General features: G+C 34.3%; 3 protein-coding genes, 1 long non-coding RNA gene and 1 pseudogene across 4 annotated transcripts; 4 read left to right on the top strand and 1 right to left on the bottom strand.

Moving 5' to 3' along the window:
* The first annotated feature begins 20,947 nt into the window (after positions 1-20,947).
* On the top strand, positions 20,948-45,458 carry LOC120335078 (uncharacterized). Its single transcript, XM_078114960.1, has 33 exons — positions 20,948-21,206; positions 21,540-21,699; positions 21,881-22,000; positions 23,522-23,664; positions 24,881-25,147; positions 25,431-25,533; positions 25,726-25,849; positions 26,507-26,677; positions 27,769-27,964; positions 29,075-29,180; positions 29,649-29,771; positions 30,159-30,311; positions 30,561-30,631; positions 31,042-31,159; positions 31,410-31,496; positions 31,752-31,835; positions 32,509-32,592; positions 33,040-33,113; positions 33,571-33,704; positions 38,184-38,280; positions 38,797-38,861; positions 39,123-39,257; positions 39,526-39,657; positions 40,053-40,210; positions 40,563-40,698; positions 40,803-40,903; positions 41,288-41,421; positions 41,910-41,986; positions 42,143-42,277; positions 42,579-42,716; positions 43,222-43,361; positions 43,862-43,997; positions 44,863-45,458. The coding sequence occupies exons 1-33, from the start codon at positions 21,137-21,139 to the stop codon at positions 44,932-44,934; spliced, it is 4,044 nt and encodes a 1,347-aa protein (XP_077971086.1). The 5' UTR covers positions 20,948-21,136; the 3' UTR covers positions 44,935-45,458.
* A 2,215-nt stretch (positions 45,459-47,673) lies between these two features.
* Positions 47,674-97,422, top strand: LOC144422776 (uncharacterized). The gene is made up of 15 exons (XM_078112588.1): positions 47,674-48,457; positions 48,773-48,932; positions 49,633-49,755; positions 49,987-50,102; positions 50,643-50,897; positions 51,205-51,307; positions 52,429-52,552; positions 52,745-52,915; positions 91,688-91,883; positions 93,092-93,197; positions 93,825-93,947; positions 94,229-94,399; positions 94,976-95,046; positions 95,989-96,159; positions 96,587-97,422. The coding sequence occupies exons 1-15, from the start codon at positions 48,388-48,390 to the stop codon at positions 96,721-96,723; spliced, it is 2,097 nt and encodes a 698-aa protein (XP_077968714.1). The 5' UTR covers positions 47,674-48,387; the 3' UTR covers positions 96,724-97,422.
* LOC144422785 (uncharacterized) lies at positions 56,949-59,203 on the top strand. Its single transcript, XR_013475389.1, has 3 exons — positions 56,949-57,069; positions 57,352-57,522; positions 57,994-59,203. It is a non-coding gene; the product is annotated as an uncharacterized LOC144422785 (long non-coding RNA).
* On the top strand, positions 69,646-82,992 carry LOC120335109 (receptor-type tyrosine-protein phosphatase epsilon-like). Its single transcript, XM_078114107.1, has 25 exons — positions 69,646-69,682; positions 70,665-70,770; positions 71,215-71,337; positions 71,727-71,888; positions 72,119-72,189; positions 72,387-72,486; positions 72,741-72,812; positions 73,137-73,220; positions 73,606-73,689; positions 73,895-73,968; positions 74,174-74,313; positions 75,123-75,219; positions 75,687-75,751; positions 76,154-76,288; positions 76,568-76,699; positions 77,419-77,576; positions 77,996-78,131; positions 78,881-78,981; positions 79,365-79,498; positions 79,811-79,887; positions 80,110-80,244; positions 80,371-80,508; positions 80,844-80,983; positions 81,127-81,262; positions 82,148-82,992. Exons 1-25 carry the CDS (start codon positions 69,646-69,648, stop codon positions 82,217-82,219), a joined length of 2,709 nt encoding a protein of 902 aa, XP_077970233.1. The 3' UTR covers positions 82,220-82,992.
* A 16,207-nt stretch (positions 97,423-113,629) lies between the features above and the next one.
* On the bottom strand, positions 113,630-115,668 carry LOC144425138 (cytochrome P450 2F3-like; annotated as a pseudogene).
* Positions 115,669-121,149: the final 5,481 nt, after the last annotated feature.

Below are 121,149 nucleotides of genomic sequence, written 5' to 3'. Positions count from 1 at the left end.
ATAATTTTGGACCACCATGTACTACTAGAGTATGAGTGCTTTTATTTTGTTGTAATTCGACGCGAACGCTAGTTATGTTGATCCTAATAAATAAGGAGGACATTTTAGTTGCTCGTATCGGTCACGAATTGAATCATTAACCGCTGAAAAAGTCGGTGTTTTAACGAGTAGCGTGGACGCTGCGACGGGTTCAGAAGTCGTTGCATGGGAATATGTGATTCCGATCTGCGTTACGTAACAAACGAAATCGAGCGGACGTTTTACGCACATCATAAATTACGATTAACCGAATTAGAAAAAAAACTATTCCAATACATCGCAAAACGGAAACGATAAGACATCCCCACTGGCGGCAATAAGAACTTGGAAATATTTTCCTTCTTTGTACCTAGCATTCATTACTAAGATCAACACGTTACGAGATTTTGAATTTACTGTAGTCATCAATTCACTAAAAAGGAATACATATTTTCAACACCATTTGGAAAGCATAGTTTCATGCTGTATTTATGAATGATAGATAGATTTTATAGTTTAGCATAGTTTCAGCAATTCCATAATTAGGAACTCAGACAGCGTAACTAGAAAAGTCTCCAAAACTGATCCTGGTTAAGTTATATTTATGAATTTGGATGGAAATATTGAAATGCTGTGAAAATGAACGCGTTCGAAATTTTATTACTTCGTATCATTACGTCAATAATACTTGGAGTCTTTTACGCACGAAGTAAGATAATTTCCGTCAACTTAATATTGATATAGCTTGTTGAAATTAATCAGTTGGCCTTGTGTTTTTTGCGACACCCTGTGCAAATATGTATAGTTTAAGTAGAAGAATACACAATAACTTTCACGTCTACGTAGTCTTTCTATTCATTATTTACCTGGTGTTCTTATGATAATAACTAAATAAAAATTTCTATCCTGCAGGTTTAAGCCGAATCCGCCGGCAACTCTAATAGTTATCCCAATTATCTGCAGTAAAATGACTGATATTTCTACGTTTTAATAATGCATGGCCGACCGACTAGTATTATTTTTGTTACGGTGTGGCCAACTGTCAACTATTATTGATTTATTTGTATAAAGCGCCCTGGAAAACAGAATGCGAAAATAGAAAAATTCGGGATGAAGCTCATGCCTGTGCACTCGGATGCGGTACTACGCGAAGAAATAAACAAGCCTATACCGCGCAAAACAACTAGCCCATTATATCCCAGCCATTGAATGGTTACCTGTCTATGCCATTTGTTATGCAATAAACAGCGATTGCCAGACTCCCCCAAAGGTGACTCTGCTCGATAACCGCATTATTGGTTTACAGTTCCCCTTCACACTGAAATGCAATTATTTTTCCACATTTTAAGTACAGTTTGTAATTTCAGCATGTGAAATGATAAATGTGAAATGAGTGGATATAGTATAAAATGAAAATTTTAGAAACGAGATTGTATGATTTTGGAACGCAAAACGATTAGGTCTGCGTATTAGAGTTTTGTATTATTACACTATCACATTATATAATTAAACTATGTGTTAATCGCTTTATTGTGAATTTTTTGACTTTTGAAATAATTCAAGTTTCTTAGAGTATTTAACTGTTTTATGTATATTCCTTTCAAAAAGTGATTCTAATAAAACAACAAATAAATCACAAACCTATGTTGGTACTTGGTATGACTAGAATTTAGAAATTGTCATGTATGCGTGCTTGTTATGTATAGACAATGACAAAACCTCATGTGTCAGAGTGGCTCATTGTTTGGATCACAATGTAAGCAACCTGTAGCAAATCTTTGCCAACTTTGGACCTTTCTTATATATCAATATATCTGGCACACATCATTAGTATATGCTCGGTGGTTATCAAGTCCACAGAATAGACCTGGGTGGCAGAAATGATAGCAGGATGGTGGCAGAAGTGAATGAACAAATTTCACAGATATGAATATTCACTTTCAGCCTCGCCTCCCATAGCATATACTGTATATATCACTGGTGATTGACTACTCATTTTTAAAGCGTATATTTTTTAACAGTTAATATTTTAGGAATCCAATTATTGGTGTGACTCATGTTAACTCCATTCAATACTTTCCTGATTTGTTTTGTCTGACCAGTATGCTCCCAAGCTTTTCATTTTAGGTGGGTGGTGTACAAATTTAAAGTGTGTAAAGTATTTTAATATTAGCGATTAGCACTGGTATGTATATACGCCACATTTTGTATATTCAGATATATCTGTGTTTACAATTTCAATCTAATTGTGTTCAACTCGCGATTGCGCCCGCCATACAAGAACATTACCGATCTAATATAACACGACAATCTGCGGACATAATAATGTGAGATAAACTACCTGATTATATTTAGTTTTTATGAATAAATAAATATACATATAAAGTGTTTATATGAAAGATACATATTCATCACCTCGAAATCTCCACAAAACGAAATGTGTTGTTTCATTGATTTAATTGGGATTATATGTTGTTTTTGAGGGTTCACGGTAGGAAAAAACTATAAGTCAGCGATAATATCCCACCGAGTAAAATTTATGTCAAAATAATGAATTAAATATACTAGGCATTACCGTAATTACGGCATTATAAACACATAGCATAGTCGCGTCTGGCCCTGTCGGTAATTGTAGAACAAAAAAAGTTTTTGTGATTTGCAATGGCTAAAAATCATCTTTAATCCGTCACGGGCCATCCTAATATAAAATTTAAATGGTGTATCCGTTTTATTTTAAGTATTTTATAATGCCGCTTTTAAATCACGTTCACGTTCATCATGCCTCGTTTCCATGGCAACGGGGTATTTTCTTGGATGGCACCATATCCAAAATTGATCAGGGAATGGATGCTACTGTACATGTGTGCCAAGTTTTATGCTTGCATCCAAAAGTGCATGATTTTACCTCTTATCCGCTGGACTAAGTCAAAAACACGTAACAAATCTTTTCAGGATTTTACATAGGTGATGCTGCTCGATAACCGCATTACTGGTTTGTCGCGTCCCTTTACACTGAAATGCAGTTATTTTTACACATTTTGTATGTACAGTTTGTATTTTCGGCATATAAAAAAATGAAATACAGGGTGTGTATAGTGAAATTTTGGAACTTTTAAATGAGTTTTTTTTTATGATTTTGGAACGTAAACGGTTAGCTCTGCGTATTAAAGTTTTATATTATTAAATTGTGTTTTAATCGCTTTATTGTGAATTCTTCGATTTTTGAAACTATTCAAGTTTCTTAGAGTATTTAACTGTTTTATGTATATTCTTTCCAAAAAGTGATTTTAATAAAACAACGAATAAACCACAAACTATGTTGGTGCTTGGTATGACTATAGTTTACAAATTGTCATGTATGCTTGTTTGTTATATATAGACAATGATAAAACCTAATGTGTCAGAATGTCTCATTGTTTGAATCATAATTTCAGCAACCTGTCACGAACTCTTTGCCAACTTGGACATTTCTTATATATCAATATATCTGGCGCACAATATTAGTATAGATTGCTCAATGGTTATTAGGTTCGCAGAACAGATTTAGATGTCAGAAATGATAGAAGAAACCAATTTTCTCGACATAACATACATGTCACTGGTGACTGACTACTAATTCTCAAAGTGGTATTTTTCGTAATTTGATAATCCAATCATTGGTGTGGATCATGTTTACTTCATTCAATACTCTCCTGATTTTTTTTGACCAATATGTTCCCCAGCTTTTCATTTTAGGTGGGTGGTGTACAAATTTGAAGAGTGGTAGGTATTTCAATATTAGCGATGAAACTATTTGTTTTCATAAAAATGTATGTGTTTGGCAGGCCGTCTGCACTTGTATGTATATACGCCACATTTTGGATATTCAGTTTTATAGAAGTTTAGAACTAAAATGTGAAGTCACTCCTAAATAAGGTTGTTTTTTCAGGTTTTAAGAGGGGGTATACACCCCCTATAGGTGGAAGGGATGTAGAAAAATCCCTGTTTTCCTCCGCATGGCCCCCTGTATCTGCCCTAACTATAACGTAATATCTTTCACTTCCAAACAAATTTATGTCAAGGCACCGTGCGATTCGCCTTCGTCGAAATTAATTGTTTTGAAACAACTTTGGCGCGTTTGAATCAACTTGTATATTCATTTGGCCGACATTACGAATTTTATGTATGTATGCACATGTTAAAACGCAATTAGTACGCAAATTACTATAGGTCAACTATACCTAATTATAGACTAGGATTTTTGTTGATTATTTTAAACCAGATTGGTAGCTATTATTTGATGTAATACCTCATTTTAAATAGGACTTCATATACACTTTAAATGAGGAACACAAATCTTGAAGCGGCTATCGGCGACTGACGCTGCTTAATTTAAACAGACTTGGCAGCTGCTCCTACAATCAAAAACGCGTAACAAACTTTTCCGGAAATTTGGCAAGATTCAAAACATACGCATATGCATATGACCAAATTTCAAACAAGATTAAGTCAAAAATAGTAAATCAAGATTGTATTCGATCACTTGCTCAAAATTGACTTGTCGACCTATAGCAGAAATTATATATATATCCTATAAGCTATGTATTTACTTATGCATGTCGTTATATTTTCAAGAACGAATCTGATTTTGCAACCAGAAAGTAACTTTTTGATATATAAAATGTTATCACGTTCGCCGTAAATTTCAATTTTATGTAAAAGACTATAGCTTCTAGAATGCATTGTCTCTGCCTAATACATTTTCCGACCATGATAGGTTGCCGGTTTCTCATATTTTAATTATTTCCCATGCTTCCTCTATCAGAGTAATGATAATAAGGCCTCTCAGTCTAGCTTAGGCTTGACTATTATCATATTCAATTCAGCAATATTTTTGACATAGCCACATATGAAATATATTATAATTTCAATATTAATATGATATAGAGGTCGAATGTCAAAAAAGTTTTAGTTGAAAAATATCGGCCCCCGTAGGACTCTGAGAAAGAAGTAACAACTTTCTAGAAACCTCCTCAGTTTTTAAGAATACTGCAAATTAGTCCATCAAATGTGTTGAAATGCAAATTTACCAAAAATATTCCAATTCCATATAGAGATACGATAAAGTCATTTTCACTTGTGTTCAAAAATACTGTACAAATCGTAACAGATACACAAGTAAGGGGAAAATATACGGTAGCACATCACTTGTAAATTTGTTCATACATAACGTGTGAGCGTGCATTTTTAAATACATGCCTAACCGACGTTTTATACATGACAGGCACGTTGGAGAAGACACATAGTTTAACCTTACTAGTGTAATAGAAAGAGCAACATTGTTCTGTTATTGCTCAATAATCCTGCCTACGTATCCTGAACATCATCAAGGCTCTATTATAATATCTGACGACTGTCGACCGGGCTAGGAAGAAATTGGTATCGTTTTGCTAGTACTTATCATTAGGTATGATAAATTTGATGTTACCATGCTATGCTTACAGAGGCAGGTCGACATCATAAACCAGCTTTTTGAAATGTGAGAACCGTCGCAGACAGTTTAGAGTTGATTAGTGACGTGCGTGGTAGTGTTTCAAAGCAACGGGCAAGAATATAGTTTGAATGCAAATGAAGGACATGAAAAATTGTAGTCATGTATATTTCGACTATCTTATCTATCGCTCTTATTGTTTCGGGTCGCACACGTAAATGCCGATTAGCACCGAACGCGCTAGATTCAATATAAATGTTGTGAATCAGGGTATATAATATATATATCTCTTTTCAAGGGTTGCTTTTTAATGTGAAATCTGTGAATATTTCTAAAGACTATTTTAGAATAGCACTGCAAAAACATAATGAATATATATCGTTTAAACTAAATTAACAGACTGAATACATTGCTGCATAAGTGTTGGAGTCACTTTATTTCTCACTATATGCGTGCGGAGGAAGAAAATGACATGGTGCAAAGTCTGGCAAACTGAACTCATATACTTTGCTGTAATAATAAGCATTGTTTTGCAAACGAGTTATATTTTGAAAAGTATTGTGAAAACAAAACATTACAAAAATGGGACAACATCTCCACCTTCTCTTCTTAAAATTCACGCTAGATCGAAAAGGTCGCTAAAAACGGGTGCAATTGTTATTATTGCTAATATTGGGGTAAAATTATGAGGATTATTGCTATATGTTTTTTTACGCGTGAGGTGTTTATTGAGGAAGTGAACTTCCATATCTTAACGGTTAAAAAAGTATAAGAAGGTACATCGCGCAAAAAAGTTACCCGCGTGTTAACTTCATTGAAGTGACTATATAGCTTTCAAGTCTTACCAATCGTAATGTGGGTCGCGGGCACACTAACTTACAGCGTGTAACTAAGTTGTCAATTCGTTTGATCTGTCGCGGGATCATAAATAAAAGTGTTTGTCGTTTATTTTTTAAAGCCGTATTTCAATCGTGGTATTTTACTACCTAATTATCAGTTGGAGATTTGAGTTTCAGATTTACACCGTAACGTTGCCGATGATCAGATTATATGACGTTTTTACACTGGACGCAGGCGACACACTGGTTGCCGGCAATAAAAAAAAAAAATTCTCGACGTACTCATGGCTCAAGACATACAACTGCAGAGGGGTGCTTGTGAGATAGGAGGCGTACTTGCGGAATTGTAGTTATAATACCGCCCGGACCGCACTCTACTTTTCCTGCCAGAATATGTTGATATATTAAAAGCTAATTAATATACAGTATCAATATTTTATTGTCCTAAAATGAATTTCATTCCCTTGAATTTAATGAATATGCTTGGCAGTCTAAATTTTTTGTTATCTGGCATTCTATTCTTTTGGTCGGGAATCCATGCTAACAATTTTGGCATCATAGAGCAGGGCTACTCCACTGGCGGAACGCGGTCCGAACCCGGAACTTTCGACCATGAAATTTGGACCGCTCTGCTTGTTTATTTTGGCAGCCTAAGCATCGTTTTATAGTTTTAGATGGTTTTGTTACAATTCAAATACACAGCTATACAGCTTATCGTACTGGTACCGATGGGCGATATTATTTGTGTCCATATTTGCGAGCCATTTATTGCTCTTGTATTCAATTTAATATTGCATTTGAAGTTTCGTTTATTTGATGAAATAAATTTTCTGTAATGTCCGGACTCCAGTAATTTTCGTAAACGGACCTTTGGTGAAAATAGTTGAGTAGCCCTGTCATAGAGAACTAAAAATCGAATGCGGATTCTATTAGCCCAGGTTGACTATTCCTGAAAATTAAATATTAATGTTAAGGCCTCACAATATAACTCATGCCGGGTGTTTTTTTGCAAACTGCCTGAACAGTATTACAATTAATGCCGCATATATGTCAGAATAGTTAGTAATTACCCTCCTGTATCTCACATTTGGTAATCAATCAATCTGCAGTTATTTTGTAAACATGAGTTTGGAAAGAAAGCTGGCGAATTCAAACAGATTTTTAACTGGATGTGGAAAGGAAAATACCACAAAGTTTGCTTGTTATGTCGGCAAGTTGTGTTGGTGACAAACGAATATAATTTAAAACGGCATTTTAGAATCTTGTGAGCAGTGAGCATTTTCCAAACTTAAGATTTTTGTTTAAAAATCTTACCGATGTTCGAAAGCACTTACATTTGAGGAAGCACTTTTTCTGTTATGAAGAGTTTGAAATCCTATACTAAATGTGAATATAGAAAGACTTTTGCATGTTTTAGTAAGTTTATTGGTGGTTTTTGCATGTTTTAAGTTGATGAATGACAAACACTGATCAATGTGTTTTCACAATAAAAGTGTGGTCTTTGTATCGCACTGTTTACCTATTCTAGGTACTATTGTGTCCCGCGAACAATGCAAAAATACTTTTGGACCACCATGTACTACTGGAGTATGAGTGCTTTTATTTTGTTGTAATTCGACGCGAACGCTAGTTATGTTGATCCTAATAAATAAGGAGGACATTTTAGATGCTCGTATCGGTCACGAATTGAATCATTAACCGCTGAAAAAGTCGGTGTTTTAACGAGTAGCGTGGACGCTGCGACGGGTTCAGAAGTCGTTGCATGGGAATATGTGATTCCGATCTGCGTTACGTAACAAACGAAATCGAGCGGACGTTTTACGCACATCATAAATTACGATTAACCGAATTAGAAAAAAAACTATTCCAATACATCGCAAAACGGAAACGATAAGACATCCCCACTGGCGGCAATGGGAACTTGGAAATATTTTCCTTCTTTGTACCTAGCATTCATTACTAAGATCAACACGTTACGAGATTTTGAATTTACTGTAGTCATCAATTCACTAAAAAGGAATACATATTTTCAACACCATTTGGAAAGCATAGTTTCATGCTGTATTTATGAATGATAGATAGATTTTATAGTTTAGCATAGTTTCAGCAATTCCATAATTAGGAACTCAGACAGCGTAACTAGAAAAGTCTCCAAAACTGATCCTGGTTAAGTTATATTTATGAATTTGGATGGGAATATTGAAATGCTGTGAAAATGAACGCGTTCGAAATTTCATTACTTCGTATCATTATGTCAATAATACTTGGAGTCTTTTACGCACGAAGTAAGATAATTTCCGTCAACTTAATATTAATATAGCTTGTTGAAATTAATAAGTTGGCCTTGTGTTTTTTGCGACACCCTGTGCAATTTTGTATAGTTTAAGTAGAAGAATACACAATAACTTTCACGTCTACGTAGTCTTTCTATTCATTATTTACCTGGTGTTCTTATGATAATAACTAAATAAAAATTTCTATCCTGCAGGTTTAAGCCGAATCCGCCGGCAACTCTAATTGTTATCCCAATTATCTGCAGTAAAATGACTGATATTTCTACGTTTTAATAATGCATGGCCGATCGACTAGTATTATTTTTGTTACGGTGTTGCCAACTGTCAACTATTATTGATTTATTTGTATAAAGCGCCCTGGAAAACAGAATGCGAAAATAGAAAAATTCGGGATGTAGCTCATGCCTGTGCACTCGGATGCGGTACTGCGCGAAGAAATAAACAAGCCTATACCGCGCAAAACAACTAGCCCATTATATCCCAGCAATTGAATGGTTACCTATCTATGCCATTTGTTATGCAATAAACAGCGATTGCCAGACTCCCCCAAATGTGACTCTGCTCGATAACCGCATTATTGGTTTACAGCTCCCATTCACACTGAAATGCAATTATTTTTCCACATTTTAAGTACAGTTTGTAATTTCAGCATGTGAAATGATAAAACTCCGAATGAGTGGATATAGTATAAAATGAAAATTTTAAAAACGAGATTGTATGATTTTTAAACGCAAAACGATTAGGTCTGCGTATTAGAGTTTTGTATTATTACACTATCACATTATATAATTACACTATGTGTTAATCGCTTTATTGTGAATTTTTTGACTTTTGAAATAATTCAAGTTTCTTAGAGTATTTAACTGTTTTATGTATATTCCTTTCAAAAAGTGATTCTAATAAAACAACAAATAAACCACAAACCTATGTTGGTACTTGGTATGACTAGAATTTAGAAATTGTCATGTATGCGTGTTTGTTATGAATAGACAATGACAAAACATCCTGTGTCAGAGTGGCTCATTGTTTGGATCATAATGTAAGCAACCTGTAGCAAATCTTTGCCAACTTTGGACCTTATATATCAATATATCTGGCACACATCATTAGTATATGCTCGGTGGTTATCAAGTCCACAGAATAGACCTGGGTGGCAGAAATGATAGCAGGATGGTGGCAGAAGTGAATGAACAAATTTTCACAGATATGAATATTCACTTTCAGCCTTGCCTCCCATAGCATATACTGTATATATCACTCGTGATTGACTACTCATTTTTAAAGCGTATATTTTTTAACAGTTAGTATTTTAAGAATCCAATTATTGGTGTGACTCATGTTAACTCCATTCAATACTTTCCTGATTTGTTTTGTCTGACCAGTATGCTCCCAAGCTTTTCATTTTAGGTGGGTGGTGTACAAATTTAAAGTGTGTAAAGTACTTTAATATTCGCGATTAGCACTGGTATGTATATACGCCACATTTTGTATATTCAGATATATCTGTGTTTACAATTTCAATCTAATTGTGTTCAACTCGCGATTGTGCCCGCCATACAAGAACATTACCGATCTAATATAACACGACAATCTGCGGACATAATAATGTGAGATAAACTACCTGATTATATTTAGTTTTTATGAATAAATAAATATACATATAAAGTGTTTATATGAAAGATACATATTCATCACCTCGAAATCTCCACAAAACGAAATGTGTTGCTTCATTGATTTAATTGGGATTGTATGTTGTTCTTGAAGGTTCACGGTAGAAAAAAACCTTAAGTCAGCGATAATATCCCACCGAGTAAAATTTATGTCAAAATAATGAATTAAATATACTATGCATTACCGTAATTACGGCATTATAAACACATAGCATAGTCGCGTCTGGCCCTGTCGGTAATTGTACAACAAAAAAGGTTTTTGTGATTTGCAATGCCTAAAAATCATCTTTAATCCGTCACGGGCCATCCTAAAATAAAATTTAAATGGTGTTTCCGTTTTATTTTCAGTATTTTATAACACCTGTCACAAACTCTTCGCCGACTATTCTTATATATAAATATATCTGGCGCACATGATTAGTATAGATTGCTAAATAGTTATCAAGAACAGAGTTAGGTGGCAGAAATGATGGAATGAACCAATGTTCTCGACACAGCACACATGTCACTGACTACTAATTCTTAAAGTGTTGTTTTTCGTAATCCAATATTCCAATTATTGGTGTGGCTCATGTTTACTTCATTCAATGATTTATTTTTTATGACCAGTGCGCTCCTCAGCTTTTCATTTCAGGGGAGCAATGTCCAAGTTTAAGACTTGGTAGATATTTTACTATTAATGATAAAACTATTTGTACTTATAAAATAACTGTTATATGTATTTGACTGTCCGTCTGCACTGGTATGTAAATTCGCAACATTAGAGTTGAATCAATTACAGTAATTCAGTTCAATTACCATTACAATTACTCTCTTAAATTTTTCAATTACATTGCAATTACTTCGTGCAAAAAAATATCAAATTACAGTAACATTTACAATTACAACAAAGCAATGCTCAAATATATAGACACATTACACAGAGCGAAGCAGTCCTTGCCCTTGACGCTACTGCTACCTTCAAAAAAATTCCGAGTTTCGCGTAGCAAGAATCAAACCAGACAGCCGGTGTTCCCATGGATAAAATAATACAGCAAAATCTTAGACGAAATATCAGATTTCATACAAAATGTAGAAATAAAAAAAGTAATACCTTCTAGAAAAAAATTCCATCTTCAACCACTGAAAATTCCAGAGCATTTGGTCCAGTAATCGAAGAGAAAAGCGACTTTTCAATAACTATGTCAAAGAACAAGAACAACAACACAAAATACCAAAATTTTTGGTCAAAACGATCATTGTGTCCACTAACCTGTCCAATACTATTTGGGTTCGTATTTACAGTTTCCCTTGCTCAAAAACTGTTGGATTGCGCTTGACAAAAACTAGGCTGCGAAAAGTTTCTGACCCCAATAAATTTCTTCTTGCCGTATAAAAAGTACCCGCAATTGAAAAACTCATTCTGACGGGGCTGATGTTGCTGTTAGTCCCAAATAAAAATAAAAAAGATTTCTTCTTCCAATACATTAATGGGTTTTCTTCAAAATGCAAACTAACAAAGAGCATTCAAAATCGCAAAATGAGGTATTGTTTAAAATCACGACTGAAAATTTGTCTGAGTGTCCTAACGGATGCGAAAAGGCATATTGTTACGTCACTTTTCCACATCTTGATGATTGCCTAATGTTTTGAAATAAAAAAAAAGGAAGGCGATTCTTAGAAAACGCCCCTTGGGAAAATATTTCACCGTAGTTTGGTGACCCCTGGTCTAATTGAATGTATAATTGAGCCAAAATTTTAACAAATTACAATTACAGAATGAAAATGCCTGAATTACAATACAATTACATGAAAAACTGTAAATAATTACATCAATTACAACCACAAATTACAATTGATCCAACTCTGCGCCACATTATGGATATTCAGTTACAGTTTTATAGAAGATTAAGAACTAAAGTGTGAAGTCACACCTCTGAATAAGGTTGTTGTTTCAAATTCAGGGGGTGAACTTTATGTATGTATGTACTAATCAAGGCTAAGATTCATCACTGATTGAATACAGAATTTGGAGTTTCCTTCAGGTTATGTTAACGCCATTAGTACGCAAATGACCATAGGTCAGCTACACCTAAATATGAACTAGAATTTGTTGTTGATTTTTTGAAACCAGATTGGTATCTATTATTCGATGTAATACCTAATTTTAAATAGGACCCCATATACACTTCAAGTGAGGAACACCAGTCCTAATGAGACTATCAACGGGCGACACTGCTTAATTTAAAAAGAATTGGCAGCTGCTCCCACAATCAAAAAACACGTAACAAATCTTTCAGGAAATTTGGCAAGATTCAAAACATACGCGTTATAGTAGCCACTTCGTTGCATGAGTATGAAAATATGTCATATGCATATGACCAAATTTCAAACAAGATTATGTCTAAACTTGTATATCAAGATTGTACTCGATCACTTGCTCAAAATTTACTTGTTGAACTATAGCAGAAATCATTTATATATCCTATAATCTATGTATTTACTTAAGCATGTCGTTATATTTTCAAAAACGAATCTGATTTTGCAACCAGAAAGTAACTTTTTTATATATAAAATGTTATCACGTTCGCCGTAAATTTCAATTTTATGTAAAAGACCATAGCTTCTAAAATGCATTGTCTCTGCCTAATACATTTTCCGACCATGATAGGTTGCCGGTTTCTCATATTTTAATTATTTCCCATGCTTCCTCTATCAGAGTAATGATAATAAGGCCTCTCAGCCTAGCTTAGGCTTGACTATTATCATATTCAATTCAGCAATATTTTTGACATAGCCATATATAAAATATATTATCATTTAAACATTAATATGATAAATTTACAGGAAGGTCGAATGTCAAAAAAGTTTTGGTTGAAATATCGGCCCTCGTAGGACTCTGAGAAAGAAGTAACAATTTTCTAGAAACCTCTTCAATTTTCAAAAATACTGCAAATTAGTCCATCAAATGTGTTGGAATACAAATTTACCAAAACTATTCCAATTACATATAGGGATACGATAAAGTCATTTTCACTTGTGTTCAAAAATACTGTACAAATCGTAACAGATACACAGGTAAGGGGAAAATATACGGTAGCACATCACTTGTAAATTTGTTTATACATAACGTGTGAGCGTGCATTTTTAAATACATGCCTAACCGACGTTTTATTACATGACAAGCGCGTTGGAGTTTAACCTTACTAGGGTAATAGAAAGAGCAACATTGTTCAGGTATTTTTTTAATAATCCTGCCTACGTATCCTGAACATCATCAAGGCTCTATTATATTCTCTGACGACTGTCGACCGGGCTAGGAAGAAATTGGTATCGTTTTGCTAGTACTTATGATTAGGTATGATAAATTTGATGTTACCATGCTATGCTTACAGAGGCAGGTCGACACCTTTAACAAGCTTTCTGAAATGTGAAAACGGTCGCAGACAGTTTAGAGTTGATTAGTGACGTGCGTGGTAGTGTTTCAAAGCAAAGGGCAAGAATATAGTTTGAATGCAAATGAATGGAAATGAAAAATTGTAGTTATGTAAACTTCGATCTTATCTATCGCTCTTATTATTTTGGGTCGCACTCGAAGATGCCGACTAGCACCGAACGCGCTAAATTCAATATAAATGTTGTGAATCAGGGTATATAATATATATATCTCTCTTTTGAAGGCTGCTTTTAATGTGAAATCTGTGTATATTTCTAAAGACTATTTTGAAATAGCACTGCAAAAACATTTTGAATATATATCGTTTAAACTAAATTAACAGACTGAATACATTGCTGCATAAGTGTTGGAGTCACTTCATTTGTCATTATATGCGAATGGAGGAAGAAAATGACATGGTGCAAGGTCTCGCAAACTGAACTCATATATTTTGCTGTAATAATAGGCATTGTTCTGCAAACGAGTTATTTTTTGAAAGTTTCGTGAATACAAAACATACACAAATAGGACAACATCTCCACCTTCTCTTCTTAAAATTCACGCTAGATCGAAAAAGTCGCTAAAACCGGTTGCAATTTTTATAAGCTAATTTTGTTAGCTCCGCCGATTGTTTTGAAAGGTATTGCTAATATTGGCGTAAAATCATGAGGATCAATGCTATATGTTTTCTGTAGCGTGAAATGTTTATTGAGGAAGTGAACATCCAAATCTTAACGGTTAAAAAAAGGATAAGGAGGTACATCGCACAAAAAAGTTACTCGTGTTTTAACTTCATTGAATTGACTATGATATAGCTTTCAATGCTTACCAATCGTAATGTGGGTCGCGGGCACACCAATTTACAGCGCGTAACCAAATTATCAATTTGTTTGATCTGTCGCGGGATCATAAATAAAAGTGTATGTCGTTTATTTTATGAAGCGTATTTCAGTCGTGGTATTTTACTACCAAATTTTCAGTTGGAGATTTGAGTTTCAGATTTACATCGTAACGTCGCCAATGATCAGATTATTTGGCGTTTTCACACTGGACGCAGGCGACACACTGGTTGCCGGCAACAACAAAAAAATATTTCTCGACGTCCTCGTGGCTCAAGACATACAACGGCAGAGGGGTATTTGTTAGATAGGCGTACGTGCGGAATTGTAGTTAGGGGAAAGTGGGGAAGGTTGGGACATTTTTTTTCTTTTGCATATTTTGAGCGTTAATTCTGCATATTCACTTAAGTTGGCGGGACTAATGCATAGAGGGGTAAGTGTAGTTTTCATTCAGCGAATAAGAAATTTCCTTGCGACACACATCTTACTACGAAAATGCTTTGAAAAACGTCTGTCAAGTGTCCTACTGTACCCCACTTGTGGGGCACATTCGGACAGACCCTGGGGCACCATGGGTCAGTCCGTCTAAATTCAACAAAGTATGTCCTTAAAAATAAGCAATTAATCAGCATAATCGTCTAAAGAACAGGGAGACTTCAAATTTGAAGCTTTAATATTTTTAAAATCAATGTTCATCTGAAATAGTTCAGATATTTTGACAAAAAATTTCGCAAACAAATTTGATTATTTCTTTCCTCGAATCTAAATCTGGAAATATTATTGATTCTCGAATATATTCCATATTGGGCCATGTGTCAAAAGAAACCATATTATTACATATAATATATATAACGCATCTCTAGGTCTCTGAGCACCTATTGTATCAAACACTGTCGAATTGTGCCCTGTATGGCATATCCCACTTTGCCCCGGTCCATTGTTCCTCCTAGGCAACAAATATTTTCAGACTATCCCACGGCGAAATTTGGAAGGCACATCCACTCGCCAACGTTATGAATATTCTACAGTGGACTAAAGCTGAAAAATATCAGACGGTGGTTTGTCATGTTGGAAAGTCTAAAGTAGAAAAAAGAAAATCTGGAACGGTGAAGTTTTAGTTTCAACCTCCAAAAACCAATTTTATCTCATAGCTTGCGCCGCTCTACCCGTTCGCGGAGAGGTTGTAACTCACCGAAGGGCGGATTGAAACATCGAACCGCGAACAGGATTGCGGATATAGTATCAGTGTCAGAGCTGATTTTCCACTGTGCCCCATGTCCCAACGTGCCCCACTTTCCCCTATAATACCGTCCGGACCGCATTCTACTTTTCCTGTCGGAATATGTTGATATATTATAAGCTAATGAATATATAGTATTAATATTTTACTGTCTTTAAATGAATTTTATTCCTTTGAACTTAATGAATGTGATTGGCAGTCTATATCGTTTGTTATCTGGCTTTCAATCATTTTGGTCGGGAACACATGCTTACAATTTTGGCATCATAAAGCAGGGCTACTCAACTGGCGGACCGTGGTCCGAATCCGAACCTTTCGACCATAAAATTTGGACCACTCTGCTTGTTTATTTTGGCAGCAAAAGCCTCGTTTTATAGTTTTAGATGATTTTGATACAATTTGAATACACAGCTATATAGCTTGTCGTACTGGTACCGATGTGCGATATTATTTGTGTCCATATTTGCGAGCCATTCATTGCGCTTGTATTTAATTTAATATTGCATTTGAAGTTTTGTTTTTTTGATGAAATAAATTTTCTGTAATGTCCAGACCCCAGTAATTTTGAAGTTTCGTAAACGGATCTTTGGTGAAAGTAGTAGAGTTGCCCTGTCATAGAGAACTCAAAATCGAATACGGATTCTATTAGCCCAGGTTGGCTATTACTGAAAACTGAATATTAATGTTATGGCCTCCCAATATAATTCATGCCGGGTGTTTTTTGCAAACTCCCTAAACAGTATTGCAATTAATGCCGCCTATATGTCAGAAAGGTTAGTAATTACCCTCCTGTATCTCACATTTGGTAATCATTTAATCTGCAGTTATTTTGTAAACATGAGTTTGAAAAGAAAGCTGGCGAATTCAAACATATTTTTAACTGGATGTGGGAGAGAAAATACCACAAAGTTTGCCTGATATGTCGGCAAGTTGTGTTGGTGACAAACGAATATAATTTAAAACGGCATGTTAGAATCTTGTGAGCAGTGAGCATTTTTCAAACTTAAGATTTTGTTTAAAAATCTTACCGATGTTCGAAAGCACTTACATTTGAGGAAGCACTTTTTCCGTTATAATGAGTTTGAAATCTCTCACTAAATGTAAATATAGAAAGACTTTTGCGTGTTTTGGTAAGTTTTTTGGTGGTTTTTGCATGTTTTAACTTGATGAATGTCAAACACTGATCAATGTGTTTGCACAATAAAAGTGTTTTCTTTGTATTGCACTGTTTACCTATTCTTGGTACTATTGTGTCCCGCGAACAATGCAAAAATAATTTTGGACCACCATGTACTACTAGAGCAGTGTTTCCCAACCCGAGTCCGCGGTCTCAAATGAGTCCGCGGTGCGTTTGAGTGAGTCCGCAACGAGCCAGAGTTTCACTGCGGGTCGCAAACGTTTTTGCGAATCTTAATTATCAGCCAAGTTACGATTTATATTAGAAATTACATAAAGACAAGTTTAATCGCATAACATTGATCGAGTCAATAATTACTGGCTAGGGCTGGGCATTTATTCCAACATTAAACTATTTGAATAGCAATTTACTAATAGAAAATTTGGTAACCCGTGACGCGACAGGTCGCTTCGATAGATACCTAAGTGGTGTTTCTCGCGAGTTTGAACAACGAAGAATAAATTTTTTCCTGGTAGGTGTCAATGATGATAACTCGTTTTTTTTTCAATTGAAAAGCGGCAATACCAAATACTAAAAATAAAACAGAGAACACCGTGAGTTTTGTTTTATGATCGTCACGTCACCACCGGTGAAAAACACTTTTTAGACAATGCAAATCACAAAATTTTGGGTGCTACCGTAGAATACGTACCAGGGCATTTCCCTTGGGATACTTTGCCTTACTGCCTCCACATTGGTCGAATTCACAAAAATACGAATCGAAACAAAATATAATCGAGCACTTTACCACGCATTTTATGTCCACGGATTGTCATGGTATTTTTTGAGAAGAAATGCTTTCATTTATACAACACAACCGCAAATTAAAATGATCACAAGTAAATTAATAAAGCAACCCATTTCAAAAATGCGCGTATTGGTCATGGATTGAATGTTTTATACAACAACAAAAAAATCATTGAAAAGTCGGCTCTTTCAACGAGTGACGTTTACGCGGCGATTACATCAAAAGTCGTTCCGCGAAAAATTCAAGGCGATGAATATGTATTTTCGATTTACTAATATACTTTATATATATTTTTAAGTACTAAATCAAGTTGTACTTTCTGGAAATTTATAGCAGATAATAGGATTTTTAACGAACACGTAATTGCGGCAAAGTTGCAATTTTGAAATTTTTTAAAATTCTGTTGTGTTTGGTTTTATTGCTTCTTCACACAGAGTCTGGTTGCAATAAACGCACCTTGAGTCCGCAAAGGTTTTCGCCGGTGAGAAACGCGACCAAAAAAGGTTGGGAAACGCTGTACTAGAGTATGAGTGCTTTTATTTTGTTGTAATTCGACGCGAACGCTAATTATGTTGATCACAATAAATAAGGAGGACATTTTAGATGCTTGTATCGGTCACGAATATAATCATTATCCGCTGAAAAAGTCGATTGTTTTAACGAGTAGCGTGGACGCTGCGACGGGTTCAAAAGTCGTTGCATGGGAATATCCGATTCCGATTTTGATCTGCGTTACGTAACAAAAGAAATCGAGCGGACGTTTTGCGCACGTTATAAATTACGATCAAATTACCTGTTTTGTGTATATTCCTTTTAAAAAGTGATTCTAATAAAACAACAAATAAACCACAAACCTATGTTGGTACTTGGTATGACTAGAATTCACAAATTGTCATGCATGCGTGTTTGTTATGTATAGACAATGACAAAACCTCATGTGTCAGAGTGGCTCATTGTTTGGATCATAATGTAAGCAACCTGTTGCAAATCTTTGCCAACTTTGGACCTTTCTTATATATCTGGCACACATTATTAGTATACGCTCGATGATTATCAAGTCCACAAAACAGACCTGGGTGGCAGAAATGATAGCAGGATGGTGGCAGAAGTGAATGAACAAATTTTCACAGATATGAATATTCATTTTCAGCCTTGCCTCCCACAGCATATACTGTATATATCACTGGTGATTGACTACTCATTTTTGAAGCGTATATTTTTTAACAGTTGGTATTTTAGGAATCCAATTATTGATGTGACTCATGTTTACTCCATTCAATACTTTCCTGATTTGTTTTGTCTGACCAGTATTCTCCACAGCTTGGAAGTGTGGAAGATATTTTACTATTAGCATAAAACTATTTGTACGCATAAAAATGTTGTATGCATTTTACTGACCGTCTGCTCTTGTATGTATACACGTCATTTTCTTGATATTCAAATTCAATTATAAAAAAGTTAGGAACTAAAGTGTGAAGTCATAACTAAATAAGGTTGTTGTTTCAAATTTTAAGAGGGGGATGTTCACCCCCTATCGATGTATGGAGTGTAGAGCAATCACTGTCTTTCTCTGCACTAAGATACACTGATTGAAATTTGAATTTTCCTTCAGGTGATGTTAATTAATTAAAGCAATTAGTACGCAAGTGACTATAGGTCAACTATACCTAATTATGGACTAGGAATATTGTCGATGTTTTAAAACCACATAGGTAGACAAGGTTGGAAAGATTCAAGACATACGCGTTATAGCAGCCACGTCGATGCATGATTACGAGTTAATTTCAAACAAGAATATGCCAAAACTTGTACATCAAGATTGTACTCGATGGTTTGTTCAAAATTGACTTGTCAAACTATAGCAGAAATTATATATTTATGAATTAAGCTATGAATTTACTTATGTATGTCGTTATAGTTTCAAAAACGAAAATGATTTTGCAGCCAGAGAGTAACTTTTTGATATATAAAATGTTATCACGTTCGCCGTAAATTTCAATTGTATGTAAAAGACCATAGCTTCTAGAATGCATTGTCTCTGCCTTGTACTATTTCCGACCATGGTAGGTTGCCGGCTTTTTATATTTTGAATATTTCCCACGCTTCCTCTATCAGAGTAATAAGGCCTTTCAGGCTAGGTTGAAGTAATAATATGAATAGTATCATGGTCGTATCTTGACAGCAGAAAATTAGCAAAACTGTTCATATATTGATATGATAAAATCATTCTCACTTGGCCAGCGAGGTAAAAATATACCTAGCTAATTTATGTGATGCGTGTTGAAAATACATGCCTAATCGACGTTTTTTTTACATGACTGGCGCGAAGGAGAAGACAAGAAGCTCAATCTTACTAGTGTAATAGAAACAGCAACATTGTTTTGTCAGTTCTTAGTAATCATGCCCACGTATCCTGAACATCATCGATGGCGCGATAAGACATGAGCCCTACCAGAATATGACTCTTGACTGCCGACGGGGCTGCAAGGAAATTAGTATTGTCTTAGATAGCCAGATCAACGTATGTTGGTACCTATGAATCATGAATATGAAAGCATCAGGAGTTTATTGTTATGTCAAGTTGCAGGCAGACACAGATCGACAGCTTGAACCAGCTCACAAAAATGTGTTAACTGTATAGTAGACAATTTATAGTTGATTAGTGACAAGCTGGAAAGCTAATGCTACGAGGTAATGGAGTTAAACGCTACAGATCTCGGCAAGAATTTATATATATACATGCCAATCGAGATGAATAGTAGCAGATATGTCATTTCGCCACTTTCCCTTCATTAATTATCTTCTAAATTGCAGCTATCGAGGTATCGTGTTTTTGTAGCATAACTTCCCTAATGATATATATATATTATATTTTGTTGGAGGATACGTGTTATCAGATCAGATCACTTTACGCAGATTCTATCGAACCGCCCGGCTTTATGTTTTGACAATGTTTTGAATAACCGTAAATATATATACTGTCGTGTATCCTTCTTCTGAGCATTCGTTGAGGTGCAAATTCTGTAAACATTTTACATATTCGTGTAGAAACAGATGCTTATTATCAAAGGGTAAGAATAGAACTTACATATAACCAAGAACACTCCAATTTCAAAAGATGTGAACACTGCAGCAAATTACTTTACTATACTTAAGGGTAATGGGAACTTATAAAATATTTTATTATCGTTCTTAAAAGGGTCAGTAGTCTATTTATATTTTATAGAATCAACATGTTACGATATTTCAGAATTTACGATAGTCAAGGAATATACTAAAAGGGTTTCAATATCATTGTGACAGAAGAGTCCACATAATCAAATTAAGAACGCAGAGAACACTGTTAGTCAAAGTTCCGATCTTACATCGTTTCCTGCGTTTATACTGACGAAAACTGTAATAAGGAATTTCGTTGGGAATGGTGAAATGAATGAGTTAAAAATACCATTACTCTGTATTCTTATAACAATACTACCTGGAGTCTCTCAAACACAAAGTAAGATTATTATTTCGTTAACACATTATTGTCATGGCTTGTCAACATAACAATGTTATCCATATGTTTCAAATCTTATTTAATATTCGACAACGCCGGAAGAAATGAGATTACACAATCCTTTTAAAGATATGTTGACTTTTTAACGATTTTCAGTGCTGAACAAACTAATCTTCTTATAAAATGAGGCCATTAAATTGTAATTCCATCAGTAATGCTTATTATTATATTAACGTTCTGCATATTCCCTTTCCAATCGAATAGTAAGTAGTCATTTGTTACAGCGATACTGACTGTTAGCATGTCATTGATAACTGATTTATTTTTATATAGATCCTTGGAAAAAAAAATGCACTGATGAGTATGAACTGACTTTTTACAAGGATCCAATAAAAAGTTATGAAGGGGCAAAATCAGTTTGTGAAGGAATCGGAGGTTATTTGGCAAAAGTTGATAATCAAAAAATGACTGACGTCATCAGTGCGACTTTTGAGTGAGAATACTTGTTTAAGCATATTGCATACGTAATATATGCCATACGAGGCAATTATGTCCACTAAACTCTCTTTGAGTGTTTATTGGAATTAGATATTAGGTTATACGGAAGTAGTTGGAGAATAGTGCAATTTTGATTTTTGTTAAACTTCGTTCTTGTCTTTACAACTAAATTGCAGAATAAGTGGGAGTGTTAACACTTTCTATATCGGAGGAAGCGACAGAACTAGAGAAGGAGATTGGAAATGGCAGGATGGTACTGATGTGATCATGAGAGGAGAAACAGGATATCAAAAATGGTTTGTTTTTCAATGCACGGAGTTCGTAAATATAAAAACTCTATACTTAGATACGTACAGTGTACGATAAATAGTTCATAGTCACTTCAATATTGGTTATTCTCAATATTGTAGGAAAGATAATCAACTGAAAAGTGCGATTTATAGCAATGACACTATTTACCGCTGTGGCTAAATTTTTTTTTTGAGGTTTATTAGAGACACCTGAAGCCAGATAATGGAACACGAATACCAGTCATTCAAGGCTGTAGTTACTGACAATTGAATAAACTGTGCCAATTAATGAAATTTTCAATCTTTTCAATTTCAGTATCATTATACTTCGTCTATTTATAGACTTGGTGCACATACCCTTATCAAGGCAATATCATTTATATTGGTCATGAAGATTGGCATATTATTCTAGAGTCTAGACCAGGGGTGGGCAACCTTTTTCGTCTCGCGTGCCAAAATTGGCTATATTTAAGGAAAAAATTGTTCCGCGTGCCAACCAAAATTTAAAAAGTGCTTTGCCGCTTTGAAAGCAGAGGTACACAATAATAAGCCTTTAAAATATTAAAAAGACAGATTCACTAATAGGGTCCGATAATCAGTCCGACAAATAGATTTGATTACTTTCTTATTCTACAGCGGTGAGACTTCTGCTGCTGCATTACCGCTGATAGAGATTTTAAATTGAATTTATATTTTATAACTCCCAGAGAAATACTGGTTTCATCTTTCAGGCTAACCCCATAGTACGTGTCTCAATAAATTTCATTATTGAGAACCAAGATTCACAAGCATACATAGAAATGCAGTTCCAAAGTTTTTGAGCCACCGAAAATTTCGGGAATGGCATCCCAATCACGCAATAGATCGTTTTCTGCACTCTTCTTTTGTATTCCCTTCCCTAATCACTTATGATTATTTCGAAATCAATTTATAACAGTACGTTAAAAAATAACTCTAGTCAATATTGAGGATGTTAAGTATGACTGCTCACAAGTATTCGATTCCTAAATTTTTGATTCCGATTTCTCGACATATCTTACCAAGAAAACATACCCAACTATGCAATGCCACATGAAATCAAACAAGACAGCGATGTTCAAATATATGAACGAACAAAAAGGCCAAAACTGAATCGCACAAAAAATGAATCCTTCATCCTTCTTATATATATATATATATTCGCAGCGTCGTAGCAACTCAACATACCTGTAAAGCAGTTTATACAAATATATGAAGGAATCGCCACACAACGTTACACATTGTTTGCAATCCAAGTTTTAACCTCGAGAATCTATTCAAATGCAGGGACAAAAAGAGTTCAAATAAATCATAATGACAAAACCATACCAAACAAACCATAATGAAAAAACGAACATCGAGTTTCATCAGATAATCCAGAGTCTTGAAACTTTTTATCTGAAGGAGAAGGATCTCGTTTCCGAGGCCTCGCTCGCGTGACCTGGTCTAGGCTAGACTATTGAAAATATAAAATAACATTGATCATATTACGACATTTGAACTTATCAGGAAAAGTAACCAACCGAACGGTGGGACCCAAACTCAGAATGGTGGTTTTGTACCCGATGAAGACTGTTTGGCAGTTGGCAGAGAAACGTTTCAGTGGGTTGACGTGAAATGCAATGAAAATTTCTACTACATTTGCCAAAAAAGTAATGAAATACTTAATTACTACATCATCGTTTGTTACATTTACTGTAAAGTGTAAATCATTTTACACAAACAATGCTTGATCTAATTTTGTTTAATTTTTTGGTTCAATAGTTGTAAACTATATGACATTGAATGGCATGTAGGGTTATAAATATCACATATATATATATAAAATAAGGCATTTTACCAATACTGTCAAATTTAATATGGCTTCAAGTATCAGCCTCAGACGTATCTTCCGTTTGTACATATTTTAAGAGTGATCATGAATATGCCTATATGACTAGATTGGAACTCAAAGTCCGTTTCCATAAATTACTATTTTGTCTAATCGAAACCGATGTATAATTTGGTTATATTTCAGTTTATTAGGGCTTCGACGTCATAATTGCCATCCAATCGCCAACAACAGTGTGAAATATCATACTGCGTTCCAGCCAGGTTTATGGATTCGAAGACTCTTCGATCTTTCAACATAATATTCTTGACCAAACATGTTCCATTCAATCACAATCAACTACTGCGACCCATATACACTAAACGATAAAGCATTAGAGCTCATGATGAGCAATTACCTATGTAGAAATTGCAACCAGATGTGGTTGGAGAGGTTCCAGTCACCAAATGTTTTTTGGGTTAAACTTGTCGAGCGGAAAATATTTGACAAGAACCAATAACAAATACGATGTCACGAGCAATAGAATGTGAGAAGTAAAACTACACGCAAAGTTTCAAATTGAAGATACTTATATCGTTCAATCAACTTAAGACGCATCTTCTTTTAATAAACATACATCACGATAAAGTCAGTTCGAAATGATCAAATAATCTAGAAGAAATCCATTGGTTTGCCTATTGACCCCTCGAATAATACGTTAACATAATTAAAATTGAAATAAGAAAAAATGAATGTTAGTCATTTGAAAATCTTGGATTCCAATATTTTATTCTGCCGCGGATAATTGTTTTGGTTGAAACTTATTTATACTTAGAAATAAGTTAAGACGTTATTTTATTCGGCAAAAACACGAGGAATTCACGTGAGATTTAGACAAAGTACACCACTGTCGAAAACCACTGTCCTAAGCGTGTAAACATAGTGCAATCTGTGGACAGACAACGGCCCGAAATTCTGTCAACAGCGCCTTTCACCGATACAACTACAACAATGTTATGATCTTGCACGAGTGACTTGAATTTAATCTTCTAATGCAGAGCATTCAAAACCAAAAGTCAGTGTTAATGATGGCCCGTCACACCACGAAAAAATATGCCAGGTAGAGAATTGCGTGAATAAAACTGCAGAATGGTATATGGAATCTCCTCATGAACAAGTTGTAACAGATATCCGAAAAAATGGAATTTATCAAATAATAGATGGAACTTCATCTACACTACACTTAGACAATGCAACAATTTTGGACATAGGGAAATACTTTTGTCGTGCTCATAATTCAGACAAAAAAAATTTCGACTTCCAAGGTAAATACTTTTTAACGTTAAATATTTTTTAACATTAAATTCTGTGATAGCTTATGATCAAATTTTCGTTTCGAGTAAATTGGATTTGCTATAACAGGCTTACAACCAGTTGAACTTCAACAAAGTCTTTGCCTCATATTACCAGAGTTTTTCTAGTAACAGAGATCATCTGTATCAATTTGTATTCGTCAATGGTATGCAATACTACTTGCAAAATACTCAATTTTAGTGGATTATTGGGTAACTAAATTATATCGGCTAATTATTTGTGATTATTTTACAGTAAATGGAAATCCAACAATCACATCGATTACAAATTCATCATGTAACCAAAGTTTGATCGTTACTTGGAATCCAAGCAGATATGCAGTTGGCTTTCAACATAAGTACGCATTCGTATAGTTTAACGTTATATTTTAAAAAAAAGTGAATGTTCGTTATTGATAGACAAACGCCCTAAAAACGAGAATTCATAATTTTTGACAGCGTCAACATCTGGGCGAAGTTTAGAGTACACGGACTTATTAAGAGAGAGTTAACTGGGTGTAGATTGCTCCAATATTCTTATTTCGTTTTAGAATCACAGCAAATATATTGAATACTAAGGAAGAAAGCTTTTCAACATCCTTTACCCCCAATTCAAACACATCAGTAATCACTGAGATTTCAGGACTGATGGCTTCCACTGATTATAACGTAACGGTAAGTCTTTCCGGTCGGTAGAAATTTACTATCGACACAGAATACGGATTTTTCACTTTCCCGATTCCAATTCAAGAAATATTTCGATTCCGTATACGTATACGGAAGTTTGAACGTATGCCCCTTCGTTGAATTGGTAATAACATTTAGCAAAACTAAAGCTTCTCGAGTCTAAGTAGGATCTTTTGACTTAATTTATCACCATTGAAAAACTATTATAACTCATCCAGTGAATTTCGAATTTCTATTTTGAATTCTCACACTGTGGAGTTTGAAAATAAGACTTCGACTTCAGAAAAATATGTTACATATCCCTGATAAGGACATTGTTTTTTATAGAAACCATAATTGGTAAGGGTTTAGCGCATGTATATATATAAACAGGAAGGACATTGAAACGTTATGCGCGGTGAAGTGTTTATTTTATTACATGGACACAACGTTGGGAGTGTGATATGTCGCATTTTTTTGCCTGTAGCAGAGCCATTTAAGATTTTCCACATATATGCATATATAAAGAAACAGATGATACACCAGTCAATCGAATATCACAACATGCAAGTTCCCAGTTAATATGAGAAACCATTTTGAATCTTTCCGGCAGTATTCTAATATCCATAGTTTATCCATGATTTATCCAGGTATATTATGTATCAGATCGTAGTTTGCGTGTCAGACGATGAATGCCGCTCAACATATTCAGCTACTGCAACTACAAAAACAAATGGAAAAACCGAACCTGTGGCTTCTGCATCTCTATCGACCAACTGCTCTATACAATGGATTTGGAAAATTTATAACCAACCGAAAAACGTTGGAGGTTTGAAAGTGAGTGTCGTAAAAACTTTAGCAGTACAGGAAAGACCTGTCAGTCAGGATTGTTCGGTCGCCTTTCAAGCACGGATTACGTATTTGGGTATTGTTGCAATTTTTAATTTTTAGTTTCTACACCGTTTCGTAAAAGGGGAAATGTCAAACATAGTAACAAATTATTGTGCAAAATTTTTCCCAAATTTTACCAAGGAATTAATATTTGACTAGTAGAATTACCATTACTGCTGATTTATTGAATCATTATGAAAACGCAAAATAACATGCAGGATTCACTCAATGACTTTGCCGGGTATAAAAATAAAACAGAAACAAAAGAAAGTAAAATCATACGAAGGTCAACAAAAATATTCATAAATATCCGCATTTCTGCGGCAAAAATGGTAATATTGTTAGCTTAACATTGGGACAGTTAATTTACACACGGTACAGTCGGCTCAAAGATTAAAGATAAAAATCGGAAAAAAATCCCGAATAAACTTCTAAATAGCTGTTTCATATGTCGCCAATATTGAACGCATAGTTTTCCCAGGAATATAAAGTCAAACTTCGACGTCCGCCGTTGATTAAGAATTGGTCCTTGTAAAAAAAAGAGGACGGGCAGAAATAGCTCACCAACATTGGAACGAACGTCTAGCGTTCTGGATGCCTGTTGATATTTGAATTATTCGATTCTATCAGAACAGTAATCTGGCGAAACACGTGGTAGTCCAAACACTGGTGCAACGAAACTTGATAAAACCTTTATTAAATTTAGTAAATTAAACTAGCACCACTTCACCCAAATCGTTGTAGAATTGACGATTATTTCATATCTCGAATAAGCGTTTCGACATAGTAAATGCTATGATCATTGTCATCAAATTATGCTTGATAACGTGAAAAGATACATTCAGCGGTTTATAACTTTAGGCCTATTTGATGTTTTTAGCTATAATAATTAATTGTTTTAATGAAATATAAGTTGGTTGACTCTTTCATTTCTATTGCAAGTGCCGACAGTAACACTATTGAATGATTTTGGCAATGGGAAAACACATTAAAATGTAACAATATATATATATTTCATTTATCCATCAATTTTTCAGGTCACCAGATATTGCACAACTATTGCAACAAGATTGAACGTGAATTCTCCCTATACAGACTCATTCAACATATCAATGCCGCGAACTTTTGCTCCGGTACCCAACAGCAACTGCACTATATCAATACAAGTTATCGGATGTGCGGGACTGAGCGAGGCAGTGAATGCAACCGGATATTGTGTTGGAAAACCAGCAGGTTTTTTTTAAACTTATCAGTCAAGCACAATATGTAAAAAACAAATAGGAGTAACTCACTCGAAAACTATACTTATGTATCGATGTAGTTACTAGTAATCGAATCACAATCAAATTAGGGACATAGACACACGTGGTACATACAATTCAATTGAAATCTTTGCGACTGTGAAAATGGATAATTTTTATTTTGTTTCAATTTTAATGTGATGTGATAGTTTATTCTTCGAGGTGATTGCTTCAGTCTTTTACCTTTTAATTCTGTTTGGTCAGAGATTGTAGACCTGCAGTACTTGTCCTTTTGTTTATTTCTGTTTATGTAAGAAGCTAATTATGAACTGCAATATATCCAACTCTATATTACCGTTGTAATGGAAGAAATTCAAGGTCAAATATTCATGACCTATCTCTTGAAGTCCACGATCGAAATGAGAGTGAAATATTTGAATTATAAAGGTTTTGCGCCGAATTCAAACCGTATGTGCTAGAATTATTAATCGCTGTTTGATCTGGTAATGGTAATTTTACGTGACGATTTATATTACTTCAATGTGAATGATCAATGATATTACGCGGCAGTTTATTGTCTGTTCAAAGGTTCAGATAATACTTTTCTCTTACAAACCGCCGTGGGACAGCTCCCACTCAGATATGCTCTTTTTCGCAAAGAAAACATTCAGAATTATAGTCATAATGATACCACGTTTTGCATACTACTATTGAATCATTATTTGTTATCATTACGAAAAACAACACAAACATGACTTTGAAATGCAAAAGTTGACATGAGTGAACTGGCCAGGTATCCCCAAGCGAATCGAAATGCTTGTTGAAATAAAGTATGTTCGTTGTGTCTTTTCCTGTAAATCTGCTAACATCGTGTTTATTGCATTATACAACTTACCTTTTAATCTCTTTTTTGCTGTTTTGATGGTTTAAGTATACCCAAAAGAGGAAACAGTCGAAAATCACATGTACTGTCAATGTCAAAACTAAGCTATTTTGTAGGAGCATATTTATATTTGATAACAATTTTTGAACCATACATATATATACAGGTATATATATATTCTCTGATTAGATGAAATTCTTTCATTCCTTTTTCCATCAGCTCCGAGTAAAATTGCGAAACCAACGGTTTCTGATGACGCCACCGACAGTAACGGAATGCGCGAAATAACCGTGACCAAACCTGATGAAAGCAACGGTTTAATGAGGTTTGTATTTTGAGAATACAACTACCAAATAGCACTATACAAAGAAAAATAGTACAAATAAATATAGCTCTAATTCATTCCTACACGCCATAAAGCGCACCTCGAACGACGCTATCAAATTCAACAATTCGTGCGTATTTATGCATTATATCAAGTTAGTATGCTATAGCATCAACTTGTGTTATGACGAGAAGGTGGCTTTGGCCACCATAATGGATAAAGCAATTTCAAATATTTAAAATTATTGATGGGTGAAGCCGTCATTACAAGGCTCATAATATTATTGGCGACGCATAGTTCACCAAAATTTTTTTTTTTTCCAATTTGAAAACGCAACTTCATTGGCATTCCGTACAATATTCTAACATTTGGCTGGAATTGCGGTGATAGAATTAGTCATTTGACCTGTGTCACTATATTTTTCCATCGTTATCTTGTATATTTTCTAAATATTTTCATTACCTTTAGCTGTTTATTCATCATTGTAAAAGATGGATCGTCTGACGGAAATATCAATTTCAGCATGGAGAATTTGATTACGGCACAGAGCTCAACCACAGAATACATCGCTGTAGCCTTGCAAGTTTTCAAGTACGCCGTAAAAATATCGTTTATAATTTCCAGGAGACTCTGTGCCAAAAACTATGAATGCAGTTACAGGCATAAATGAGTCAGCTAACCATGTGCATTTATTTTCGATTGTAATTTTCTCATGATTTACAAATCGGAATGTTTAGAAATAAAAAATGGGTTATTTACTTGGAGATTCGAAAACAATAGGATTTGGTTTGACCTGATGGCTTTACATTTCGCTTCTTGAACTATAACTTATTGGCGATTTTTGCTTTTAGTGAAGAAAACTGCTTTCATAGTACTTGCGTCGATTACAGAATTATATCTATAACAGACGAAGCTTTCGAATCATTACCTCGCGCTATGATAACAAATATTTATTTATTTTTACCACCCACATCGCAGATTTACTGACGATAAAGAAGTTATGACACTTGGCAATGAATCAGTTTCTTCTTGTAACGTTTTATCCGTGAGCGGAAGGAAACGTAGAAGTGCCTCAACGAATACAACATACATCGGAAAAAATCGAAAATTGGACAAAGAAAAATCTTACAGGTACAAGGTAGTTTTTGTCATACACACAACAGTCCAAAAATATAAATTACACTTGGTGAATGTTTGGGAATGAGGAAGCGACACCCGAAAGTACGAGATGTACATAGTCAAATGATACTTTCTCCAAGGCTCATTTTTAGGGGCATATAATTTCTTATTCCGCTCTTTTTTAAATAAAGAAGAAGTGTCCACCGAAAAATGGATGTACGTAACTAAACTACCTGCTCAATGTTTCTCCCTTTTCTACAGTGTGTTTGTTGTTTCAACAACGCCTTGTGGGAATGATATTTGCATCCAAACTAGTACGCCAACACGACTAAGTAAGTTATTTCCTATATTAACTCTTAATATAGCATTGGACGGATAACTAACTACGAATACATTAGACATGTATAATAAAATGCCAATTGTATAAAATCCGGCTGAAAAAAGCCAAATTTACTTTCCGGCAGTTCCTTTAAAAAAAAATTGGTAATTATATAAACACGTTGGCAACCTGGGACTCCTAAAAGTAATTCGTTGCAATAACAAGAATGTAACGCTATATTCGTCCATAAATGATCTGAGTATAGTCTACAGATACACGATACCTCTGACCCAAATATTTAAATTGATTACGAACAAAATTGCTTAAAGACTTTAAAGATTCCCAGTATATCTCAAGCTAGGGTAAGGTCAGATCAGACAAATAAAACAAAATGTATTCAAACATGTTTCTTTGTTCGTTAAGGCAATACAAATACAATAGGCAATACAAATGATTTTCAATCATGGATAATTGCAGTGATTGTGGCCGGAGCTTGCTTATTGATTGTTGTGGTGATTGTGATTGTTGTAGTCAAACGACGGTGAGCTCTTCAATATAGACTTACTAAAAAGTATTCAATAGTGAATAGGGAATAAAAATACTTGTCTCATTAGATATTTCAAATTAATGTTAAAACGCCATATATATAACATAATTAAACTTGTATGTACTTCTCGAATAATCTGTAACTTTAAAGTAAAAGTCACAAAAATGAGGGGACATACGTCTGTATTTCCTTAGCCGATTATACAAATCTTCAGCACCCACTACATACTGTACTGTCATTTTAGCAACAAGAAAAGTGGAACAAGCAAAATTATATCAATGAGCGAAGTTACTACAACAAGACCAAGTAACGGTAACGCGGACTCCGCTTCGTAAGTATTGTGCATCTTCTCATACTGCAAATCATTAATTGTTCTTAAGAGCGTGATTTCCTGCCATGCATGATTTCTGTTCAGATGACTCAGATGTAGCGAGGTCGTAGTCACAAATCATAGTTGGAATTCTTTCCAATGGCAATCAATATCATTATGCACAATCAGTTTATTTTCCATCTTTGAGGACGAAAGGAGACGCCATTAAATAATTGTGCATCATGAATTAGCTATAACGTATATTTGGTTTTGTAGAAAGCATCAAAATGAAGAAGCAGCAACCAGTTGTTATGCTGAAATTGCCTTAAGTGTTACGGAAGAACCTGCCCCATCGACCTCGTAAGTTTTGATATTGATTTCATCCGCCTAATAACTAGAATTCGTTGAAATTATATATTCACAAAGCATCAGAAATTCTGAAAGATAGAATCACAAACCTGAAAAATTCATGCTGTCAATAACGGACAACACTAAACAGCTGAAGTAAGGGCTCAACTTGTTAGCACCTTTCCACAAAAGAAAACAATAACTTCTTTTTTTACGGTTCAGCCATTTAGTAAGTTCGACCATCCCACCTCACTAGAATAGAAATTTCCTTCCATTTCCGAATTCAGCCCCCTTTTCGGCGCTCCAGAAGTATGTGTACTAATACTGAGGTAGCCTATTTTGTTTGCCTATTTTACATGAGGTTGTGTAAAGAGACTGAAACCCGCTTGGCCAACACAGACAGTACCCGAATTCGTAACTAAAATAAGAAAAGCGGAATAAAATTATGGCTAAACCCAAATCTGGTCCACATATTACGGAAGTACCATTTTTCATCCACACCCTTTCAGTTTTCAGACTTTCAGTGTTTTTCAATTTTCACACTGTAACTTCCACTTTTCCTTTACAATCTTTCAGTGTTGGACTTCAATTACTATCATTTTTTCTTATTTTGACCTTGCCCATGCTTCAGACGACTTGGTTCTAAGCGGTCTGAAAGTTACACATATTTTTTCTTTTGCAACAGAAAATTTCAAAATGAAGAAGAAGCAACTGATGGTTATACTAAAATGTCGTTCAATGGGATAAAAGAAAATACCATATCATTCCCGTAAGTAATTGATTGCGTATTTTTATAGCCCAGTAGTTCGAATTTAGTAAATTTTTATTTTCAAAACATCCAAAAGTCTGAAAAGGGTATTAATAATAAAGGCAATGTTTGTCAAATTTTAAACTTTGATATGTCGCCAAGACTGAAATTCAGTATTAGCAAGTATCAACTACATGGTATCGGACGCACACTTTACACACAGTTCCTCTACGCCGAATCCTTGAAAAACTTTTTATCTGCATATGCAAATTCGAAATTAGGTAGGAAAAAATTCTCATTTCGATTGCAACAAAGCATGTAGTACTAGCAGTTATATGTCTCATGAATTAATGGTTTCACATACCGAAGATTTTGTTCCAATTTTCATCAGGGAAGTACAGTTTCCGAAAGTACTAAATTAATTTTAGGCTAGTGGAATTTGAACCTGATGTATTTGTCATATTACAGGAAATCAAGTACACAAATGCAAACGAAAGAGAGCAAGCCTATCGCGCCTAACACACCGGTGAATGTGAAGGAAGGTGGATTAGCAATTTCTAATATTGTAAAATATCGGTAGACGTTAAATATAAAACATTTGATAATTTATAAATTATTATAGTAGTTCACTGGCCCGGACTAACACGATTTTCCTCAACCACAAATACGGGAATTAAAATTGAATACCAAAAAAATGGTACTTCTGTAGTATGCAAACCGATTAGGATTAGGACATAATTTAAAGTACAAATACTACGGGAGTCACGTGGCTAGTCCATAGAACTAAAATGAGAAAAATTAGAATTTATTTACGGCCTAAATCTAACACACATACTACATTCCGGTGTCCGCCATCTTGGATTGTATACTACAGGAGTACCCAAAATAATAATTTTGGAGTGACACCTAGTACATCTTAGGCCAGGGTTATGTAACCCAGGATAGACTAGACAAATTAAAACAATTGTAATCTCAACTATAATTCAACAATCATTTCAGACTCCAGTGCCTACGCGAATGTGTCGGCAAACCGTCAGGCATCAAATTCATCCGATACTTCTATCAACACTTCTGATTTGGAAGAGGTTTATAATTCAATGAGAAAAAAAGAACAGTTTTTTGATCAATTTCAGGTTTTTGTAATTTATTTTTTTAGTACAAGATATTCAAACCCGATGATATGGCAACGTTATTTTCAACAACAATGAACAAAGATTGCTTTAGGGTTAGATTAACTAGACTTCGAAAACATAACCAATAATATTTAACGTAGCCTACCTGTTTTGCTGAAAATAATTTTCCCCGCGTTTTCATATCCAGCCACAATATTCTAGTCCAGTCTAGTATCCTAAATCACAGGTCCCTTTATATCGACTTAGCAGGCGGCCGTCAGACATTTGTTGATTAGATTTGAAAAGTATACATGCGAACGTTTTATAAAATCAAATTATAATTAATTCAATGAATCCTTCTGTGTCCAAAATAGCGTAACTTACGAAAATAAAAGACGAATCGAACAAAATTCCCCAAACTAATTTTTAGAACACATGTTTCTAGTAATTCAGTTGAAATGAAAAATTCCCATTCGATTCGTTGGGTTTACTTTTTATTATGATCTCTACTAACTATCTATCTCTAGTAAACTTTGGCCCTGGTTCCACGTGACAACAATGCAACACAACTGTATGCTATATGGATAACTAGCTTCGCTTGAAGTCAAACGCTCATTTTAAGCTACCTAAACAGTACTGTATACTCGAGTACAATAAAATGAGCGAAACATCATAAAAACAGTCCACTTTATCAAGGTAAATTCCAAAAATTGCGGCACGATTTATATTATCGAATGAGTAATAATGCATTCAAAGCGACCGTTTAATTCAGATTACATGTGTCTCGTGACCATATCAAGTGTCAAGTATCTTGTGAATAAAATAGTTCTTGTTCGAATTTTGGGTCACTTGAAGGATTTTTCGGATTATTTGGAATTTACTTTATTACGTTGTATTAAAAGTATTTTGTTAGGATACTGATCGAGTTTTCATTCAATTTTTTCATTTGATTGAACAGATATTAAATATGCATCCATACGCCAAATATGTTTTGAGTGTAAAAAGCAGATCCAAAGATAGATTTTGTTTAAAATTTGGGTCAATTTGATGATTTTTCGTATTTTTGTGAAATTTACATTATTTTGTTGTATTAATGGTATTTTGTTAAACTTTTACGTTAGTTGGTGTAATCATAAATGCTTTGTGTGACCAAATGCTAAATTACGTTCAACGTTACAATTCCACGTCTCCGTCGCTATCAAACGGAGATATTTTGCAAAGTGGAAACGCGTTTTTATGACATCGTGTATTGTGCATCAAGAATGTGCTAGTGGCCACAACAGCACCCCATTTTTGTACGGCATTTGTCAGACTACCGATTACAAATTCACATTTGCTCCATAGCAGTGGTCGGCAACCTTTTTTCGATGACGGAGCGGTAAAGTCTGACCAAAATTTTGTCGGACCACCTTGTACAGACGAAATAAGCTTATGTAATAAATTAAATGTGTTAGGAAAAATAGGTTGAAATTGAATTTCAAAAATGAATGTGATGCTATTTAAGTAACGTGGGTCCTTACGTTCAGCCGACTTTGATTTATAGTCAATTTTGAAAATCCGACCACACATAAATGTAAAATGCATGTGAAGCTTTTTTGGTATGCCGGGATATTCAGTTAGCAGTATTGCCCCAAAAGACTGCCAAAGTAACCTATACATCGCAAAGACTCTTTCAACTCATTATTTTTTGAAATTCCAATCAACTAAAGATTTTATTGGGACATTGTCCGTCTTTTGTGTCACGTTTCTGCGGACCGGTAGTAACCTTTCCGCGGACCGGTGATGGGCCGCGGCCCGGTGGTTGCCGACCACTGCTCTATAGCGATTAGAACATTGGTTCTCAACCTGTGGTACGCGGAAGATGATCAAGTGGTACGCAAGCAGCTTTGAATTATTGCAACAAATACATTTTTGAGTTGGCCAAAATATGCTGACAACGCTTTATCTTCCATACTGCGTGTATTCGCTGAGCGGTCTTTATGAATGTTTCCCCGGGCATCAATTACCTTGTTTATTTCCGTAGTAAACATTGCCTTGTTTTTGTTTATTTTGAGTGATATTTATCAGTTTTCAGTTGCGTATAAAAAAATAGTTGTGAATTAAATATCTCAATTGTCATTATGTCTTCAAATGAGCATTAATTTAGTTGCTGTAATCAAAAATGAGTCTCGCCAATGCTGCGATAGACTCGTCTAAACTAAGCTATCAGTGCATGTAAGTGCATATGTTTGAATAGTTTTAATAAAAATGAGGGTTTCAATCATGTAAACCAACTTAAAAGCGCCAACACATCAAAACACTCTCAGAATAAGTATAAAAAAAGTTGCAATAGTAAAGTATAAGAAGAATTGTCTGGGGTCAAGGGCCGGAGAAACATCCCATTGACCAGTCCAGTCTTAAGAGATTGCCCTCGCCTGCTATTGTTCACGAACGAATCGAGATGACATGTTTTAGTCCGGCTTGCAAATTAGGTCACTAAGGATGTAGTGCCAGAATATAAGATACTCCCATTGCGCGTGTCTTGTGCCATTGTTCACCACGTTAAAACGGGACTTTTTTCGGTGGTACGCGGCCAGAGTAAAAAACAGTAAAATGGTACGCGGTCAGTAGAAGGTTGAGAACCACTGGACTAGGGCTACCAACCGTCCCGGAATGGCCGGGACAGTCCAGGAATTGACGTCTAGCGTCCCAGGCTTGGCTACGGTTGTTCCGGAATTCAACAAGGCGTTCTGAAATAGAATTCCATTTTAAGCGTGTCGGCTTCGTTCAAAACTGGAAACGGATGTAAATCACGCAAATATATTTTTTTAATAAAAACGATTACATCTATATGGTTCATTCAAATAGGAGTGAGTTGAAATTTGTGGAATGGACATGTTTTGTCAACCGTGATCTCCTGATGACATAACACTAAAATAAGCTGAATAATTGCAAAATGAATGATAACATTATATACAGCAGTCACCTTAATTTGAGAGATAAAAAACTTGATCCCGTGAGATTTGTTCTCAATAAAATTGCGGCGTGTAACAATATTTTGTGTTTCATGTTTTTTGTTAATAATGCACTGCTAGCGTGAGGCCTACGCTAATTTGTTCATTCCCATCAAAGGTGTTTCATAACACTTCAGTGGTTCTCAACCTTTTTCAGTTCGCGGACAGGTAAAATTTCCGAACAAATTTTGCGGACCGGCGGACCTTCAAAATTAACCAAATTTCATTCTACTACAAAAGTAGAATGAAATACGCAACGGGCTTTCCGACGAGGTTGCTATGCTGCGAGTGAAAATGTCGCGTTACCTATGCTGGTTCTATTGCGTCATTTGAAAAAAATTTGGCGCAGACTAGGCACATGGGTAGCGATACTTTTTCGCTTCTGGGAGCAATAGTGAAACTCCAAATACTTCTTATCATACTGCCTAATAAAGTCTCCTTTTCGATTTTAGCTTGTTTTTGCGTGATCTTTATCAACATTGCTGCAAGGTCGTATCGGGGCATGTTGTAAATTTGGAGTAGCAGTCTTTTTCCCTTGTCCTGTCAACACCGCTAACTTGATTCTCACCGCTGGGTTTCTTCCGTAAAAACTGGATAATACTTTGCTGTTTGTTTGCCCTCATTTTATTATTAAACTTTGTTAAATTATAGACATACTTTAAAATTACGGAAGTACGAACTGCGAAGTTCTCAATCAGGTACCGTACCATATGCTATCACAGTGGTTCGTAAGTAAATGCAGGCTGAACCGGCGCCTCCACCGCTGGTTCTCGAACCGGATTTTTTGCCAGCCTGCGAGAAATTATGTTGGTTGGTTTGTTATTATGTACCTGTGTAGGCGCTTGGTTATACATAGCCAAGTTGCTTTAATTGGTGATCGGCCCCTAATTAGGTGTTTGACAAGCAATGCATTGATTGCCAGGAGTCTTGGCCGAGTAATTATCCTAGGTTTCGATCAGTTGCGGAAGCGCTTTGTTAATCTACGAGTAGGCTATATGTTTTGTCCACATCGCCTCCGCATTAAAGTGAACATTTTCGTATTGCTATATTATCGTATTTCAGACGTTTCATATATAATTTCGAAACGTTCCAAACAGTCAAACACGAAACAACAATAAATTCTAGCATGATGAAAGGCACTTACTACGATGTAATCCCGTACTCGTTTTTTCCCTATTTCACTTTTATGCTCTGTTTTACTTTCGATTTCTTTTAAGAAATTCCGCATTTTTCCCGCGCCATACCGGTACTACGAATCAATAGGAGTTGAAAAATCACAAAATTGATGGACATGCCGTCAATACTTTGTATTTTGCTTATGATATATTAAAATTGAAATATATTTGACGGACCGGCAGCAAAGTTGTCGCAGACCGGCGGTTGAGAACCACTGCACTAAATAGTCTTAAAATGTTGACAGCCAGTAGATCAGATGCCTTTATAACTTAAATTGGTATACATTTCTTCCTGTTTTTTAAAACTATTTGCATTTTCATTTGCTTTTCAGAAAATTCTACTAGAATCTACCAAACTGGGAGGGCCTAAAAAATTTGCTTCCAATCCAGACTTGAAGAAAAAGAATAGATACAGGAATATTCTTCCATGTGAGTTGTTTGGAAAAACTTAAGTAGAACAATAAAGTATCAAAGTATTTTTCTCCAGTAGTAGTAGTAATATTTTGTCATATCATTATGAATACAGACACTCGGCATTCCACATATTCGAATATAATCTATTGGCAAAGTGTGGTATCAGTGAAATGCAAAACTACTTTGGGCAATCTACTAACTCCAATCTCGAAATTTTAATAACGTTTAGAATTTGTATCAACAATTTTCATAAGTTAAAATCTAGGTGATAGGCATAATAAGGTCAAGAATAACACAGTTAAGATACAAACGTTCATTAGAACTTGATTAAATATCCGCCATGCATGTTTCTCATTCAGTAATAAAGTATGTTGAAATAAAACGACGAGGGGAATTTTCGAGCGACAAGATTAACAAATAACAAAAGTCCAGCTTTATATTCTTGACATATTCGATGGTTGACGAGCTTTCAATGACATCATTAAGTCCAAATTTACTTTAAACATTAAAAACAATTCTTCCTTTTATCAGTTGACGAAACTCGAGTGAAAATATCTCCAGAAGAATCGGGATATATAAATGCCTGTTATATTGATGTAAGTATAATATAAAGCGTAGCATCACAATTAATATAAATAACATTATTTGGTATTTCGATATTTTTCAAAAATAAAAAATTTTGAACAACTGAAAATAATTTAACGTTGGACCAAATTTATTTGAAATATATCGAATTAAATTTGAACAAATAATGCTGATATATCAATATATCTCCAGGAAGAAAGTCGACTCTTTCTTCATTTTTTGAGTTTTCATATTTAACGAGACATGACGTTCATATTCTATTTTATATAAAGGGTCACAACAAGCGACGTAAATACATTGCAACTCAGGGACCTCTTGCAACGACTGTTGATGATTTTTGGCAGATGATAATCGAACATAAATGCTATTTGATCGTAATGTTGACAAAGGAAATGGAGGCCGGGAAGGTTATCTGTCTTTAACTATTTTGCTAAACTGAACTCACTAAACTGTTGACTAAAGTTTGTAGAGGGCTCAATATTTAGATCCTAAACTGTTATTTAGTGATAGTGATTACGCATTGTAATCAAAAATATTTCAAAACACCCTCAGTATCTATGGAAGTATGCAATGCAATATGTCGATACGATAGTGAGATACAAAAAGGCTTATTGACTCAAGAATAATAAATTAAACTTTGTGATCACAACTAAATAATTAATGCTTTATTTGCAGAAAAAATGTGAAAAATATTGGCCTGATGAGAACAAAAGTCAGAAGTTTGATTCCGTGCAAGTGAAAAACGTTCAAGAAGTCAACTACGGCTCGTTTGTGAGGCGAAGTTTTACTGTCAAGTCTCTCAGAGAGGTAAGAAAGCGTGTGTGTTATGTTAAGATAGTTTCATACTCAATTATTAATGATTCTTGTCAGCAAATTAGCATTGAAACTAGTTTTGGTTTTAATGTAAATTCATTATATTTACTGCGTAGTTATCAGTATAACAAAAAATTCCACTTTTTGCAATTTTTAGGATCACAATCCCGTTTACAACAAATCTTGAACTTTAGATTCAAAAGTGAACATGCAGATATTTAAATTCGCTATCGGTAAAATTATTTTTTATCACACAAGTACTTATATAGGCCTTTAAGCACTGATACAAGTGTTACTATAATCGCAATTGAAATCATACTCACATCACTGAATTCCACCAATAGAAAATTTTAATGTGCATAGGTATTTAATCAAATGCATTATTTCAGGATCTTGATGTGATGATAAACGTCTACCAGTATCAATTCTTGAAATGGCCTGACCATGGTGCACCGGCAACCACTTCAGATTTATTGCGAATGCATCGGGCTGTGATGAAGAGTTATGAGGAAATCGGAAAAGGATCCCCGATAGTGGTGCATTGCAGGTATTGCATTAGTAGTTTAAAAATATGCACAAATCTCATTCTCTCTAAGTTTGTATAGAAGAAATATAAAAGAAAATGTCCAAAATAGGTTTGTCCGCAAATGACACCAACATAATCGTTGAATAAGCAAATGCTTTCTATTCGTAATTGTACTAGTAAATTGTCTGTGGGCAGTTCCTGCTAGCTTTCAAAAATACTCGTTCTTTAAATTTTCCCTTTTGGATAGAGATTGATATAAATTCAAATTTACATTCTATCAAAAATGTATGATCTATGACGAATCCTACATAAAAAAGATAGAGATAAAGTCTATAGAAAAATATTTACCAAGTTCGTGTTCTTGCCTATCTAGCGCCGGTGCAGGTCGAACAGGGACGTTGATTGGTTTTGATATTCTGCTTGATGAAAGCAAGTCTGCAGGATCTGTTGACGCCTTTGCTTGCGTTCTCAACATGAGAAAACAAAGAGTGGAAATGGTGCAGAATTCGGTGAGCTATTACTTCTGTTTTATGCCCAATCTATCTATAGAACACCCTAATAAAATTTAATATTCAGCAATTGGATCAGACGTTTAAAATTGTTTTTTATTTAGGATCAATACGTTCTCGTTCACAAGCTCGTTCTAGAAGCCATATTGCTTGAAGACAGAGATTTATCTTCTGATGAAGCAAAAGCTAAATTGGAAAAGATGAAGTAAGAAAAAAAATTTGAATTTATATTCGGCCCCAATGTCCGTCCACTACGTTTCACGGCTTGCTTACGTGTTTACACCTACATACGTATTATTGGGAGCTTAATTCAGTTTTGTACTTTTGTGTTTTAAATGCCAGACTAAACTTTACAGTATTAAGGTCACAGTGACGTAATTTTGGATGACATAGTGGGGTGGGGTGCGGGAAAGACATATTCAAAAATTGTTACATCACGCCCACTTCAAGTACTTGTGGTACTAAACTACGCTAGTCTCCGGTATTACAGTTTTGTACCTTTCTTTCCCTTTTCAGTTTGACTCGGAAATATACTATGGTCGAGAACATGCTTCAATTATCACAATAACAGAATAAATTCATATTTTAGAACGCATGTGGGCGAAGCTTCATTAAAGAAAGAATTTGAAGATTTAAATCGAATTGGACCAATGAAAGACACAAAACTGCTCGGGCTCGATGGAAACAACAAGAAGATGAACAGATCAAAGAAATCTATTCCATGTATGATGTGTAAACTTAAAAGATTCGCATGATCTGTGTGAACCACCATTTCCGGTTTTATTGGGTGGCTATGCGCTTGATGAAGATCATGCAGTATGCTGGAACCAATTATGTTAGCGTCGAAGACTAAATGTCTTGGACCAAATTTTATGACGTTGTAATAACCACTTGAGTGGTGCGAATCTGAAATTTAGCACTATTTCGCGTAGGCAATATATTACAAGTACCTATTGTTCAGTTTTCAGAACCTAGTGGTCACATCTCATAAAACGTATAGATTGACGGTTCTCTTTTTCTTAACTTAATCGTCTATATCATTTCGTTTACAATGGTAATCATGCGCTAAAACTCTGTTAGACTGCATAAAAATAGCGAAACTCTGTCAGATGTACCCAAAGTACCATCGAAATATCTGTTTCTTTTAAGTTAAGTTTAAAAAATAACACACATTACAAGCCAAAATATTTTAACCCTGCAAATTCTTTTAGATGACTACACACTGGTAAACATATTCAAACAAAGAGGCGAAGATGAGAAACCCTATATCAATGCTTCGTGGGTAGAGGTAGGATACAAAGCTTGATGTAAAAAACTAATGATTTATCACTGTGAAATTGAATATGGAAAAATGTCCGTTTATTTGTATAAAACGATAGAGGGTGACGACCAAAAAAAATTAAAAACGATATCTTACATTTCACCTTGCATTTTTTTTATGCAGAGCTATGATGAATCAAGTCCAATGATCGCATCTCAAGGTCCAACTTCATCAAATATTGATTTGTTCTGGAGATCGGTTTTGGATAACAACGTTAATACAATCGTTATGTTGACAAAACTCAAAGAAGAAAAAGAGGTTTAGTGAATATTGATTTTTTCAGGGCTGTAAAGTCGTAGTCAAAGCTGGGCATGCTTCCACTAATGTCGGAGAAGTATTTTCAAACTCCAGGATTCTTTATTCAGCGTTGGAATCCTAGATTAGTCGGAAGCGCATTTTCTCGAAGTTTGGAACTATAGACAGAATCAAATGTAAATCTGGAGCCTTGATCTTGTCAAAAAGCGAAAATATATATGTGCATATCCATTCAATTTTGCTGCCCAACGTTTAAATCAGCTATTTCATGATCTGCATTAGGTAATTGCTGGTATAATTTCAGGAACAATGTGCTCAGTACTGGCCTACTAATGTTGGTGAAGTTATGAAATGGAATAACTTATCTGTGATCAGAGTCAGTGATGAAACGGAAAGTTCGATAACGGAAAGAAAGCTTCGAGTGGACAGAGGGCCTCAATCGGTGGGTCATTGCTATAACTCTCCATAGAATTTTGTGATAAAAGTGGCCGATAAGTCGGGTCAAATTAATATTGCTAATAGTCTACGCTAGTTAATATTCAAAGACAATAATATCCCATATTATTATGAAATTTTTATCCTCAACGGCGCGATGGCTTTCCTGGTGTTTCAAACGTTAGCCCTAATTATTTTGGCATCGAAGGTAGTTTCCCATGTCTCACCCAAGTTGCAATGAACTGGGTAGAAAATGGCGAAACGGAATTGCTGTAAATTCCTCGACTAAAATCGATAGCTGCTTACATATTAATGGTTTATAGTTTATCCTCGTTTGGGGGAAGGTATACAAAAAAGTCCCACAAAAATGTAGGTGATGACGGCAAACTTACTTACTGTGCTCACCATTTCCTTTGATTGAGCCTATTTAACGAGGCAATTCTTTCAAATGCTTTAAGCAAGTGGATATGCAATTCTGATAAATTCAAAAACTAATCTCATTTTTATTTCAGAAAACCGTGACTCAATTTCATTACACCGGATGGAAATCAACAAGTTGTCCTGAAGATGGAAGAAAAATAATTGACCTTGTTAATAAGATGCAGAAAAACATTCGATCAACTGGAAATGGAGTCACTCTTATACACTGCAGGTGTAAACCTTTATTTGATAAAACCTAATCACTTCATTCTACCGGATATTTAGTTCTGTGGTGTCTGCAACAGCTTCGCCATATCTTAATATTTCAGTATCGATACTCTAAATGTGTCGGTGTTTGCACTAATATACAGTGGTTTCCCACCTTTCATTGGCATAAAATCTTTTAACAAATTGAGCGGATATTGCGTACTCCTTGGTGTAGTATGATATATAAATTGGGCTTTCAATCGGCAACAACTTGAGCTTTCACCCATGATGTCATGCAGTGTGTATCCACAACCGAAGCTGAAATATTATAGTGTTTAAAAAATCAGTAACTACTTCTATATACATATATCAGTGACAGTGGTTTTCATAATATATACGGGAGTCACAAATATAGGCTTCGCAGATCTAGTATTCCAACTGTCTACCACTTACAATAATGTCTAGTTATATTATAAGTTGAGAGAAATCATCAATAAAAGTGAAACAAATCTTTCTGCATTTTAGTGACGGTATCGGCAGGACCGGGGTCTTCTGTGCAGCGGTGAATCTGATAGAACGATTGAAATGTGAGAATCGAGTTGATGTTTTCAGAACTGTAAAAGATCTCAGAGATGGAAGACCAAACATGGTGGAAAATTTGGTAAGAATATTCACAATATTTTTACCATTTATTTTTTCTTATTCGTAAAGTGTAGGAACCTGGAGGTCGGTCATCTTATTTATCACAGTACGTTGTGACGTTGTATTCCAAGTTTCAAACTTCGTAAAATCGGACTATGCTGCAGTTGAATGACTTTCTAAATTGCACATATAATGACTATACTGCATTTATTATGGTTGGGTTGGTAACGTGATATACACATAGAGTCAAAAACATGCTCGCGACGAACCCATCAAACATAGTTTATCACTATACACGTCACATTCTAATTTCCATAGGTAGGCTAGAGATATACACAACGATGAACCATTATTGGGAATTGAATGTAGCGCAATCACACACTAACAACAAGCATCTTAACGGTGCCATTTCCGTGATGCTCCGCTAATTCAACAAAGAATAACGCTCCGATTTCAAACACACGACCATACATGAATATAAAATTGATTTGCTGTGTATGGATATGACAGTGGTTGTATATGTATAAATGATTGACTGCATATATACGTGAGTTGGTTGTATATATGTGTGATTGGCTGCATATGTACGTGAATTTGTTGTATTTGTATAATTTGGATGCATATGTAAATAATGGTATTAACCCTATCGGTTTATTTAAAAATCAGTACGTGAGATTGGATGTGTGAAGCTTTGTTTATACAGAATTATTCATTGAACTTTCGTTTCGAAGAGAGCTCTTTGTGGCACCCAATTGTAGTACATAACTGCACTGTCACAGCCTTCTCCAAAATGTAGAGATTTTACCTGTCAAAAACATTAGTCTATTTTCATTCACCACGTCTCACTACTTTGCTTAATAAATACCAATTTTATTTTATTTCAGGATCAATACAAGTTCTGCTATCAAGCTATTGTGGAATATCTGAAATCATTCGATCTTTATTCCAACTTTTAAATTTTTGTTACGACATGAAACTTGATTTTCTTATTTTATGGTAAATTTTATCGTTCATTACAGATATAATTGGCAATTTTTATAATTATTTAAAATTGTTCAAGTTTTTCCACCTTTTTTCCTGCTTCCTGATTATAACAGAATGAAAACAGTTATTTAATCTTGTTTGTTGTGCCCTTTTCTTCACTTTATCGTTTATTTGTATTATTTGTGTAATATCCGAATCACGAACGTATAAAGGAAGACAAATACCCAGTTTCTTATAAACTATAGTCGTATCGTCCGTTTACATTAAAGATATTTTTCGAACACACTTCTGGTTATTTTATAGTTGGATTATTATATGATTTTGAAACGTAAAATAGTTTACTCCAAGTGTTAAAATTTAAAAAGTGTAAAATACAGGTTAATCGTTCTATTATGATTTCTTTCATGTTTAAATTATTATAATAGTTTAAGTAAATACCTGTTTTATGCATATTCTATTCAAAAGATGATTCTAATAAAAGAACAAAGAAAATGTATGCCATGTTGTGATGATGCATTCTCACTAACTATGATGGTACTGGCATACCTAGAGTTTACAAAATGTCATATATCCGTGTTGATGATTTCATTTAAGATATATGTATATATATACATGAGAACGAAAATTCGTGTCATCATTGTTCGGATATAAAAAAAATTATATGGACACCAAAGCTAAAACGAAATATTCTACTCGCAATTTCCACAAGACCCTATTGCAAGCGAAGTTGGAACTATGGAAAACCTACTATATTTGGGTCCATGGTAGTACAGTACCACATATACTTCTACTGGGCGTGGCGTAACGATTTATGCATATTTCATTCCTACTCCATTTCGTGTACAATGATTTAAAACAACATCATTCTTAATTCCAAAAACGAGCAATGCTCAAACATATGGACACGAATGTCAAGAGACTAGCCTATGCGACAGACACGGAAATCTGTTATACGACCCTTCAAATGCTTCAAATCAAAATGCAAGCCCCGTACCTGCAGCAATTCACATCAGTGCCGGTAAGGTCATATATATCTGAGAAAATCGGTTTTGCCGAAAAGATGGCGCACTATAGATTGTAGTGTTCAGCAAAAACAGGATTCAGGACTTCAAAAAACATATAGATATGCGTGAATGGAAAAATTTGGGGTGAAATATCGAGTCCGTTGGGGCTCAGAAAATGAAACTGTGACTTGCTTCTTTTTGCATCTTCAAGTACTGAATCTATTGGTTCACTTGTCGTGAAGAAAATTGCGTAACAATAATAAATATAAAATTTCGGGGTGAAATATCGAGTCCACTTGATGTGGAGAAAATCGTAACAGCAATAAGCAAATATAAGCCTGGTACACTTCGCACTCATGAAACATGTGTATATAAAGGGCTAACTTAGTTTTCAAGATTTTCAAATTAAACTGCATTTAAGAAGTTGTTTAAAAATAAGATATCTTACGTAACATTGAAGACATATCTGGTGGAAGAGTTTGGTGTGATCGATATTGGTCTAAAAGTCACATTATAGCGCGACAAGTATGAAAATATGTTTATCAGTTATTAACGCAATAAAAGGAGACTCAAATTTTCGAAGAACTGTTTCCGCATTCAAAAACCCTAACAAATATTTTTCGGGAATTTGAAAAGATTCAGCAGCTGATACGTAATAGATGCTATGTAGATGCGTGAGTATAAACATAAATACAAACATATATTTGGAAAAAATATGCCAAAAGTTATGGATCAATAATATACTCAATTTACATTAAAAACGATTTGTTGAACTCTAAAAAAATTCATATAGTATACTGTATTTTTATATGTACGTATGTAGTCCTATCTTGAAAAAGGACATCGATTTCGCAGCCAGTGAGAGATATTTTATGATATCGAAAATGTAATGGCACTGGCCAATGATGAAAGCTTTGTTGCTACAACGCATACCTTGGCCTGGTAATTAACCACCATGATAGGTTATCGCCAATCTTATATTCCAATTATTTCCCATGTTTCCTCTATCAGAAGGGGACGTCCTCCGGCATATCATTATATTATATCATGTTCATTTCTGAAAATTTTAGGAAAATCTTTATCTATATAATAAATACATCCTCATTCCAGTAATACGAGAGTAATGCTCAAGTATATCTGGATGAAAGTCAAATGTCAAAAAAGATGAAAGGTCAAAAACATGGATAATAATGAAACAACAATAGATTGTTTGAAGTATTGGATTCCGTAGCAACCAGAAAAACAAGTAGTAACCAACTAACTAATTCAATTCTCAAGTACTGAATATTAGTTGTGGTGAAATGCAAAATTTTGGCAACAGATATTTTAGCAACACTATATTTCATAATATGATATGATGAAGCCATATTCAATTATGTTCACAAATAATGTACAGATTATGATAGAAAGACAAGTGAGAAAAAAATAAATTTAGCAAATTTGTTAGTACCCAACCTATGCCAACTCGACGCTTAGGAGAAGTCACATAGCTTAACCTCACTAGTGTAATGGAACGAGCAAACTTGTTTTGACAGTTCTTAGTAATTCTGCCTACGTATCCTGAACATCATCAATAGCGTATAACAAAAAGTCCTGCCAGAATATAACTCTTAATACTCGTCGACCAGGCTACAAGGAAATATGTCTTGTTTTGGACAGCAACTATCAACGTATGTTAGTACCAATAAATAAGTGCCCAGAGTTTAATGATACGTTATTTTAAGTGCGGACACAGGCCGACATTTTGTACCAGTTTTCTGACATATGCAAACGGTAACAGGTAGTGACGTGCGTGATAGTTCTTCGAAGCAGCCGGTTGAACGATAGCGATTTCAGCTAAGATTAATGAAAGTGAATGGAGGTGAAAAATTGCAGATATGTCATTTTTTCCAATGTTAACTTCTCTTCATCAATTATCTTTTGAAGTGTAGTCATCGCCGTGACAGGTTCTTATAGATCATCTATCTTTATACAGTTATTATTTCGTAGAAGTACAAAAGAGGCGACGAGCGCCGAACGCGTTAGCTTCGAAATAATGTTTTGAGTCAGTGCACATATATATTTAAATAGACATATATATATATATTATTTTTCTTCCGAATGCAGCTTTTGATGTGAATATTTTCAAATATTCTTGTTGTAACAGGCACACGAAAGCTCACTATGAAAGAGAACACCCCGAAATCATTTTCAATGATTACTGACTTTCTATACCAACATTACAACTGACAACTATTCTAGATTTGGCGCCATGGGCGACGATAACAACTTTGAAATGTTTTCTTGTACATAAGAGTTAGTATTTATTACTAAGAGAAATCGATACAAAATTTTGAATTTACTCTAATCGTTGATTCATTAAAAAAAGAAGATATAAGCTGTATTTGGAAATTTGAATGAAAATATTGGAATGCAGGGAAAATGAACGTGTTTGGAATATCATTACTCTGTATCATTATCTCAATAATACTTGGAGTCTCAAACGCACAAAGTTAGATACTTTTTCAACATAATAATGCCATAAACATTACTCTTCCTAACCTTTTATGAACGTGTCAAAATACATTTATAGGAGTTTGATCATATTGTGATATTGTTCAACGGCGGAAGAAATAAGATAACATAATTATTTTCATAATTATTCTGACGGTTTTATACGAATTCCATGGGTAATTCGTAATATTATCTTACTATTCTTGAGTAACATCACTAGCATTTTTGGGTTTTATAAAATGCACTGCCGATAGACTGGTATTCTTTTATTCACAATACTGCCAACTGTTCTTCTTAAATTGTTTCTTTATAGTTCCATGGACAACAAAATGTGTGGATCAGTATGAACTGACTTTTTTCAACGATACCCGGAAGAATTACGAAGGAGCAAAAGCTGCCTGTGAATCACGGGGGGGTTACTTGGCAAAAGTTGATAATCAAAGAATGACTTATATCATTAATGCAACTTTAGAGTGAGTTTATAAATTCAGTGTTGAGTACAAGTCGAGTGGTCTAACTCCGGGTCGTGTAGAGTTGGAGGCCATCCGATTTTTGAGTCAATTCTGAGTCACGAATCAAGTCGAGTCAATTTCGGTTCTGAAAGATCATGGTCCGATTAATAGTAGATTCAATAAACAACAGTGAAATGAATGAGTACTTTGAATTACGTTGGCATTCAAATCTACCTTGCGATAAATAACTAATCATGTACTCACAACATTGTTACACCTGGAAGACACTAAGTGACCCATATCAATTTATTACTGCAACAAACTAGCGAATTTTCCTCGATACAACATAGATGGTGTAGTGAATCATATTTTACGGGATTATTTCGCTATTTCTAAAACTATTCCAAAAACAAAATTGTCTACCAGTATCATTACAAGTCCACGCAGCAGCTAGTCCATTTCGAGTCATTTTGTTTACATAACTTGAGTCACCTCGAGTCCATAAAAACGGTGACTCGAGTCTCCCCAATTGAATAAACGTATATCATGATTAATCAGCATCGGCAATGCATCTACCAAAAGAATACATTAATATCTTTTTCTGGTGCGAAACAGCGAGTGTTGTAATCAAAAAATGAGTAAAAAATAATATTAAAAAACAATTAGCCAATACCGTATTTCTTTGGGAAACTTCTTGTTTGATAATAAATCTAAATTTCAGAATCGACTATTCACATGATAGCTACTACTTCATTGGAGGTAATGACATAGATAAAGAAGGATATTGGAAATGGCAAGATGGTACTGATGTAATAATGAGAAATGAAACAGGATATCAAAACTGGTCAGATTTGTAATAATGCCAGAATTACATCTTTTGTTTTTAATATCTTATCCTCCATAAACTTGATCATAATATTCCATTATAACTGAAACAATTACTATATATACAACAGTGTCAGCCACGTCGCTTATCTCAATTTGCTAAAATTCGTTGAATACTCAGCAACCCCCAACTAATAATAATTGAAAGCTGAGTTGAACGTATCTATTTATGTATGCATATTTTTTAAAGGAAACATAATCAGCCGAACAATTTGAACAACGAAGATTGCTTGTTTATCGGAATATACACGTACCTATGGGTTGATAGCAGCTGTGATGATAAAGTATATCACATTTGTCAATCAGGTTGGTTGCAACTATCACAATTCTTTGCGAGCATGTAAAACATTATTTGATATATTAAAAAAAAATTTCCAATTGCGTGCTATACTACATAGTATTGCAATTAGACGATTATCAATTCTACATACTCTTAATCATAAAAAATTATCTTTGTGTAGAATTGATTTTTTTATCTACTAGCTGAAACGGCACCGAGCTTGAAACTTTGTTGGTGTATTCCACTGCCATTATTGATATTACTACTTATTGAACTAAATATGAACTGAATTCGCAATTTTTGTTCTGGTAGGTGATACTCAAATATATATAGGATTGAAGGACGGAATGGCATATGTTGCAAATAGGCACCGACTTATCCAAAAATGTCTGGTTTATTAGTTGCATGGGGAGAAAGCAATTTCCCCAACAACAACAATCACAATCAACAAATCGCACAGTCCGAAATAAGTCTGCCCGATATTTGTTTTTAATGTAACTATGATTTAGTTCCATAATAGTAATATTATTAGTTTTCTATCATAATACATAAATAATTGTTCACAGATGCCATCTCCATCAATGTTAGCTCCAATTATAAAACAATAGTGTGTGCACTAAAAGATTCCTGCACGGGTATGGAGGTACAATGGTACAGAAATTTTAGTTCTCTTCCAAATATGCCCAGACAATATGGAATTTATCAACAAATTAGGGAAAAGGATTCAATATTACATATAGAGAATGCATCATTTTCCGATATCGATACATACATATGTAAGATAACAGATGTCAGTGGCGGTATTGAGCATAATATTACAGGTAAACTTCGCTTACGATAAAAAAAAGAACAAGTCGTTATATATACTTGATATGTATTCCGGGCAATAACGGACAAAAAATAACATATTACTATTAATTACCCAAATATGGTCCTTTCTTCTTGTTTACTTCTTAAATCAGATAGATATGTGGCCGTTGCCACAATGCTTGAAAGCGACTATATCAAAGTGATAAACTTGCCATTTCGGGAAGAGATTACACTATTCTTAGTTTTTTTTTTTGGATTAAATACATTCATCGATTGCACAATCAATTAATTTCATCGAAATTCATTTCGATCTTTTAGTGGAAGGAAATCCATCCATCACGTCGGTCACCAATTCGCCATGCAATCAAAGTTTCATCGTGACATGGATACCCAACAAAAATGCTATCGGATTTTTTCACAGGTACAAAAATCTGCATCATTTACTCAGGATTAGGTTAAACAAATGCCAATGAAGGAGCTATATAATTTACTATCCGCGTGCGCAAATGGTAGAGAGATGCCCCTCGTAGTCAATACAATGCTTGCAATTTAGTAGTTCATGTTGAAAACGTTCTAAAACGTTCCATTCTTTCCATTGCTCCCTTTTTAGAGAAATGATTGCACGTAATAAACTCGATTTAAAAGAAGTATTAATGAGATTGCCCCTGGGTTGATCCTGCGCATGTTTCATATTTATTTACGCGAATCGAAAACTCAAAAATATTGCGCTAACACATGTTTTATTGTGTACCACAAGTATACCAAAAAAGATAGATAGTTTGAAGGCGACTAGCGACTTTGTTAAGAGCTATCAATAGTTTTTAAATTGCGTTATATTATCTGGATATCTGTCGTTGTTGTTATCAAGAGTGTTCATAATACACACGAGTGATATTGTTACATATCTAACCTTGAATTTCAACTATAGTTAAGGTATGTAGTGAGATTTATAGGGGTAAAAGTACAAACATAGGCGTAAATTAGTAAAAACAGAATTGATTATAGACTCGGTAAAAAAGACGTGGACTCGAAATCGAATCCGAGTCCAAAAAATGCCTGGATTCGACTCGAATCCGAGTCCGGATCCGAATCCCGGCCCATCCCTATTCGTTATACATGTTGATATAGATAGGTCGATGACTGAGAGCTAATGATACTATACTTAATACCAAATTATGACTGAGATAATAAATGTATGAATATACTTTTGGTTCATATATGAATATTTTGTTATAGCTATCCATCGACAGCTACAATGTCTGTCCATTTACTAGGACTTATTGGACACGTAGTGGACATAACGATCGTTTCAATATTATGTTGTTGTTGTTGTTCTTTGACACGTTTTTAAAAAGTCGCTTTTCTCTTCGAATACTGGACCAATTGCTTTGAAATTTTCAGTGGTTAAAGATAAATTTTCTCCAGAAGGCTATTACTTTTTTTTTTCGCTATGACGTCATCAAAATTATGTGACTCCACGTGTCCATATATTTGAGCATAGCTCTCTTGTATATAATGATAATCTATTTCGCTTTGTTTTAGAATCTCAGCACGAAATTTAACTACCAAAAAAGAGGTTTCCTGGAATTCATCGGTCCCTACATCAATCACGCCTCAACATACAGAACTTTTCGGATTGAAATCCTCAACAGAATATTCAGTAACGGTATGTTTTTTTTAATTTAACGTATATGGGAAAGTCGCAAGCTGATAAACTATGTTGGTGAGACAGTTCAGAACGTTACTTATAGTCAAATATTCTACAAAACCAACCAATTCAAGTTTAATAGTGAATACATTTTTATGAGCAAATTTTCTCGAGCAAAATACTTATTATCAATATGTTTATATCTATTAGGTTGAGGCTTGTGTGTCTGAAAGCAAGTGTGGTTATGAATATTTGGACAACGAAACTGCAAGTACAAATGGAATAGCCGAACCGGTGTTATCTGCATCTCTATCAACTCAATGTTCTATGCAATGGGTTTGGAGGAATAATGAAAAACCAGAAACAGTCACAGGTTTGAAAGTAGGTGACGCTATAACTTGAGCAAAACAGAATAGACTACTGGCACAGGCTTGTTGAGACATCTTTCAAGCGGGTTTTATGTGAAATATTATAGATTTTTTAATTGAAGCAGTTTTAAATGCTAGTGAAATCCATGCATATTTTCTTGACATGTTGGTACTATTTTGACAAATTCACAACAATCTAGGAAGTTCAATGACCCGGATATGCTTGGAAAAAATGCCAATGCTGTTTTTTATGAATCTTCGATGTTAGAGTTGGGATGAGGTTAAACCATAATAAAAGTAGATATAGCAGAACATACAAATGTTTTAAGCTTATCCCGTCAAAATTGAAGTTTGAATGCCTCTGATAAAAACTGTGGTCATATTTGCATTTGGTTTAGCGCCACAAGTTATCCAAAAACACAGCGGTGTATGCTAACTCGTTGGAAACTTCGTTACGACTTAACCAATAGAGTTTTACTTGTTACTGATCCTTGGAATATCTATTTCAATTATTCATCTAATTTTCAGGTGACGAGATATTGCAGAACAATTGCATCAAGATCGAACATAAAGTCCGTCCCTCCATGTAGACTCATTCAACATATCAATGCCGCAATCTTTTACTCCGGTACCCAACAGAAACTGCACAGTATCAATGCAAGTTATCGGATGTGCGGGATTAAGCGAGGCAGTGAATGCAGCAGGACATTGTGTTGGAAAATCAGCAGGTTTTAATTATTTTATTAGCTGTACGCAGGATGTCAGATGTAGATAGCAATAAATCATTTAAACTACAAAATTTTCGCTTATAAATGCAGATCGTGTGTAACCACATCATAAACAACCAATGGGACATAAAGATAAAGTCAAGCCACAGTAACTCCATTTCTTTTTTACATGCAATTCCCCTTACAAATTTATATCAGTGAATTTACTATTACATTATTGTCACATCACTATAATTTGGTTGATTCCCCACCTTTCTCTATTTATCATAATAGGTAATTCTTAGTAAGATAAACAGCGAAAGGTGAGCCAATAACCTAACATAGACAGCGTCAACTAAAATACATCAGAGAATCCGTGGTGCGGAAATAATAGGATATACCCAATAAACTTTATAATAAGTACTTGTGTAAGAAATCATTCCATATATTTATTACAACGTAGTGATTCGATTTGACACCGATACGAAACTATATGTGCTAGTGCTATCAATCAATGTTTAGATATGGTAAAAGTACTTCGATCGTTATTATTTTAACGTGACAGATCAATATTTTTACGCCGCAATTTCATTAATATCAATTTATGAGTTATGATAATATTTTCTTCCATACAAGCCACAGTTATTGTTAAAAGGAAAGCTCCTACTCAGATCTATTGTTTTCCATTAATACAACCAACATATTTTTAGTCAATATTGTTACAAGTTTTGCGTTTGACTATTTATTGTCATTACGAAGAAATAACTATATCTTGATCACAATCTACAAAAGAATCGAAATAAAATTTCGTCTACATGTTATCATATTACAGAATGAGAAAATTATATTGAATGAAATCTTTTGTATAACCTCATGAAAAACCAGTTTGCATAAATTGATTAACTGGTTATACCGTTTATATATTTAAGCATGAGTTTTCCATTTTTATCTTCAACAGCTCCGACTGAAATTGGAAAACCAATTGTTTCTGATGACGCCACCGACAGTAACGGGATGCGCAAAATAACCGTGACTAAACCTGGTGAAAGCAACGGTTTACTGAGGTTTGTATTGTGAGAATACAGCCCATGGGTGGCTTAACTAAATTCAAATTGCTATTGTTCCAATTGCAAAACCACAATGAAGGAGAGAAAAGTATTTAACCTCTTACTTTTATTTTATTTTTTTATTTCATCTGAGTCATATGATGCCCCATATAACCCCACGATTGACATTCGTCACAGTATTTTAACATTTGGTTGGTATTTTTCTGGCATTGTGGTTATGGATGTTTCCTCGAGCATTCATTTTCTTTTTTATTTAGGTAATAATGGCCAATCAGCGATAAGTTAACAATGGAAAACAATTGAAATTTGTGCGGCCGCTCCAGCGTTTTCGTTGTTTTGCGTGGTATTTGTCAGATTTCGGTTGTATTTCCAAATATTAGTTGTAAATCAAATAACCTAATTGTCATTATGTATTCAATTTGTCCCTGTAAGCGACACTTGGTTCAATGTTTTGACTGAAAATGATAATTTCGAACATGTGAGCCAGTTTGTTTGCAAAGGTAAAGTGTAGGCAGAGTTTGTAAGGGGTCGAAGACTTAGGGAAACGTCCATTATATTAGTAATTTGACCTTTGTGTCAGAATATTTTTGCATTTCTCTCTTATTTATTTTGAAAATATGTTCATTTTATTAAGCTGTTTATTTATCATCGTAAATGATGGATGGTCTGGCGAAAACACAAATTTTAGGATGGAGGATTTGATCAAGGCACAAGGCTCAACAACAGAATATATCGCTGTAGCGTTATCAGTTTACAGGTACGCTGTTAAGTTATATTATATAATATATCTTTATAATATTCTATATGACTGTTATGAAATGATAACCACGGACAGTGAACAAATAAGTTCACAGATTGAAATTTCCTGATGACTTACAGACTGGAATAGTCGTAAATTGAAACATTAATCAGTTATACAGATATATGGTTCGATCTCATAATTTCACATGTAAACGACCCCGTCCCTATTAGATTATTACTTCTAACTTCTAGCAACTTCTTCCTTTTTTACCGTTTTACCATTGTGGCAGATTTACTGACGATAAAACTGTCATCAATCTTGGCGATGGTTTAAAATCTTCTTGTAACGTCACTCAAACTATCCATGCCCTGTCCAATAAGCGAAGGCGACGGAGGAATGTCGGAGAGAATGTGATATTTGTAGGACAGAATCGGAAACTTATCAATGAAAAATCTTACAGGTATGATAGTATTTAATCGACAATAAAAGATTCCAAAAATATCAATTTTGGTATAAGATGTGAATAACGAACGCGCTGCTCTAAAAACTATTTTTATCTCCAACTGTATTTAATAAGCTTATTTCACATAATGTTACCTTTATTCCGTTAGTGCATTCGTCGTGTCAACAACGCCTTGTGGAAATGATATTTGCTTGCGAACGAGTCCGTCAATATTATTGAGTAAGTTACTTTTGAAGTTTCTCTTTTATTTCCAAAACATGGTCACAAACTCTTTTCTAATGGTAGAATTACTACAAATAGAATAGATTTCTTGACACGGCAGCAAAAAATATAAAAAAATCTATATGCTTATACTTTGCGTAAATAGGCGATACCCCATCAAACACGAGACCCAAAACAAATCAGATTATGCAATCACAGAAATTTGGCCTGTCAGAGGTTTTTGTGTGGGAAACCCAACTAGTATAAATTGAATTCAATTGTTATAAGTTCGAGTATTTACATTTACTTAATTGGAAGTCATCATGAGAATTCACTCAATAATATGGAATTCATGGAAGGTGGTTGGTGCATTATTCTTATTAAATTGTTGAGATCCCGCTAATTAGGTTTCAATCCTTGTATTTACAGAGCAAAAAAGTGTGAAAATACCATAGGGCAGTGGTTCTCAACCGGGGGCCGATGGCCCCCAAGTGGGCCACGGAGCAGCTCAAGGGGGGCCACGACACGAGTTTAATAATTGATTATAAAGCGACTTCGTTTGCATACTTTCCCTTTAAAAGAAAATTTTCTTGTGCATGAATTGTTTGTCTAAATCACAGACGGTATGGCTATATCACAGACGGTGCCCAAAATAAGGAACTTAGTCAGACAGTCCCAAGCACACGTTTCCCATTGGTTGTATACTAAAAAGCTTCGACTTTCTTGACTGTGGTTTTTTTTGCATTTCATAAAAGTTCGTGAATACATAATACGATCCAACGCGTCTAGTTATTTAAAATGGTGAACAGGGGGGCCACGAGCCGTAAATGGTTGAAAACCACTGCCATAGGGCATAGAATAAATATATTGAAAGTTTGTTTGTTATTAATAAGAAAATATTAGCGAACCGTGTTTACTTTGTTGATGTATGATTTCGGCTGAAACCAAACTCAGTATTAAGTTTCAGGAAATAATTCAAGGGAAAAGGTAATTAATTACTAACTGATTACCGTATGTTCCGAGAAGTATATAATATTCCAATCGAAAGTTTATGACAGTAACTTTTAATTTTTGCAAAAACCAGCTGACGTGAGACATTAAACTGTTCATTCCCTTCAAAACATAGGGAAATTTGGGAAACATTTACTGAAATATGAGACTTTCAATAATATTTAGGAAATCTCTAATATTTAAGTTATTGTTTCAGTTTTATTTTGAGTTATTTAAAATTGAAGTTACAATATTTAAGTTATTGTTTTGATTTTATAGAAACAAAATCGTTCGAGTTCAACATCGTCAGTTTTGTGATCGGTTTTCTCATTCCTTTGATCTTCTACGTAGTCTTTGCCTTAATCATATACAAACAGATGAAGAAGATAAAGAAGTTGGAGAAAAATGCAGAAGCGAAAGGACACAATTATGAAACTATACAAGAAAAAGGTAGTGAGATCCGAAAATCTCCCTTTCAAGCGTGAAATATTACTCAACTCATCAACCATTAAAATATTCTAAACATTTGACAAGTACATATGACATTCACCAGCTTTCTTTTTCATCATCAATGCAAAAATATTTTAACATGAAATTAAGCAAATTTAGAAGAACCCGAGAAAATGCCTTCTCCGGAGTCATTCCTATTTCAGATTACTAAAATATAACAAAGATTGGTCTTGTATTTTTTGTATCGTTAAGTCATACAAACGTCATATTTCGCATTTTTTTTCATTTGCTCTTGAGTGATAGAAAAAAATTGTTGAAAATCATTTGAAAATCTCACTTTAAGGCTTAAAGTGAGATACCTTTTCAAATTATTTCCAAAAAAAAAAGTTTAAGCCATCTGTTCGTCAATATTTTAAATCTAACTAATATTTCTGCTATAGTTGTTTGACGAACTTTTTTTCAATTGATCAGCAACTTTCTCCAACGACCCAGTTTCTCAACCATCCTATTCAAACGTGCTAGAAGAAACTGCGGGTTACGAACAAGCTCTACCTGCGACAACTAAGCAAACACAAGTGGAATCAGCTTACGAAACTTACAACGCTTATTGAACTTGAGATATGCAGTATTTACTCGAACATCACAAAATAGAAGAAAACATGCTGAATTTTATAAAACACTCTGTGAACAGTAGTGTTGGTATCAATCGACATTTCTATGTTACAGCCGGACCAAGAAATTTATTACTATTTAGTTTTAGTTTAGACTTATTTAGTTATGTTAATTCTGCGCTTTCAATTATACTTCCATTATATAACAAAGAAAATCATAAAGCGGTACTTGAAAATTTCACCAATTTTCTATTGATCGTTGTTACTTCCACCCCAACAACTAATTTGTGTTTTATTGTGTTCCCGTTCATTGTATTCAAAAGTTAACTACATAAGGACTGTGAATATAATCAGCGCTGCGTTTCTTCCTGGCGGTGATGTGTCTGTCATAATTTCACAAACCGTCAATAGATGACACTAGAGAAGCTCAAACCAGGCAGCACTATACCTGCTCAGTCATGCGACGGAAATTAATTAATGAAGAAAAGCCCAGTTTCTTATAGACTTGCCGTATCGTACTTTTACATATATTTTCGACACATTAAATATATTTTTGGAACACGTTTCTGGTTATTGGACACGTAGTGGACCCATGGATCGTTTTGGTATTATTATTTTGCTGTTCTTCATTAATTATTCTTCTTCCCGTCGTTATGAAAACATCGTATTTCTATAAACTACTGGACTAATTACTTTGAAATTTTCAGTGGTTAAAGGTTGAAATTTACCCTAGAAGGCTATTACTTTTGTTTATTTCAAATATTTCTGTGAGCTGTATGCTGTGAGTTTTGTGTGCTATGACGTCGTCACGGTAACCACATAAGATTTTCAGGGACTTGTTGATAAAAATTTACGTTTTACTCTTCGTGTCCACATATTTGAGCATAGCTCTCTTGTTCTATAGTGAAAATATGATATGATTTTGAAACGCAAAATAGTTTACTTTAAGTGATTAAATTTAATAAGAGTGAAATACATGTTAATCGTTTTATTAGGACTTGTTTCATGTCTGAATTATTGAATTAATGTTTAAGTAAATACCTGTTTCATACATATTCTATTTAAAAGATGATTCAAATAAAAGCACAGAAAAACGTATGTCGCATTTTAATGATGCATTTTCCTGCCTGTGAAGGTGCTGGCATGTCTAAAAATATGCGTGTTGATGATTTCATTCAAAACAAAAATAGACGAAAACAATACTTGGTGACGTCATTGTTCGGATAAGGGATGAATGCTCAAATATATGGACACGAAAGTCAAAACGAAATATTCTACCCACAATTTCCTCAAAACCCCATCCCGTACGTAGCTGGAACTATGGTAAAGCTACCGTAACTGGGTCTAGTGTAGTATGGTATCACGGATTTACTTCTAGTCGGCGTGGCGTAACAATTAATGCATATCTCGTTCCTGACCCCAACCTGACTACGTCACCCAAACGCCACCGCTACGTTCTTTTGACAAAACAACCCATGGAGCCTCTTCGTGTCCAAGATTAAAGCAACCTGTTGCACATTCTTGTCAACTTTGACCTTTATTCTTATTCATTACATCTGGCTACACAGCATTAATATTGGTCGATTGGTTCTGTTTCACAGTCTAATGAACAGAGTTAGGTGAAATGAAATCACGAAAAATCTTTTCAGCATATAAATCTTTAAACTCGTTAACCATAGCGCTTAACTGACGACAATTAACTGTTCAAGGTCAGATTGTCAAAATTTTGACCATTAACGATCCAAATACAGCAGCAACGCATGTTAACGAAATTCAAAACCCTTTTTTTGTTTTCCTCTATACATATTTCCTTGTATTTGCAGTCCGCGCCTAGAATGAAGCTTTAGCATTTCTAAAAACCAGCAATGCTCAAATAGTTGCAACTTATGCGACAGACACGAAAATCTGTTATACGATCATCCAAATCAAAATTAAGAAATATCAGTGAGATTTTATCTGAGAATCGGGTTTGTCGAAATAATGGCGCACTATAGATTGACCGAATGACAACGTGGTGGTGCAATATATGCGTAAATGGAAAGACTTGGGGTGAAATGTCAAGACCGTAGGGGCTCGGAAAAAAACAGTGACTTGCTTGTAGCGACTTCTTTCATCTTTAAGTGCTAATAATTTGAAATCGATTGTCCCACTTGTTGTGGAGAAAAAAGCGTAACAACAATATAAATAGAAAATTTAGGGGTGAAATATCGAGTCCACTTGATGCGGAGCAAATCGTAACCGCAAATATATACCTAGGTACACTTCGTACTCATAAAACATGCGCATATAAAGGGCTAATTAGTTTCCGACGAGTTCAAATTGAAATGCATTTAAAAAGATATCTACGACTGAGATATCTTACTTAGCACTGAAGACATAACTGGGGAAAGAGTTCTGCGTAATCGATGTTGGTTTAAACTCTGAACGCTTCACAAAAGTCACAATATAGGGCGACAAGTATGGCAATAAGTTTTGTCCTTAACGCAATGCTGGGAGAAAGGTGGGAAAACAAAGCAATAAAAATCTATCAGTTGAACAGGGGTTCTCAAACTTTTGATGTTGCGGAGCCCTTGAAAAGGTTGACCATTATTCACGGAGCCCCAAAAAAAATGTTAAAATTGTTACTTTCCAATTAATATTCCTGAGTAAGTTAAAAGTACTTTACTTAATTTGAATGCAACACCTTTTTAATAGGGTTAATACAAGTCATAAATGAATCTAAATTTCAAAGATAAATTATATATACTAAAGCTATAAATTTGACACTTGACAGACATATCAATAAATTAGGGGTCGAATCTTTTCCCTTTTGACATTTTTGGAAGACTTAAAAGGCGCTAAAAACGCGCGCGATTGCATTTTGTTACAATCGCCGATTGTTTTCGTCAGAATGGCGTGTTTTAAACCTTAAACATCTTTACGCCGATGTTTATTCTTCCTAAATCAAAAATTTCCATTGACATATACGTGTATTGTTCCACAATGACAACGATAATTGCTTTTTTGTTCTCGTGGGGAATTATGAGTTCAATGTAAAAAAACATGTTATCATATTATAGTCATCGGCGACGAAATACTAAAAATAATAATTAATAAAGAGGTAAATCCGCAACTCGAATTTCTTGATTGGAAAGCGGCATTCTAAAATATTAAAACTGAAACTTAAATGGGAGATAACACTATAAGTGTTGTTTCAGCAGACTTTTATAGACATTGTGAATCACAAAATTTAGTTTTATGTTTACTTTGGTTATTCATCATAGTAACTGCGAAATCGAAACACAGTCACTTGTTCATGCGTTGTACCTTTTAGCCGCATGCAATAAAATAAATTACAATCGTTCTTATTTTGCCCAGACCTTGGGTATTTTATGTTATTGGACACGTTTAGTGGCCATAACGATCGTTTCAATATTATGTTGTTGTTGTTGTTGTTCTTGTTCTTTGACACGTTTTTAAAAAATCGCTTTTCTCTTCGAATACTGGACCAATTGCTTTGAAATTTTCAGTGGTTAAAGATTAATTTCTTCGCTAGAAGGCTATTACTTTTATTAATTTCAAAATTTTGCGTGAATTCTATGAAATTTGATATTTCGTCTAAAATTTTGCTATATTATTTTTTATCCATGGGAACACGGATTTTAGTCAGTGTCATGACTGGCTGTACATTTTGATTCGGCAAAATTCTTGCTACTGGAAATTCAGAACTTTTTTGAGGGTACCGGTAGCGTCAAAGGTACCGGTAAAGACTGATTCGCTCTGGTCTAACGTGTCCATATATTTGTGCGTAGCTCTCTTGTTTTAGAATAGTATTCTATCATTTTAGTAATCCTAATAGTAATCTCGAATCAAACGTGAGTGACGATGAGCACAATTAGAATTATTACGACAAGACACTTTAAATGCAATTTAAATGAAGAATGTTGCGTAGAAATTTCCAATTCCAATTTTGAACCGCTCCCTCTTAAGAATCCTGGCTGTGCTCCTACTTATAAATAATGTCATTTTTTAATTCCGCCTTTTTGCCATATTTCGAGGCTATATTGTTGTCCAATTTTATCAAAGCTGTTATTGCTTCTTTGAACAGTTACAAAATTAGCCAAGTCAGTATTTTGAAAAGTAACCGAATAGCTCGCGGAGCCCCTGGGTTTCTCTCGCGGAGCACTGGGGCTCCGTACGGAGCACTTTGAGAACCTATGTGTTAGCCCCTTGTTACTGCAACCAACAAAACGGAAGTGTAATATGTTACGATTTTACTGTACACTTCAAACGAAAAACTCCAATATTAACGTAGATATCGCAGTGCGACGCGACTACTGAATCTAGAAAGACTTTTTCACAGTTAAATACCAGTGACAATTTTCTTTTTCAGGACGTTGGCAAGATTAGCAGCTGACACGTAGACGATGCTACGTAGATGCGTGAGTGTGAAATTATGTCACACACATAAAACTATAATTCGAATAAGATTATGACAAAGGTAATGGATCAACATTATACTCGATGTACACAAAAAAAATAACTACAAAACTACAACTACAAAAAATCATATACTATACTGTATTTTTCTATTTAGGCTACGTAGGTTTGAAAAACAACATTCTTTTTGCAGCCAGTAAGAGATATTTTATGATAATAAAAGTGTAACGGCACTGGCCGAGGATGAAAGGCATTTGTTGCTATAACGCATGCCTCCGCCTAGTACATTGATCAGCCATGATAAGTTATTACCAATCTTATATTTCAATTATTTACCATGTGTCCTTTATCAAAAGGGGGGAGTCCTTCGGCATATCTTTTATCAATACATTATGTTCATTTCTGCAAATTTTTGGGAAATCTTTATCTATATAATACATCATCACTTCAGTAATACGAGTGCAAAGTTCGAATATATCTGCATGGGGGTCAAATGTCAAGAAAGTGTCACACGAATAATAATGAAACAACAATAATTTGTTCAAAATATTGGATTCCGTAGCAATCAGAAAAATAAGTAGTAGCCAACGAATTACTTCAATTTTTAAGTACTGAATAGTAGTTGTGGTAAAATGCAAAATTTGGACAACAGACAATTTAGCAAAAATAATCACATTTCATATGATGATATGATGAAGTTATATTCAAATATGTTATCAAATACTGTGCATAACATGATAGAAAGAGAAGTGAGGGAAAAATATAACTAGCAAATTTGTTAATACCCAACCTATATGTGTGTGTGTGTTTCAAATACATGCCAACTCGACTTTTTAGTAAATGACAGGCGCTTAGGATGAGTCACATAACCTTACTAGTGTAATAAAACGAGCAACACGTATCCTGAACATCATCAATGGTGTAATAACAAATAATCCCTGCCAAAATATGACTCTTAACTGTCGACCGGGCTACAAGGAAATATGTATTGTTTTGGACAGCAATTATCAACGTATGTTAGTACCTATGAATAGGTGCAATGAGTGTAATATTACGTTATTTTAAGTGCGGACACAGGTCGACATCTTGAACCAGCTATCTGACATATGCAGACGGTAGTCAGTTTAGAGTTGATTAGTTTAGAGTTGATTAGTGAGTGACGTGCATGATAGTGCTTCGAAGAAACCGGTTGAAAGATAGCGATTTCAACTAAAATTAATGAAAGAGAATGGAGGTGAAAAACTGCAGATATGTCATTTTTCCAATTTTGACTTCTCTTTATCAATTATCTTTTGAAGTGTAGTAATGGCCGTGTCAGGTTTTTATAGCTCATTTATCGGTATACAGTTAATTATTTCGTAGGAGTACAGAAGATGTCGACGAGCGCCGAACGCGTTAGCTTCGAAATAATGTTTTGAATCATTGCACATATGCAGGGTTTCTCAAAAGTAAGTGTACACTTTTAATTTTGATTTGCTTTCCAGGTACTCATCATGGAGTGATAATTTCTTCAGAAAACATAGTATGCATGAAAAGTAAAATTTATGTATTGTTTACATTTTTCTTCAATCCACAAAATGACAAGGAGATTAACCCAAGATATGAGATGCAAAATTGCTGTTTGGTAAATTGGAATTAATTCGGCCCCTAAGTGACAAACAATTTATGTAATTCATCGTAAATTTATGAAAACTGGATCTGTAGTTGATGCACAAAGATCAGGAAGACCAAGGAGCGGACGCTCTGAGGAAAACATTCAGAGCCGAATTAACTACAAATGCTCTGTTAAAGAGGCCCTGAGTTTGTCTTACTGATTCATATGCTTTTTGCCAAACAGCAATTCTGCACCTTATTTCTTGAGTTAATCTCCTTGTCATTCTGTGGGTTGTCGAATAATGCAAACAATATCTAAACTTTACTTCTTATCCATGCTATGTTTCCTGAATAAATGAACGATCTATGATGAGTACCTCAAAAAAAATTCTAAATTAACAGTGTATACTTACTTTTGAGACACCAATTATATTAAGATAGACATATATACATATTATCTCTCTTCGAATGCTGCTTTTGATGTGAATATTTTCACATATTCTTGTAGTAACAGGCACATGATACCTCACTATAAAAGAGAACACCCTGTAACCATTTTCAACGATTACCAACATTACAACTGACTACCATTCTAGACTTGGCGCCATGGGCGGCAATAACAACTTTGAAATAATCTCCTGTATTTTAGAATTAGAATTTATTTCTAATATAAATCGATACGAGATTTTGAATTCATTCAAAATCATTGATTCACTAAAAAAAGAAGATATAAGCTGTATTTGTGAATTTGTATGAAAATATTTGAATGCAGAAAAAATGAACGCGTTTGGAACACCATTTCTCTGTATCATTATGTCAGTAATACTTGGAGTCTCAAACGCACAAAGTAAGATAATTTTCAACATAATAATGCCATTGCACGTTGAAATAGATATGTCTTCTTAACGTCTTATGTAACGGGCGTGGCAAAATAGTGATAGTTTGATCCTATAGTGATATTGATCAACAGCGGAAGAGATAACATAAATATTTTACAGCTGTGGAGTGAACGAACATTGATTTTTTGGGCTAGGCAAAGTAATTTTCTTATACAAAATTATTACGCAAAAACTGCGATTCTGCGAGTTTTTACCGATTCCATCGGTAAATCTTGTTATTATTTCACTATTCTTGAGTAACATCATTAACAATCCGAGCACCTAGTATTCTTTTCATGACATTGTTGCCAACTGTTATTACTAATTGTTCTTGAATTATTTCTATACAGCTCCATGGGCAACAAAATGTGTGGATGAGTATGAACTGACTTTTTTCAACGATACCCGGAAGAATTGCGAAAGAGCAAAAGATCCCTGTGAATCACGGGGGGGTTACTTGGCAAAAGTTGATAATCAAAGAATGACTTATGTCATCAATGCCACTTTTAAGTGAGAATACTTGCTAAATTGAGCACATTTCATGCGTAGCATATGACACACGAGGCAATTAAACTATACTGAGTGCTTTTTGAGTCTTTGTTGGAATTAGATATTAGGTTACACAAAAGTAGTTAGGGATTTACTAAATTTTTGTCTACGTTAAATTTCGTATATTTTAGAATAAATGGCGGTCATAACACCTTTTACATCGGAGGCAACGACAAAGCTAGAGAAGGAGATTGGAAATGGCAGGATGGTACCAATGTGACAATGAGAGGGGAAGAGGGATATCAAAACTGGTTTGTTTTTCAATTCACGGAGATAAAAACTTTATATTTTGATACGTACAGTGTACGATAAATAGTTCAGAGTCACTTTCACGCCATGCAATATTTGTTATTCTCAATATTGTAGGAAAGATGATCAACTGAAAAGTGCGATTTAGAGCAATGGCACTATTTTCCGCCGTGGATAAATATTTTCTCGAGATTCATTAGTGAAACCTGATGCCAGATAATGGAACATGAATACTAGTCCATCGAGGTTGTAGTTACTACCAATTGAATGAACTATGCCAAGCAATGAAATTTTCAATCTCTCCATATTCAGTATTTTTATACGTCTATTTAGAGACTTTGTGCTCCTTACGGCAATATTATTTATATTGGGTAATTGGAATTGGCTTAATTTTTAGATTTAAGCGAATTATTAATAATAACAGTAATAAGTAATAACATTGATCATCTAACGACATTTGAATTTATCAGGAAATTTAATCAACCAAACGGTAATACTCTAAATAATACGGATGATGAAGACTGTTTGGCAGTTGGCAGGGAAACGTATGAGTGGGTTGACGTGAAATGCGATGAAAATTTCTACTACATTTGCCAAAAAAGTAATCAAATATTCAATTACTGCATCATCGTTTGTTACATTTACTGTAAATCATTTTGCACAAATAACAACGCGTGATCCTATTTTGTACAATTGCGATATTCACACGACGTAAATATCCTATAGGAATTTTGAATGGTCTACTACTGATATTTATTTGTCAGCAAAAAACCTAATTGTATATTGATGTTTTTTGTAATAAAAACGATTACTATATTTGCCAGAATAGTAATATTTCGTATATGCCTACGGTTTTTGGTTGAATAGTTGCAAACAATATGACATTCAATTTCATGTACGTAGTGTTATAAAAATCACATAACTCCAATAAGGCATTTTTCAAAGCCTGTCAAGTTTGACACGTCTTCAAGTATCAGTCAGTCTCAGACGCTACTTTCGTCTGGGCATCAAACCCTCTAAAAATGGCAGTGTAACCTTAGTTACACTATTGAAGAGTATAACGAAAGTGATTATGAATCTTTATATATTGATAGTTTGAAACACTAATTTCGTTTTCACAAATTCTCATCTTGACTCGCCAAAATAGATGCATCATTTGAAAATATCAAACATCACGATTACTATCAAATCGCCAATTTGCAGAATATAGGTGGATTACTAGGACCATTCCGGAATAATATGAAAGGCCACACTGAATTCCAACACGGGCCGTGGAATTAAAAATTTAAACGTTTCGAATGCATAGTACAATTTTTGACCCACAAGAATCGGTTTCGCAACTTTTAATTCATTAAAAAAAATCTTGCTTCTTGCGAAATTTAGATTCTCCAACGATATGTGTAGAATTGTGAAACTACACAAATTTCCATTAGATATATTAACTAAAGGGGTCGTTTTAGGCGTTGGGATCTCGACTGACATAAAATTTAGAAGAAATCGAGAGAACTGAAAAAGAATAATACTTATGTTATATGTGTACACGAGATATAAAAATATATATGACACAAATGACGGAAGCATTTTTGCGATTCCACTTTCTTTGTGCATGATCTATATTACTCAGTTATCCAATACACAATAATTTTGTGACAAAATCCTAGTTTATTAAAGCAAAATATGTTATCATCATTCTACAGAAATCAGCATCGAAATCAAGAACGGCTCTTCAGAACAAAGTAAAATTTGCCGAACAAAGAATTGCGAAGACACAACTGTTCAATGGTATAGGGAATCTCATGGTGAACTAGTAACAACTGGTTTCAAAGAAAAGGAAATTTATCAAATCATAAATGGAAATTCCTCCACACTATACCTTGGCAGTGCGAACATTTCGAATATAGGGAGATACTTCTGTCGTGTTCATAACTCGGGCGTTCAAAAACATTTTGACTTCGAAGGTAATTAATACTTCCTTTTTTAATATTATATTGACATTATGAAATTTGAGATTTGAATTGTTGAGTTATTTCACAAATGTTTGTGGTTCCCTTACAGTAAATGGTAATCCAACAATCACATCGATTACAAATTCACTGTGTAACCAGAGTTTGTTCGTTACTTGGAATCCAAGCAAATATGCAGTTGGTTTTCAACACAAGTAAGTATTCCCATATAAATTTCTTAACTAATTTACTTTATAAATATAAAAAAATCATAATATTTGCGTATTATCCAGAAGACGCCTTTTATGGCTTTCGCATAACGGTAAAAGCGTACGTCTATATGTCCGTAGTGCACTGACTTATTACGAGAAAAGTGTCTGGGAAAGTGTTTGCTACCAATATATATATTCATATTTCGTTTCAGAATTATAGCAAATGATTCTAATACTAAAGAAAGCTTCTCAACATTCATTACCCCAAAATCAAACACATCAGTGACCAGTGAGATTTTGGGATTAAAAGCAACTACTGAATATAATGTAACGGTGAGTCGTTGTTATGGTGATGGCAATGTTCTTCGCCAAAAACACAATTATTCTAGATTTCATGTATACACATATAAACAGGAAGGACAACGAGGCGCCATTCGAAGTGAAATGTTTGCATCACGCAACAGAGTGATGATATTTCGCATTTGCAGCATTGCTATTAAAGCTGTTTTCCAGAGATAAATACAAACACAGCGTGCATGTGGGAAACTTTGCAAGCTCCCGAGTATTATGAGAAGTCATTTTTTAAAATACTACTGTTTAATAATTTAATGCGTAAATGTATATTATGTAAAAGATCGTAGTTTGCGTCTCAAAAGATGAATGCGGCTCTGCATATTCATAAAACGCAACTGCAACAACAGATGGAAAAACCGAACCTGTGACATCTGCATCTCTATCGGCCAACTGCTCTATGCAATGGATTTGGAAAAATAATAACCAACCAGAAAACGTTACAGGTTTAAAAGTAAGTGAAGTGAAGTGAAGTAAATATTAAACAATACCGGAAGAACTACTTAAAAGATTGTTAAATTTCCTTAACATAATATGGACATTGTTTAATTTAAGTAATTTTCAACGCTGGTGAATTTGGCCTGAGATACACAAGTATATACTGATTGAGTCCCTTAACAATAATCAGAAGCGTGTCAACGGTCAAATTAAATAGAGTTGAAATGAGTTCAAATCATAATAAAGTAGAAATAGCCGAAACTCCAATATTTTTCATCTTTTCAATCCTGAGTTCCAATGCCATAGACTTTCTCACATGAAAACTTAAGTTATATGAGCAATTGGTTTAGAGCCACGAGAAATTCGAAAACAAAGCGGTTTCATACTGACTGGAAGCCTCGGCAATGACTCGGCTACAAAGATTCACTTGTTAGTGATGCTCAGAGTCAGAATACCGTAGTTAAATATCTACCTATTTTCCAGGTCACAAGATATTGCACTACAATTGCCACAAGATCGAACGTAAAGTCTCACCATAAAGACTCATTCAACATATCATTGCAGCAATCTTTTACTCCGGTACCCAACCGAAACTGCACAGTATCAATGCAGATTATTGGATGTGCGGGACTGAGCGAAGCAGTAAATTCAGCCGGATATTGTGTTGGAAAAACTGCAGGTTTTGTGTATAACTTATCAATGGTGCCCAATATTTCTGAAACAAATAGGAGTAACTCACTCAAAAATTACGTATCAATGCAGTTAAAAGTAATCAAATCATGGACGAATATGGGAAATTTCAGACACAGGTGGCAAAAACTCATTCAAAAATTATACTTGCGCAACAATGCAGTTACTAGTAATCTACTCATAAACAAATATGGGGCATAGAAGCAGTGGCATCAATTTATACCACGGTAATTAAATTTGCGTTCTCAAAGACAATTCTTCGTTATTTATTTATATCAATAAAGGTACTATTCGACTACTAGTCTTCAGACCCTTCAATCTGGGTGGCAAGAGATGGTAGACCTGCAGTACATGTCTTTTTGTTTATCCCTGTTTATACCAGAAGCTAACTATGAGCTGTATAAATCTACTTCATATTACCTTTTCAAGGGATTAAACTCAATGCCAATTATTTATGAACATGAAACTTGATTTATCTCTTGAAGTTCACTTTGCGATCGAACAGGGGAGCAAAAAATTTTGTTTATAGAAGTTTTACGACAAATTCAAACCATATGTGGTCGAGCTATTGATCAATGTTTGATCTGGTAATGGTAATTTTATGCGGCAACCGAGCTGTAAAGAAAGATCAATTTGAAAGGTCAATGTTATTACGCCGCAGTTTAAAATGTCAGTTCAAATAACATTTTTTTCTCACAAACTGCCGCGGGACAGCTCCCACTTCGATATGTTTTTTACTATAAAGAAAACACCCATAATTAGAGTCATAATAATACCAGGTTTTGCATATTACTATTGAAACAATATTTATCAGAATTCGAAAAAATATACAAATTTGGTTTTGTAACGCCAAAGTTGACATGCGTAAACGTCACCACTGGCCAGATCTCCCCAAACGAATCAAAATGCCCGTAGAAATAAAAGCATATGTTCGTTGTACCACTTTGTGTAGATCTGCCAATATCGTGTCTATTGTATTATACAACATACCTTTTTAATCTTTTTATTTTGATAATTCAAGTAACTCCAAAAGCGGAAACAGTCGAAAATCATATGCACTGTCAATGTCAAAACTAGACTATTTTGTAGCAGCGTATTTGTTATTATATTTGCGTATTATATTTGTGAATAATACTTGAATTGTACATATATATATATTAGATATATAATTTGATCTTGTGAAAAATTTTCGAATTCTTTCTCCAACAGCTCCGAATGAAATTGCAAAACCAGTTGTTTCTGATGACGCCATCGACAGTGACGGGATTCGCAAAATAACCGTGACTAAACCTGATGAAAGCAACGGTTTGCTGAGGTTTGTATTGTAAGAATACAACTACTACATGACACTATACAAGAAAATTAGTGCAAAGAAATATAGCTCTAATTCATTCTAACACTCTATTCATGGCACTTTGTACGACGCCGTTGAAACTAACAAATCTTGCGCATTTTCTCTACTATTTTAAGTTAGTAGCATCCACTTATTATAGCACACGAAGGCGGGTTTTGTCACAACTAATGGACCAAGCAGTTACAAATATATATATTATTGGCTACGCATACATAGTTTAACCCAAATTTCAATGCTTTTTTTTTTTAATTGTGAAGACAACTTGAATGGCATGCAGTAAAATATTTTACCATTTGGCTGGAATTTTGCTGGCATTGCAGTGATAATTTAATCATTTGACCTTTGTGTCAGTATAATATTGCATTGCTTCCTTGTTTATTTTGTAAATATTTTCATTACATTCAGCTGTTTATTCATCATCGTAAAAGATGGATCATATGAACGGAATATCAATTTCAGCATGGAGAATTTGATCAAGGCGCAGAGCTCAACCACTGAATACATCGCAGTCGCGCTTCCAGTTTTCAAGTACGCCGTAAGAATATCGTAACGTGATTACATTCGTCAGAATACACCCAATGAAATTGCCGTCTGACCACGTCACCGCGTGGTGAAATAAAGTGCAGTGTTTTGATATAAATTTTCCGACCTTTTCAAAATTCAAATTGTTATAAAAACAAAAAATAGAAGGTATTTTAATATTTCAAATAAAATTAGTTTGACATGCTTATTTCACTTTCCGCTAATCAATGATTTTTGCTCTTTATAAGAAAATTCTTTTCCCAGTATAACTTGTGTAGCGTCGATCCAAAATTCTTTCTACAGCAGACATTCCCATCAAATCATTACCTCGCGCTGCAAAAACGAACATTTATTTTTCTTTTCTTTTTTAAATTACACATACACCTTTATTGCAGATTTGAAAAAGTCATCAATCTTGGCGATGAATTAGAATCTTTTTGTAGCGTTACCCAAACAATCGACATCGTATCCAAAAAAAGAAGGCGGCGGAGAAGTGTCTCGGAAAATACATCGATTGCAGGAAAAAATCGGAAACTTGACAAAGAAAAAACTTACAGGTAAGTTAGTTATTTGCCGACAACACAAATTCCAAAAATATCAATTTCGCTTCGAGAATGTGTGTGAGAAATCGGCCACCGAAAACACAATATTTACATAATCTAATAATGCTTCTTCTAGGAATACTTTTTGAAGGAATAAAGTTTCCCCCTTTCACCCTTTTTTTCAAGTGGCAACTGAAAATACAGGTGTACAAACTACCTTGCGTAATGCTTCCTTTTTTCTACAGTGTGTTTGTTGTCTCAACAACGCCTTGTGGAAATGATATCTGCATGCAAACGAGTCCGCCAACACCATTTAGTGAGTATAGTTCCTCCAATAATAGCATTCAGCAGATCGTCAATTTAAGTTAAGATTCTATCTCAGCCACGGTAGAATTGCGAATTAGTACATGAGCAGGTATGTCGGATAAACTGCCAATTTTAGGTAATTTGGTTCAAACAGCTGAATTAAATACCTAGCAGTGCATGAAAGTATTTTTTTTTTTTTTTCTTCAGGAAATGCTAATGCTTTTCAATCTTGGATAATTGCAGTAATAGTAGCTGGAGCTTGCTTGTTGATAGCTCTGCTGATTATGGTTGTAGTGATAAAACGACGGTGAGTTCTTATTCACAATATGAAGCTACAAACAAGTATTCAGTAATTGATAAAAATGCTTGTCTGAATTGTTTCAGATTATTGTTATAGAAACCACTTATATAGGAATAATATTTTTTATTAATATAAAATATTTTTCAGAGCCTAAACACTAACCATCCGTATATTTGCGTATTCAAAATTTAAAAGATTAAAAAATACTTCAATAGTTAACTTCAAATTTATATAATTATAATTAAATACTGTTATTTTAGCAAAGCGAAAAGTATATCAAGCAAAATCGATTCGGTGGACGAAGTTATCCCAACAAGACCGGACTCAGCTTCGTGAGTCTTGTAAAACTTTTCCGATATTGCCTACATTTATTGGATACAAAATGTATGAAATTGTTTTGTTATTATGTTGTTGTTCTCATTTTTCTTTTGTTAGGAACAAATATTCCGTTTTTATTTTGCGACCTCGTGTTACGCGAAAGTCAGAGTTTATATGATATCGGAAATGCACGATAGGATGGTTGGTTCGTTTTTGCCTTCGTGTTCATATATTTGAGCATCTAGCATTCACAATCATTTTGTTGGTGGAAGATGGAAAAAGATATTAACTACTGAAGTGTATGAATTAGCTAATATATATATATTATTTTGCAGCAGGAAGTTTCAAAATGAAGAGGCAACAACTGGTGGTTATGCTGAAGTGGGTTTTACTGCAACAAACAAAAATACTTCATCAACCTCGTAAGGATTTGTCTTGATTTTACAAAGACGCCAAAGTTTGGCAAAATAATAACGGACAACCCAAAAAGAATGAAGTTTATAAATTTCATCCCCTGCTTCCCTTTGAGGCTCAACCATTTAGCAACTTCAACTACCCCAACTATCTACAGACAAAATATCATTAATTTTATAATTTTGGGGTTCAATGTGGTGATTCCAACCTTTTATTTTACGCCAAATGAATTTCACTATGGAGTTCAACCATCCCGCCTTCCTACAATAACAATTTCATCCACTTCTCATTTTTAGCGTTCAGACTTTTAGTGTTTTTAAATTTTTATTTTGGGGAACAATGCAACTTCGCTTTTCTTCCACTGGCAGTCACACATATTTTATTTTGCAACAGGAATTTTCAAAATGAAGAAGAATCAACCGATGGTTATACTAAAATGGCCTTCGCTGGGACAGCAAAAAATGCCACAACCACCAAGTAAGTTTTTGATTGGATTTATAAATCTTTCGTGAGATGCAACAAAGTATTAAATACTTACAGAAACAGTTGTAATCTTTATCAATTAAGGATCTTAATAACAAAAAGGTATTTTGCAATTTTCACCCAAGATTCCATGCGTACTAAATTAATTTCAGAAAAGTGTAAATTAAATATTTTAGCCTGATGTATTTGTCATTTTCAGAAAATCAAATTCAAAAATACAAACCAAACCGAACACGCCGAGCGCACCAAGGACGCAAATAAATGCAGAGGAAGGTGGGTTGACAATTACTAATATCTCAGAATATCAGAGTACAGTAAATATGAATATATAAATGATCATATTAATCACTATATCCCAAGCATAAAATATGAACAAGGATTTGAATTCAATATCACGAATACGTGGCGGAGGCATATAATCCAGCATAGTTCAGATAAATAAAAATAATTAAAATCACAATTCAACAATTGTTTACAGATTTGGGTCCCTACATCAACATAACGGCAAAATTCAAATTTTCAAAATCCTCCGATACCGCTATCAGCACTTCTGATTTAGAAGAAGTTTACAATTCAATGAGAAAAAAAGAAAACTCACAGTTTTTGGATCAATTTCAGGTAATAATTTCCCCCGCGCTTCGATATCCAGTCTTGGTAGTCTAGTTCAGTATCCTATATATCGATACCGGTAACAAGGTCACGTAACAAACATTAACTATAAAAAATAGCATATGACGTAACAATGCAAAATTAATGTAATATTGGGCTATTTGGATAGCTAACTGATAGTCTATGTCTCTATGATGCTATGACTTAAGCCTTGTTAAACGCTCACTTTAACCTACCTGAACAATTCTATATACTCAGATATGATTTAATAAGCGAAATATCATGAAAACAGTCCGCTATACCAGGGTAAATACCGAAAATTACGGCACGGTTTATATTAGCGAATGAGTAACGTTACCGGTTACATATGCTCTATAGCGCCTGGAACTTTTTTGGGTACCCCCGAAGTATGTGAACCAAGATGGCGGACACCGGGACGTAGTATGTGTACCCGGTTGAGGTTAGGAAATAATTTTATTCCAATTTTTCTTATTTCAGTTCTATTACGAGTTCGAGGACTAGCCAAGTGACTCCCGTAGTATTTGTACCTAAAATTATGGCCTAAACTTATTCTAGTACACATACTACCTTCCGGTGTCCGCCGTTACCGTGACAGGCTGTAGGGGTAGGGTATACCCGTACGATTTCGTGTCCATGTATTTGAGCATCGCTCTCATGTTTTGTTCATTCCCATCGAATGTGTTTGTCAACAGTCTCGAAATGTTCACCGTCAGGAGTTTAGATATCTGAATACCTTAGATTGGTATACATTTCTTCCCTGTGTATTGAAATCATTTGTATTTTGATTTGCGTTTCAGAAAATTCTTTCGGAAGCTGCCAAATTAGGAGAGCCAAAAAAATTTGCTTCCAATCCTGATCTAAAAAAAAAGAACAGATACAAGAATATTCTTCCATGTGAGTTGTATACTGTAAATTGTTTTCCACAATAGTATTTCGTCACATCATTGTGATTATAGACAACGACATATTTCACTAGGCAAACTCATGCGTGGCATTAGTGAAAGTGATTCTTTGTGCAATTTGACCTTAATGTTGAAATCTCAATAACCTTCACGCCTTGTAATGGCGATTTTATTAGTCAAACCTAGAAGACTTCGATCCGACGGTCATAGAAAGATTGAGAATAACACAATGGAAATACAAAAGTTCATTTAAATTTGATCGGACATCCGGCATGTATGTTTCTCATTCAGTAATAAAGTATATTGAAAAAAATCTACAATCTAAAACTACAATAAGAAATTTCGAGTGGTCGGGGTTAAAGAATAAAAAAGCTCAGCATCCTATTTTTGACATCTTAACGAGATTTCAATGATTATGATGATTTTCAATGACTCAGTTGTGAACTTCCCCGTTTTCAGTTGATGAAACTCGAGTGAAAATATCACCAGAAGGTTCGGGATATATCAACGCCTGCTATATTGATGTAAGTATAAAACAAACCGCTATGATTTATTACCTTACGTACGCGTTATAAGCCTTTACCATACTTTCAAAAAACACTCGTATCACTGTTAAGTGAAAAATGGATATATATATATGCCAAATGTTAATGTATGATGGAACAACTAAAAATATAGTGATACTATACTTGGTAAACTAATATATATGACTTGAAACACATCAAATTAAATCATTTATCAAATGAATCATACTTACATTAGGTTATATCTCGGAAATTATATTGTCGACTTTTGCGTCGTTTCGTATTATTTCTTATTCTGCAAAACTGCAATCAGATAAAGGTTACTGGAAATTGAAGAAAATTCTCATCGCAAAAATATTTGAATCTGACCTCTTAAATTGGATGTTCAATTTTATTCTAAAGGGTCACAACAAGCGACGTAAATACATCGCAACTCAGGGACCTCTTGCAACAACTGTAAATGATTTTTGGCAGATGATAATTGAACATAAATGCTATTTGATCGTGATGTTAACGAAGGAAAAAGAGGCTGGGAAGGTAATTTGACTTCAACTGTATTTCTGAACCAAAATTCTGACAAAAGACGTCTATATCAAAATTCTATGACGAACGATTCCATGCCAAAGTGGATAATGGGCAATATGTAAATCCTAAACTGTTCACCAGTGTGTTATTCAGTGATAGACATTGTAATTCCCAAATATCCTAAAACAATTCAATTATCCATAGAATTATGCAACATATGGATAAGATAGAGCATTACAAAAATGCTTGGCGCAAGAAAATATATTGAACACAATTAAATTCTATTTGTAGAAAAAATGTGAAAAATATTGGCCCGATGAGAACAAAAACCAGGAGTTTGGTTCCGTGCTCGTGGAAAATGTACACGAAGTCAACTACGGCTCGTTTATAAAGCGAAGTTTTACTGTGAAGTCTCGTAATAAGGTAAGAAAAAAGCGCGTCAGTCAGTCAGTCAATCGCTTATTTGGTATCACAAAAGCATGTGTACTAGAGTCGATACAAAAATAAAAATATTATTATGGCTATTTGTAGGACAGGAGTCGCGAGGAACTTCATGAGGTTTTCAAGCAGCGACACCTATAACGTCGTTACTGGTTTAGCGTGAAAAGTTACTGCATATGTTATGTAATAGGGCATGATGGTAAACACATTTTGAGAATAACACATAAATTATCGATGAAATTCAAAGCAAAGGCAATTATGTCTAATTTAATATTTAAAATACGAGTAAACATATGAAGAAAAATTACTTTGCATATCCATAAGTTCAGTGTAAAATATCACTCGTACGGCACAATGTCTGTAGTATCTGTAACCACCTATCATAATTAAGCGCTATAACCAATGATATTAAGTTTACATGGGTATATAAGCACTGTTTCTTCAATTTTTATGAGAGATTTTCAGCCGGTTTTGATGAATCTTGCAATTTTGCTGCTGCTTAACGTTGAAATTATTTTCATCACACAATGTACCCTCCCCTAAGCACTGATCTGACGTCACGTTGGAGGAGGTAGAATTATTATCTTGACCGCAATTTAACTGGCACATGACCCGTGTTGCGTTGGCGTATGGCCACGACCTAAAATAAAATGTAAATAGGTCGCTGACCTATACATTCAGAATCAAATGCTTTATTTTAGGGTCTTGATGTCACGTTAAATGTATACCAGTACCAATTCTTGAAATGGCCTGACCATGGTGCACCGGCAACCACTTCAGATTTATTGCGAATGCATCGGGCTGTGATGGAAAACTATGAGGAAATCGGAAAGGGATCTCCAATTGTAGTCCATTGCAGGTATTACAACGCACAGCCTGTAAATCGTTATAAGTTTATTTGAAATTATCAATTTTAGAACTATGTGCAAACCTCATTTCTCTGAAATGCCGAACACCCAACTCTGTTGAACCTCTCAAGATCATCTTAGACATTGGTATTGCTTTTCTGTAGACGTACAGATTTGTAGAACTTATATGAAGATAAATAAAATTTTATGATATGCTCCGTCGGCGTTATATCGACGCTTTCTATTCGATATTGTTCTAGTGAATTTTTCGTGGGTAGAATCCGCGAGTTACATGAATATCAGGTTCTTAAATTTCTACTTTGGCATAGGGATGGTAAACAGACAAAATAGGATCTATCAAAAATGTATGATCTACGACAAACAAATTATCGCGAAATATTTTAACACCTTCGTTTTCTTGGCTCTCTAGCGCCGGTGCAGGACGAACTGGGACATTGATTGGTTTTGATATTCTGCTTGATGAAAGCAAGTCTGTAGGATCTATTGACGCCTTTGCTTGCGTTCTCAACATGAGGAAACAGAGAGTGGAGATGGTGCAAAATTCGGTGAGCTATATCTTATATTTTTGCCCATACCGTGATATTCATTATTTGGCAACTGCACCCTGAAATGAATCAGATGTTCAACAAGAGAGCAATGCTCAAATATATGGACACGAGGGACAAAACAAAGTAGTATAAAATCCTTTACAGGACCGGTATTCTGACCACCATATCACTGAGATGTGATCACGGAACCAAGGCACGTTGCTCTTTTTTTTAATATTGATGACGTCATCACACAAAACTTCGAAGTGAAAAACGAATCCCAAAGATCCCACAAATTTTTTTTTCGAAATAAACAAAATTAATAGCGTTCCAGCGACAACAACAATCTTTTAATTACTAAATATTTCAAAGCAATTGGTCAAGTAGTTGAAGAGAAAAGCGATTTTTCACAACGACAACAACAACACAACGAGAATATCGGTCAGAGACCAAAGACTTATCGATCGAAAGTTAGGGGATCCCAAAACAGCGCTCTTACTCCATAGTGACACCTTGTGTCCAATTACTAATTAATTAGTAACTCGCTAATTATACGACATACTTCATCCAAAATCAATAGGCTTCTGGTCCGACATATAATGAATGCACATGCAAAATCTGGAGCAGATTCAATCTCGCTTTCGCGTGCATCTAACAGACAGACAGACAAACATACCTATCAACATACTTACCAATTAAAATCGATAAGTAATACCCAAACAATTCATAGGTCCAATTTCTGTCCAATAATATTAATATTTATTTAGGATCAATACGTTCTCGTTCACAAGCTCGTATTGGAAGCCATCTTGATTGAAGGCAGAGATTTATCTTCTGATGAAGCAAAAGCTAAATTGGAAAAGATAAAGTTTGAAAAATTTCCTTTTATATATTCGGTCTTGGTAAATGACTCCCCACTAAGGCTTTACGGTTTTCCTACACAGATTTGCTCGCGTATACGTATTGGTGAGGGCATGGTTCAGTATTGAAGTTGTATTTTTAAATGCCCAGTCAGTCTGTACAGTAGTAGGGTCGAAGTAAAGTAATTTTTTTTGTAACGTTGTCGGATGGTGGTACCAAAATTACATATGCAAAAATTACTAGAAGTACTTAAGGCACTAAACTACACTAGATCCTGGTAGTACAGATCACTGTATTTTCCGTTCCTTTTTCCAGCTAAACTTGGAAATTTACACTTATCGCTAATATCAATTATCACAATAACAAGTATCGAATAAATTTAAATTCCAGGACTCCTGATGGCGAAGCTTCAATAAAGAAAGAATTTGAAGATTTAAATCGAATTGGACCAATGAAAGACTCAAAATTGCGTGGGCTCGATGGTAAAAATAAGAAAATGAACAGATCAAAGAAATCTATTCCATGTAGGTTTTGTAAACTTCATATTCCCAATTAAACATTCTTTTATGTATATAACTAGAAAAGCCAATTTTTGTTGACCACATTTGCCTGCTTGACATATTTATACAGATTGGGAAAGTCTTTAAAATGCTCAAGAAAGGCTTCAATAGACTCTCATTACTGGACAAAATTAATAAACGTTTAAAATATCCAACCTTTCAAATTATTTTATTGTCCTGCCGATACAGCGCCGCGAACCCTCAGGGTGATGTAAATGATTGCTATGTAAATCAACTTTTACTAAATCAATCTGTCTTTAACCCCCTTTTTTCTAGACGACTACACACTGGTAACAATATTCATGCAACAAGATGAAGATGAGATTCCTTATATGAATGCTTCGTGGGTAGAGGTACATTTGAAATTTAAACTATTTATTCAACTCCATACTCTGGAGGTCTATATATAAAATAAAAACATATAAATGAACAATGCCATTTTCTAAAAAATTATTGAACTTCACGTTTCAGAATTCAAATTTATTTGAAGTTAATAAAATCATTTCATTGGCCAATGACTTATTTGGTCCCGAACGAAAACTACTTGAAAGAAATATACTCTATACTACTTTCAGAGCAATGATGAATCAAGTCCAATGATCGCATCTCAAGGTCCAACTTCATCAAACATTGATTTATTCTGGAGATTGATTCTGGATAACAACGTTAATACAATCGTTATGTTGACGAAACTCAAAGAAGGGAAAGAGGTTAGAAGTATAAAATATAAATCAGACTGCCAACTAACGCAAGATCGTGTTCATGTTTATTTACTTCAAACCAAATTCTGCAATGCTGTTCCGCTGAACTGACTTATTGTTTATTAATAAATTCAGGAACAATGTGCTCAGTATTGGCCTACAAATGTTGGTGAAGTTATGAAATGGAATAACTTATCTGTAACTAGGATTAATGAGGAAACAAAAGCTCCCATAACAGAGAGAGAAATTCGAGTGGAAAGAGGATCTCAATCGGTGAGTCATTGCTATCATTTCTATATGAATTTCAAGTTAATAAAAAATGCAGTAGGTTGCAATAATTAACTATTCTGGCATCGCGGGTTGACAGGTCGCAAGTTTTAACCCTTATGCAGGTTTCAATATCACAATGAACTGGTTAAAAATTAAAAAAACGTAGAATTCCTGTGTTTATAAAAAAAAAACATATAAGTAGCTCATTTGGAGCGAAGTTGTAATAGACACCCTTGAAAAAGTAGGTAATGATGCCAGTCTATCTACTGTTCTATCTACTGATGCCAGTCTATCTATATAAAGCAAACAAATTTCTGAACATTTTCTCATTTATTCAGAAAACAGTGACTCAGTTCCATTACATTGGATGGAAATCAACAAGTTGTCCCGAAGATGGAAGAGAATTAATCGATCTTGTTAGTAAAATGCAGAAAAATATTCGATCAGCTGGGAATGGAGTCACTCTCATACATTGCAGGTATTTATCGCCATCAGTACTTTTTCGAGAATGAGATTTATTTCTCAACGATTTGTAGCTGTGTACTTTGTTTTAGTCCAAATCTAATATGGCCAAAAAAAATAATGAATAATCACATTGTTTCTTAATATCTTCTATTTCAGTGATGGTATCGGTCGAACTGGTGTATTCTGTGCAACAGTGAACCTGATAGATCGATTGAAATGCGAGAATCGAATTGATGTTTTCAGAGCCGTGAAAGATCTCAGAGATGGAAGACCAAATATGGTGGAAAATTTGGTAAGAATAGTCACATCAGTTTTTCTTCTCATTTCTTGTGACATGGAAGTCGCCCAACTTATTCATCACAGTAACGTGATGAATCATCAACCTCGGTAATCTAATTATGTTATTGTGGAATGGTTTTTCAAATTACGCATATAAATGTTCATTCACGTGAGTGAGTATGTAACGTAAATGGGGTAATATATCTACAGCCATCACATATACAGTTGAAGTGATACCAGTATACAACCAACCTAATATACACATACAGCCATTCAAGTTGTGTGCATGCAAAAGTAATCGATTTAGTATGCATTTAGCGTTGCCTATCGTTTTATTTATTGTAAGCGAAATAGCACATCATTACACCAACAAAATACATCTATAATAGTTCCATTCACGTGATGCTTCGCCTATTCGACAACAGATAACGCTCTGATTTCAAAAACACGGTCATACATGCATTTATAATTAATTGGTTGTATATGTATAAGTGTAAATGGCTGCATATGTACGTGCGTTGGATTTATAATTGGCTGCATATATACGCAAATAGGTTGTATATGTATATTTTAGCTGTATTTATAATTATTGTATCAACCTTATCGGTTTATTTTAATTTTTGAGAGTGTTGAGAATTGTTTCAGAAAATGATTCATAAAACAATCGTTTAAAAAAGGCCTATTTATAGTACATGACACCGACTTGTAATGGCAGTGGTGAAAAGTAAATTGCTTTGGCCCAAAAATTTGAAACATGTTTTCATTCTAGGTTCGCGATCTCGACATCCAGTTACAACCGTGTACATAAATTAGATAGTAAACATATTATTCAATATTCATTTGTATTCACCACGTATTACTGCTTTGGTTTCTAAAACACAAGTATAATTTATTTCAGGATCAATACAAGTTCTGCTATCAAGCTATCGTGGAATATCTGAAATCATTCGATCTTTATTCAAACTTTTAACTTTTCTTTAAGACATGAAACGTTTATTTTCATTATTCTTTAGTGTATTTCATTATTCATCACAGATGAACAATACTCAAAGTTATTTAATTGAGTGTCTTTTATGTTTTTTTTCTTTTTCTGATTTATTGAATATAACAGGATAATAATCATAGCGTCGACAGTTATTTAATTATATATGTTCTATACTTTTTCTTCACTGTATCGTAAATTCATATTACTTGTGTAGTATCCCAATCACGTACGTTTATATGAAGTAGTTTTGGAAACCTTGTGGTGATACAATCCGATATTTGCGTTTTGAAGTAGGAATGGCTGATTATACAAAAATAAGAGCCTGTTATAGTATATTCACAAAAGATTGTTCAAGCTTTCAACTAAATGTGGAAACAGTCGAGTTTGAGACCAATTGACACACAGGGGGCATTATACCCGCCCAGTCATGCAACGGAAATGTCAATGGATAGCTGTACACGCCAAACCTGATAATTCACATTAAAAGTGAATACCTAGTTTTCTCATCTTTTCAAACATTTTTCCGAACATAAAGATATTTTTGGAACACGCTTCTGGTTGGTTATTTTATAGTAAGATTATGTGATTTCAAAACGTAAAATAGTTAACACTCGGGTGTTAAAAGTGTAAAATACATGTTAATCGTTTTATTTTGATTTTTTTCATGTTTGAATATATTATAATATTGTTTAAGTAAATAACTGTTTTATGCATATTCTTTTTAAAAGATGATTCTAATAAAAGCACAAAGAAATGTATGTCATGTTGTAATGGTGTATTCTCCTATGATGCCTCAAAGTATGCGTGTTGATTATTTCATTCGAGACATAAAAAAACGAGAACAATACTTGGTGTGGTCATTGTTTGGATAAGAGATTAATTCTCAAATATGTGAAAAGACAAAACGAAATATTCTGCCCACAATTTCCCCAAATGCACATCCTGAACGAAGCTGGAACTATGAAACAGCTATCGTAACTGGATCGAGTGTAGTATAGTACCACAAGTCTTTCAAATGGGCGTGGAGTAAAACATTTTGCATATGTCATTACTGACCACACTCTGACTATGTCATTTATTAGTTACGCCCCTGCTACTTCATTATAACAAAACGATCAATATGTGTCCAATAATTCAAAGAAAACTGTTGCGCATTTCTCGTCAACTTCCACCTTTAACCTATCATAATCCAGTACATCTGGCAACACAGTATTGGTATTGGTTGATTGGCTTTGTTTCAAATTAATTCTAATGAAGTTAAATGGAAGAAATGAAATCATTCTCAACATATAAATTTTTACACTCGTTCACCAAAGCGCTTAACTGACGACAACTAATTTTTCAAGCTCAGATTCTCAAAACTTTGACTATTACCAATCCAAATACAGAAGCAGCGCATGTTAACGTAATTTAAAACCATTTTTTGTTATTCTCTACGTCTACAAGATTCCTTGTATGTGCACTTAGAATAAAGTTTTATCACTTTTAAAAACCAGCAATGCTCAAATATATGTATATATACGAATATCAAAAGACTATTTGCAGATGATGCAACAGACACGAAAATATGTTATAAGGTCTTTCAAATCAAAATTGAAAAATTAAGCCCCGTCAGTACCAGTAAGATCTTATCTGAGAATCGGGATTGCCGAAATAATGGCGCACTATAGATTGAACAAATGACAACGTGGTGGCGCAATATATGCGTAAATGGAAAGATTTGGGGTAAAAAAGTCGAGTCCGTAGGGGCTCAGAAAAAAAACAGAGACTTGCTTGTAGCAATCTCTTCTATCTTTGAGTGCGGAAAATGTGAAATCGTTTTGCCCACTTATTGTGGAGAAAAATGCGTAACAACGATATTAAAAGAAAAATTTCAGGGTGAAATATTGAGTCCACTTGCTGTGGAGAAAATCGTAAAAATAGACAAGCATATACCTTGGTACTTCGTACTCATAAAACATCCGTATAATAAGGGTTTAATTAGATAGAAAACGTGTTAAAATTAAACTGCATTTAAAAATATATCTACGGCTAAAATATCTTACGTAACACTGAAGACATAACTGTTGGAAGAGTTCGACGTGATCGATGTTGGTTTAATTCTAAATGCTTAACATAAGTCACGCTATAGAGCGACAAGTATGACAATAAGTTTATCAATGCTAGGGGGCTCGAATTCAGGTAACATTTTCTTTTTGTTCCGGGAATTTGGCAAGATTCAGCAGCTGATGCGTAATAGATGCTTCGTAGATGCGTGAGTATAAAATTATGTCACACGCATAAAGCTACATTTTAAATACGATTGTGCCAAAGTTATGGATCAACAATATACTCAATCTAAATCAAAAAACAAAATTATATACGACAAAAGAAATCATATACTATACTGTATTTCTTTTATGAAGGCTACGTAGGTTTGAAAAACGACATTCATTTTATAGCCAGTGAGAGATATTTTATGATATCAAACGTGTGATACTGGCCGAGGATGAAAGACCTTTGTTGCAATAACGCATGCTTCTGCCTAGTGCATTCACCCGCCATGATAAGTTATTGTCAGTCTTATATTTCAATTATTTCCCATGTTTCCTATATCAAGAGGGGAAGTCCTTCGGCTTTTATTAATACATTATGTCATGTTCATTTCTGCAAATTATGGGAAAATTTATCTATATAATACATCATCACTTCAGTAATACGAGAGCAAAGTTTGAATATATCTGCATGGAGGTCAAACGTCAAAAAGGTGTTTACACGATTAATAATAAAACAACAATAATTTGTTTAAAGTACTGGATCCCGCAGCAATTAGAAAAATAAGTAGACACCTACGAACTACTTCAATTTTTAAGTACTGAATATTAGTTGTGGTAAAATGCAATATGTTGAAAACAGACAATTCAACAAAACTATTTATATTTCATATAATGACATGATGAAACCATATTCAGTTCTGTTCACAAATATTGTATAAATCATGATAGAAAGACAAGTGAGGTGTAAAGTATAATAAGCAATTTTGTTAATACTCAACCTATTTGTGTGTGTGTGTTCCAAATACATGCCAAATTTACGTTTTATTACGTGACAGCGCTTAAGATAAGACACATAGCTTAACCTTACTAGTGTAATATTGAGAAAGCAACATTGTTTTGCCAGTTATCTCGCTATTGATGATGTTAAGGATATGTGGGCAGCATATCCTTAACATCATCAATAGCGAGATAAGACATGAACCCTGTCGGACTCTTGACTGTCGACCGGGTTACAAGAAAATATGTATTGTCTTGGGTAGAACTTATCAACGTATGTTAGTACATATGAATAGGTGCCATGTTATGTTAATTTGAGGGCTGACACAGGGCGACATCGTGAACCATCTTTCTGAACTGTGCAAACGGCAGCAGGCCGTTTAGAGTTGATTAGTGACGTGTGTGGCGGCGGGGTTGAACGATAACGATTTCAGCTAGAATTTTATAAAGTGAATAAAGATGAAAAATTGCAGATATGCCATTTTCTCCATTTCTGACATCACTATATTAATTATCGTTTGAATTGTATAGTAATGGCCGTGTCATGTAGTTATATTTTATCTATTCCCTTACTGGTATTATTTTGTGGAAGCATACATGTTGCAGCAGATGCCAATGGGCACCGAACGCGTTAGCTTCGAAAAAAATGTTTTGTATCAGTGCACATAATACATATATATTTATGTATTTTATTTCTCTCTCGAAGGCTGCATCTAATGTGAAATTTCATTAGTGTGAATATTTTCACATATTCTTGTAGTAACAGGCACATGAAAGTTCACTATAAAAAAGAACACCCCGAAACTATTTTCAATGATTACTGACTTTCTATACCAACAATACAACTGACTACTATTCTAGACTATGCGCCGTGGGCGGCAACAAACACTTTAAAATGTTTTCCTGTAGAGAGTTTGTACTGATTACCAAAATTAACACGTTATGAGATTTTGAATTTGTTGTGTAGTCATTGATTCACTAAAAAGAATAGGCCTAGATATATTTAACACCATTTGGACAACATAGTTTCAGCAGTTACGTAAATAAGAACTCATACGGTTCTGTACATCGGAACTAGGAAAGTTCACATCTTACATCCAAAACTGATCCTGGTTAAGCTGTATTTATGCTTTTGAATAGAATTATTGAAATGCAGAGAAAATGAACGCGTTTGGAATATCAATACTCTGTATCATTATGTCAATAATACTTGGAGTCTCAAACGCACAAAGTAAGATAATTTTTTCAATATAGTAATAACATTGCACGTTGAAATAGATATGTCGTCTTAACGTGTTATGTACGGGCATGGCAAAATATTTATAGTTTGATCCTATAGTGATATTGATCAACAGCGGAAGAAAGAGAGTATATATTATTTTACAGATGTGAGGTAAAAGAACAATGGGCTAGGCAAACTAATTATCTTATAAAAAATTATTACGCAAACAGTTTTTGCCGACTTCTTCGTTAATTCCTATTATTTTCTCACTATTCTGGAGTAACATCGCTAACATTTTTGCGTTTTAAAAAATTCATGACCGATCGACTGGTATTCTTTTATTTACAATGTTGCCAACTGTTATTTTCGAATTGTTTCTATATAGTTCAATGGACAACAAAATGTGTGGATCAGTATGAACTGACTTTTTTCAACAATACCAGAAAGAATTACGAAGGAGCAAAAGCTGCCTGTGAATCACTAGGAGGATACTTGGCAAAAGTTGATAATCAAAAAATGACTTATGTCATCAATGCCACTTTTAAGTGAGAATACTTGCTTATGCATATTTCATTCGTAATATATGACATACGAAGCAATTCATCTATACTGAGTGCACAGCTTAATGTTATTATTTCTTCTAATAAACAATCTATCAGTTTTTGATGGAATCAGATGTTAGGTTATATGGAAGTAGTTGAGGATATACTACATTTTTAATTTTTTCTAAATCTTGTTCTTGTTTTAACAACCATATTTCAGAATAAATTGGGGTGATAACACTTTCTATATCGGAGGCAACGACATAGCTAGAGAAGGAGATTGGAAATGGCTGGATGGTACTGATGTGATAATGAGAGGAGAAGTGGGATATCAAAACTGGTTTGTTTTTCAATGCGCGGAGTTGTAAATATAAAAGCTTTATAATCAGATACGGACAGTGAACGATAATTGGTTTACAGTCACTTTCACGCCGTGCAATATTTGTTATTCTCGATATTTTTTTCGAAAGATAATTAACTGAAAGTGCGATTTAGAGCAATGACACTGGTTTCTTCCGTGGTTCAATTTTATCTCTGGGTTCATTAGTGAAACCTGAAGCCGTATAATGGAACATGATGAATACCAGTATTTCAAGGTTGTAGTTACTAGCAATTGAATAAACTATTCCAGGCATTGAAAATTTCCATCTATACATATTTAGTAACTTTATATTTCGTCTATTTGTAGACTTGGTGCGCATCCCCTTATCAAGGTAATAATATTTATATTGGTGATTGGAATTGGCATAATACTCTGGATTCTAAAAAATTAATTAAAAGAATATAATAACATTGCATTTGAATTTTTCAGGAAAAGAAATCAACCAAACGGTGGGATTCCAACTGGGAAGGAGGGAAAAGTTTTCGATGAAGACTGTTTGACTGTTGGCAGAGAAACGTACCAGTGGGTTGACGTGGAATGCGATAGGCAATTCTACTACATTTGTCAAAAAAGTAATGAAATATTTAATTACTGCATCATCGTTTCTTACATTTACTGTAAATCTGTTTGCACAAATAACAATGCTTGATTTTATTTTGCTTAATTACGGTATTCACGCGTTATAAATATCCTACACAAATTTTGAATGGTCTACTACTGAGTACTAATATTTATTTGTCCATAAAAAACTTGTGATGTTTTGTTGTAATGAAAACGATTACAATATTTAGTATATGCATAAGGTTTTTGGTAGAATAGTTGCAAACAATATGACATTAAATTGCGTAGTGTTATAGTACGTAGTGTAATAAAAATCGTATACCTCTAATAAGGCGTTTTACAAAGACTGTCAAATTTGAAATGTCTTGAAGTATTAGTTTCGAAATTTTTAATTCATTCTTGCTTCTCGAGATTCGCGAAGATTTGATTTTTCTGAGTTGGAGTCAAACATTCGATACAATAAATCAGGATCCGGAATCAAATATTTTATCAACGGTAGTAAGTTATTTGCGTGTGGCCCTGATGATACTTTCCTCCGACTCCGCAGACCTGGAAATATACTCCTTACTATACGTTAGAAAACTAATATAATTTTTGGATAAAGTACTATAAGAATCAAATGCCGTTGTCTCTATTAGAGAAAAAATATCAAGCGTCAAATATCACCAACGATTTGTGTAGAATTTATGACAATCAATTGTGAGACTACGAAAATTTTCATACATTAACTGAAGTGGTCGTTTTACGCATTAAGATATCGACTAACATAAGATTTAAAAAAAAATCGAGAGAATTGATAAAGAATAGTATCTGTATGATGGCCCATCGTTGTCACGCGTAAAATTGAAAATAAAAATAAAAAAATAGTTGTGAAAAAACATAAAAATAATTGAAAAAAAAATGATAAAAAAAAATTAAAATTGAAAAAAAAAAAATTGAATAAAAATAAAATAAAATATAAAAAAATAAAATAATAATAATAAAATAAAACCATTTATTTCAATCCATACCTCGATCCTACTAGAATATAGTGAGTCGAGGTATGGATTGAAATAAATGGTTGAGCACGGGCGATTTATCATTTGTCTGGATCGGTACGTTACAGCTGTACGGTATGGGGCAGGCGCAGAGAGTGTTTCAGTAGTCTATATTCTACGAGACTATCCGTATCTCCCATTCTTTCATGAGTGATTGCATGGGTACCGGTACGGTCAGACGGTACCGTACCGGCATCGCACGAGTGTCCAGACAACTTAGCAGTTAAGCAGCATTTTCCAATTAAATTACCTTCTACACGTAAAAACAAATTTTCGTATTCAATTCTATATTCTCTTATCATTATTATAAATATATTGCTTGTGGTTGAACTTGTAGCATGGAGAATTTATAGAACATTTCCATGTTGAATTTATTGAATATTGCTCATGAAAAGTAGTGTGTTAGGTAGGCTGTTAGTAGTGTGTTAAGTAGTGAGTTAGAAACCCAGGAAACACATTTGTGCGTGTAGGATTAAGCCTGACAACGTTGGTCCCAAGCAGCATCAAATTTTCTAAAAATAAAAACGCGTGACAACGATGGGCCACGAGGCAGACCATCGTTGTCAACCTTTTTATTATTTTTTTTTTTTCAATTTTTTTTTTCCGTTTTTTTTTTTTTTTTTTTTTTAATTTTTTTTTTAATATTAATTTTTTTTTCATTCCTTTTTTTTCAATTATTTTTATGTTTTTCACAACTATTTTTTTATTTTCGCTTTTTCATTTTTTTTTTTTTAATTTTACGCGTGACAACGATGGGCCACCATATATCTGTATGTGTACACGAAATATTAAAATTATAAATGACACAAATGATGGAAGCATTTTTGCTAAACACTTTCTTTGAGAAATTATCTATATTACTCAGTTCTCTTGTACACAATCATTTTAAGACAAAATCATAGTTTAAAAAAGCAAAATTTTTTATCATATTTCTGCAGAAATCAGTATCAAAATCAAGAACGGCCCTTCAGAACAAAGTAAAATTTGCCGAGCAAGTAATTGCAAAGACACCCCTGTACAATGGTATAAGGAATCTCATGGTGAACTAGTAACAACTGATTTCAAAGAGAAGCAAATTTATCAAATCATGAATGAAAATTCCTCCACGCTATACCTAAACAGAGCGAACATTTTGGATACAGGCAGATACTTCTGTCGTGTTCATAATTCAAGTGGTGGTGAATATTTTGACTTCGAAGGTAATAAATACTTGCTTGTCATAACATTATATTAATGTCATAATGTTTTAGATTTGAAGCGAATTTTACTTAACCTGACATAGCTCACAATCAAATTTTATTTCAACTTGTGCAATGTTTTAAATTTGTAATAACAGCCTGAGACCCGTTACTGAGAAGAACGACAACGTACTATTAATTTTTGTAATAGCCATGTTTCATATATTTAAAAGTGGGTTTAAAATCTATTTATCATCTTACCGTCGTCTGCCTTATGATAGCTGATGCGAAACTGATTACTACATTAAATTAAAGTGGTTAAACTGGTAACTAATATATATCAGTTACTTCTGAACATTTTGTGCTTGCTACACAGTAAATGGTAATCCAACAATTACATCGATTACAAATTCATCTTGTAACCAAAGTTTGTTCGTTACCTGGAATCCAAGCAAATATGCAGTTGGCTTACAACACAAGTATGTCCTATATATTATTTTCAAAATATTTTACTTCATATTTGAAAAAAAAGAGATTTATATTTGTATTGTATTTGAGATTTGTAAAAAATTTTGAACAAAATACCAGAAAACGCCTTTTTTATGGCTTTCGCGCAACAGTAAAAGCGTACGTCTATGTCCATAGTATACTGACTTATAACGAGAGCGTCGACTTGTCTGTACAAATGTATGGTACCAAAATTTATATCCATATGTCGTTTCAGAATCACAGCAAAGAATTCTAATACTCATGATGAACGCTTCTCAACATTCATTATACCAAAATCAAACACGTCTGTGATCAGTGAAATTTCAGGATTAATAACAACTACCGGATATAACGTAACGGTGAGTCTTTGTTGTGATACTGCCATTATTCTTCATCGAAACTCTTAATCGAGATCTGACGTCTATAATATATAAACAGGTACATCGAGACGTTATTCCCGCCAAAATGTTCATATCACTATACAAAAGAGTAGCGTAGTAATATGTCGCATTGTCTGCAATTTCAGTCTTAAATTAAGTTATTCGAAACTTCCCAGAGTGGCTATGCATATATACACGAGTCGAAAAAATGTAAATATGTGTGAGAAGCCACTTCTGTGACTCTTCCCGAAAGAACTCCTGTCTTCAATACTAATATATTCATGTATATTGTATATTAGATCGTAGTTTGTGTGACACACGGAGAATGCCGCACAACATATTCAGCTAATGCAACTGCAACAACAAATGGAAAAACCGAATCTGTGACATCTGCATCTCTATCGACAAACTGTTCTATACAGTGGATTTGGAAAAACACTAACAAACCAGTAAACGTTGCAGGTTTGAAAGTAAGAGACAAGTTTGAAAATAGATAAATATGATTAAAACATACTAAAGTCAGAATTATAGTTGGAATGGCTTAAGTTGCCTCAAATAAAAACTAAACTCCACTTGTTGTAAATGCTTGGAATATTTTCCTCTGTTGAGTATCAACTAAAAATGTTCTAGGTCACGAGATATTGCACTACAATTGCGGCACGATCGATTGTAAACTCTTTCCATATGGACTCATTCAACATATCAATGCCGCAATCTTTTACTACGGTACCCAACAGAAACTGTACAATATCAATTCAAGTTATCGGATGTGCGGGACTGGGCGAGGCAGTGAACGCAACAGGATATTGTGTTGGAAAAGCAGCAGGTTTTATTTCTTTTATTAGCTGTAAGCAGGATTTCAGAAATAGATAGCAATAACTAACTCATTTAAAGTAGCAGTACCTCAGTTTCTTTTTACACGCAATTCTTCCTTACAAACTTACATCAGTAAATTTACAATTACATTATTGTCACAACACTATTCTTATGTATATATATTATGTATTATATTTCATGTTGTATTGTCTCTATTTATTGATGTTGTCTTGTCCTACCAACTCCTTTGTACAGACAGTTGGGCATACTCCACCGTTACCCATGTTGCCTAATCCACCCTCCTCGCACAACTGTCTGTATGAAGGACCATATTATACTTATTCGATTTATTGCATTTTATGCTTATCATAAGGGGTGTATGCCGCACGTTCATGTGTTATAGGCCAGTACGGTCTTGTGTATACATCCCGTCTTCAATGTTGATATTTACTAACTCCTGTGTTTTTGCTTTTACGAGACGAATAAACATACATACATACCATAAGTAAGCTATTACCCCACCTTTCTCTGTTTATCATAATGGACATTTGTTAGTAAATAAACAGTGAAATGTGGGCCAATAACCTAACATAGACATAATCAACGAAAACTAAGCAGAGAATCTGTGGCGTGGAAATAATAGGATATACCCAATGAACTCATTAATAAGCACTTGGGTAAAAAGTCATTCAATGTGTTTATTACCACGTAGTGAATAGTAATATGTAGCAATATAATTTTGACACCGATTAGAAACTATAGCTGCTCAATGTTTAGATATGGTAACGGTATACTTATTTCACTTCGATGGTTATTATTTCAACGCGACAGTTGAATACTTTGGCGCCGCAATTTGATGTCAATTTATGAGTTATAATAATATTTTTTTCTATACAAGCCACAGTTATTGTTAAAAGGAAAACTCTTAACAGGATCTGTTGTTTTCCATTAATACAAACAACATATTTTTAGTCAATATTGTAACAAGTTTTGCGTATGACTATTTATTGTCATTACGAAGAAATAACCATATCTTGATCACAATCTACAAAAATATCGAAATACTTGTAAGGAATAAAATCTCGCCCTCATATTATCATATTACAAATGAGAAAATTAAATTGTTTAAATATTTTGTATTACCTCATGAAAAACTAGTTTGCATAAATTGATTCACTGTTTATACCGTTTATGAGTTTTCCATTTTTTCTTCAACAGCTCCGACTGAAATTGCAAAACCAATTGTTTCTGATGACGCCACCGACAGTGACGGGATGCGCGAAATAACCGTGACTAAACCTGATGAAAGCAACGGTTTACTGAGGTTTGTATTGTGAGAATACAGCCAATGGGTGTCTTAGCTAAATAGAAATTGCTGTTGTGTAAGTTGCAAAAACACAATGATGGAGGGAAAAGTATTTAGACTCTTACTTTTTTTTTTCATCTGAGTCATATGATGCCCCATGAAACCCCACGATTGACATTCGTCACAGTATTTTAACAATTGGTTGGTATTTTTCTGGCATTGTGGTTATGGATGTTTCCCCGAGCAGAGATTTCCTTCTTTATTTTTTAGGTAATAATGGCCAATCAGCGATAAGTTAACAATGGAATAACAATTGTAATTTGTGCGCCGCTCCAGCGTTTTCGTTGTTTTGCGTGGTATTTGTCAGATTTCGGTTGTTTTCCAAAAAATAGTTTTAAATCAAATAACCTAATTGTCATTATGTCCTAAATTTGTCTCTGTAAGCGACACTTGGTTCAATGTTTTGATTAAAATTGTTAATTTTGAACATGTGAGACAGTTTGTTTGCAGTGTTAAAGAGTAGGTAGAGTTTGCAAGGGGTCGAGGCTTAGGGAAACGTCCATTATATTAGTGATTTGACAGTTGTGTCAGAATATTATTGCGTTTTTTTCTTATTTATTTTGAAAATATGTTCATTTCATTAAGCTGTTTATTTATCATCGTAAATGATGGATGGTCTGGCGAAAACACAAATTTTAGGATGGAGGATTTGATCAAGGCACAGAGCTCAACAACAGAATATATTGCCGTAGCGTTGCCAGTTTACAGGTACACTGTAAATGTATATATATATAATATAACTTTATTATATTTTATATGACTTTTATTATATGATAACCACGGACAGTAAACAAATGAGTTTACAGATTGAAATTTGCTAATGACTTACAGACTGGAATATTCGTAAATTGAAACATTATTCTGTTATACATATATATATATATGGTTAGATCTCATAATTTCACATGTAAAGGACCCCGTCCCTATTAGATTATTACTTCTAACTTCTAGTAACTTCTTTCTTTTTTATCGTTCTACCATTGTGGCAGATTTACTGGCGAGGAAAAAGTCATTAATCTTGGCGATGGTTTAAAATCTTCTTGTAACGTCACTCAAACTATCGACGCCCTGTCCAATAAGCGAAGGCGGCGGAGAAATGTCGGAAAGAATGTAATATTTGTAGGACAGAATCGGAAACTTAACAATGAAAAATCTTACAGGTATGATAGTATTTAATCGACAATAAAAGAGTCCAAAAATATCAATTTTTGTATAAGATGTGCATAACGAACGCGCTGCTCTACAAACTATTTTTATCTCCAACCGTGTTTAATAAGCTTATTGGACACGTTTAGTGGCCATAACAATCGTTTCAATATTATGTTGTTGTTGTTATTCTTGTTCTTGTTCTTTGACACGTTTTTAAAAATTCGCTTTTCTCTTCGAATACTGGACCAATTGCTTTGAAATTGTCAGTGGTTAAAGATTAATTTTTTCGCTAGAAGGCTATTACTTTTATTTATTTCAAAATTTTGCGTGGATTCTATGAAATTTGATATTTCGTCTAAAATTTTGCTGTATTATTTTTTATCCATGGGAACACGGATTTTAGTCAGTGTCATGACTGGCTGTACGTTTTGATTCTGCAAAATTCTTGCTACTGGAAATTCAGAACTTTTTTGAGGGTACCGGTAGCGTCAAAGGTACCGGTAATGACTGATTCGCTTTGGTCTAACGTGTCCATATATTTGTGCGTAGCTCTCTTGTTTCACATAATGTTACCTTTCTTCCTTAAGTGCATTTGTCGTGTCAACAACGCCTTGTGGAAATGATATTTGCTTGCAAACGAGTCCGTCAATATTATTGAGTGAGTTACTTTTAAAATTTCTCTTTTATTTTCAAAACATGGTCACAAGCACTTTTCTAAAGGTAGAATTAGTACAAATAGAATAGATTTCTTGACACGGCAGCAACAAATAAAAAAAATATATAGGTTTATACTTTGCGTAAATAGGCGATACCCCATCAAACACGAGACCCAAAACAAATCAGATGATGCAAGCATGGAAGCAACTAGCGTAGGATACGTGTTTTCCATTCAATCAGAACCAAATCGTAACTATTCGGCATCTATAAAAATATTTAATTGCATTTGGCCTGTCAAAGGTTTTTGTGTGGGAAACCCAACTGGTATAAATTGAATTCAATTGTTATAAGTTCGAATATTTGCATTTACACAATTGGAAGTAATCATGAGAATTCACTCACTAATATGGAATTCATGGAGAGTGGTTGGTGCATTATCCTTATTAAGTTGTAGAGATCCCGCTAATTAAGTTTCAATCCTTGTATTTACAGAGCAAAAAAGTGTGAAAATACCATAGGGCATAGGATAAAAATATTAAAAGTTTGTTTTTTATTAAAGAGCCAATATTAGCCAGAACGTGTTTACTTTGTTGATGTATGATTTCGGCTGAAATCTAAATCGGTATAAGTTTTAAGAGAAATAAGAAAATAATTCAAGTGAAAAAGTATTTGAATACTGACTGATTATGTTCCGAGAACTATATAATATTCCAATCGAAAGTTTATGACAGTAACGTTTAACTTTTGCAAAAACCAGTTGACGTGAGACATTGAACTGTTCATTTCCTTCAAAACAGAGGGAAATTTGGGAAACACTCACTTAAATATAAGACTTTCAATATTATTTAGGAAATCTGTAATATTTAAGTTATTGTTTCAGTTTTATTTCAACTTATTCAAAATTGAAGTTACAATATTTAAGTTATTGTTTCTTATTTCATAGAAACAAAATTGTTCGAGTTCAACATCGTCAGTTTTGTGATCGGTTTTCTTATTCCTATGATCTTCTACGTAGTCTTTGCCTTAATCATATACAAACTGATGAAGAAAATAAAGGAGTTGAAGAAAATTGCAGAAGCTAAAGGACATAATTATGAAACTATACAAGAAAAAGGTAGTGAGATCCGAAAATCTCCCTTTCAAGCGTAAAATATTACTCAACTCATCAACCATTAAAATATTCTAAATATTTGACAAGTACATGTGACATTCACCAGCTTTCTTTTTTATCATCAATGCTAAAATATTTGAACATGAAATTAAGCAAATTTGGAAAAACCCGAGAAAATGCCTTCTCAGGAGTCATTTCTATCTCAGATTACTAAAATATAACAAAGATTGGTGTTGTATTTTTTGTATCAATAAGTCATACAAACGGCATATTTCGCATATTTTTTTCATTTGCTTTTGAGTGATAGAAAAAAAATTGTTGGAAATCATTTGAAAAGGTATCTCACTTTAAGCCATCTGTTCATCAATATTTTAAATCTAATTAATATTTCTGCTATAGTTGTTAGACGAACTTTTTTTCAATTAATCAGCAACTTTCTCCAACGACCCAGTTTCTCAACCATCATATTCGAACGTGCTAGAAGAAACTGCCGGTTACGAACAAGCTCTACCTGCGACAACTAAGCAAACACAAGTGGAATTAGCTTACGAAACTTACAACGCCTAATGAACTTCAGCTATGCAGTATCTACTCGAACATCACATAATGGAAGAAAACATGTTGAATTTTATAAAACACTCTGTAAACAGTCGTGTTGGTGTCGATCGACATTTCTATGTTACAGCCGGACCAAGCAATTATTTGTCTCTTTTCACTTGCTCACTCAGAGTGTATTGAGCTCCTTGTGATATGCCGTAAACATTTATTGTCATATATATATATATACATTCTTATAAACGACTTTTTTGGTTCTGTTAAGTCTGTGCATTCCATTATTCTTCAATAAAGAAAATCAAAAAGCGGTACTTGAAAAGTTCTATTCCAATTTTCTATTGATTGTTGTAACTGTCACCCCAACAACTAATTTGTGTTATTTTTGTGTGTTCCCATGTAATAGTAAGAAAAGATCCTCCAAAGTTAAATACAACTTTGAGTAGAATCAACAATGCCTTACTTCCTAGTGGTGGTGTGTCTGACCTAATTTCACAAACCGTCAATAGCTGACTCTAGAGAAGCTCAAACTACTTGATCGTGTAAGTGAGCTTTTGAAGAGGCCCGCTTTGGTCTCGTTCAGTGGTTCCCAAACTTTTTAATATCGTTACCCCTGAATCGAATTACCAAAAACTCAAAAACCCACCTTCATGAAAATACAATAGTCATATCATTATTACTTTTTTGATCAAAGACTTGCTTGAAGATTCTAAACTTTCGCTAGCTCAGCATTTTAGCCTACAATCTGTACGGCAAAGTATTGTTAATACGTCCTTACAAAGTGCGTGACTAGACGACTAGGTTCACTTACCAGATGCGAGCATTGCATGTCCAGCTTTTGACCAGAATAGTCAAAAGTATGGGGATTACAAAAGAAATTGTTAAAACAGCGAACGTCTGGATTACCCAGTACAAATTACCCTTTTATGGGTAATTACCCCAAGTTTGGGAACCACTGGACTCTAGTTCTATCGTTTACTCCACTTTCACTTAATCGTTTTGCTGCGCCTTTAAATTTTTGTTTTCGAATCCACAAGTAATGTGGACTCTATGACGAAGCAATTCGTATTTTGCAAATCTTGTTATTATATTTGAGGTAAACTATAACAAATGCTCTATTATTACCAAATAATTTTGAAAAAAAACTCACGCATCTGGTTATTTTAAACGTAAAATAGTTGAGTCTGAGTGATCAAAATCTAATAAATGTAAAATACATGTTAATCGTTCTATTATGATTTCTTCCATGTTTGAATTATTATAACATTGTTTGAGTAAATAACTGTTTCATGCATATATATTCTATTCTAAAGATGATTCTAATAAAAGCACAAAAATACGTATGTCGTGTTGTGATGGTGCATTTTCCTTACCAATGATGGTACTAGCATGCCTAGAATTATGAAGTACAGATGATTCCATTCAAGACATAAATAGACGGGAAGAATACTTGGTGGCGTCATTGTTTGGATAAGAGATCAATTCTCAAATCTATGGACACGAAGTCAAAAAAAATGTTCAACCCGCAATTTCCTTAAAACCTCATTCCGAACGTAGCTGGTAAAGCTACCGTAACTGGGTCTAGTGTGGTACAGTGTGTAGTCTACCACAGATACCACTAGTGGGCGTGGCGTAACAATTTACGCATGTGCTGTTCCTGACTTCGTCACCCAAACACCACCGCTACGTATTTATGACAAAACGACCCATATGCCCACTTTGTGTCAAATAATTTAAAGCAACCTGTTACGCACTCTTCGTTAACTTTGACCCTTTTCCTCATTCAGTACATCTGGCAACATAGCGTTGTTATAGGTTGATTGGTTTTGTTTGAAAGTCTAATAAACAGAGTTAAGTGGGAAATAAAATTACGAACAAACCTACTAAACATATGATTTTTTACACTCACTCCCCGCAGCATTTGACTGACGAAAACTAATTTTCAAACACCTCATTTTCTAAGATAATTCCAGACTTGATTTGTTTTTATTTCCGATGTGCTCCACTCCTTTTCATATTGGGCACTCTGATCCAAATGTCAGAATGTAGCTAAGTTTTCAATAGTATGTAGAATATTCTGTAAATGAGAAGAATATTGTTATATTTCCTGAAAGAGAAAGCTAAAACTGTAATAGGGTACCGTATCGTATTATGATGGCTCAATCACATGGTGAACCATCTCGGGGCATTGTACTGTATAGAACCCTTAACGCAGTAATATTACTTACATAAGAAAGAGGTGCCTGTACAGCAGCCTACTATACCGGTACTGCCGGATTAGTAATTGTCCAATGAGCTAATCTACTATCAGACTATTCAGTTAGACTAGCAGTATATATACAGGTCTGAAAATCACAGTACTAGCAGACTAGCCTACAAAATGTCCTATCTCAAGACTAAATGGAGTAGTCCACAATGTACAAAATAAATGGCGTTTGACAGACACAACACTAAACAGCCTAACGCTTGCATTTGTGAATATAATAAACTAGTCCGGTGTAATATCGCAAATCAAGTCGCGCAACATGAGTTTTTTTGGAACAAAAGGTCGCGCGACGCTTCAAGCTGCCCTCGCAAGACGAAACGTGCCAGCGCAAACAAGCGAGTGATACGGGAGAATGCAGCAACCAATGGCGTGCGAGATAAAAAGTGAAGAAGCACCACTAATTCTCCCTCACAGTAATTAAGAGAAACAAGATACGGAATGGTCCGAAAGTGCCGCGTGCTCACATGACCCGAACAAACGAGCGAGTGCAATAAACGTGTAGAAATATAGCGATATTTGCGGCGTCGTGAAACTCCACATAGCAAGTTTATACGGCGACGGACTTGTCACAAAACGTTATATACCTTGTTGATAACCAAATTTTTAAGAATCGATTCCAATGCGTCGGAATCGATTCTAGTCGATTCCACGAAGAATCGATTCCGGAATCGATTCCGTAGTCGATTCCGCCATCTCTATTTATAAAATCTCTTGTAATTACACATTGAACCTATTTCACCTTTAAAGAAGAGAGCAATTCTCAAATACGTGGATACAAATATTCAGTGACTAGCCCCAGTACAGTAGTGGTTATTGTAACTTGCACAGAAATCTTCAATCTGATCACTCAAAGAAAAGATCCATCAGCACAGCAATTTACATTGGTACCAGTAAGGTATTAGCTCAGGTGTTGGTCGAAAAGATGACGGACTAGACTGACTGAAAGCCACGCGGTGGCGTAATATACACGTGAATATAAAAATTTGAAATGAAATATACCGCACTTGAGAAAACCTTAAAAAAATAATAGCGATAGTCTTTATCACGGAAAATTTGAAAAAGCATGGTTCTTCAGTTGTGGACAACAGCGTTTGGTCACGATAAAAACAACGCACCAACGAGACTACTGAAATTAAAAAAATCTGGCAACTGATTTCACAGTTAAAAACAGGCAGCAAATATTTTCCAGAAATTCCACAGGATAGAGCAGCTAAAGCGTAATAAATGTTACGCCGATGCGTGAGTATGAAATTATATCATAAGCAAATTTCAGTCATATTCATTTCAGAGGCCATAAATCAAGATTATATATATATACGTACATCGACAATTGTATTTAGTGTTTGTGTGTATTTACTTAATATACGTAGTCAAATTTTCAAGAACGTTGGCAGTGAGAAATATTTTTCATGATATCAAAAATATGATCACATTCCTCATAAAATTGAATAAGAGTTCATTGGTGCTATAATACATTGTCTCTACCTAGTTCATTTCCCGGTCATAATAGCCAATTGCCATTCTTTTCTTTCAATTATTTCATATGCTTCCTCTACGAAATTAATAACGCCTTTCGGTCAAGATTGAGTCAATAATAAGGCTAATACGTTTCTACAATATTTTTGCCATAGCCATATGTAAAATATATTATCATCTTCCTAATAAGAGGGCAATATCTAGTCAAATGTCAATAAAGTTTTCATGAAATAAATTGAAACAGTACAATTTTGGTTGAAATATTGGCCCTCCAAGGACTCAGAAAAACAAGTAATATCCTTAAGTAACATTTTCAATGTTCATTAGTTGTGGCGAAAGGTTATATTTCGAAAGCAGACAATTTAGAAAAACTATTCATATTTCATATAATGATATATAAAGCCATTTTCACTAGTGTTCAAAAATACTGTGCAGATCATAACAGAGAGACCCGCGAGGTAAAAATATGTCTAGCAAATTTGTGTCGGTGTGCGTTTTAAAAAAAATGCCTAACCGACGTTTCAGTACATGACTGGCGCTTACAGGAGAACACAAATAGCTTAACCTTCACTAGTGTAATAGACTCGACAACGCGACGTCGCGCAGTGCGGACGTCTTTGTGAGCATAAACCTGGATACAAACTATCTTCTGTTTTGTGGATTAAACTGGATACAACACTACATTAATACGGTGAGATCGTTTCTTTATATTCGATCTGTATATATTGCTGTATATAAAGTGCAATTGACTGAAATCCAGTACAAATTTTCTTTTGGAGAGTGAACGTTTATTACGGATAAAGCTGTTTTATGTTATAAGATGGACGGCGATGAATCGCCAACTTCTTCCGGAGTGAAAAGGAAGGGGGACGATAGTAATTCTAATGCCCAAAGTAAAGTAAAAATTAACACGATAAGTCAAGAAAATGACGTTATATCTACATTCGTTGTTGTACGGGGTACCCAGCGTAAGATGAGAACGTACAATCCTATAGTTATACATAGAAATTTGGTGCAGAAGTTTGGAACACTAAAATCGGTACGTGTGCTTGGTTCTGGGGATTTGAAAATTGAATGTTCAAACGAAAAACAAGTTAAACTATTGTTGGAATGTGATGGTATCGGCGATAGCACAACCAACATTCCAGTGAAGACCGAATTGTTTGTAAACAATGATCAAAATACTAGAGTAGTAATTAGCGATGTGCCAATTGACATGGCCGATAATGAATTGTTGGACGCATTATCTGGACAACGTGTTGTCTTTGTAAAAAGGCTTAATAGAAAAATCGAAGGCAAGTTTGTGCAGAGTAAATCAGTTCTGATTTGTTTTAACACATGCATTGTACCATCAATCGTGACTATCGGCTATATGCGATTCAGGACCAGAGTGTATAACCCTCCACCGATTCGTTGTTTTAATTGCAATAGATTTGGCCATGTAGCTAAAAATTGTCGATGTAAAGTTCGCTGTGCCAAGTGCGGTAGAAACCACGAATATAATAAATGTGATTTCGAAACTCCAAGATGTTGTAATTGTGGACAAGAACACAGCGCCGCATATGGTGGCTGCGAAGTATATAAACGGGAACGGTTGATTCAAAAAACAATGGCGAGTACTAAACTACCGTATGAGGAGGCAAAGAACCACATTAAGCAAACTATTTCAGAAACTGCGCAATTTTCGGCAAATGATTTTCCGGCTCTTCCCAGTAAAGTTCCTTTTCAAGGAAGTACACCTGTCCTTATGATTAGAAAGTCGAAAGATATATTGTCATTGTCATCAGACAAGTCATCTCAACAAGCGCCTATTATAGGCCAATATAGTCGCCCCAATTCGAAAGAGGTAAATGAAGATAAGAATGCACCTATATCTCTGGACCCAATACATTTTTTCGCATTTATCGCAGAAGTCATAAAAAATACGCTAGTGGTTTCTCAAAGTGGAAAAGAATGTGATGTTTACGCTATTGTTTCGATGTCCGCTGGCGCTCAATTTGGATTCGATGTCGACGCTGGCAACCTTAAAAATGCAATAAAACAACATTCAACCAAAAAGTAAACTTAACTATCATCCAATGGAATTGCCGTAGTATATACCGGAAACTAGGTGAATTGAAAAACTTTATTAGTGCTTCACACCAGAAACCTGGCGTAATAGCCATTCAAGAAAGCAATCTCACACCAAAGTATAATCCTAGCATACCAGGGTATACCCTAGTACACAAAGATAGATTGATTAGTAAAGGTGGTGGCATCTTATTTGTTATAAAAAATAATATATCTTTTGTTGAAATACCTTTACAACCTCTAAATGGCGCAGAAGCTCAAAGTGTCAGTTTGGGAAATCTTAAGATAGTCAATGTATACGTCCCACCTGATGTTAGAATTTCTCAATATGCCTTCGAACGATTTTTTGATCAATTTTCACGACAAACAGTCTTTTGTGGGGATTTTAATTCACATCATTTCTTGTGGGGTAGCCCAACAAACAATCAACGAGGACTAGCTCTTGCTGGAGCTATTGACAGCACAGATTTAGTAGTACTTAACACCTCTGTTCCCACTAGGATGAATTTATCCCATAACAGAGTAAATAATTGGTCGCTATTGGATTCGGAGACACAAGTAATTACATGGTATCATGGCGACTCGATAAAGCAAATTGGGATAAGTTCTCGGAATTATGTAAAACGCGCATCAGTGAGAATATAGTCACAAGCGATATAAATGAATTCAATGATTTTCTTACAAATGCGATTATCTTAGCAGCAAATGAATCAATACCACGAACAAAATCCGACACAAAAAATGGCATCCCATGGTGGAATGCTGATTGCGACAAAGCCATACGGCTAAGAAAAGCGGCGTTCCGTAAAATGAAAAGGTCGATCGAAAATGTGATAATGTATAAAAAACGTAGATCTGAAGCAAGAAGAATAATATTGAAGGCTAAAAGGCAGAGTTGGCATGATTACTGTAGCTCACTGGACAAGAATGAAAAACTCAGCAACGTATTGAAAATGGTTAGGCGCTTCACTAAAAGCAAGGTATACGAACAAATCCCCGGCCTTAGACACAATGGTATAACAGCAATCGAAGATTCCGAAAAAGCTGAGCTTCTGGCGAGTTCGTTCTCGGCGGTCAGTAGCAATGAAAACTACACTCCGAAATTTCTTCAAAGAAAGATCGCATTCGAATCCTCACATGACGTAACAATCTTCAAGGCTAATCACAAATTGGATAAAAATATCACAATGAAAGAACTTAATCAAGTTTTAAAACCAAGAAAAAGCACTGCTCCAGGACTAGACAAGATTTGCTACGCGATGCTTATAAAATTGCCCGCAGAATGTAAAGACATATTACTCAAATTGTTCAATTTGATTTTGAACAAAGGGAGTATTCCAGATACCTGGAAACGCTCTGTTGTAATTCCGATTCTTAAATCCAATAAACAAAAAGACCAACCATCTTCATATAGGCCTATATCTTTAACTAGCAATTTATGTAAGGTCTTGGAAAGAATTATAGTTCGCAGACTGAAGTGGTTTGTTGAAAAAAATGGCTTATTATGTAGAGAACAGAGCGGTTTTAGGTGGAGGAGATCTACAACTGATGCATATCTAAAATTACACGATGACATATATAAAGCTTTACCAAATAAAAGATCTGTACTTGGCATTTTCTTAGACATGGAAAAAGCGTATGACATGGTATGGAAAAGAGGACTGTTATACAAACTATATAACATTGGTGTCACCGGGAAAATTTGGATTTTTGTTGCATCTTTTCTGACAAATCGTTCATTTCAGGTTAGAGTAGGCAGTCGTCTTTCAAGTATATTCTCATTGGAAAACGGAATTCCTCAAGGGAGCGTAATCAGTCCACTGCTATTCAATATAATGATAAACGATATGCCTAGTACTATTTCATCAGATAATGTTAGATTGTTTGCAGACGATAGCGCTCTATGGCACATTGGTCTCAATATTGAAGATTTAATCATTTCCTCTCAGAACTCGTTGGATTGCATTCAGTCCTGGTGCAATCAATGGGGTTTTAAGATCTCAGTCACAAAATCAATAGTTGTACTCTTCACCCGAAAGAGAAAATTACCACCAATACAACTACACATAAACGGTGTAATACTCCCAGTCAGGAATGAAGTAAGATACCTCGGAGTCTATTTCGATAGGCGCTTAAATTATAAGAGACATATCGAATATGTTGTACAAAAATGTAGTAAACGGATTAATCTGCTGCGTTTGCTTATTGGAACTAGCTGGGGAGCTAACAAATCACCCCTTTTGTCATTGTACAGATCCCTAGTTCGACCCATTATTGAATATGGTATGGAAGCCTATTTTTCAGCATCAATAAATGCCATAAGTAAAATCGAAATTATCCAATCTCAATGTCTACGCATCGCTGCAGGTGGCATGATGAGTACGCCCAAAATTGCTTTACAAGTTTGTTGTAATGAGATGCCATTGAGTATAAGACGACTACAATTATACCTCTTATATAAGGCTAAACTGCTAACATTTGTTGACCATCCTTGCCACGAAGTCATCGAACACTCATGGCATGAAATATTTCCCAACTCTCCAGCATTTCGTACATTTGGTATGATTGCAAGGACTTTCGATATTGACAAATTGGATATTAGTATTATTAAAGCCGAAGAAATTCCCCCATGGTATTTGGACGAAATTAATATCGACGATGCATTATCGAATATACTTTTTCCTTGGTATACGCCCGACCAAACAAAAGCTATAAGTTTGGATTATATAAATGAATCCTATCAATCACACGTGCATATCTATACCGATGGGTCAAAAATTGATGACAAATGCGGTGCTGCGGTTTATGTTCCATATAATAATTCTCGTATGGGTTTTAGGCTAGACAAAGACTGTTCCTCGTTTGATTGCGAAGTTTTTGCAATATATAGTGCCCTTACATGGTCAAAAAATAACTATAAAAGGAATATACTTGTCATATCGGATTGTATGTCTGCTATACACGCTATAAATAATAACTCGGATCAAATTAGTAATATATCTTCAAATATTCAGACTTGTCTTTTTGAGTTACAGGAACAAGGATGCAAAATCACACTACTATGGGCTCCAGGACATGTTGGCATTCCGGGTAACGAAGTCGCCGACAAAATAGCAAAGGTATCAGCGGCGAAAGTCGATGTGGACAAAAGATTATCCCAATCACAAAACAAAGTCAAATCACAAGTTCGACAATTCTGCGCTAATAAATGGGATCAACATTTTATACAAAGTGACCAAGCGTTTCATTACAAGACAATTTTCCCCTCAATTGAAGACAGCATCAAGAATTCCACTTGGTCACCACGAATAATGGACAAAATTTTATTTCGACTTCAGACGGGACATTGCCGTTTAAATGGGCACCTCCATAAAATAGGATGCCATAATAATGGACTTTGCGATTTCTGTAATGATCCAGAGACAGTAGAAGATTTTCTAATGAACTGTCGTGCATATAGAAATGAAAGACGCATACTAAAGATGAAATGCCGCCATTATGGCATTGAATTTCAACTCAAAGCTATCTTACGCGACCCTAGCATTTTCCCTGCTCTTGTTGATTTTTTGAAATCTACCAAGAGAGTATTATAGGCATATACAAAATTTTGATTTAAATTGTCTGGCACAAAAGACTCAAATTGTTTAAAGCGCCATATATTACCATACCACACACACACACTAGTGTAATAAAACGAGCAATATTGTTTTGTCAGTTTTCAGTTATCTTGCCCGCGCATCCTGAACATCATCAATGGTGTAAAAACAAATAATCCCTGCTAGAATATGACTCTTGACTGTCGACCGGGCTAGGAGGAAATTGGTATCGTCTTAGATAACAATTAGCAACGTATGCTACCACCTATGACTAGTTATGTTAAATTTAGTGTTACGTTGATGTGGTGGCAGACGCAGTTCGACATCTGAACCAGCTTTCTGAAAGGAACAAACGGTAACAGGCACTTCCGAGTGTATTAGTGACGTGCGTGGTAGTGCTTCAAAGCGACGGGGTTGAACGATACCGATTTCAGCTAGAATTTGTGAAAGTGAATTGGGATGAAAAATTGCAGATATGCCTTTTTCTCCATATCTGACATCACTTTATTAATTATCGTTCGAATTGTACAGTCATGGCCGTGACATGTAGTTATAGCTTATCTATCTCTATACTGTTATTATTTTGTGAAAGCACACGTGTAGCATCAGATGCCGACGAGCACCGAACGCTTTAGCTTCGATAAAAGTGTTTTGAATCAGTGCACATATATGTGTCTTTCATCTCCCTATCGTTGGCTACTTCTAATGTGAAATCTGTGAGTATTTTCTCATATTCGTGCAGAAACAAGCACCGTGCATGAAAGATTACTATAAAAGAGAACACCCCAACACCATTTTCAATGATTATTGCTTTTCCATATCAGTATTACAATTGAGTACTATTTTAGACCGGGCGCTGTGGGCGGGAATAAGCCTGATTACATGCCCATCAAAACCAGACCAGTGAGACGGTTCGATTAGGAAAAGTTAAAGTGGTCTCACAGACTACTTAGCTCCCTCGATTACATGTCCAAACCAACGAGATAAAAATGGTTTTTGAGGTGCCTGACTAGAGCAAATAAGTTACAATTTGCAAACGCACTGCATATATTTTATCTTCAATAAACTCAGAAATTCAATACAGATGTTAATTGAAGTATCAAAATTATATGCATGTTCTCGAATGAAGTTCTGTAAAGTTGTTTGCAGAATATGACGGGTTGCTTTCTCGTTGAAATTTGTCCCTTATCGCCCATATATACTCTAAGAACAAAACAAATTCTAATAATCTGAAAACAAAACAAATTAATCAATGGCATAAAAGGTAGACGCGCCAGATCATTTTGGCGACCATACTTTTAGTTCCTGATTTGCAAGAGTGCTGGCACCTTACGCCACACGATCCGCTTAAGAAATTACGATGTGCCTACTGTTACCACTACTGTCAACGTGGCAATCAAATTTAGACAACTACATTTTGTCAAGGGGCTAATCATATGTAAACAGAAGCACTTTCATTATTTTAATATCGCCGTTCCCGACACTGAAGCTCTGAATTTGTACCGGTATATACTTTTAGGGTACCGTACCGGTCCCAGTTTGGATGATGTATGGTGAAAATCAAAAAAATTTCTTAATGCAAACTAAAGTTCATCAACTGAAATTTCATTGCGCTCAGTTTGTACCAATAAATCCTTGGACATTGAGATTTTATTTTCTGTTCCAAAGCAATAACCAATCATGCCAATACGCCGCACCAGAATCCCATCTGGTACCGGTTAGGCTTGCACGTAATTGACAAAAATCAATTCCGTAATAACGGCCAAATCGATTACGTAATGACCCCGTAATTGCGATATTTTTTTTCACACATTTAAACCTATCATAACAACCAATTTAATCCACTTCTATTCCGGATGGGACATCGAAGTTTGGTTTTCATATTCCCGGCAGTACTACACGCCGGCGACAGATGTTAAAGACAAATGTCAAGGAGTGAATTCAAAATAATTTTATTCTGATTTTTATCTTTTGTATTAGCTTTGATTTTTTTTTAAACCACTTTATCACCAAATTTTATGCGATCAATTTTATCATTACCAACACTGGTAATATATTTAGGAAACGATAGTTCACTTTTTTTAAATCGTATTAACATATTAATACGACTTTCGTATTAAATAAAAATTCCATGTTGCTAATTTATTAATCAACTACAAGCGTATTCTCTCGTTTGATTATACTTTCGCATGCCTCGCGACGAAGACTTGTTATTTCACCAATATCCGACTTTACTACTTAGTTAGCATTTTATAATAATTATTGATGCCGACTTATTGACGATATTCCGAATTCTATGCTTCATTTTAAATTAAATCATTTCGCGACCTAAAAGTTATAACATTATTTGCGATAAATTTAGATCAAATATTAATTATTTGCGCATTATTTAAAATACCGTACTTATATGACATGCCTTCTCCGAAAATACAAAGTTATATCGCAAAACAATGCATTTTGTGTCATTTATTTTGTACTCATGAAAATATTAATTTATTTTTCCAACTCAAGCCGACAATCCTATTTGCCAAGATTGACACAAGTTTGGTCGAGTGCCGGTGGTATTCGAGTCGACGATAAATCAAAATAAGTTGCCGCATTTGGTAAAGACAGGTAATCATATTTGGCCGACATATTGCGACTTGCGAGGCATTGTGAAAAACCTATTGAGCAATGCCAAGTCCGGACAGATATATAACGATAAAATCGGTAACAGAACATCAAGATTTTGTAATAGAAAATGGATCTCGCGCAGAATAAACACGGGAAATCCCGTCGTATTGTTGTTTCTCTGCCGTCTCAATCGCTTTACCGATGCAGAAAAGACTAAGTTGCGTTGGTTCATTACGCAATTTCTCTTCCGTCTTTATATTGATGTTTGATAAGCGCGACATTAATTATCACGGCATTTACAAATAGACCATGTTTTATAAGTTGATCTCTTACATTCTTTAGTCGTTTCACCCGACGTCCATCGGTCTCAACACAATTCTATTCCTTATTTACGGTTAATATGTACATTGGTCATCCTAGATAAGTTGATAATAGGTTAGTAAATGACGCGTTATGCCTTCCCCATCTGCCTAACAAGAGAGAGAAAAACGGCTGCGAATACCAGAACTCTAACTTCTTTTACTTAAACTTTAATTTTTTACAATCGACGGAATTGACTGCTCTGAAGAGAGCTCGTTTCAATCGCGAAAGCGCTCGACCAATAATTACGACTTTACGTAATTCGTAACTTCGCTTCCGTAACTCGAAATAATTCCGTAATTCCGTAAATCCGTAAATTACGTGCAAGCCTAGTACCGGTATATTAAAGTGCAGCAGTGCAGCTCACTTCCAGAACTCCTTGGTAGGTGATACAATGATGCGGACCGAAAATGTTGATTTGAAATTTCGCGCGAAAAACTGAAGCGTGAAAAAGTTTCTTTTGTGGCCTGCTAAACCGGTTCCAATGGACATGTAATGAGGCCTAATACGAACTTTGAAATGTTTTGCTGTATTTTAGGGAGTTAGTAATTGTTACTAAGATAAACCGATACGCGATTTAGAATTTACTCTAGCCATTAATCCCCCAAAAAAGGAGATATTTTTAATTTTTAAACAACATTTGTATAGCATAGTTTCAGCCATTCTATACTTAGGAATTCAGACAGCGCTACGCATCGTAACTAGGACGGTCTCCAAAATTTATCCTAGTGTATTTGAGAATTCGAATGGAAATATTGAAATGCAAAGAAAATGAACGCGTTTGGAATATCCATACTCTATATCATTACGTCAATAATACTTGGAGTCTCAAACGCACAAAGTAAGATAATTTTCTAAATATAGTAGTGATATTGCACGTTTAAATAGATCGTCGTCTTAAGTCGTCTTAACGTCTTATGTAAAGCGCATGGCAAAATATGTATAGTTTGATCCCACACTGATATTGATAAACATCGGATGAAATAGGATAGCAAAATTATTTCACAGATGTGAAGTAAAAGAACATTAATTTTTTACGCTAAACAAACTAATTTTCTTATAAAAAATTATTACGCAAAAATTGTGATTCTGCAGATTTTATACCAATTCCATGGGTAATTCGTATTATTATCTCACTATCCTTGAGTAACATCACTAGCATTTTTGTGTTTTTAAAAATGCATGGCCTATCGACTGGTATTTTTTAATTACATTGTTGCTAACTGTTATTCCTGAAATATTTCAATAGTTCCATGGACAACAAAATGTGTGAATCAGTATGAACTGGCTTTTTTCAATGATACCCCAAAGAATTACAATGGAGCCAAAGCTGCCTGCGTATCACTTGGAGGATACTTGGCAAAAGTTGACAATGAAAGAATGACGTATGTCATCAATGCAACTTTCGAGTGAGTTTATAAATTCAGTATTAGATGCAAGCCAAGTCCAATAACTTGCTTTTTGAATCAATTCCAAGTTACTGCATTTCTCAGGCACAAGTCAAGTCGATCCATCTCCATTTATCACCGCAACAATCTAGCTAATTACGTTTTTTCTAATACAACAATATTGGTGTGTTAACTTGTTCTTCAAAATATCATTTGCTATTCCAAAAAATTTTCTCCGAGTCTTATGTCAATTCCCATTTAGTCAAGTGAATTTAGCATTTAGTCTTGTGTTCGAGTTATGTTGACTAGATGAGTCACCTCGGGCTTACAAAAACAGTGACTCGAGTCTCCCGACACTTGAGTATATTTGTATAAATGCTTACCCAGCATAGACAAGGCATCTACCCGTACTTAATGAATAGCTTAATATAGTTTTTCGACGCGAAATTCTAAGTATTTGTGGAAGCAGTTGGGCTATTATGTATCTCGTTGGATTAAGATTTATTCTTGTTTGAAAATTCCAGACTCGTTGGATCTATTAATTCCTACTTCATTGGAGGTAACGATTTAGCTACAGAAGGAGATTGGAAATGGCAGGATGGTACTGACGTAATAATGAGAGAAGAAGTCGGATATCAAAACTGGTTAGATTTGAAATATTAGGAATTTAACCATTATCTGTTTTCTATCTTATCCTATATAAATTTCCTAAAATTCAACATAAGAGTTTTTAAATATAACATAAGTATTTCTGATACTGCGTTGTCAGTAACGACCAGTATTTCGAACAGCTCAATTTCATACTCGGTAACTACAATTTAGATTGCACAGGAAATTTGATATTGAACATACTAATTTACTGATAAATACATTTATTGAAGGAAACACGGTCAGCCGAACAATTATGGTCGTGATGGGGAAGATTGCTTGTTAGTAGGAAGAGACACTTACCTATGGACTGACAACCCCTGCCATGAACGAATATTTTACATTTGTCAATCAGGTTATTTACAATATTTTTCAATCATGACAAAAACAGCAATGAATTGCGTGAAAACGAAGCAAAAATAACGTTGTTTCTATTATCAGCCCTCGGCATTCAAGAACAACCCATAGCCGTAGAAAAAGGTCAATTCCGTTGCTAGTAATGATTCACAAAAATAAAAGCAATATTTTAATACACGACAAATTTGAGAGAACCAGAGCCGTGAAAGTTTAAACTATCCGGAGTTTGAGACCTCTTAATTTCCAGATTGTGACTGGAGTTTTCGAACAAACATAAACTAGCTTCCTAGTGCAGCTAAGATGCTTTTTCCTAAATCGCACCCCGCAACTAATTCTTAAACAACGAACTCAAGTGTAAAATAATACAAATAATACTTCAGCGATTCACAGTCAGGTAATTTCTTTCAAATATATATTGTAATAGCATTAAATCACATCCACTGGAAGCCACATGGCCGGTGAGGAATCTGAAGAGCTGCGAACTATATAGCAAGTCTTGGGATTGTTACAATTTTAACATTCAACAAATGACATGAAGTAGTTTGTTCATGTTCTTCCACTCGCAACTTGTCTGATAAACATAATTTTATTTAACACAAATCAATACCAAATATGATGCCATGAGCAATAGATTGCAACAATATCATCAGTAAAGTTTCAAATAACTGTTGCTTATATTAACAATAAATAATTTACGACGGAAGCAATTTTTTCAGCAAATAAATGGAATATTAAAGACAATTTAAAATGATAAAATAAACTGGACGATAATTCACTATTTCATTCATTAGGCCTTCGAGCATAAAATTTAGATTAAATTAGGAATAGGAATTGATCAGAGTAGTGTGTTAACTACAAAGCTTACAAAGGTGATGAAAGGTGTATTATTGCAACAGCACCTCACGCCGCCAAATCAACTATTACTATCTTATGTTTTCGCACAAATGACTAACTTAAAATTTTCTAATGCAGAGCATGCAACACCAGTAATCGGCATTGATGATGTCTTGTCACACCACAAAAAAATATGTCGAGTAAAGAATTGCGTGGGCAAAACTGCAGAATGGTATAAGAAATCTCCTCATGAACAAGTTTCAACAGATATAAAGAAAAATGGAATTTATCAGATAATAGATGGAAGTTCATCTATACTACACTATGACAATGCAACAATTTTGGACATAGGGAAATACTATTGTCGTGCTCATAATTCAAGCCAAGCATTTTTTGACTCCAAAGGTACCTACCTATTCTTGTACAAGATATGTTTGTCGCGCGAATAATTCAAAGAAAAAACATTTTGACCTCAGAGGTAATCTTCATGACATCAAACAAGTGTAATGAAAATACTGAAAAATTGAAAAAAACAAAGTCAAAAAAATTTGCTAATAAAAATTTGTACCATTTGTGTTTCAATATCAAATTTGGGACTTTCCGAAGAAATCTTTTATTAGATGAAAAAATAAGGATGTCTTCAATTTTGGCAAAGAGCTTTATCCGCCATGATTGGTCGATTTAACATTTGAGGCATATAACAAAATGTTCGAAATGTATATATAATACACGTAAGAACAATTTTTCCTGGAGTTCCATGTGAATGAAAACAACTTAATATTTATATAGTTTCTTATCAACAAATTAGTAATTTTTTGAATTTACAAATAAAAATCGAAATCTGAAACAAACTGTAGTCCATTTTAGTTCATTGTTTATATTGAAGTTGAATAAATCATTTCTTGCCCATGATTTTTATAATTATACTTCGTACCATCTATACTCCGATTTTGCTATATAATCAATAGGTAGGAAATTTATTTGTCATGATTCAATAATAATAAAACACACGTGACAAATGAAACCAAAATTCAAGAATGTTGTCAAAACTCAAAATGATTTTTAATACGAAAGACGCAACAGTAAAACACGGCTAATTCGGCTAAATTTGTGTCATCGATACATGCAGAATCAAATGTAAGACCTCATTATTAATACACAAAAAGCACAAAAATATCACTAAGATACACACAATGTAATTGATTTTGACTAGAATATATTGATTTTGAAACTACAAAAACTTACAATTTCTGAATAATTTCGATCATATGAAGCAATTTTTTATTGTCGTATTCAAATCTCGAGCCCAGCACTTATCGAGATATAATATTTAACGTTGTAAAAGTAAGTTTCATCTAAAAATAGATTCAGTTTAATTATAGGATTATACAAGTAGGATTGTAATAAAATCAGTTCAAGCCTACATTGGACATATCTATCTTCTGATTTTGTTAAAGCCTAAAGAATCTTGTAATGAAGACTGTATGAAGAATTTGGCAATTATGGAATGCCGGAATATTTCATGTAAAAATCAATTTATAAAAATCTTTCATTTGAATATATATGCCCACAACCAAACAATTTTCATGCAAAAAAAGATGTTAAACACTCATATGAAAGCAGATCGTATATCGTAAAAACCTAAAGTTTGATATAAAGCTCTAATAAATCGCTTAAAAAAATATTCAATACCACAAAGGTGATAGTTACATGAATCATAGAATTCATATATATTGTATTCTGTCTGAGAATTAAAACACGTTATATTTTTACACATCTGTGAATTTAAGCAATGATACACCCACACGTGCAAACTTTTTAATTAACAAAAACGTATTAGTAGTACAGAAATTAACACAATGAGAAAGAATTGTATGAGTTTATTGAGAATAGACGGAAATATACCAGATTGGCCTGAAAAAGAATAATATTACTTGTATACTATAATCCTTTGCCATTGTTAAATTTTTAATCAAGAAATAAGTTTCTTCAACAACATTTTCTTCCATTCCTTCCTTGCCTGCGCCAAATCTAATAACAATGGTTAGAATTATTTTTTGGAAGCAATGAAAGCGTGGTGTACAATGCACCTTGGTTTTAATTGTAAAATCTGTTCGGTGGTTGGTGCATCGCCTCTCTACGTATACGTACAGCAAAAAATTTCAATTCTTCAACTGTCTTCTTTTCTAATTTTAATTGACTTCAATTTTATGTCATGTATATTTTCTTCACTCGATGTTTGTATAAAAATCCATATGCCCTCGCTATTCAAAAGCCGATCAAATAGCAATTGCAAACATATGAGTTTCCTCTATTGCGAAAGTTTGTCCTGTTTGCCAATAATATATTTACTCTGAAGTTAAACACGTTCGCATAATGTAACATTTCCCAAACGGGGAAGATTTTGTTCCTTTTTCTGTTTTTGCATTGTATTCGCTATAGCACTACTCATATTCCTAAGTTTTTTGTTGTAACTGTAATATTCATGAACATGAACATATTTAAACTGTAAAATAATGGCATTGCGACTTGTGCAAAACACTAGCAAAGGATCCATTAAATATTGAACAAATAAAGAAGTTTTATTGCATTGTGAGAGAGGAATGGAGAGTTGCTAATTAGGCAAAGGGAAAAATTTAACAAAAACGCTGAGAACCACTGGCATAGTGTTCTTACCCTCGTAATGTCCTCAAGCCAAACTTATGTGAAGCTTTCCAATTAAGTCCGTAGTCTATCGTAATACTTCCATGATTGTTTTTAATCAGTTCGAATACAAAATTTCCAGGTCGTCCAGAAAACTTTTCTCCTTGTTTCACCAGTGCCTTTGCAGACAAATAGACAATAGTGATTATATGATTTCAATGATAGTGGAAAACAATTCTATAGAAACCAAAAAAGTTTTGAAGTATATTGTTGATAACAACAACAACTTCTGGTGACTCTGTGAATGTTATGACGTATTTGAATACAATTTTATTGAGCAGCACTATAATACAACAGGGTTGTCTCACCTCAATAATGGCGTCGTAATCGTTTAAAATGACCCAATATTCACGTCCAATTTGCACAGACATTACCGATCCATATTTTTTTTCAATTGCAGCAAGGATTCCGCAGCGTTGGTTTTCAAGAATGGAATATATCCTACTAAAGGCAGACCGCGAGGACCTGGAGGAAAGTTTTTAGGTTTCTTCCACGAGTAATAGCATGATAAAAATGCTAAAATTCCAATGATATAAATTACATATTCAGATTTTGAACCCACAACATCGTAAGGTCCTCTGCCTTTTAGGAACAATTTTAGAATCGAATATCTATCACCTGTAAAGAAAATAAGCAATGATTTTGTTATTTATGTAATTAACAAAAGTAAGGAGCTAAGAAATGTATATATATTAATACATAATAGAGTGATTTGCAGATTTCTAAATCAAATGATTGGTTTTTAACGATTTGTAGGCTACTTATCAACTGAAAGAACGTTGGGCGCTGGACATCTGGGCATTTGAACTAGCAGCAATGTATATAGTCTGCGATAATCCTCCCCGAGAAATGAAACTATACGATTAGCTTGTTAGTGGAGCTAATGAACCTATATTTCCCAGGAGATAAGTAGAAAAATGAAGTAGAACCTCTACTATTCATCCATATAATTCACCACAATTTTCACCCAAAACATAAAAAACATCATCAATGTTTTATAATTCTCTCAAATCTCTGAACAGGGTATTTTTTTGCATTACTACGGCAGCAATAAACTTTTCTCTGATTAGATCGGAAACATCCAAAGCCAAAAAAATCTTTTCTGAATAATCTTTAATTAAAAGTCGAACATGGATTTTCTTAATCTATAGCTTACAATATCTCTGACTTTCAACCGCTCAACAAAGCGACGAGGGTTCAAATTTGATATGACAGAGTATTCTATTGATCAGTGCAGAATGTTGCCAAGACACGAGACGCGCTCTTGTTTGAATGAGAGCCATCTGCCAGTTGCACTATGGGTGGCCCGTATTAATTTATTATATAGTGTTTAGAACGCCGGTTTCCCATCTCTTCACCAAGGGTTTAATTACCTGGGTATGCAATGCCTCGCGCACATATTCCGGTATTGCCGAAATATAGTAGCTATTTATACCATCAAATAATATTGTAGATGTCTACCTAAGCGTGACCATGTATTCAGAGAAAGAGTCTTATAAATCATTCTCTCTCCATATACATATAAATAAGGAAAATTCACCTTTTATTTAACAGGTGAATATGGAATACCGTCAATAAAACATCGAGATGAAAGGCCTTACACTTGTTCCTTAATACAAGAACTAATTAGACATAGCACTCTACTCCCGCTAAATTGATTTTCATCAAACAAACGAGGAAGCGACACTGAATGAATACAATACCACGGTAAGTGTTACAGAATTTTTGCGAAGTTTGCTCAAAACATCGATACAAACTCTTGAAGTTAAAGTGAAACATGTAATAAATTGGGTAAGCAATGTAAAACCGGAAAGAGTCCATCTTTACAAACTATAGTAGGTCCTGCTATGGCAGTGGCCGATTGTACAAGACGAATGTGGGAATAAACGTCGTTTAAAAACAATTGACGCGCTAGCAGTTATATATATGCAGATTTATCCCTTCTGTATGACTATATATATGTCAGTTGCTAAATTGAGAATAGTAAATCAAAAGATTTATGTTGAAATGTAATTCAATATTTTAAACCCATGTCGATATTAACCAGGAAATTATTAATTTCATGTAACAAGTTTAAATCTCATTCTAGTCGTTAGTTGCTTTCCGCTCATACGGGAAGAAATACGAGCATATATATGAATAGTCATGGTTGTTTGTATTCAGTGTTATGCAGTAGGTGCATTTTATTTACTTTAGGTCTGCTCATTTCGATCCAAATATTTTTTTAAATCCGAGAGAATTTCGACCTAAGAGATTTCTCGACCGTGATGGAAAATTCATAAAATCAAATCACGTGATCCCGTTGGACCTCGACACTGCCTGGGGGAACATATGGACATAAACTAACAGTTGTAAATGACCCTGACAAACCTCCTTTTGACGTTGGTGGATTTAACATATGAACTTACGGGGCTCCTTACTTTGATACCCTTTTTGAAAAACATTAATTACTGGCATAATATTTTTATGATTTTTTTCTTCATAATTGGAAACATTTTTCAAAATTATAATAAATAAAACATGTTTGTACTTGAACTTAAAGAAAGACTTGATACTTCCGTTGAGGAATCACAGGTCAAAACCCAGCCCGAGTTAGTTGGGATCAAACTAAACCGAACGATATGTCGGAAGCTACTATTATTTGGAAGGATCATAAACTTTCCGGTCCGGCATTGCCAACCCAATTTAGGGCACGTAACTTGATTTGCGATGCTTCAACCGATTTAACCGCTAGGTCAAAGCGCCGCATTAAAATAGGAAAATTCGAAAAATTGGATCAATTTGGATCTGAATAGGCGTCGCATTAAACAGATTCATGCCAATACCATTCTTTAGTCTTTTGGTTTATAAACATCAAGCAAAACATTAAAAAGTACTTTATTTATACATTATATTACATTCTACTACTGGAGAGTTTACCCAACTTAAAATAGAAAAATATTTTAACGAAACTTTTAACACACATTTATTGTTAGTGTAATATGTTAAATTGCGTAATGCGTCATGTGGCATCGACCTTGGATAGGAGACAACAAACTGACATGTAAAATGTTTGCAGTGTTAATCGATTCCAGTCCCTGGAAATGCCATTCATAAGATTGATAATTTTTAAACTTTGATTTACGCATTTTTCATGACATGTAGTGAAGGTCTCGACGAGTGGCCTGCAAACGTTAAAATACGCCTCGACATATTTTATTTTTCAAGTTTATTACAATTATTTCTTTTACTTTATATTAATTACTATTAGGGTTAATAATGAGTGTCCCGGCACAATAATGATTTTCCGCGCATCTCATCAACATGAAATACGGAATTTAATCCATTTTCCCCTCTGTTTGTAAAAGTGTATACTACTACATAAATTATAACGGAATCACTTAACACAAATTCAAACTCCGTCTCTGCATCAGTTTGAGTAATAATTAGAGCAGTCTGTTGAATCAAAAATTTCATTTCAGTTTCTTCAAAAAATCAGCCGTATGATGATATGTGCACCGCCCACTGATATTTTGATCAGTTTAGAACAAAATTTACATTGAGATGGTCGTCACTCGTTTAAAAATTAAAAATGGGTTGACACTTGTACATATACAGTAGAATACATTAAGTAAATCAATGTTGGACTTTTAATGAGTATTAATAAAATATAGTTTTGGCTTTGGATGTACCAGATCTAATCAAAGAAATATTTATTACTGTCGTAGTGATGCAAAAAAGAAATAACCTGTTCAGAGATTTGAGAGAATTATAAGACAATAAGATAATGTTTAATGTGAAAATTGTGGTGCATTATGTGAATGAATGAAGTAGAGGTTCCATTTTATTTTATTTTCTTATCTCCTGTGATAAATAGGTTCATTAGCTCCACTAACAAGCTAATCGTATAGTTTTATTTCTCGGGGGGGAACGATCGCAGACTATACATTGCTGCTAGTTTAAATGCCCAGATGTCAAGCGCCTAGCGTTCTTTCAGTTGATTAGTAGCCTACAAATCGTCAAAAATCAATTATATGATTTAGAAATTTGCAAATTACTCTATTTTATATTAACATATATACATTTCTGATTGTCTCATTTTTGTTCATTTCATAATTAATAAATCATTGCTTATTTACTTTACACGTGATGATAGGTATTAGATACTAAAATTTTTCCTAAAGGCAGAGGACCTAACGATGTTGTGGGTTCAAAATCTGGAATAAGTAATTTATATCGTTGTAATTTTCACATTTTCATTATGCTATTATTTGTGGACGAAACCTAAAAACTTCCCACCAGGTCCTCGCGGTCTGCCTTTAGTAGGATATATTCCATTCTTGAAAACCAACGCTGCTAAATCCCTGATGCAATTCAAATGAAAATATGGATCGGTAATGTCTGTGCAAATTGCACGTGAATATTGGGTCATTTTAAACTATCACGACGCTATTATTGAGGTGAGACAACCCTGTTGTATTATAATGCTGATTCAAATACGTCGTAACATTCCCGGAGTCACCAGAAGTTGTTGTTGTCAACAATATGCTTTAAAACTTTTAGTGATTTGAATTTGTTGTTGTCGATGAACGGCTATTATTTCAATATATTTCAAAACATCACCTGGTTTCCATAGAATTTGTCGATTTTTCAAATTTCTTTTGCTTTACATCACGCTGATGTTCTTTTCTTCTAGTTTTTAGACTTCGTTCGAAAAGAACATCAGCGTGATGTAAAACAAAAGAAATCTGAAAAATTGGAAAACATGCCTTTCGAAACATGCCCTTTCTTCTGATCACAGCATTGATTGGGATAACAGCAGGATATTGGAACATGAAATTCACTACAGAAAAAGACTATTTCTCGAATCTTATTATATCAACATAGCGAAAAATTCAATGAACGATAAAGATACTACATTGTTCCCGCATATATATAAATCATTGTTTAGATAGTCGCGTAATTGTTTGAACTTGCGCTTATTCACCCGGATCTATTATCATATTGTCCCTTTTTTCAGTTTTTCACGCCGTTTAATTTTTACTATCTTTTTTTTTTAATTTTATTTTTCTACTCTATATATATATGATAGTGTACTCTTCATATCATGCCCTGATGAAGTTTTTCTGAATAGAAATTCGAAACGTCGGCAAATGATATCGTTTTGCTATACACCGGTTGTGCTTTATTTATCTTTGACATGAATATACCTGTTGGCAATTATGCGCTATTATTTAATTTTAGTCTAATCTGGTATATTTCCGCCAATTTCCAGTAAAATCAAATAATTCCTTCTCATTGTGTTTACTACTGTCCTAATACTTTTATGTTTATTAAAAAAATTGTTCGTGTGCGGCTATCCTTGCACAAATTCGCAAATGCGTGAAAATATAACGTGTTTTAATTTTTATATCGGATACAAAGTTAAGAAATCTCTTATTTATGTTACTATCATCTTTGTGGTATTGGATATTAATTGTTGATGATTAATTCAGACGACATAATAATCAGACAGACGACAGACGACATATATGGATTATGCCAATAGGCTTATGCGATCTACTAAATTCCATTCTCTCATATGAGTGTTTTAACATTTTTTTGGCATGGTAATATTTGTTTGGCAGTGGGATCATAATGTTAAGTGATAAGAATAGTCTTGCAATACACTTCTGATCACTCTGCACGTGTTTGCAAGTTCGAATTACATCGAGAATAATTAAATGCAGTAGGATTGATAGACTCGTTACTGGCATAGAATAGTTCATTTCACCGAAGGTCGTTTATAGATCCCCTACCATCAAGTCCATACATCTGAAACAAATACCCGGTTTACTATTCTCATGTATGATTGTGTCGTCTTATTATCATTTTTACCTCCCGTGATGTATATAGAAATTATAAAAAAAATCCTTCCACACTTAATCAATTAACCTAATATATTATACTAAAAATTGAGCATTTAGATATAGGCTTGTATTAATCTCTAATCTATGTCGAGTTGAATAATTGTTCAATTTTTGCTTGACGTTTATACGATAAAGTACTATGAAATGTTATTGGTATGAATTTTTTTATACGAATCTTAGTGAGACCGAAATTGATCTAATTTTTCGGGTTTTCTTATTTTTAAGCAGCTCAATGGCCTAAC

Source organism: Styela clava, chromosome 1 (genome assembly GCF_964204865.1).
Source record: "Styela clava chromosome 1, kaStyClav1.hap1.2, whole genome shotgun sequence".
Lineage (NCBI taxonomy): Eukaryota > Metazoa > Chordata > Ascidiacea > Stolidobranchia > Styelidae > Styela > Styela clava.
Note: the sequence above shows the minus strand (reverse complement) of the source record. Positions and strands in the feature narration are given on the sequence as shown.

Coding starts and splice junctions, on each gene's coding strand:
- LOC120335078 (XM_078114960.1), top strand. CDS start 21,137: ATGAATGAGTTAAAAATACCATTACTCTGTATTCTTATAACAATACTA. Junction 27,965..29,074: donor TTGTGTTGGAAAACCAGCAG/GTTTTTTTTAAA, acceptor TTTTTCCATCAG/CTCCGAGTAAAATTGCGAAA. Junction 30,632..31,041: donor TAGTACGCCAACACGACTAA/GTAAGTTATTTC, acceptor TTGTTCGTTAAG/GCAATACAAATACAATAGGC.
- LOC120335109 (XM_078114107.1), top strand. CDS start 69,646: ATGGGGCATAGAAGCAGTGGCATCAATTTATACCACG. Junction 69,683..70,664: donor TGGCATCAATTTATACCACG/GTAATTAAATTT, acceptor TTTCTCCAACAG/CTCCGAATGAAATTGCAAAA. Junction 80,509..80,843: donor TGGAAAGAGGATCTCAATCG/GTGAGTCATTGC, acceptor TCATTTATTCAG/AAAACAGTGACTCAGTTCCA.
- LOC144422776 (XM_078112588.1), top strand. CDS start 48,388: ATGAACGTGTTTGGAATATCATTACTCTGTATCATTATCTCAATAATA. Junction 52,553..52,744: donor CAACAGAATATTCAGTAACG/GTATGTTTTTTT, acceptor TATATCTATTAG/GTTGAGGCTTGTGTGTCTGA. Junction 94,400..94,975: donor AACAATGAAAAATCTTACAG/GTATGATAGTAT, acceptor TTCTTCCTTAAG/TGCATTTGTCGTGTCAACAA.